Source organism: Schistocerca piceifrons, chromosome 6 (genome assembly GCF_021461385.2).
Source record: "Schistocerca piceifrons isolate TAMUIC-IGC-003096 chromosome 6, iqSchPice1.1, whole genome shotgun sequence".
Lineage (NCBI taxonomy): Eukaryota > Metazoa > Arthropoda > Insecta > Orthoptera > Acrididae > Schistocerca > Schistocerca piceifrons.
Window position 1 is genome coordinate 340,382,421 of NC_060143.1, and position 144,179 is coordinate 340,526,599.

The 144,179-nt window shown below is 39.2% G+C and overlaps 1 protein-coding gene, 1 non-coding gene and 1 pseudogene across 2 annotated transcripts; 2 read left to right on the plus strand and 1 right to left on the minus strand.

The window, feature by feature from the left end:
• Window positions 1-37,583: 37,583 nt before the first annotated feature.
• On the plus strand, window positions 37,584-102,638 carry LOC124802546 (equilibrative nucleoside transporter 3). The gene is made up of 12 exons (XM_047263409.1): window positions 37,584-37,908; window positions 38,180-38,362; window positions 39,419-39,500; window positions 43,651-43,817; window positions 45,561-45,655; window positions 71,897-71,947; window positions 72,153-72,385; window positions 74,186-74,311; window positions 79,858-79,972; window positions 83,374-83,459; window positions 83,852-84,054; window positions 98,067-102,638. Exons 2-12 carry the CDS (start codon window positions 38,199-38,201, stop codon window positions 98,176-98,178), a joined length of 1,434 nt encoding a protein of 477 aa, XP_047119365.1. The 5' UTR covers window positions 37,584-37,908; window positions 38,180-38,198; the 3' UTR covers window positions 98,179-102,638.
• On the minus strand, window positions 93,896-93,970 carry Trnat-ugu. The gene has a single exon. It is a non-coding gene; the product is annotated as a tRNA-Thr (tRNA).
• Window positions 102,639-107,082: 4,444 nt separating the features above from the next.
• LOC124803903 lies at window positions 107,083-107,200 on the plus strand (annotated as a pseudogene).
• The last annotated feature ends 36,979 nt before the right edge of the window (window positions 107,201-144,179 follow it).

The following is a 144,179-nucleotide window of genomic DNA, read 5'->3' on the forward strand; positions in this document are numbered from 1 at the left end:
TTAACTGGCATTGTGGCAAGGTACTCCAGATTTAGAATAATCCCTTGCTTCACGGCACATTATTTTTGAGCTCGTGGCTCTTATGTAGTCAGAGGCTTGAGGCCCACGATATTAGCGAGTTCGTACACTCCTGCTCTATCTATTCCTCCACCTTTCAGCTTTTCCTTCTTAACTTAATTACCGTTCACCATCTCAGCTCTTGATATTCATACAATTTTCTTGTAGGCGGGAACCATTTTTCTATTAATCATGCATGTTTCTAAAGGGTCCCCCCAAACAAATATTTGCTTAAATTACACTTAAAGGCTTTGCATAAAAATCAGGAAATGAAATGAACATGTCATACCTTGTCCATGGGAAAATAAAGGTGAATCACAAAAGGTCCTGGAAGCGACCGCCCTCGGCTTGCAAACACAGTTGAACACAATACTGCAGATTTTCGTGTGTTGCTGCCAGAACCACTGGTATCACAGCCTGGATTTCACGGATGATGTTCTCTCGTAAACTTTTCCAAGCTGTGAAGTTTTTTTTCCAGTAGACCTTGCCTTTTAGGCAGCCCTAGATGAAAAAGTCAGATGGTGTTAATAAGTCGACGTTGGGAAGCACAGTCAAAATATGGTTCAAATGGCTCTGAGCACTATGGTACATAACTTCTGAGGTCATCAGTCCCGTAGAACTTAGAACTACTTAAACCTAACTAACCTGAGGACATCACACACATCCATGCCCAAGACAGGATTCGAACCTGCGACCGTAGTGGTCGAAGCACAGTCCTTTCGAAATCACTCTGCCAGGGAAGAATGATTCGACCACAGCCATGGTCACTCGAGATTTGTGGCATGTTGGTACAATCCGAGGGTGAGTTCTTGATCGCACAACTGGTTCACAAACCCCCGAAACATTTTGATGTAAACTACACTTGTCACAGTAGACTCGAAAAAAATTGTTGTGATATTGCTCGGAACACGCCAGTCTTTTGTGGATACAGGAGTTGCTCGACCAGTGCATGTGGATTTTCATCACACCACAAACGTGTATTCCGAGAGCTTCAACAGCTAGGGAGGTGGGTCCACACCCCGTCACTGAACCATGTGTGCTATAGTATTCTTGGCGTCTGAGCAATAAATTGCTGAAACTAATGGGAAAATATAATGTGTTTGTCTTTTTCATTGACATTCAGTTACTGATCAGCTGTAAACCTCTGTGGATAGAAGCCAGCTTTCTTTGCAGCTCTGTGACATGTGCTCCATGAAATTCAACATTCCTGAGATGAATAGATTTTGCAGGAGAGGCAAACAATCGTTGTTTTAAACAGTCACTCTTTCTTCCTATAAAGGCCGTCCCCCGCCATGAGGATCCAACACCGTTCCGCTGCTCCCCAGCTTGTTCATTAACTTAAGTATGCAGCATTTAGACGGTGTATGCAGGTCACCAAACCGTTCGACAAATATTCACTGACATGTCTTAATGGAACCAATAATCCAATATTGTTTCACAAGAAACTCGAGATATATTGTAACTAAACACTGAACTTTGACCACTGGGCTCCAGCCACAGTGATGTGCGGAAAGACACTGTTGCGTCAGACGATGTTGCTTAGTGCAGTGTTGCCAAGTCAAAGGTCACAAATTACACGGTACTATTTCAGCGGAATTACTACACAAATGTGTGGAACCTCTTTAGAGTCGAATACCTATACAACTCTGCATTTGCCCTCTAGTCGTTCCTGCCTTATTTTCTGGTACTCTCGTTTATAGACTTTTGTATTCCCTTTTCCGTGCTTCATTTACAGCGTTTTTATACACTCCTGGAAATGGAAAAAAGAACACATTGACACCGGTGTGTCAGACCCACCATACTTGCTCCGGACACTGCGAGAGGGCTGTACAAGCAATGATCACACGCACGGCACAGCGGACACACCAGGAACCGCGGTGTTGGCCGGCGAATGGCGCTAGCTGCGCAGCATTTGTGCACCGCCGCCGTCAGTGTCAGCCAGTTTGCCGTGGCATACGGAGCTCCATCGCAGTCTTTAACACTGGTAGCATGCCGCGACAGCGTGGACGTGAACCGTATGTGCAGTTGACGGACTTTGAGCGAGGGCGTATAGTGGGCATGCGGGAGGCCGGGTGGACGTACCGCCGAATTGCTCAACACGTGGGGCGTGAGGTCTCCACAGTACATCGATGTTGTCGCCAGTGGTCGGCGGAAGGTGCACGTGCCCGTCGACCTGGGACCGGACCGCAGCGACGCACGGATGCACGCCAAGACCGTAGGATCCTACGCAGTGCCGTAGGGGACCGCACCGCCACTTCCCAGCAAATTAGGGACACTGTTGCTCCTGGGGTATCGGCGAGGACCATTCGCAACAGTCTCCATGAAACTGGTCTACGGTCCCGCACACCGTTAGGCCGTCTTCCGCTCACGCCCCAACATCGTGCAGCCCGCCTCCAGTGGTGTCGCGACAGGCGTGAATGGAGGGACGAATGGAGACGTGTCGTCTTCAGCGATGAGAGTCGCTTCTGCCTTGGTGCCAATGATGGTCGTATGCGTGTTTGGCGCCGTGCAGGTGAGCGCCACAATCAGGACTGCATACGACCGAGGCACACAGGGCCAACACCCGGCATCATGGTGTGGGGAGCGATCTCCTACACTGGCCGTACACCACTGGTGATCGTCGAGGGGACACTGAATAGTGCACGGTACATCCAAACCGTCATCGAACCCATCGTTCTACCATTCCTAGACCGGCAAGGGAACTTGCTGTTCCAACAGGACAATGCACGTCCGCATGTATCCTGTGCCACCCAACGTGCTCTAGAAGGTGTAAGTCAACTACCCTGGCCAGCAAGATCTCCGGATCTGTCCCCCATTGAGCATGTTTGGGACTGGATGATGCGTCGTCTCACGCGGTCTGCACGTCCAGCACGAACGCTGGTCCAACTGAGGCGCCAGGTGGAAATGGCATGGCAAGCCGTTCCACAGGACTACATCCAGCATCTCTACGATCGTCTCCATGGGAGTGTATTTTCTCCTTCCGTCAGTTATATTCAGTATCTCCTGTCTTATCCCAGGATTTCTACTGTCTTCTCCATTTCGTCCTTCTGTTGTACTCGTCTCCCTTGATACAGTTCAAGTTCCTAATGCTCCCTCTGGAGCTCTCAACAACCTCTAGGTCTTTCCATGTACCCATGTTATGCGCATGGTTCTAAGAGCACCAGGGTGAGTTCACTGAAGTCTCCTGGCCGCCAAACTCCCCGTATTTAATCCCAATCGAGAATCCGTGGAACCACCTCTTTCAGGATGTTCGCGCCACGGATCCTCAACCGAGAAACCTGGCGCAGCTGACCACGGCACTCGAGTCGTCATGGTCTGAAGCCTCATTGACTCTCTTCCTGCACATATTAGTAGTAGCAGTAGCTTTATTCATCCGTAGATCTCTTTCTACAAGGATATAGGACATGTCAAAGCATTTACAAATTTAGATCAATTTAAAATAAGCTAATTCGTATACACTTATATTTACAGACTTCTAGTTAGAGACAATCATTAGATTTACTCCTGGTATACAATACTTTTTTTTACAAATAACTTATTAAATAATGTAATGCCACATTGTTCACTCATATCTCACTATCAGTCACTGCACACACTATGCACACATTATTTCACACAGCTTCACTCACTACACACGCACATACACACACCCTACCAGTGCTCCGCACTGCAAAATGTGGTTTTGTTGCTCATGCTTTTGACTAGTAGTCACATTAATGTGACGAGACAGCGTACGTTCTTTCAAACTCTTCATCACCTGCAAAGCTAGTTCGCGTATAAACTTGTACTACTATGATGCGTACTGGCTTCGTGTCTGTCTTGGCTACGATAATGGGATCACTACGCTGTTCATAGTAGTATATCTGCATTCATGTTTTGTTATTCATTATTAGGCCTACTCCTGCCTTACCCCTATTTGATTTTGTGTTGATAACCCTGTTGGGACCCGTCCAGAAACATCATTCTTCATGCCGCGAACTTCATTTGTTTCCACTACATCAATTTACATAATAGCTTAAATGAATGCATGCTCTGTGGAAATGGTTCAAATGGCTCTGAGCACTATGGAACTTAACTTCTGAGGTCACCAGTCCCCTAGAACTTAGAACTACTTAAACCTAACTAACCTAAGAACATCACACACATCCATGCCTGATTCAGGATTCAAACCTGCGACTGTAGCGGTCGCGCTGTTCCTGACTGTAGCGCCTAGAACCGCTCGTCCACCCTGGCCGGCTGTTCTGTGGAGTCAGAACTGCATTTTAGGCACTTTTTTTCAGGTGAAATCAGCTTTGTCTTCCACAATTAAGCAAATACGCAAACAGCCAAAGGTATTTTGATAGCCGCGCAGGGTAGCCGTGCGGTCTAGGGCGCCTTGTCTCGGTTCGCGTGGCTTCCACCGTCGGAGGCTCCACTCCTCCCTCTGGCATAGGTGTGTGTTGTCCTTAGCGTAAGTTAATTTAAGTCAGATTAAGTAGCGTTTAAGCTTAGGGAACAATGACCTCAGAAATTTGGTCCCATAAGACCTTAACACAAATTTCCGAATATTTTGGTCGACCATCTAGAGAATAAATGTCTTATCCAATAACGATGTATAAGTACTGTATGCTCAAGCCACTGTTTAGAACGTATGTAACGGCATGTCGACAGGGACTACTAGATTTGACTTGGAACGTTCCGTACAACGATTTGCTAAAATATTTATCATTCGCGTTCAGAAAACCTGTATTCCTGACCGTAAAATTATCCAAAACACTAAAAGTAGGAAAATCGGCCTGCTTTTCTGTACATTTCGTTATTCCTGCATACGAACTGTACCTTTCTTTTCCCTCCTGCTTTTAAAGCGAATCTACTTCACAGGAAGAAACATGTGGGTGTCCGTACTGAACCGGTCGTTAGACGATGCGAGCTGCGTTCATATCCTTATCAGTCGAGGCAAGGTCTTTCGAGCAGCGCCACTCATTAAGATACTTTACAGGGACAGAGCCATGTGCGGTATTGAAACCGGAGCTAGCACTGCGTACTTTGAGAATTGTTACATACAAGAAGCAAACCATAGCGCAGTCCTCAGTGTCGTTATTACAAGGAATTCCCACTTTCTAACCAATTACCTTAGTTATGGTGCTGGAACACAGCGAGATTTTTTGATATCATCAGTGTTTTCACTTCTTTCTTTGGCAAACGCTTCAATTCTAGAGTATCTCTACAAAAGTATACAAACACCTAATTAGTGGAAATTTATTAATCTCCACACTCCATTAACGGAGTGTATTGACCCTTAAAAAATTCAGAACACCACCACAGAACACTGACGGACCATACAAAATAACCTATGCGCCTACATAGTTCCAGCCGCTGGAGAAGATGGCTGCATAACGTTGAAGATGGTGTCCTGTGTTCTGGATATTTTTCAGTATACAGTAAATGGAGTCGATAGTTACTTCCATTTTCCAGACAGTTAGAGAAGGTTATGTCTGTCTTTGCCCATGTTGAATGGTAGGCTTCCATTATGCTGATAAAATCAAGGATAAACTACGATGCAAAAGCATTTCATAAATATATCAAAACAAGAACTGATTCCATTAGAGCTACCGTATGCCCTGTACTTACTCAGAACAGTGAGTCCGGTTTATAGTAACAACATAAACAGATGTTTATTTATTTATTGCATTATGTAAGACATTCATAATAGCAAATGTGTTTCACAGTAGCAAAGTTGAGCAAGTGCGCCGCGCGGGATTAGCCGAGCGGTCTGGGGCGCTGCAGTCATGGACTGTGGCGGCGGAGGTTCGAGTCCTTCATCGGGCATGGGTGTGTATGTATGTGTTTGTCCTTAGGATAATTTAGGTTAAGTAGTGTGTAAACTTAGAGACTGATGACCTTAGCAGTTAAGTCCCATAAGATTTCACACACTTTTTTTTTGATAGCTCTTAAAGTACGATATACATTTTAAAGCCCATGTTACAGTACATTTTTGTCTTTTTTCGGTACATACTATCACCTCTCAGAATATGGAACGCTGTTTTTTAACACCTCATATACTTACTATTGTCCGCCTCTGTAGCTGAGGGGTCAGTGCAGCATGTGGAAGACCCGGGGTTCCATTCCCCGTACTGCTAAGGATTTTTTCTTGTTGGAAGGACTGGTAAATGGAGCAGTTAGCTTCGTGATGCCAAATGAGGAGCTACTTGCCTGAGCAGTAGCGGCTCCACAGTCTGGAAAGCCTGTAAAACTGCCAGGAGATCAGTGTGCTGACCTCCATATCACTTCTGCATATGCTGCAAGGCACAGCATAACACAGCGGCCAGTAGACATCCCTTGGACCTTCATGGCCTGGAAGAGGAGCTCGTTTTATATACCAGGTGTAGAAGTATGAAACCGGAGTTTCCCTTTGGATGGTGCTAGCCGTCAGTGTAGGACCCGTAAGACCGCGTCTGTAATGGCATCTGCTTCTTGTAGCGGCTGGTGACGAATGTCAACACACAGTAACCCGAGTTCAGTACATTAGTACCTGTTTCAAACCCGTAAACATGTCGAGTTTTTGTGCCTACGAACTGCGATTTGCTGACAGCATTGGTTTTCTGTTACCCTTTAAAGAAAACTGCTGCAGAATCGCATCGAATGCTTGTCGAAGCTTTCGGCGAACATGCTCCTGGGAAACACAGTGTTCCGAGTGGTTAAAAAAATTCAGATGTGGTGATTTTGACGTGAAAAACGACGAGTGCGGGAAACGACCAAAAAAGTTCGAAGACAACGAACTGCATGCTTTATAGGATGAATATGATCTGGAACTCAGCAGGAACTAGCGGAGCAATTGAATGTGACGCAGAAAGCCGTTTCTCATCGGTTGAAAACTATTGGATAGGTGCAGAAAGTGAGAAAATGGGTTCTGCTTGAACTGAATGAAAGATAACAAGCAAATCGAAAGACCACTTGTGAAATGCTGCTCGCCAGGTACAAAAGAAAGTCGTTTCTCCATCGAATAGTGACGGGTAATGAAAAACGGGTATATTTTGAGAACCCTAAGCGTTGTAAATCATGGATGAATTCAGACAAACCGTCGACATCCACTGCAAGATCGAATTGCTTTGGTAAGAAGACAATCTCTGTGCACGGTGCGATCAGAAGGGTGTCATCTACTATGAGCTTCTAAAACGTGGTGAAACCGCTAAAATTGATCGCTACCGACAGCAAATAATCGATTTAAATCGAGTGTTACGTGAAAACCGACCGGAATATGGAAAAAGGCAACACAAAGTCACACTGCTCCATGATAAACGTCCCATCACACACAGCAAAACGGGTCAGGGAAACGATCGAGGCGTTCAGCTGGGAAATAGTAGGGCTTGCGGCTTGTTCTCCAGACTTGGCTCCATCCGATTATCATCTATCTGCATCACTGGGACTCGCTGTCGCTGAACAACGCTTCAATTCGTATGAAAATGTACGAAAATGACTCGCTGACTGGTTCGCTTCAAAAGAAGAACAGTTTTTTTGGCGTCTCATTCACAGCCTGCCAGAGAGGTGCGAGAAATGTATAAATAACAATGTACATTATTTTGAATAACATATTGTTTATCAGTTTAAAACAACGGACGTGTTAGAATTGCTACTAAATTACGGTTTCATGCTTGTACACCTGGTGCTACTATCAGTCTGTAGCAATGTGATCACATTCAGTAAAGTTTTCGAATTTCTGTCACTGAAACGGAAACATGCTTCACTACCACGTTCCGTTTAACTCTCACACAGAACACACAACATCGTGAAAAATCTCATTAAAGAAAACTTCTCTGGACCAATAACTTAGGCAAGAAAGATCCAATAGTCGCAACAAATGTAACATACCAATTCTCGGGGAAGCAAATGAGTAAATATTTTTAAAAAGTGTAAAAAGTAATTAAATTATTTAAAGAATAAAGTTTTCTTCTGTTAATAACATCAGATGCTTCTAAGCTCTCCACATACTCTTTCCGAACTAAAAACTTGCCAACCAGACAGCACTACTAGAAGCCGCCTCCATGAAGTCTCGCACATCTGCGTTAAATAATAACATCGCATTCAGAAGTAGGAAACTGGTATTGAATCTGCGCGTCCATGCACCGGAACATAACTTAGAATTTTTGTAGTCTGATTGCACCTAAAACGTAACTTGTCTAATCCCCAAGGATACCAAAGGTGTTCTAAGAAACCCATATGCGCTAACAAAATGAATCACTGTGTCGTGCATCTCGCTTGACTTGTATGTATGTGTGTGTGTGTGTGTGTGTGAGTGTGTGTGTGTGTGTGTGAGTAAACATTTGTGTTCGTGTTTGTATGTGTATGAGAGGCAGACACAACTGGAAAGATGAGAGCGAAAGAGACAGAGAATGACTGAAAGAAAGAGAGAGAGAGAGAGAGAGATGGGAAGGAAGATTGGAGGGAGATAGCAAGAAGTAGAGAGGAGAGTGTAAGTGCAGATTAAAAAATAAGCTAATTAAACGCAGTAGAGAAGTACAGGGGCTGAACAAAAATATGGAGCCACTGTGAGAAAACCTAACCTAACCTAACCTAGCCCAATCTAAGCTAACCGCTTGAATATACGTGCAGGTGTTACCCAACTGCACGGGATGTGCTGTGGTATTTGACTACGATTGGCACCTGTGCAATGTCCTCAATACGTTGCAAGTGTTAGCCGTGTTCTGAACAGTGTTTTATGTAGTTGGAGTTAAGTGAAATCGAATGCGGGCAAATTGTTGGTGCTTCCGTGACCAAGGTAGCCAAAGTGTCTGGTGTTTCAGGATGCCACATACAGGGAAAGTGGAAGAACATCAGCCACTACATTACAATGTGGACGAAAGTGTGTCTTTAGCGTTCGTGAACAGCTCACGAAAAGCAAGGCGACAACAGCTTCCAAAGTCAGCGCATAACTGAATGTCTCACTCGTAAGACCTGTCAGCATCAAACAGACACAAATGGACCTCTCCATAAGCAGGGAACTATAGATTAAGCTGAAATTCCAAAACTACTCATCAGTGATGCAAATGCCCATAGTTGGAAAACAAGGTGCTGAAGACATAAAACCTGGACTGTGGAGCAATGGAAGAAAGTCATCTGGTCAGGTGAGTCTTGTTTTACATTGTTTCCAACTTCTGGCCCCGTTTCGTCCCAAGAGTGAACCATGGTGGGGACTCATTAATGATTTAGGCAGCCATACCACGGTATTCAAATGGCGCCCTTGGTTAGTCTTCATGATCACACTACTACCGAGGTTTATGTGACCATTTTGCATGATGATATTCATCCCATGCTACAATGTTTATTCCCCAATGGTAATACTGTGTTCTAAGATGAAAGCGCTCCTCTTCACACTGTTGCATCAATGTGGGCTGGTTTTGTGAGCATGAGAACGAACTATTGCATCTGACCACCACAGTCACCAAATCTCAATGGTATTGAGCCTTTGCGCTGTACTTTGAGAGAAGGCTGCATGATTGCTGTTCATCCCCATCACCATTATCTAAAGTAGCAATTATTTTGCAGGAAGAATGGTACAAGGTTTCCTTGATGAACAGCAGCTGTATTTATTCATTTCGAGATGAATGAATGCTGTTTTGAATGCCAATGATTTTCCTGTGCTTTATGAGGCATGATAATGTATCGCATTTTTGATATTTACTATTTTTATCCAACCCATGTATATCACAATTCCATGAAATAGGTAGAAATATTTATTCATCCAATAAGTAATACAAATTGTATGGATGCCATCAATTGTTGGAACAATGTTTCTTATTAAATAAACATACATGGATGCTTACAGTTCTTATAATTACTCTTATAATATTTATATTGTAATTATGCCATGGAGTGTTGCTTAATGTGTGGAATATCGATGAATATTAAGTGGTTATCTATAATTATTCTAAATATTCATTTACAGTGTAACTGCTTCTACTTAATAAATACGTTTTTGGCTTTTGGCTCAAGACATAAAGCTCATTTACACTTTTATGGAACCCTGTTGTACAGTTTTAGGCCATTATATAGCATAATGTTCAGTGTTTTTGACTTGTTTATCCTGTTTTGATATAACCAGTGTCTGGCCACAATTTCATGCTCATGTACTGAGCTGTTTCTGGTATACACATAAATATTTTTTTCTTATGTCTGTTATAGTCTCTGAAATGGATTAACATGGGACAGTCAGAATTTCTAACTTTCTGAATCGATCAGTACAACAGACCCTATTGCTACTATTTGTTATTATCTGTACAGCCCTTTTCTGTACCTTGAAGACAGTCTGAATGTTTCCAGCACTGGTTACCCAAAACATTCTGTAACTGAAAACTGAATATATGTACACACAACAAGTCACATGGAGGAATGAAATATTGTGAAGTGATGCAAGTATTTGCAAACTATAAAATCCTGTGGATAAACTCTTTGTCAAAGCTCCTATATGTTCTGTCCATTTCAACAAGAAATTCTAAATTCAAACTCAAGAATGTGGTATCTGTTACACATTCTAATATATTATCATTAATATTTAATCTAGCATCATTGTGTTTTTTATTCAACTGGAAGTGCCTACAATTATTTTTTTATGTTCAGATGTAATTCATTTTTCAGTTGTGACATCTGTGATGACCACATTAGAGTTTTCTGTCAACCATGTTGTAGTTTTTGCTCCAATCACTGTGTTGCGATTTTTTTCTTAAGATCTGACACTGTGTGAAATCGTCTATACAAATAAGGTAAAGGATTGGGCCTAATAAAATTCCCTGTGAGATATCTGTGTTAATATATTTTGGATCTCACAGATGTTTCACTAGAAATCCGTTTGAAGTATGTGAGGTCACAACTCGTTGCAGCTGATGTTCTACATATGATTTAAACTACTTCTTGTGGGGCGGCGGGTGATGTAATTGTTTGTTATAAATGTTTTGTATTTATAATGTTCCTCATATTTATTTAATGCTGTTGTTTGCCGTTCTCAACACTGGCTCTCTAACTACAATATTGGCGACCAGAAAGTGATTAGCAAAACGTGAAGCCTGTAATTAGAATTCCTAGTGCCCTCTTCATCTGAGAAATACATTTATAGCTACAGCTTATAGCTCTGAGGAATTAGGAGATTGTCTGGGATTCATAATCAAAAACCATTTTCTCTAAAATGTTCACTATATTCTGACAGTCACAGACCAAAAAGAATCCACACAATCCAACTACCAGAGCAGTTCAGAGTCTAATGCGCTGATGCAACTATAACTGTTCAAATTAAATGTTTAAGTGAATGCTCGCCATAATTTGATGATAATGTTCATCAAACGCCACGCTAAATAATGGTAGAATGTCTGTCCCGCAGCGGCACATGAAAATACGACATACGCAAACTAAAGATAGATCATTAAAGTCATCCCAGAATTAACACTTCACCCGAAAACGATTTCATGGTTACACGTATCCCGAGTAACTTATTACGGCATCCGAGGCTGTCTATAGCAATGATACCGACGCGACGCGACTCCCGGCACAGGTGGTGCGCTAATCAGCGTCTGGAGAGAACTGGGGCCTTCCTTCCTCGTGCAGTGTTCTTATATATAAAACCACGGTGTGAACGGCTAAGGGAACGCATGATCAAATCCGCTCTCCCAACTAGCCGCTGGGCTAGTAATGCACCACTTTAAGTTATTGAATAAATCATTGCTTCCTTTGCTGATGGCCGATGAAGCTCTCAATTTAAATGTGCAATCAGCACACAGGTAAGTAATCATAATAAAAGTCTGACGTGGCTAAGTCAAATATTTTGGGCGAGAGAATTAATTTACACTACACGCAGTAGACGAGCTCTGAACTTGCCCTTTGGAGATACGCTATCGCTATAGTTTTATAGTTATTCTGTTGAAACTTCTCACATCTTTATGATTATGGCGGATCTCCCTTCTACTTAAATTTAAACATCCTAGCCTTATTTATTCGCCTACTTAATCTATCTTGCTTCCTTAATTTCTAAGACAAAAACCAGAAAATCATGAGTTTCAACTAAAATTTTAATTTATGAGATCCAGAATACTGTTTCTACTAAATTATTATGCAAAAGGAATCTAAATATAAATTTTTTAGTTTCTAGCTCTTTTCTGTTGCGCCAATGATTTTTACAGAAAAACATCCAAATTCCGAAAATGGTTAAAGTTACTGAACTGGTATTCAACACATATTGATTTAGTATTACTCCTGACATGCTAAAAACGTTTCAGGTTATTTACTTGATTTTTAAAATATTGCGCAACATTTATGACGTCCGAGCTAGTTACAGCGGACTAGGCTGGCACACAATGGAAAGACTGATGTGAATTTTATAAGGTGTGAGTATGCTGCTTCCCTACATTCTTAACCACACTTATTATTCCTAGTAATTCTAATTTGTGTAATTCTGTGGTCAGTTGTGTCGAATGCCTTAGATAAGTCCAAAAAAATTCAATTCACGTAATCACCTTTGCCCAGTGCTCCAAAAATGACTTTTGTGAACTGTGCAATAGTATATTCTGTATTTCATTAATTTATTTTTCATAAGATTTCCAATAATTCTGGAAATGATAGACAGTAAAGAGATTGGTCTGTAGTTTTCTGCATTTTCCAGATCACCGTTTTTAAGTGTGGGTACTACTTTCGCTTGCTTTAGGTGGTCGGGAAAACTACCAGATTTGATTGATTCATTGATTATTCTTGTCAATGGAACTTTTATGGTATTAGCACACGCCTTAAGAACACAACCTGGGATTTCATTTAGACTGGTTGATTTTTATTTTTTTTATTGGCATATAACTTTCTCTCTGTTGCCAGATACAGCACCATTCAGTTTGATGGCTGGTACTGAATGGGTAAGACATAAGTGTCTATAAATTTCTACTGTAGTTCCTCAACAACGTTGTTGAAGTAAAGATTCACAAAGATTGCAATTTCTTTAATGTGGCTTATTTGACATTTTTGCTGTAAATTTGTGAATTCGAATATTTCTGCCCAATGCTTGCTGTCTCCTATTTGATAATATTCCAAGCTGCTTTGCTTTTATTTAGTGTCTGCAATAGTATTTGCTGGTTTGTACATTTTTAGCAGCTATTCTTACCTTTCTGTAGATTCTCCTGTAGTTTGTATAAAATTGCAAAAAGGTTGTGTCATTCTGTCCATTTTTGATGGATGGAAGATACCTGACAATTTCAGAGAATTTATTGATACCTCTGAACACTCATATATTTCTTTCTGTGGTATAGAATGCAACGTCCTGGGGAACAATCCTTCAAATGTTAGCTTAAAAATGGATATGAAATTATTAAACATTTTGTTTTCATTTGTTTCAGCATATATTTCCTCCCATCCTTAATATTGTAAGTCAATGGAAATTCATCCAGGTCTGACAGCGAGAAAACCCTTTGGTACACTTTGAATTTAGGCATCTTTCCTACATAAATATTAACTTTTAATGTGTGACACAGATGATCTGATAGCCCTAGATTTTGAACATGAATATAGCATTTTTCCCTGTTTGTGTCTGTTGCTACATAGTGTATCAATGTGGAAAACTGTTTGCTCACTCTACTGAGAGATTTTAAAAGTGAAAACACGCTATAACTGCACATAAGATTTAAGCAGGCATTGCTAACATCATCCTACTTCATTGTACCGATATTTAAATCCTCGTAGATTACTGTGTATGTTTTTCAGCAAGACATCTTAGCTAGTGTCTAATCTAGTTTTAAGGAAAACATGTCCTTATCACCACTGAGGGATTGGTACATGTAGAACACAATTAATTTTTTTGACATGTTCTCTTACTTCAACAACTGATAGTTCAAAATATTTTTCAACACTTAATGCAATAAGGTCATTTCTGACCTTAAATGAAATACCTCTTTTCACGTAAGTACATGAAACCCCACCTTTCGTGGAGAGTGTACTTTAGAAACAAGCAAGTTCATATGAGTTTAAAGCTAAATACAAAATTTCATTCTCTTTGCACCAGTGTTCAGTAAGACACAAAACTGAACCGTCTAGTGTTTGCAAATTTGCTTCTAGTTGCTGAATTTTGTTTTCCCTGGATCGTATATTTTGTAGGAAGACTGTTAAATATTTAGTTGTACTTACCAAGGTGGCCTCTCCCGCCTCATGCTTGAGGTTAAAATATCCTTCAGGCGCAATGGAGGCATTGTTTTTCACATGATTGCTACACTGCACATTTCACTTACTTTTTCTGGTGGTGTTGTTCCTGTTCCATCTGCTGTTGTTATTGGTGTCGATGTGTGTACTGTGAGCATCTTCTTTTCCTCTTCAGATATTTGTCCATGGTTTTTTTATTGCTGCTGCTTCAGGTATTGTAACAGTAACTTTTCTGTTGGGATTTACTTCTGTAGCTAATGTTTCTTCATGTACATCTTGTTCAATCTTGTCTGTAACCAGTCAGGCATCCAACAGTCATTCTGGAGTGCCATCTCCCAGCCAGTCAAATAAACATTCCTTACACATGAAATGCAGGCAGTAACAGAGTTGACTGGAATACTCTCTTTCAAATTCTGAAGGTGGCAGGGGTAAAATACAGGGAGTGAAAGGCTATTTACAACTTGTACAGAAACCAGATGGCAGTTATAAGAGTTGAGGGACATGAAAGGGAAGCAGTGGTTGGGAAGGGAGTAAGACAGGGTTGTAGCCTCTCCCCGATGTTATTCAATCTCTATATTGAGCAAGCAGTAAAGGAAACAAAAGAAAAATTTGGAGTAGGTATTAAAATCCATGGAGAAGAAATAAAAACTTTGAGGTTCGCCGATGACATTGTAATTCTGGCAGAGACAGCGAAGGACTTGGAAGAGCAGTTGAACGGAATGGATGGTGTCTTGAAGGGAGGATATAAGATGAACGTCAACAAAAGCAAAACGAGGATAATGGAATGTAGTCGAGTTAAGTCGGGTAATGCTGAGGGTATTAGATTAGGAAATGAGACACTTAAAGTAGTAAAGGAGTTTGCTATTTGGGGAGCAAAATAATTGATGATGGACGAAGTAGAGAGGATATAAAATGTAGACTGGCAACGGCAAGGAAAGCGTTTCTGAAGAAGAGAAATTTGTTAACATCGAGTATAGATTTAAGTGTCAGGAAGTTATTTCTGAAAGTATTTGTATGGAGTGTAGCCATGTATGGAAGTGAAACATGGACGGTAAATAGTTTGGACAAGAAGAGAATAGAAGCTTTCGAAATGTGGTGCTACAGAAGAATGCTGAAGATTAGATGGGTAGATCACATAACTAATGAGGAAGTATTGAATAGGATTGGGGAGAAGAGAAGTTTGTGGCACAACTTGACCAGAAGAAGGGATCGGTTGGTATGACATGTTCTGAGGCATCAAGGGATCACCAATTTAGTATTGGAGGGCAGTGTGGAGGGTAAAAATCATAGGGGGAGACCAAGAGATGAATACACTAAGCAGATTCAGAAGGATGTAGGTTGCAGTAGGTACTGGGAGATGAAGAAGCTTGCACAGGATAGAGTAGCGTGGAGAGCTGCATCAAACCAGTCTCAGGACTGAAGACCACAACAACAACAACAGAGTAAACGTTGTATCTCACATATCTTCAATCAATGACACGCTTCCTCTGTTTGACATTACAGCCTATACCGCTTTTTTGTTGCTACTGCCAAATGCTCCGAATTTTCACCGTTTTGTGCACAGTGGCCATTCTTTCTTTTTTGTGTGTTGTGAAGTATTCTCGGCAGGATCGTTAAAGATTATTGAGATAATATCTGTTTACCAACAATATCAGCGCACCTCTCAAGAAACAATAAACAAAATAGGCATCAATGCTAGAATAAACTCGATATTAATGGGAACATTTTTCGCTCGAAAACTGTTGTGTAAAAATTATATTACAGAAGTTTTGCCTTTACTAACAAATTTTTGTCCTCCATAAAGGATGTCAGTACGACAAACATTATGATACAGATACTTAATAATGACACAGGCATAGTAATAGGCAATGGAAAACAGAACATTTAAAAACCGATTTCTTGTTCAAATGTTCTTTTACAGAGTAAAACCAAGGAATATTACACCAAATCATTTTCATAGTGTTGGGAATATAATTGACATTGTAATTGGTATCAGAGATATCGAAAAACAGCTGAAGTTGCCAAAACTGAGAGAGACCCAATGGAGTTCTACTCAGATTCTATACTAATTTTTGAAGTGAATTAGCTACAGATCCTAGTTATTGGAATTTGTTACACACACCTAAAATTGTCAGCAGAACTGATTCACAGAACTCTACCCTACATCCACACCTCCATTTCCATAAAATATTCATCAGAAAAATGATATTTTCCCCAGCAATCAGCACAAATTACGAATTTGAGAAACTTAAGTGGCGCTCTTCACAACTAGTAATAATCTTGCAAAATCAAAATTACAGAAAAAACTGGTTTTCAGGATGGAATGTATTAACATTACTCATCTTCCTATTAACAGCTTGTACAGGAGCCATGAAGGTAAAACTAGACGGATAACAGCATCCACAGAACAACAGAGGTGCTCTTCCACTCTACATCTATAAATGGAAAAGCAATATACCCTGATAAAAGATACAAGAAATATTCTTTCACAGAGTATAGATGTAGATTTCCGTAGCTGTGGATGTATAGTTTTCTCTCACATACAATTTATTGCTAGTATCATAGTAACCCATACAAAATAGTGTGTTAACTTTAAATTAGCAGATACTCCTAGTTCTGAATTGGTTAAAGGCAGATGACTTCAGCTGATGGTCACTCGTTTTTGGTTTCAGCCAACACTAGCTAGCTGACAGCACTGCTGTGTTACTTCATTGTGCTTCACTGTATTCAGTGCTGTTTCCATTCCTTGAGATAACTGTAAGTAATCAGTACAGTTAGGATTATGTTAAACATTTAAATATGCACAATAGTTTCAGTTTCATTTACAAACAACATTTATGTGATTTTTTTTTTACTTTCTTGCATAACTGTTATGGTGCCAGAACCACATTACTAGGCATGATTTGTTCCCCTACACTGCTTCTCACCACATGACGGCTCTTTGTGGAGGCTGGGCTTGCTTCCTCTGCTCCCTGCAAAACCCTTTTGAAACCAGCCAACTTATAGTAAACTTACTGTGATTTTCTGTGGAATATTTTACTTGGAAGTCATTTATGTGCTTCATAATCGACAATGAAAAAAGCACAGTACACAAAAATCGACTTTCATGAAAAACATAAAGGACGAATCTCTTGTGACAGTGTGTGGAGCAGAAAACATAATTGATAGGAATCAGGCCTACAATATTGAATGTGACTTGGTAAAAATAGCATCTGCTCAAACCATTCAAAAGTTGCCCCAGCTCCTGCTTTCATGTGGTATGATTGGCCCCAATTGAACAGATCTGTCAAGAGGATCAATATGGAGCTAGCTCAGCTGTTTTGGGTGGCTATTTTATCAGGCACAATTTTTGTTTCTGTTCATGCTACTGGTAGGTGGGACACTTCACAAGGCATGACCTGCATCTCAATACGAAAGGGTTGGGTAAATTGGCTGGGATGATAGCAAAATCCTTAAGGGAGGAAGGGGCACTGAAACTCATTGTAGTACCTCTTTTTTAAGCTAAGATCAGTGTTCAATGGTTCAACATTGAATGAAATTAAGGTTAATGAGCAGCTCAGACAGGCTGATACTAGAGATGTTAAAATATCACAAGATTCTCATAAATGTACAGTGAAACATAATATAAAAATATTGCATCAGAATATCATGGGATTAAAAAACAAAGTAGATGAGGTTCTTGTTTGTTTAGAAGATTTAGAAGCTGAGGCTGGAATAGATGTACTACACCTATCTGAACATAATATAGTCACAGGTATGGAAAAGATAAATGTATGTGCTTTTAGCACATGTAAGTAGAGACACTATGGAGAGAGCCATATATGTTAAAATGTATCACAGCGTAAAAAAACTTAAAAACTAAAAAAATTGTGTACAGTAACATATAGAATCATGTGCATGTGCGTTTAAACTAAATAATGGTACTGTTATAATTGTAGCTGTATGTAGATCCCCATTGACAAATTTTCAATTATTTTTGAAAAACGGATTCTTTGTTGTGCTGTCTTTCAGAGTGAAGCAAATTATAGGTTGGGTGGGATTTTAATGAAGATTTTCTGAAAGAGTGTGATAGAAAGCGTGATCTTGAGGTATTACTTGGTTCTTTCAATTGGACATCAGTTACTGATTTTCTTACTCGGGTAGTACAGTTAGGTTTTATAAACCAAGATAAATTTAATCAGATAAACACTTTTCCTTTTCAGAATGGTCTGTCTGATCATGATGCACAGCTACTTACAGTATATGCTGTAGCTCGCTACAGTAATACAAAACAGTCCTGCAAAATAGTGCATTCATTAACAATTTAAGAATAACAAATTTTAGGGAAAGCTTGCAACACTTAGATTGGGATGAGGCATACAGGGAATCATGTTAATTCAAAATTTAACCTATTTCATTATACCTTTGTGAGAATATTTGAAAACAGTTTCCCTAAGAAAATAATAAAACATAATCGTAAGAGACTATCTAAAAGGTCATTACTATGAAGAGATAAAAATATCTTTTAAATAGGAAAGGGAAATGTATCTTATAATTACAAAGACCAATGATCGATAAACAGTCAAACATTATAAAAACTACTGCACTGTATTAAGAAAAATTATTACAAAGTCCAGAAGTATGTGCATTATGTCTGAGATTAGCACCTCTGATATTGAAACTAAAACTAACTGGAATATTGTTAAAAGAGAACAGGTCAATCGGGAGTTTGAGTAGTCTGTATTTCTATTAAGTTCAACGAAAAATTTGCTAACAAAAAGCCAGAAGTAGAAAATATTTGTAATAATCATTTTTAAATGTGCTAGAGAAAATGGGATCCAGTTATTCTTTAGAAAATGCAAGGATGTATATGGAGGAGCCAATACCTATACAGCTTGATAAAACTGAAATTCAGCCCACCTCTCCTATTTAAATTAGGAAAATAAAAAATTCACTCAAAAGCAAAAGATACCATGGAATTGATGACATTTCCAACAGAGTACTAAAAGCTTGTTCCCAACAGGTAAGTAGGGTTCTCAGCTACATATGCAGTGAAACTGAGCATTTTTCCAGGTAGATTGAACTATGTTATGGTTAAACAATTGCATAAAAAAGGAGTTAGGCCTGTGCTAACAACTACCACCCAGTCTCACTTCTGACAGCTTTATCCAATTTTTTTTTAAAGCACTGTATTCAAGAGTAGCTTCACATATTTGTAAAAATGAAGCACTAACAAAATGTCAGTTTGGTTTTCAGAAAGGCTTTTCAACAAAATATGCGCTGTATGCTTCCACTGATAAGATATTAAATTCTCTGAATAATCGGACATCATCCATTTAGATATTTTGTGATCTCTCAAAGACTTTTGTCTGTGTGAATCATGAAATTCTTCTAAATAAGCTTAAGTATTATGGAATGAATGCCACAGTTCACAATTGGTTTAATTCCTTTTTAACTGGAAGAATACAGAAGGTTGAAATTAACAGCAAAGATAGTCTGCAAAAATGAAGTGAGTCCTCTAACTGCAGAGGATCAAGAATGGTGTCCCACAGGGTTCAGTCTTGGGTTCCTTATTATTTTTAATGTATATTAATGACTTGTCACTCTATGTTCATCGAAGATTCAAAGCTAATTCTTTTTGCTAATGATATTAGTATAGTAATCACAAGCAACAAACAAGAATTAGCTGAGGAAATTGTAAATAATGTGTTTCACAAAATTATTAAGAACTCTCATTGAATTTTGAAAAAAACACAGCATATACAATTCTGTGTGCAAGTGACATAAAACCATTGATAAATATAGACTTTGAACAACAGTCTGTAGCTAAGGCAGAATATTCAATATTTATGGGTGTCTGCATTAATGAGAAATTGAATGGGAAGAAAACCATTGATGATCTGCTAAAACAGGTTCAGCTACTTATTCTATTGGTGTCTCAGCAAGTTTTGATGATAAACATATCAGTAAATTAGCTGACTATGCCTAGTTTCAATCACTGCTTTCCCATGGCATCATGTTTTAAGGTAATTCATCATTAAAAGAAAACGGATTCATTGCACAAAAGCATGTAATTGGAATAATAGCTGGGGCCCACCCAATATCCCCTTTCAGACATTTACTTAAGGAACCCAGGATATTCACAGTAACTTCATAAAACATATATTCACTTTTGAACTTTGTTATTAATAAACCATCCCAAATCAAAAATAATAGCAAATTGCATAGCTACAAAGCTACAACGCTAGAAGAAGGGAAGATCTACACTATTCTGGTTTAAATCTGGCTTTGGCATAAAAGGGGTAAATTATGCTGCCACAAAAATCTTTGGTCATTTGCCAAATAGCTCAAAGTCTGACACATAACTAACCAACATTTAAAAACAAATTAAAAGAATTTCTGAATGACAACTCCCTCTACTCAACTAATAAATTTTTAGATATGAAGTAGCAACTATAAAAAAATTATATTGTATAAAGAAAACTTATGTTAAACTTACACATTCAACATCATCACAAAATGCCATATTCATGATCTTTGGTACAAGTATTAATGTAATGTAATGCACGCAGTCCAGATCGTGGCTCACTGAGCGAAGTGGTGCAGTGGTTAGCACACTGGACTTGCATTCAGGAGGATGACAGTTCAAGCCCATCTCCAGCCATCCTGATTTAGGTTTTCGGTGATTTCCCTAAATCATTTCAGGCAAATGCCGTGATGGTTCCTTTGAAAGGGCAAGACCGATTTCCTTCCCAATCCTTCCCTAATCTGAGCTTGTCCTCCGTCTCTAATAACCTCGTTGTCAACGAGATGTTAAACACTAATCTCCTCCTTCTCCAGATCGTGGTTCTACCCATAAAATGTTATTTCTGCAGAGTTAAGGCATGAAACACAAACTAAATCATCAAATGGTCAAAATCGGTTGGAAAACTGTGGCAAGTGGAAGTATGATGACAGCCAACTGTAAAAATTGCGACGTCTTTCGTCTCGTTTTCGTTACGAAAAACGATGAAGTCGACGAACTTAAAAGGACTGTATACTTATTAGAGAAACAACTGGAAAATCTTGTTTGTACAAAACAATGACGTAAACAAAACAAGGAATACTGGCACAACAAGAACCCGTTCACAACTTCGAAATATCAAAGAAAGTGCATGAAATACATAACAGTAATGTCCAAAGTGATGCTGCAAGCAATGCCATTCTAAAACACCTGAGTCCTCAAAATAATTATAAACAGCAAAAGTTATGCACCATAAAATTTTAGAGTCTTTCACATATAATCAACTAAACATGGTCCTAAAATTTGTTGACCAACCTCAAGAGTGAAAAAAGAAAGAAAGGTTCTAATTTTTACCAATAGATTTAGATATCACACAAAAGAAAAGGAGACAGATGTACAAAAGAAAACCCTGGTTCAGTAGATTATGTAGTAATTTTTGCAGGTGCAAATGATGCTCCCTGAGACAAAAACTGGCAAACTCGTCACAGTTCTTCAAAGTGCACTACTGATACTAGGTAAAAGAAATGTAACGGCCCGCAATGAAATTTCATCGCTTTCTCTTACCTGACGGTGAAACCCACCCAGACACATGCCCATCTTAGCAGACCTAACAGAATGCACCTCTCTTCCTCTTGTTACGGCTCCCATCGTCATTACTCCATCACTCCATCGACATACAAAAGTTTCATTTGGAATGTCATAGCCCATTGTCCTCTCCAGTACCTCAGCCGGCTGGTGTGGCCGAGCGGTTCTAGGCGTTTCAGTCTGGAACCGCGCGACCGCTACGGTCGCAGGTCCGAATCCTGCTTCGGGCATGGATATGTTGGATGTCCTTAGGTTAGTTAGGTTTAAGTAGTTCTAAGTTCAAGGGGACTGATGACCTCATATGTTAAGTCCCATAGTGCTCAGAGGCATTTGAACCATTTTTTAATTCACAACACCTCAACCAAATACACACCACACAAAAACCCATCCTACACACCATGAAAAAACCTACAAATACCTTAGCACTTGTACCTATAGCAGTCTACATAAATTCATTATGTCATTCATCTACATCAATATTTTAAACAATCAGCAAATTAGCCTTTATCTCTTAACCAACAGCCTTATTTTGTTTTTGAAGACATTCATCTTTTGACATCTTGTAAAAATTGAAATACATTTTAAATTTTTAAAATCGTTTGGCTGAAGAGTGGTGAATTGTAATATCTGACAGCTCATCAGCCACATATGTGGAGCTTGGTAGATGAAATAATAATAATAATAAAATAGCCATCATAAATACCTCCTCAGTTATGTGTAAATACCTCCTCAGTTATGCGTAAATAACTTAATAGAAAGCGTGAATAAAGAGATAAATGAAGTTTAATATGTGAACTTAGTAGATTTTTTGCTGTTATTTAATCCTTTATTATAATATTTATAATTCCTTCATTAAAATGTAGCATCACATGTTTGAAAGTTAACTTAAAGGTTGATCCATAGAATTTGAATAAGTATGTACCATTCAACTCATGTGCTTACATCAGGTGTCTTACTTCAAAAATCAAAATTAGAGTGTGCCAAAATGTAACAATTAACTCAAATACCCCATTTATATGTATATGTATAGATTTGCATCATGAAGCTATTCACAACTGAAATGAATGGCGGATTTTGGATATGGGCACTTTGTGGTGTGAAAAATATAATAACTTAGTCAATGACTGTACGAGTAAACATCTATACATCCAGGTGTTTCACAGCATGTATAGAGCTATAGTTGACACTAAGTATTGTCATACAGCTGCAAGTCTTCTCGAATTACAAAAGTTGTAAACATCAGTTGTAAATTTGTGAACCATGTCTGATCTATTAATGTCATTTATTTGTTTCCTGAGAGTGTCCCTCTGCGTCTGTCATTAAATTACTGCAGTCGAGAAGCAGATGGCCAATAGTTTGGTCTCCTCCATTACATGTGACCTGGGCATCTTCAGCTATTTTGAAAAGTTTATAGTAGGCTTTCTATGACCTATTAGCAAGGCTGTAAAATTCGGTGATAGTGGAAGCTTAATAGTTAAACATTCACAGATTATCTTTGGCACTGAATCTCCAACTTATTTTGAGCTCTTCTCTTAGTTTTTTCTTTATTGCACCTGAAGGGAGTTTCCAGTAACCGACTGTTTCCCATGATTGGGCATGCTCTTTTAACTAGATTATCAGTTAGTTCATTTTTCTAAACCCTTATGAGAGTTTGAATCTATACGAAATCTACTGTGCTTCTGTCATCTTCTGATTTTGGGTCGCATTTCTTCAACTAAGAAGTTATGATTCTCTGGATTTCGTAACGAATCCAATGTTATCTTGCTGTCGGTTTTGATTACTGTAAACCTTTCAGTAGTCATTAGATTGGTTATCAACTGTAGCAAGCATATTTAGAATGGCAAGTAACTCTGCTTGATTGTGTGAGCACTCATTACCCAATTGGAGCTGTAATAGACGAGTAAGCTTCTGGCTGACGAATACTGCTACTCCTGAGTGCATTCCATCGTCTGATTTGTTTCGGTCCATTTATACATCAACAGAGTAGTACTTATTTCCCCTGTTCAGTGATTCTGGAAAATTCTGCTGGGTATGGTCAACTTCTTTACTGTAAGGTGATAGTCTGTCTGGGATCTTTACAGTTGACCATCTTATAACATTTGGCTCTTTCTCGAATCTTAATACTTGCAGTTGTCAGCCTGCTAAAAACGCACAGCAGTTCATTAGAAGTCTTTCTGTACGCCTTCACTATCTTTGAATTGATTAGTCATTGTGCTCTATTAATTTTCATGCAGTTTTATTGTTGTTCTGTCTTCTCTCCATACAGGTGAGGTATACGATAGTACAGCTAATATAACTCCTTCGTAAACAGTTCGTAGTGCCTCAGTGTGAGGACCCCATTTGAGTCTAGCTGATCTTGAGAGACCATTAATTCGATCCCATACATTTGTCTGTAGTGTGTTGAATATGTTTCTTGAATTGTTGAATATAAACTTACTGTTGGTGATGACATCCACGTATTTTAAATGACCCACCTGTTGAAGGGCTTTATTCTGAACGTAAAAGCTATTTTTTGATGGTGCACATCACCTATTCCTGGTGATGAACATAGCTTTTGATTTCTGTTCGCTGAATCGGAGTTTGTTGTTATTGGCCCAAGATGTGATTTGTTACATGTTTGTGTTGCAGATGTTTTCAGCTTTAAGAGTGCTTCTCCCTTTAATTAGTGGAATTAGATCATCAGCAAAACAATTATGAGAGATTTGCTTATAACTACTTGTATAATTAAGAACAAGTAATTATGAATTATATAATATATTTCGTAGATCTGGACCACAACAAGGCCCTTGGGGTCCTCTTTTGATTGCTGTTCTCTCTTTTCAAAGCATGTTGACAGTTAACAATGCGGTTCTGTGGCTACAGGAGCTGCAAGTCAAGTTGTGCATATTCCCAGTACATTTATATTTACACAAAGATTTTAAAATACAAGGTCCAGTCACATTCGTGTGACCACTAGCCATGTTTGACGTCAACATGCAATAACCATTCACAGGCAGCAGGTGAAGCCACTAGCAGCAGACGATACATAAAGCATATGTAAGGATGTAGAAAACTGTGCAGTCGTTGTCATACTGCGGAAATGGAGCGATTATTGGACTTCCAAAAGGGCATGATCATTGGTTTTCTGTCCAAAGGTGGAGCCAGTTCTGAAAGGGCTAAGTATGTAAACTATTCGGATGCTGCTGTGGTCAAAGTACGCTATACATGGCAAAATGGCACTCTCCAAAACTGGTACCAATAAAATTAGTGCACCATGGGTCATAGACGACATGGGTAAATGACAGGCTAAGAGAGTAATTGATGATTAATTGACCATTCAGATGAACCAAGGGGCTACCAAAAGTGTCTCCCCAATGTCAGTTCAGCGAATGTTTCTGCTTATGGCTATCTCTACATGCGCCTGGTTCATGCACCCATGCAAACTGCTACTCATTGGCGGCGAAGGCCGAAATTTGCGTACCAATAGCACAGCTGGACGTCCATTGTGATGAATCACGTTTCACACTCCATTGGATAAATGGGCCTTGGGGTCTATGGCTTGAAACGTCTGAAAGCAAACAAAGTGCAAGCAGGAGGAAGTGATATGTTTTGGGGATGTTTTTGTGGTATTCCCTGGTTGAACTCGTCATTCTGGAACACACAGTGGATCAACCTAAGTGTTCATCTGTCCTTGGGGACCATACCCACAGCTACATCCATTTTGTTTTTCTTTGGCAAGATATGATCTACCAGCAGGATAAGGCAACGTGTCACATAGCTTTCAGAGTATGTGCTTGATTTGAAGAGCACCAGGATGAGTGTATCATGCTTCCTGGCCAACAAACTTTCCAGATTTAAACCCAATCAAGAATCTGTGGGACCATGTAGATCATGTTGTTCACGCCATGGATCCTCAGCCAAGGAACGTAGCGCACCTGGCCACAGCACTGGAATTGCATTGCTTCCAGAACCTTAATGACTCTCTTCCAGAACATCTTGTGGTGCAAAAGGTGGTTATTCAGGATTCTTAGAGGTAGTTACATTAATGTGACTGGACAGTGTTTTAGGCCACCAAATGCTTCGAAGGCTCCTTGTACAGCAAGACTCACCGTGATCACTCAAATTTGGCTGTGAGACTATTAGCGCAATTTTTTTGACTTCCATTAATGCATCAGTTGTGTCCGTTTCTGGGGTGAAATGCATTATTCGATTCTTTATAGGTTTTTTCGAGGATCCTCTCTTCTATGTACTAAAGACTTATTGGGCAAAACTTGATGATTTCTACGTTGCATTCTTTCGCAGGGTTAACTTTCGGTATTATTTTAGTTCTTTTTCATTGTTTTGGAAAGTATTCGGCTTGAAAGCAACGACTGTGGGCTGTTGTAACAAACTGAGCAAATGTGTTTAATACTAGAAGTAGAATTGTACTATGTACGCAATCTTTTCCTGGCTCCTTTCTGTAATCCGTATGTTATGGTATTTCAAGAATTTTCTGTTCTGTTGCAGTAAACCACTTAACTTTGTTGTGGTATTCGTTATCTTCTTTTTCTTCCTTATCTACTGGTGTAAAGTAATGTAACATGTAGTTCAATGTACCCTCTGAGGTTAATGTCATCGTGCCATCTTGTTTTCATAGAGGTGTCATGAAGGAATCTTTTCCTAATGCTAAATGATACACTGTGTTCCATGGATTGTTGCCTGCTTTGAAACTACAACACTTCTTCATTGCTGCAGTTTTTCATTACGAATTGCCTCCGTATATTTTTTCTTCTGTTTAAGCTACACCTCTATGGTGAGTTTTCATTGTCTCATCATGTTTCGTTCTTTATCTTTTCTTTCTCTGTATTTTTAAATCAGCTGTCCACCATGGTACTAATCACCATTCAGACTCAAATCATAATAGTTCTCTCGCTATGAAGGCCTTCTTGCATGCTGCATCTATAATACTTTCGTAGTCTGTCGCTAAACTATCGACATCTGTTCCCCGTTCCTTTTTCCGCCAATCTACTCAGCCTATATGTCTTAAAGTCACTGTGGCAGTTGGGTTTAGCTACTTCTATTCCTTTAGATACTTCTATATTATGACGTGGTCCCTCTATTATTTACCAATCTTTTTACAAGACGGTGATTTTACATCTAGCATGTCGTGGAGCGCCAACATTTTTCTTAATTTATGGCCAATTTTGAGGCTGATGTGCTGCAATACATGTTAAGAACATAAACTCAATAACTTGAAAATGTCATAAAAGGCCAAAATCTGGTTCTTGATTAAATAAACAACAATGCAGTGAAATGGCGGTGTGTTCATTAAAAATTATTGTATGACTGTTGCTCAGCTGTGGGGTTGGGAGAGTAGCACTCCCTATGACATGATATTCAAAGACAACGATTTTAGAATCAAGTATGTATTCAAAACGACAGAGTAAAACTTTGCATGATCTTCACATATAACATTGGTCAGAACAATACTATGCTGGTCTTTCTCAGCTGAGAGCAAGTTAACTAGTTGACAATAATTGTTGCCCACCCTAAAATTTATAATATAAGACAGCTTTTACAAAACTTGGAATTCTAGAAACTCATTTAAATTATATATAGTATGGTTTATGAAGAATTGTTTCGGTTTCCACTTAAATACTTGAGGGCTGTTAATGTCCTTTCTTACATTCAGTGAGAGTTCAATCCAAATATTTATTCCAGTCTGTATGACGCCACTTCATACCTCATTGAAAGTTATTGACTCTTTGTGTAGGCTTCGCCTGTGGCTTCTATCACAACTGCGAATATCACAATTAGTTTAGAAAAGTTTTCTGTTGATGATTAAAAATATTATCAACAAGTAAATGTGCTGACTTGTGGGTCTCAATATCCCAAGTATTTTGAATTGGTGCCTGTTGAATGATCCAGTTGGTAACACCACAAATCAAACCCACAGCTCGTTTTTCCATTTTAAAAACTTTGTCCATTATTGCAGCATTTCCCCAGAATACTATACCATATGTGATCAGAGAGAGGAAATACACAGAAATACGACAACAGTATTATTTCCTTGTCAACACAGCGTGAAATAGCTCATAGGCAAAATATGCTGAGTATAGTTTCTTGAGCAGGTAATCATATGATAATTCCAGCTTAATTTATTTTCCATTCATGTTCCTAGAAATCTTATATGTCAGGTTTCATTTATTTTCTGACAATTGACATCTATATCAAGAGCTTATAGCTTCTTATTTGCTGTCTGAAAATGCATTATATCTAAGGTGATGCGCTAATGTCCTAAACACGAAGCTAGCGGCTTATGCACGCAGTGCGCATTTTTTTTCTTTTCCTTTTTTTTTAGCCCAAAACATTGTGAGTAGAATGTGTGTACTGTAGTATTATAGTACAAACGTAAATTTTTGTGAAAATGGTTATTCGTGTTACCAACAGATGCATAAAAGCAAGGGGGAAGTTTGAGATTACTTTCTACAGGTAAATACTTTAGCTAAAGTAATATTTGTATTTAAACACAGATTACTCGTTTTGATGTTTTCAGTCACTGACTTTTATGTTTATAGTATGTAGGTCCATGAGTGACAGTGCAAGAAAAAGCATGTGGATCAAAGCTTTGAGATGAAATCCAGCACACCACTCACACCACTATATGTTCAGAGGGTTTTGTCGAATCTCAGTTTGATGGAAGTTTAATGTCATGTGCTCACATGAGAGCTTCGCATTTTTTTCGTCGTTTGTCGTTTCTCTCATAATGATGTCAGACTTGTTTTCCTGTGCTGTTGGCAGCTGGTGCAACTGCAGCTGTCTATGCATTGTACATTTTACTTAGATGTTTGTGTCTGAGATTAACTGGCGAGTGCTGTGACTAGGCAACAAATAATTCTTTTAAAATTTTCAGCGCACAGATTGTTTTTCGTGGACACGTAATATAATTTTTCTGCTGTCTGCTAATTGTTATGTTGGAAGGGATTTTGTTTTGTTTTTTTTTTTTTTTTGTTTCAGAAACTGCTGCTCCAGGAAGTAATGATTTATGTGCATCAAAAACTTTGACATGTAATGCTAACTTCACATATCTATTAATTCTCCTCAATCTAAGTGAACCATCTCATAACACTGTTGTTCATATCAAGAGTAAATTGCACACTGTGTGTGAAGTAAATGTGCAGAACAGGAAGGAAATCAAGCTTCTTCAGCATGCAAACAGTGAAACAGTCTTTGAAAGGCCTCACAGAAGAAGAACTACATAGATGAAAAGAATTTTACTGCTTATTAGTGTATTCAGTGCAACTTAAACGAAGAGTTACCATGTCAGTTTACCAAGACAACACTACAAGAGTGAGTGGCAGCAACGTGGGGCTCCTGGTTTCACAAGTTATGCACTATGTGTGTCCACAGAATTCCGTTGATTTAATGCTTATTGAAGTTGTAAGTAACTGTTTAAACAGGACTCTATTTCTGAACTTGAGTGCTCACATGATATATCAGTAATCACTTGATAACGATTTGGTATTAGTATAGAGTAGCTCATGCAATGAGAATTCTGTTAAGTCTTTTTCTTACAGAAACAAAAATGAATGCTTTTACATTAATCCAATTATCTTTGAAGGGCAGTGAACTATATTCATGAAAAAGTCCACTGGTTAACAGGCTGCAAGTTTGTTTTGTTTGTAAAACTGAAATAAAGATTGGAGTAATGTCTTGCTGAGTATAAAATGATCATTTATGTGTGTGACCCACTTGTTATAGAAATTTCTTTTTACACATATCAAAACTAGACATACCTGCACTAATGATTGTAAAGGTCAATTAGAAGCATGACTGAAATAAATATTCCTGGTTGTGTGAAGTTGTCCAACGAAATTGATAGTGTGCAGAATGACCTGAACATGCTTAGAAGGGAGAAATGTGTAAGACAGATCAAGATAAGCTTTACCTGACATTAAGTGTAAGCTCCTGATTTTGGTAGTAGTTGCACATAAACTCAATCAATAATTTTCATACAATACTGCCGTTTTCCTCTAACTGAAAAGTGTTATTTCGGTGCTCACATTATGAAAATCGAACATTTCGGCAGTGAAGTAATCGAAAGGATGTAGTGTCGTTCGTACTGTTCACCTTTATAGCTAATAATTCAACTTAAAACAACTGGCATCAATAAATTAAGTTCTCAGCTGTATGATTACTTGCATGAATCCATGAAAGTATGTTGTATCTAAGTACATACAAAGGGAATTCCATAAGTTCACCGACTTTAAGTAGAGAGTGCAAGTTCCACATGCCATGTTTTAATGGAAAAACCCTTGTTTTGGTCTCAACAACATGGTGGATTCCCTCTCCCCCTGGCTTTGGTCAATGCCTTCTCTAGCAAAGGTAATGCCATCTCCCTCCTCGAGTTCTGGTTGTGCATGGAGTGGCACCTTCCATTGGCGCTTCAGTATAATAGAATGGTGACTTTAGTGCTGCCTTATAGCGAGCTGTTGAACTAGCTGAGGGTGGTCACTAACTTGTTTAAATGTTTACATTTCAAAATAGTCACTTTCATAATCGAGATTCGATTACCCTCTTTATGAATACTACCATGCGTTTACTAATAATAACTGAATCAGCGCACCCACACTCAGTAAAATAAACAAACTGGGTACAAACAGAAAATCACAACCGCATATTTGCAGAAAATGCACATGTCCTTTCAATTCCACAGCCACCATCAAAATGAACTCATTAGATGAAGGCACATTAGACAGGTCCACCCATATCAGGTACACCCTTCATTTAAATCACAGTGGTAAAAGGTTCTTGGCTAAAGAAATTTGTCTTTTAGTAAACTTGTGTTTCAGGAAGCACAGCATGAAAGCAGCTCAAAGTACGTTGGACAAGTGGGTCATTGAGACAGGTTCTTGCTCTTACAAAGAATGAACGATATTTTTTGGGGAAATAATCTGTACCACAATTAAATGCGCTGCAAAACTAAACAGTAAATGCACTCAAAAGACTGCACACCAAGGTTTACAATCTTATCGAAGCTGATAAAATAAATATAGTTCTTAGCAGTGAATGGAAGAATGTTTTAGGTTTATGTTTTTGTGAACATTTGTTAAAAAAGGAGTACTTTCAACACCTAAAAATATAAGATTATAATCTTGCAAACTGTTCTTGTGAGTAGAACCAACACATGGAGAAATTTGTATTTATGTAAAAGAAAATTAAAATTATAAATGTGTAGCTTCTGAATCCAAATCATTTTGTGAAAACCATTATGGAGTCTTAACTGTTGAATTAGTGGCCAACAAAGCTATTATTTTATTTGTGTACAGATCTCCTCATAACAATGTAAGTGTGTTTTCACAAAAAACTGTACCTTCCCATAGGCAAACTAAGCATTATTGGAAAAACTGTGGTACCTTGTGGACATTTTAACAATGATTGTCTGAGCCAAAGCCCTCACAGAGAAAACTCCTTAAGTACAATAAAAGCCATTGTCCGTGTGTGACAGCTAGTTCTAAAACACATATAACTGGGACTACTCTCCTTGATCAGATATGTGTATACATGGACGAATGTAGTTCAGAAAACTTTGATTATAGCCATAGTGACCACTTCTCACATATGATACCTCTATTACCAATGCAAAAATGGAAAATTTTGTGTATTTTCGTGCATTATATTTACATAGCTCTTCCAAAAAATGAAGTAATTTCCATAAGTTCTAAAAGGAATTGGGGACTTCGTTTGCTCTCAAAAACTAACAGTAGTCCAAAATTTCTAAGTTATTTAAAAGAACTAGCTTAGTTAGAAGATGTGTCAAGAAAGAGGCAAAAATAAAGGAAAATGACAAATATATTATGGAGTCATCCAATAAAATTAAACCCATGTTGAAACCTGCTTGGGGTCTCATGGACAAGACGACAACTCTCAAAAATATTGTATAATCACAGCATGGAAAAATGTAACTGATACTAATGCAGTTTCAAAAAATTTAACTTCTTGTTGTACAACTGTTGATCATGAGTTGCTGAAGGCAAAATCTGGAAAACCATTTGACACAACATTCAAACGGCTTTAATGTCTTGAAATGAGCAATCTATCTATTGTGTATGAAGCAGAACTATGGGCCTCATGGAAAAAGGATGACCCGGCTGAGTCACGCAATTTGACTCTTAGTCTGATCTCAAGATGTGGCATTAAATGCATGCATTGATCACGTAGGCTGACGTGAGGATGAATAAACTATACTTGATGGGATGTATCTGGAACATCTTAGGTGTTTAGAAAGTTAGTAGACAGGACTACAATTAAAATCTTAACTTTAATTCAGCATCAGCGGTGATTGTCGATCTTGACTTTGTAAAATAATATTTACAAGTGCAGTTATAGACTGAACTGCGAATACTTCTTTACAGTTTTAATTGCTTCATACATATGTCAATTGTCAATGCATAAACTCTATGGGGCGCCTGGCTATGTCGTAGCTACTGACTTAGCTGAAGGCTATGCTAACTAGTGTCTCTGCAAATGAGATCTCTGAAGCTATAACAAATTAACCATTCCTATTAAAGTTGGATGTAGAACTGGCCAGTGCCCTAGCTCGTCTCGTAAGACCAGCCAAGTGGCAGCACTCGGTCTGCTAGCTTCGACAGTGGTGACTCGCAGATCCAATATGTATTGACGGACCATGGCCAATTTGAAGCCTACAACCTAGCAAGTATAGTGCCTTGAGGTGACACCACACTATCCATGTTTCTCAGTCCAGTATGGTCAATTGAACTTCTAAATGGCATTAATTCGCTGAAGAGTAAACATTCATCTAGTAGTGATGATATACTGGATTATATTACAAAAAGATCAGCAATGCACATGCTTCCTATTGTGTTGTATATCTACAATTCATAGTTATTATCCTGCGTTTTCCTGAAGCAGCTAAAAAACAGCAAACATAGTACCCCAAATTAAAAAATATGATCAGCTGTACTTGAATAACCACAGGCCTGGGTCACTACTGTCTGTTTTCTCAAAAATTATTGAAAAAGTGTTCCTTCCTTAGCTGACTATATTCTTTGACAACATGGCTTAAGGTTGTAGCACTCAACTGGAACAAATACTTTCAGCCTGATAAACTGTGTCCTGAATGCAGGTGGCAATCACACAAAAATCTCAGTGTCATTCTTAGTCTTTATAAAACTATTCGATGTACCAAATCATTTTGTACTCCTCAGAAAGCTTGAATTTTGTGGTGTAAGAGGCCTGTCAAATGACTGGATAAATTATGTTCTCAATGTTGCTTACAAGTAACAGAAATATTAAGTATGTGGAATGATATGAACTCTAGGTTTGCCATTCAAAACCATGTGTTCCACACAGTTCAATTTCAGGTCCTTTTTCTTGTATACGCAACTGACTTCCTGTTACACTCAGTAATTCGGAACCAGTTCTGTTTTCAGATAACACCAGTCTATTGATCAAATGGAAAACGAAGAGGATCTTACTGAATCTGAAACAGGTATCAGAAAAGACGTGTCTGAGTAGTTCATCAGAAATAGACTAACAATAAATCCCTAGCAAGTAAAATCATTGATTTCATATAAATCCAAATAAAACTGTAGTACAAACCATAACATTTACGAATAGCCAAAACGTTAGTACTCTGATTGAAACTAAATTCCTTGGGATTCATATTCAATAACATCTTCATTTCTTAATTCTTACATCATACCCCTAAATTCAAAACTAGAAAAAATTAACTATGTTTTTAAAAATCCTGTACAATAACACTAGTGTGGAAACAGTTAAGGTCATATACTTTGCTCATGTCATTTCATTACTGAGGTACAGTATCATTTTCTGGGGAATTGTACATGAAACCAAAACAGTTTTCAGGAAACAAAGTGCAATTATAAGAATAATGAAACAAACAATTAGCAGAAAATCATGCAAACCACTTTTTTAATATCTGAAAGCCTTGCCCTTTCCCTGTGTTTATGGATTTGAAGTAGTTATGCATGTCAAAAAAAGTACAATGGGGAAAAAATACTTTTTTACTAAATACAAAACTGTCAGTGATTGCAGTGGAGGTCATTCCAGTACCACATTGAGCAAAACTTATAAACTTACTATCTGAACCACACATTATCAAAAAAATCTGTGACACTCAGCCTAATGCAAAATTGTTAATGTTCAGTATCTCTGTAGCTACACATGAAAATATGTAATTTATACTTTTAATTGTAACAATCCATTGAAGTTGTACAGTATTGACTCAAATTTATTATCTTTTCATTGTTACAGACATGTAATGATATCTATTTATAAGTTGTAAAACTAACAGGAAAAAAGATTTTCTATCCAAAACATATTGTGTGTGATATATATACTGAAAAAGAGGCTCATAGGGACAAATAAATAAATACCTAGAAGAAAATGCTTGTCGTTTCCATATTTTTCCCATGCTTATAAGCTGATAATGCATTACAATCTTTTATATGTATCAGATTAATCCATAATTGTTTCTCAGTTTTGTAGTTGATTTAACTATAATACACAATCATTCACTTAGTTTTAAATCCTCTAATTGTCTGGTACAGTATAATAAATTTGCTACTAAATTTATGTTTCTCTGTTTCCTTTTTTAAATTTGTTTCAGTTCTTCTAATCTGTCGTGATATTACCTGTCATACTAAAAGGGTTAATATTCAGAAGGTTTCTCACTGTAATCTTGCACCGCATTCAGGGGATGTCACATGTGTATCACAACCAGTGATGTGTTTATAACTTGACAAACTTTCTCAGTTTTCTTTTAGCTTATCTTTTTTGATCATAAATGTGGAAATATTTTTAATCCTAAACTGCTTGCTAAAAATCAGTAAATTGTTTATCATATTGTAAGCAGTTTTTGGATGTCTTAATTGTAGTTTTTTGACATATATTTCTCTAGAATAATGGGACATCAGGTCCACTTGATTTGCAACATACTTTTCTGTCATTTCAGAAACTTTCAGAGTTGTTCCATGCTATGTGTGTTTCCAAAATGAATATATTACCAAACAAGTTTAACATTTGTTCCTTACTCATGAGGAGGAATTTTTGTTCTGTTGTCTACCAGCCAGTTACTGAATGTGTCACTAACCGTTTCCTTTGAGCATTTTGTTGATGGAAAAAGCGTATCTACTGCCAGATGTTTGTCATCTCATAATGTATCATCCAGGAGACTAACTTTTACGTAAGTTGGTATACTATTCATTTCGTAGATCTGTATAGAGAAGGTCCTCAACGATGCACAAGTCATAATAATAAAAATAAATAATTTATATGTACAAGAGAAGAGTGGGGTAATGTTCCTTTTGGAGATTCTAAGTGATCACTTCTGAAGTATATGGATTTGTTAAAAATCTGACATGTTGTTGTATTAATGTTTTCACAGATGTGTAAATTCATATACACTGAAGTGCACACAATAACTCTTACATTATTGTGGTGATGCACTATCAAACAGAAATCAGGTTATGAGCCTTAATCACACAGATTGCATTACTATATATATGACTTGGTTCTACTAAGAAATTCATCCATGGAATAGAAGGAGTTGGCCACCTTTAAATCCTTCTGCGTATTCTTAAATTGTAGCCTAATTTATTAGTAGCTTAACATTTAATAGCTGTTGGTACATTACTGAAAATGTGTGTTTCTGAATAATGGACACCTTTCTGCAATAAGGAAAGTGGCTTCAAATATTCATGTAGACGGCTTTAATACTGATTCAGTGAACTGGGTTATTGGTTTTAATAAGATATGTACAATTTATGACAAATTTCAGGGAATAAATGTATTGGGAAGCAAAAGTTAATGACAAATTTTAAGACGTAAGTGTACTGTGAAGCTAAAGTTATTGTATCCAGTTCCTTGAATAGGCCTCTGACAGACATTGTTGAATTCACACAACAAATAATTTATATTACCCACTTTCAGAGTCCAAAAATTTTAGTTTGGTTTGGTGATTTACCCAAAAATATGATTGTGCCTGATATTACAGAATGAAAGTGAGCAATATACTCTAACTTTTTTGTTATTTTTTATCACTTATGTCTGACAACATTTGCACTACAAATAATATATAAGGAAGGTATCTTAAATATGACACCACTACAAAACACGTATCTAGAAGAGTTCTGGCAACTAGATTGCGTGCATTAATGTGTCATTAAGAAGCCAACTGACGAATATCAACCAAGAGAATTTCCTTGACATAGTTACTAGTCACTTTCAGATTATTAGGATCATATTCAAGCTATCTTGCTATTGTTTGGATTATGCCAGCTGTTAAAAAAACTGATATATTTTCTAAGGTAATATATGGCCACATACTAACAGTTTACATGAGTAGTTTGTACTAGTTTTATGTTGTACTAAGTGCAAGTTCCGTTTAATATTTTTACTTAGGGCCTATATGAAGTTGAAAATTATTGCTTATTGTCACGATTAACTTTGGTGGAGTTGTCAAATATACTTATGGCGCACAAAATACCTCTTGGGGTTCTAGAATAGGGTGAACTCATAGTTAGTGAAGACCATTCATATTCCTTGTGTTATAGCTACTTGCTTTCAAATGGCGAATGGTTAGTGATGACAAATATTTTGTATGTTCGTGCTTTAACTCATCATTTGCACAGCACTTTGCAGTTTACTCCATGTCTTTGCTGACAAATAAGTCAAGTTCTATCACACAGCAATTGATGATGGCTTTTCTACTTTTTTCTTTATACAAGCCATGAGTATTCTCCATGGAAATGTACCTGAAATATGATTTCAACTCCTTGATGGGACATTTGTTTTTCCTGCTTTTAAACTCTTGTGTTGTCTACGAATATTATATATAAAAATAATTCAGTTGGAAAATGTGAAATAATAACATAGAAGTGGGTGAAGAAAGGCTCAGTTCAGTGTCTTAGAAGTGGTGCCATATACAAAATAATACAATATTGTGTCCATACAATGTCGCTGTATCATCATCCAGTTTTTTTTAAAGTCGTATTGACAAATTAGGATCACGTTAACAACTTCAGTTCCTCTTCTTCCTTTGTTGTTGTTTCCTATTTTTCCAGTATTCCCTCTTTTTTTTCCCCATGAAGTATCTTCCTTCCTTCTGTCCATGTTGTTCCCGATTTTTTATTTCTTCTGCTTTGAAATCCTTCCAGATTTAGTATTTTATTTTTAATTAGCAAGTTTTTTATTTATTTTTACGTTACTTTAATTGGTTCACTAATATGTTTAAAAGTGAGACCGAAACATCAGAAAGGAATTTTTGTTTCATTTGAATGCTGTTCAAAGGGGGATCTGATTCACTGAATTATTTGTAATACTAATTGTATAAATCAGACTCAACATTAAGCACGTGGTTCTAAATAGGACTATTGACTTATTACACGTAACTGAGAATCTATTTTCAATGCCCCTGTATAATGGTATTGTTTTCTTTTATTATGTGCACCTTATTTAGCATCGTACTAGATACAACTATGTTTCTTTTTTTTTTAAATAAAGCCCACACAGAGTTTTAAATTACTCATGAGAACATAGATTTCTTACTGGTCCTCAGAGATAGATTAATAAATAAATTTAAAAAATTATTTGAACAGTACATTTAATCATCATGCACGTTAAATAACTCTAAATTATATCTACTTTATATGTGATTATCAATCCAGCTGTTATCTTTTGACTGGGAGCGCCAAACCACATTATCGATTCTTTTGTTGTGTATTTGCTGCGATCTCCCGATTGTATTCGGTACTAAACAATAGTTGTGTTAATGTCCTATCTTTGGCAGAGATATTGTAATGCTTGTGCTATTGACAGCGGCAAGTGTCAACTACGAGTACGGTGCGCTTGCTGACGCTCGTCGGTGACAATGGTATAGAGTGTGTTGTGAGTAACATTCGGATGATGTAGTGACTGGTGACTCATGGCAGAGTAACATGCTGCCCGTCTTTGTTATTTCATAAATGCAACATAGTGTGTTGAAGTGGAATTACGCGAAAGACTGGCCGTATTATTTTCGTACAGTCGCTAAGTGAAAACACGTCTCAGTCAACGCCAAGAAGACTAACAAATCTGCCTTGCGTTTTAAACCAGATACGTAAATTGCTGTGGCTTCAGAAAGAACGCGCTGACTTTTCAAAAAGGGTGTGAGTATATAAGTGTATCGTCCTTTTCTTCGGAGGGATTAGAATAGTGTTGTATTGTAATTAGGCAACAATTTTCCAGATGTACCAGCAGCTTGGTGTTATTGTTCCTCATCTGTTGCCAAATATTTCATGCTTGTGTTGTTTATCAGAATGAAGGAAGGACCAATAATAAATAGAAACAAGGAAAAGCGATGGAAGGGACTCCTCTGACTTTTATTTATTGGATGGGCTTTTGAATTTTTTCATCCACCTATGTCGCCCTATTCCACAGGTAATTCAAGTTTTGGAGTATGGAGTACTCAGTCAATACCAGGCCACTCCTTCAACAGAGTGAAAGTGAGAGTGATTTTGACGATGGAGCAGCAACGAAAAATCGTCCTGCCGAAGATGATGACCATGTTGTCGTCACAGATGATGTCAAACCTCTGTTTAAAGTCAGGGAACCGTGTGACAGGTAAAATAATTATGTGAAAGTTCTCATTCATGTTTCTCTGTTTTTTTTTTTAGTAGACGCCAAATATAATGTTATCCAGCATCGATTGATTTCATATTTGATACAAACCATAATACTAAAAGCTTTCCAAATATCAAACTCATTGGATACTTATTTCACCTCACAGAGGTAAATTTCAGTTATCGGCGGGGCGGGTGTGTGTGTGTGGGGTGGGGGGGGGGGGGAGCACAAGTGGGGAATCATAGCCATATACACCTGTTACTTGTATCTTAAATGGGATGCACAGATATGACAGTTCTGTTTCATAAATACCACTATAGGAAGATCACAGAGTAATGAATGAAAAGTTGGTTTTGTCATGTGGTAGGGCATCAGGTGTTTAAGAAAAGGGCTGAACTTGAAGCCAACCAAGTTTTCGGGACTAGTGCAGCAGGGGATACAACCCGTCGGCTTTGGACAATGACGTCACAAGCGGCCAATCGAGAAGCGATTCTTCTTAGTGTTGTAGCTCCCTTCAGTGGCTGATAAGTGTTTTTTGGCTTTTTTAAAAAAAAATCTCACGAGATAGAATAAACAGATCCACTTTATTAAGCAATCAGTAAAAAAACGAAACTGAAACATAACAGCAAAAGCGAAAATGGGAAACTGCTCTCTGGCGGCTTGTGACGTCCTTGTCCAAAGCCGACAGGTTGTATCCCCTGCTGCACTAGACCCAAGTTTTCCCAGTTACATATATGTCTGCCTATCCTCAGTTTTATCACTGCAGTGACAAGACTTTGCATGCAGTTTCAAAATTTTGAGTATTAAAGTTTAAATTCCTCTTAGGGTTGTAACTCTGTTTGTAGTATTTTACCTGCATGCCTTGTTTTCTAAACTATAACAAAGTTAATATTTGCCATATGAAATGCTGTGAATTGAAAAAGTAGAGCTATCAGTTTCGTGTGGTCCTTCAAAATTCTGCAATAGAACATATTTGATTTCTCACATACAGTATTTAGACTGAGTGAACTGCAGCACATTATGCAGAAGTATGATATTTGTTTTGTTTTCTTACAGGTTTAACCTAGCTTATGTTATATTTTACCTGTTGGGAATGACTACTTTGCTTCCGTGGTGTTTCTTCATTACAGCAGATGATGTGAGTCTGCAAATTTTCTTCTTTTTTCAATTATTAAAGATTAGAACTATTTCGAGATTTGCATTGATGATGATTGACAGCTGTTTGAAATTAGATTGAAATGAATTTACTAAAGGCAAAAATTTGGCTGCAGCTGTGTTAGGTACATTTGTTCTACCTGTTGGTGGCATATATTTGTGCTGGACCAGGACTCGAACACGGATTTCCCACTTATTATGAGTGGTCGCCTTACCATTAGGCTATCCATGTACGCCTCCAGGACCAACATAAACCTCTGTATATCACTCTGTCTATGTCCCTACAGTATATTTATGAAAGTAAGAGACTGTCGTATGGGGATGTATACAGTGTGACATGGAAGTTTGGATGGGCCCTGGCACGTGCACAAATAGCCGAATGCAAGGCAACTGCTCGCAATAAGTGGGAAACCTTTGAGTCCCGGTCCAGTGCGAATTTTCAGATCGCCAACAGATAAAATACCTGTGCTTAAATTCATCGTCTTCAGCAAATTCATCTATATCTATTTAAGACAGTGGAAAGCTATATATTGTGGTGGTAGTGTGAACAAAATACCATCTGAATGCCATATATTGTTTCTTTCACAAACACTTAATGTGCGGACAAATTTGAGTTTTAGAGTGGGGACAAACTAAATATAACAGTAGAAAATAAAGCACCATGATCCCAAAACACACAAAATGACAAAAAAAGACAAAATTACAGTATTCTGATACACCAACAAAATCTACAGGACACTTCCCATGACCTTTCAACTATGAAAACTGAAATAGTCATTTCCCTTGACCTATGTAGATCAACCACAACTATTGATACCAAAAAACCAACACCTACAACTACGAAAAATGTCAGAGACAGTGGAACTCTGGTCACCTCTTATTCTTGTGGCAAATACTACACTTCAGTGAACAGCCCAAAAACTAAAGGAATTAATAATGGAAATGCGTCCTCCCCCATCTCTGACCACAGCGTAACACTGTTATATTTCATCGTCATATCCATACCTAACAATAGAAGCCGCATAATAAATTAAACGTCTTACTGCATCACAAACAACACAATAGTTTTGCTCATAACATAGCTTGGCAATTACAATCAGTCGTGTAACAGTCTTCAGCCTCCTGAATAATGTCTGTAAGAAGTGTTTTACTTTTTATGCAGAACAATTAGTATCAATTTTATTTGTTTTCAGTAATCTTACAGTTCAATAGTGATACATGTGGAGCACTAAGCTTTTTAAAATACCATTGACACTGAGTCTCATGACTTTTTTTTTAATTATTTTTATAATTAGGTCATGGTGCATAGTGCGAACTGGCTCAACAATGAGGACTGAAAGGAGGTTGATGCAAGTGCCACCTAAAGCCTTTATTCAGTTCCATCTAGAGTATGGCTCTATTTTTTATGCATCAGCAAGGCCCAACTATCGGAAATTTGTAGATAGTCACATTGTCCACAAAGAGGGCAGAAGATTGGTAATTTGGGCTCCGAAATAAGTTCCACACCAGCATCAGTACAGGCAATAGTGGCTTCTCTTTCCCCACCAGATGTATATAGTCAGTGTCATCTTGAAAATGTCAGTCTGCTGCATTCAACTTTGTCATTAAGACAGCCCAATTACAATCTCATCAAAGAGATATCTCTTTGATCTGAGAATAATGATCTAGCAATATTTTTTCACCTAAAGTCTCTCTCTTACATTTTACAAAATATAAATATCTCAAGGAAAACCAATGCCCCCTCTGCTACTCTCTGCATCCCACTTTGAGGACAGCTGGCGTAAGGTAGGAGAATAGGAATTGGGAAAGTAAGTAATTTGAAAGATCTTGTACCCAAAGAAGCTCCATATTATATGCAAATACTTGGAAATGATTGTTGGTGTAATGCTCAGGAATTAAAATAATTATATTTCTCCAATGTAGAAAAAGACATATTTCTACTTACCGTAAGGAAGACATGTCGAGTTGCCAAGTTGCATACAGGCACAATTAAAACACACTTACACAAAGCTTCTGGCCATGACTTTCATCAGTAAATGAGAGACATACACCATTCACACACACAACCAAGCATACCTCCTGCACATATAATTGCCAACTCCAGCATCGTAGGCCAGAATGCAACTATCACGTGGGGTGCAAACAGCAGTCTGGAGGAGTAGGGTTAGTAGTGTATGGGTGGAGAGAGAGACAAATGCAGGCTGGCGGAGTGTCCAGGGACTAGACTGCCAACAGCAGCATCAGGAGGTTGTGGGGCAGAGAGGTGGGGAAAAAGGAGCAGGGAAAGACAGACATGCATTGGCAGAGGGCTGCAAATAAACATGGTGGGATATGAGAATGGGGAGGAGGTGATAGTACAGCAGGTCTGGAAACTTTTGGTGTAGGGTGTGGAGACAGTATGTTACCATAGGTTGAGGCCAGGAAAATTACAGGAGCAGAGAATGTGTTGTAAGGATTACTCCCGTCTTCACAGTTCAGAAAAACTGGTGGTGGAGAGCGGCATCCAGATGGCTCGGGTAGTGAAGCAGCCATTGAAATCAACTATGTTATATTCAGCTGTATCTTGTGCCACAGGGTGGTCTACTTTGCTCTTGGCCACAGTTTGGCAGTGACGTGTTTTCACTTAGCGACTGTACGAAAATAATACGGCCAGTCTTTCGCGTAATTCCACTTCAACACAATATGTTGCATTTATGAAATAACAAAGACGGGCAGCATGTTACTCTGCCATGAGTCACCAGTCACTACATCATTCGTAATGGTGGATAGCTAGTTGGTGGTCATAACAATATAAAAAGCTGTACAATGATTACAGCAGAGCTGCTAAATGACATGGCTGCTTTCACAGATACTTGGCCCTGATGGAGTTGGATAAACCTGTGAAAGGAGTGGAATAGGAAGTAATGGGTGGGCGAATCGGGCAGGTTTTGCACCTGGGTCTTCCGTAGGGATATAATCCTTGTGGCAAGGGGCTGGGATTGGGAATGGCAGTGGGATGGACTAGGATGTTGTGGAGGTTGGGTGGATGACAGAACACCACTTTAGGAGGGGTGGGAACTATCTTGGGTAGGATGTCCCTCGTTTCAGGCCATGATGATAGGTAATCAAAGCCCTGGCAGTTGTTTCTGTCCTGGTTGGTACTGGGTGATGAAGGGGACACTGCTTTGTAGATGGTGCTTGGGGATGATGGGAGGATTGGGGTGTGAGGGGAAATGGCACGGAAGATCTGTTTGCGGACTAGCTCTGGGGGATAGAGCCTGTCTTTGAAGGTCTTGATGAGACCCTCAGCATGCTTTGCAAGGGAGTTTTTGTCACTGCAGATATACCAGCCTCAGGTGTCCAGGCTGAATGGAATGGATTTTTTAGTGTGAAAGGGATGACAGCTGTCAAAATGCAGGTATTGTTGGTGGATTTCACGTGGACAGAGGTGCAGATAGAGCAATCAGAGAGGAGGAGGTCAACATCTGGGAAGGTGGCACACTCTGTTGAGGAGGACCATGTGAAGCGGATGGGAGAGAAAGTTTTGAGGTTGTGAAGGAACGAAGATAGTGTGTCTTAGTCCTGAGTCCAGATCATTAAGATATTATCAGTGAACTTGAACAGGACTTGGTGCTTGGTGTTTTGGAAGGCTATGAAGATCTCTTCCAGATTGCTGCTTGCGTCCCATGTGATTGTTGCATTCCGGCCCAAGATGCTGGAGTTGGCAGTCGTATGTGCGTGAGGTGTCCTGGTTGTGTGTGGGAATTGTTGTCTCTCACTCTCACTCACTCACTCTTTTACTGATGAAAGCTGTGGCCAAAAGTTTTATGTAAGTGACTTTTAATTGTTCCTGTCTGCAACTTGACGTTTCTTACTTACAGTAAGTAGCCATCTGTCTTTTTCTATATTTTTTGATATTTCTACCTGGAGTTTCCATAGCTTGATTTAATTACATTTCTGTATAGTTTAATACTTTTTTAAAATTTAAGCAAGTTAAATTATTATAAATGCAGCAAACATTTTGGTTATGTTTGCAAAAAGCCATACTAATTGGAATTATATTAACAAATATTCATGTAATTATATATTTTTCAGAGTTAGAATCAATTAATTGGTGGTCTGGAATTAATTCTACAATTTTATTCTTGTTGCAGTACTGGATGTATAAACTGAGGGATGTTAATCAGAGCTCTTTTGAGATATATGACCTCGATATTGATCAGAAATCAGATTTGCAAGCCAGTTTCACAGCTTACCTCAGTGTTGCATCAACAGTTCCCAATACACTCTTCCTTGTGTTGAACTCCTTACTTAGTCACAGGTATGTTTACTCAATTTTCAAGCAAATGCAGATTTTCCAGTGTATATGATATAGAAATATAAGAAATAATAAAACCACATTAGTAAACTAGAACAAATTGCTGGACTTATTGACAGTGAAACCTGCAATACAGGTAAATATCGAAACAGTGAAGTTTCGTTTCTACAGAATGGTGCAGGGTTTGAGCTAAGTGATTTGGCATAACAAGCAGTGTAAATCAACAACCAGTGTCGGGATGTTAAAAACTTAAACAAAGAGAGCAAATAAATCTTCAACATTATGAACTAAAGTAAATACCAAAGTTATTTACAAATGTTAGAAATCCAAAGCTTAGTACCTAATAAAATGAGTTAACATAGTACATCTGCAGTGGTGCTTGTTAGGAAATAAAGTTCGACAGACAAATTACTAGCTAACGGGAGTGTACTAGTTACAGTTACCAATGGATCTCGTTGGAATAGTCTTCAACTTACTGATGGTACTGTTTTGTTACATAAGCTGTAGAACAAATGTCACAAAGTAGGATAACACAATAGCTTAATTAGAAGAGAGTTATAAGACTTGACTTCACTATAGAACCAATAAATAAATAAATAGGAATAACAATGATATGAAAGGCAAATAAATGAAGAAGGGAGAAGACACAACTGAGATAGAGGTGACTTGCAAAACAGACATGGATATGATTACTGTATAACCATTTTTCAGGATTCTAACCAAATAGAAGAGTACTCATCTGAAAATAGGCCGGATAAACACCGCCACATATCATATAATGAATGCTTTCACAGTCAGATGTCTTAGTTGCTGGTGAGTCTTCTGGGTTGTAAGGCTGTGACCCAAGAAACTTTTCAGTTCCTGGTGTTTTGCCCAGAGAGTACATGGACAATGTTGGAGATGCTCTTAGACTTCAGACTCATCAGTCGAGAAGACTCAATAATGCCAGGAGCACCTCCAAAGATGTCCAGTACCATTATGGGTTAAACATGAAGTGAAAAATTTCTTCGACCACAGTTACATAGTCACAAATCATAATTTGTGAGGAAGCCTTGAAGATTTCATCCAGTAGTAAGCAGTAACTAATAATGTAATGTGAAACCACAGATTTCATTCCCATTTTGAGACACACATTGCTAGTAGACTGTAAACAGGATTACAGTTCTTCTACCAGTTACTATTATAACTTATAAGTAAGAACTACATTTTTCTATATATTTGCTATTGTCCATTATTATTTCTGCACCATGCTGTACTTATAGTTTGTTTGATGCTTTCTCTCCCTTGCTCTATTCAGTCAAGCTTATTAGTACCATATATGCCATAAAGTCTGCTCATTTCAGAGTCTTTTTTGTACCATCTACCTCTGACATATTTTTACTTCAGTCATTCCTGTTTCCACCATATTATGTCTTAAAGTATTGTGTTAGTCTTGTATTTTTCTTGTCTTTTGTTGTTATTATTTTTTTCTGTTTCCAAGTATATGAAATCCAGCTCCTCACCATTGCATAATGCCAAATATCTACAAATTCTGAAATAAAAGTTACACTTGCTTGGTACATAATTCATAGTTCTTTCTCTTTTTTTTTTTTCTTTTATCTGAAAGTCCCATTTCACAAGCATGCCAAATGAAAGAAGAAAAAGCAAGCTGCTGGACTAAGTGTTTATTGGTATTGTTAAGATTCAGAGATTTTGGCTGTTTTCCTTCATGTATTTATGTATTCAAACACAATTTGTACTTTGCAGGATATCATTAAAAATACGAATGGTGGGATCAGTTTCGATTGTTGTCTTACTATTCATTGAGACCACAGTCCTGGTAAAAATAGATACAGACAATTGTAAGTAACTAAATGTCATTGTAACTGCATGAAAATATTTATAACAATGTTAGGCAGAAAAGTTTTATTCACTTTTTATGGAATCAAACATTTTTTTAATATTTTTTGTAAACCTAGATTATTAGTAGTTTTTTGACGGTGAAGAAGCAGTGACAGGATGGCTCTGTATCTTGTAAAATATGAAAATCTTTACCAGTTTTTGTGAAAAAGCTCTAAATATTTGGGTAGCTAATACAATGTGAAGTCTGCAAAATAGTTAAGACAGAAGGTATTGCATTGACAAGTAAACATATCGAAGGGATACACTTTGATTTTGATAGGTGTTGAATATGTTATAGTACAGAATAAAATAAGACACATTTTTATGTGCCCATATGTCCACTAAGAGAGTAAAACAACCCCTTAAAAAAAAACTAAGTTTAACATTTCTGAATGATTTCCATTGAAATCTTGATAGATATATTTAAAAAAAAATAGAGCTCCTAATTTTTTCAATATACATTGCAACGGTGCACCCACATGTGTCAAAAAAGTCATTTTTCATTTTATTTTATTTTATTTTATTTTTTTCAAAATCCCCTCGCCCTCGCCTTTTTGTTTCTGACTTTGACATATGACTAACAGCATCGTTAATACCAAATTCATCATATACAATGAAGTGGTATTCCAAAGATGCATTTGTCAGAAATAAGCCAGAAATATCTCTGTACAGTTGCCCTGTGTGTCTGGTTCAGTGCTAGTTATCAAATTGGTTTGTTTAACAAGTGTAATTTTGTGAAATATAAAATATCTTGTGTTGCATTTATGTTTCCTTTTTACATTTGGTGCAATTTTTTGTTTTCAAGTTGTAACCTTTTCAGATTGAATTTATGTTCAATTCGAAATAGTTTGTATGTTATTGCAAATGTGTACAGTAATGAGGAAGCACAGAAATGTTCAGGTCACAAAAATGGAATGCCCTTTGATTTTGTGCAGTAGGTGCATCAGACAGTTGCAATTTCGTGACAGGAGCAGGAAAGAATAGATGACTCCCCCTCTTTTTCTCTTGGTTGATCAACCTCATCCAAGCACAAGGGCAGCAGTGGGGACAGCTGATGTGAGGGAAACGCTGAGTTAGAAGATTTGAGTAAACACATTATTGATAAATGACGCACTTATGGGAAGTCACATTACTCACATCTTTGAAGACGAAAATGCAATTTCATGTCCTATTCTAACTGAAGAAGGTCATGAAGAAATGGTAGATGGTGATAAAAAAGCAAAAGGTGACATAGACCTTGAGTATAAACAAACAGCCATTACATTTTATTGCTCTGGTAAAAACAAATTTGAAACTGTAAAAAATTGGAACGCGGGTAAGATACTATGAACAGCATAGTGAACCCATTATTGTAGCCAAGATAGACACGAAGCTTACGCCTACCACAGTAGTAAAAGTTTATATGCCAACTAGCTCCGCAGATGATATAGATATTGCAGAAATGTATGATGTGATTAAAAAAAAAAATCTTCAGATAGTTAAGGGAGAGAGAATTTTAATAGTCATGATGGACTGGAATTAGATAGTAGAAAAAGGAAGATAAAGAAAAGTAGTAGGAATGAATGACGAAACTGCCTGGTAGAATTTTGCACGGAACATAACATAATCATAGCTAACACTTGGTTTAAGAACCATGAAAGAAAGTTGGATATGTGGAAGAGGCCTGGGGACACTGGAAGGTTTAAGATTGATTATATAATGGTAAGAGAGAGATTTGGGAACCAGGTTTTAAATTGTAAGACATTTCCTGGGGCAGATGTGGACAATTTATTGGTTATGAACTGTAGACTAAAACTGAAGAAACTGCAAGAAGCAATAAGAGGCTGTAGAGTGTTTGAGGGAGTGTTAGCCCACATTTCACAAGACCAGGGGAAAGAGATACAATATAAGAAGAATGGGTAGCTTTGAGAGATGAAATAGTGAAAGCAGCAGAGGATCGAGTAGGTAAAAAGGTGAGGGCTAGTAGAAATCCATGGGTATTAGAACAGATATTGAATTTAATGGATGAAAGGAGGAAATATAAAAATACAGTAAATGAAGCAGGCAAAAAGGAATAAAAGTGTCTCAAAAATGAGAATGATAGGAAGTGCAAAATGGTTAGGCAGGGATGGCTAGAGGACAAATGTAAGAATGTAGGAGCATCTATCACTAGGCATTAGATATACTGGATACAGGAAATTAGAGATCTCTGGAGAAAAGAGAACAACCTGTATGAATATCAAAGCTCAGGTGGAGAACTGGTCCTAAGCAAAAAAAGGGAAAGCAGAAAAATGGAAGGAGCATATAGAGGATCTACACAAGGTCGGCGTACTTGAGGGCAGAAGTATGATAATGGAAGAGGACGTAGATGAAATAGGAGATGTAATACTGTGTGAAGAATTCAGCAGAGCACTGAAAGACCTACATCGAAACAAGGCGCCGGTAGTAGACAACATTCCAGACTACTGATAGCCTTGGGAGAGTCAACCATACCAAATCTATTCCATCTGGTGAGCAAGATGCAAAAGACAGACAAAATACCCTCAGACTTCATGAAGAATATAATAATTCCAATCCCAAAGAAAGGTTGCTGACACCAAACTATCAGTTTAATGTAACGGTTGCAAAATACTGGCAAGAATTCTTTACAGCCAAGTGGAAAAACTGGTAGTAGTCGACCTCAGATAAGATGAGTTTGGATTCTGTAGAAATGTTGGAACACGTGAGGCAATTCTGACCCTACGACTTATCTTAGAAGATAGTTTAAGTAAATGCAAACCTTCATTTCTAGCATTTGTAGACTTATAGCAAGCTTCTGACAGTGTTGACTGGAATACTCTCTTTCAAATTCTGAAGGTGGCAGGGGTACAATACAGGAAGCGAAAGCTATTTGCAATTTGTACAGAAACCAGATGGCAGTCGTGAGTCGAGGGGCACAAAAGGGAAGCAGTGGTTGAGAAGGGGGTGAGACAGAGTTGTAACCCATCTCTGATGTTATTCAATCTGTATATTGAGCAAGCAGTAATGGAAACAAAAGAAAAATTTGGAGTAGAAATTAAAATCCATGGAGAAGAAATAAAAGCTTGGAGGTATGTTGACAGCATTGTAGTTCTGTCAGAGACAGCAAAGGACTTGGAAGAGCAGTTGAACGGAATGGATAGTGACTTGAAAGGATATAAGATGAACATAAAAAAGAAAAACGAGGATAATGGAATGTAGTCGCAATAAATCAGGTGATGCTGAGTTAATTATATTCAGAAATGAGAAACTTAAAGTAATGAATGAGTTTTGTTATTTGGGGAGAAAAATAACTGGTGATGGTCGAAGTAGAGAGGATATAAAATGTAGACTGGCAATATCAAGGAAAGAGTTTCTGAAGAAGAGAGATGTGTTAACATTGGGTATAGGAAGTCTTTTCTGAAAGTATTTGTATGGAGTGTAGCCATGTATGGAAGTGAAACATGGATGATAAACAGTGTTGACAAAAAGAGAGTAAAAGCTTTAAAAATGTGGTGCTACAGAAGAATGCTGAAGATTAGATGGGTGGATCACATAACTAATGAGGAGGTACTGAACAGAATTGGGGAGAAGAGGAATTTGTGGCACAACCTGACTAGAAGAAGGAATCGGTTGGTAGGACACTTTGACACATCAAGGGATCACCAATTTAGTATTGGAGGCAGCGTGCAGGGTAAAAATCGTAGAGAGACCAAGAGATGTATATGCTAAGCAGTTTCAGAAAGTTGTAGTTTGCAGTAGTTACTTGGAGATGAAAAGTCTTGCACAGGAGGGGGTAGCATGGAGAGCTGCATCGAACCGGTTTCTGTACTGAATATCACAACAACAACAACAACAACAACAACAAAAGATGCATACAGAAAGGTTCAAAGAGTGAAGATTTGTATAAATGGAAAGCACAAATTGCAAACAGATGGGACAAGAAATTAAACATTATTAGATATTTTTAAGTATCTATTAGATAAATTTCAAATTGCCGTGGTCGAATTAGTACCTACGCATGATCTGGATATAAAGAGATGGGCATTACATGCCAGGTATGATGATAATTAACCATAACATTTGTTTAAGGTGTCTTCAAAATGAATTCTTAATTTTAAAGTAAGACACTACATTGTTTCAGGGAAAATCAATAAATTCATCACTCAGGTGCAAATTATGAATAAAGAAGAATTTAGGAGGAAAGCTTACGAACTTATGGAGGTTTTCAATCGAAGATTGTATTGATTGGAGAAACCAATGTGGATAATTCTGACCTGTCAGCTTTGTTTGGAAATGCATGCAGGAAAGACATTATCCTTCAGAGGAACATCAAAGGTGAAATTAAAGCAAAATTCATGAATGGCTTACCACATAGGTATCCAGTACAGCCCATTATATCTGGACCAGAAATTTAATGTCCCCTTTGCACATAGTTTTGAAAGAAAAATATGATAAGTTCAGACCAAAAGTTGGAAAAAGATTTACACAAAGTAGATAATATCCTTGTGTTCACATCTACATCTGATAAATTGAAATCAGGGCTCATTAGGTTTGTATACCTAAAAGGAATGAAAAATTTGTGTTATGTTTTGATTGATGACCAACCAAATGAAAAAAAAATTAATGCCATTGATTAACATGGAAAAAGAGGCAAATATTTCAACAGTTTCCTGCTGGAACAACTGGTATTATTCAGCCATTAGATGTATGTACATTTCGGCCAAGGAAAAATTTCATGAAACATTTTTCAGATGGTAATTATATAACTAAGATGTTAACTTGCATGTAAGAATTAATATTCTAAAACCTCAATTGCTCATTCAAAATCAGTTTTCTTCTCTCAGATTCATCGGTCTTTTTAAATATGTATGGTACAAGAGTAATTACATTGAACATAAATCATCTAAATGTGAGACACCTGTTCATTTTTGCTTTAAAGACTGTGTGATTCTGTTTGCGACTCCTGTCATGAAATTGCGAATTGCAGTTGCCCAGTGTACTTGGTGTGCAGAATCAAAGCACATTCGGCTTTTTTTTTTTTTTTTAATATGAATAATTCTGTGCTTCCTCATTGATGTACAGACTTACAATAATGTTACAACAATGATGTACAAACTATTTCAAATACAACATAATTAACTCTGAAAGAGAGACAACTTGAAAACAAAAAATAACACAATATAGTTTATATTTTATAAAATGGAAAGAAATACAAACGTACAGAATAATATATGTAGAATATACATTTAGAATATATTTATCAAACGATGGAAAATCGAGGAAGGAATGTAACAATATTATGAAAGGAAAGTTGCCACTCACCATATAGTGGAGATGCTGAGTCACAGATAGGCACAACAAAAAGACTGTCACAAATAAATAAAGGTTTCGGTCAGTAAGGCCTCAATCAAAAATAGCGCGCGCGCGCGCCCACACACACACACACACACACACACACACACACACACACACACACACACACGTACACACGTGTGCATGTGTGTGTCTGTGTCTGCTATTTTTGCTGAAGGCCTTACTGGCCGAAACCTTTATTTAATTGTGACAGTCTTTTTGTTGTGCATCTCTGCGGCCCAGTATCTCCACTATATGGTGAGTCGTAACTTTCCATTTCATAATATTGTTAGAATATATTCATCTGTGAAAGACTTATTAAACCAGCCAGCATGTCAGTTGGCATCGAAGTGGACACACATCAGGCACGCATACAGTGATACAGAGATATTTGTAGCTTACTTCTCGCAAATTTGTCTTTGGAATACCAGTCCATCATATATGATTGAATTTGGTGTTGACAATCTTATGCATTTTTCTATTAGTGAAATGTTGAAATGAAAAACAAAATATTGGAGGTGAGGGAGTTAAAAAAAGATTTAATTTTATACGCATTTCACAGCTTCAAATGTGACTGTATTCAATACACTGGAGGTATGAATTAAAAAATGTCTTCAGTCATGGCTTTTCATGTTTTATTAAGTACATTATGCATTTCAGACTCTGGGTCTAACAGCGGTCTTACTGCATGCTTCATTTTTTTCTTTTGCATGAGGTGAAATGCATATTCCTGTCACGAAAAAGTTTGCTGTTAGGTTATGAATTTCATAAGTCAAACATGGAAAATAGGTACAAAATGGTGGAAAAGATGAACAGTGTCAACTTGCTAAATAATCCAAGAAATGCATTTTTAACCTTTTAGCACCAGCATGCATTCTTTTCTCCATCATTTTCATACATATCACTTCATTCAAGAGGCACATTCACATACTTGTGCCTCTTGAGTAAAGCGATATGTATGAAAACGACAGAGAAAAGAATGTGTGCTGGCGCTAAAAGGTTAAAAACACTTTCCTTGGATTATTTGGTAAGTTTACACTGTTCATCTTTTCCACTATTTCACACATAGTTTCCATGTTTGACTTAAGAAATTCATAGCGTAACATCAAACTTTTTCGTGACAGGAATATGCATTTCATCTCATTCAAGAAAAAAAATAAAGCATGTGTTAAGGTGAATTACACCTGATGATGGACTCGCAAGTTCCACAATACATCGTGTACTTAATAAAACACGAAAAGTTGTGACCGAAGGCATTTTTTAATTCATATCAACAGAGTAAAAAAAAAGACTTTTCTGACAAATCTGGGTGCACCATTCTCATGTACATTAAAAACCATTGAAGTGTTATTTTAATTTTTTATTACATCTTACTGTTTGACTGTAATTCATTCAGAAATATTAAAATCAGATTTTTTCAAGGATGTTTTTCTTGCACCCTTAACGGTCATATGGGCAATTATAAAATAATGTGTGTCTCCTAATTTGCTATATATTACAACATATTGTAAGTGGAAGTTGTTTTATTGTTAAAATTGGTCAGGAAGAAAGAAAGAAAGAAAGCACAGAAAAGACAAGATGCTGTGGGAGCCATATATACTGGGCAGTGTTTCCTGCTATGCTTATCCTCTAGTAATTAAATGGACAACCAATCACTTACATTTGATTGTCTGATGCCACAAAATCACCGATAACAGCTGAGAGAATTAGACTTATTTTTGAATGAATGCCACCGCCTGGAATTTCTAACCTCCAGCTAGCTACTTTTTCTGTAAATTCTACTCCTCTTCTAGTGACTAAAACAATGGAGTATATAGGCTTTTGTGATCTTAAAGCCAATCCTGATATTATCAGTCTTCCAGCAGACAAAAACTACACCACTATGCCAATGAATCCCAGTGACCACGTGCTAAGAGTATCTGTCCACATTCTGAGACCTTCCATTAAATACCTTACCCATTATTAATCCATCCCAAAGATCCAACATGACCTTCAACAACTCCTAAAACACATTCATCTCACACTCTATCATTGGAATCCACTTCCCTCATAACACTGACAGTCCTCTATGTACTCATGTTTTATTTTCTTCTAGAGCTCTATAAACCTCATTCCACCACTCCTTCTGTAGATCTACCCGGCAGTTGTCCATCATGCAGTGGAAAGTCCAGGTTGGAATATCAACGATATTATGAAAAGAATAGATTGCTACTCACCATAAAGTTGACATGTTGAGTTGCAGATAGGTGCAATGAAAACCCTTACCTATTAGCATTCGGCCAAAGCCTTCTTCAGAAGAAAGAAACACACACCTCACTCACACACATGACCACTATCTCCGGCCACTCAGGCAAGACTGTAATAGATTGCATTGAATGGGAGCAATGATCTGGAGCAGGGAGGGGGAGGGATAGCAAGGTACAGGTGGGGGAAGAGGAATCTGTACTGTCTGGTGGAGCATGCAGGGGCTAGAGGTGGCAGGACAGGGCCGACAGGTGCAGTGTCAGGAGGCTGTGGGGGAAAGAAAGGAGGGGGGTGCCAGAGCATAAAAGAGAGGAACAGAGAAGAGGAAAAGGGGGAAACAACCAGTGGATGCACTGGCAGAGAGCAGTACACAATGAAGGTGAGGGAAGTGAATCATGAGGTGACAGGACAGAGGGCCGGAAACAATTGGCTGGAGGGTGTGGGGGCCACAAATTAGTTTAGGTCAAGGCCAGAATGATTTGTGGAGCAGAGAACATGTTGTAAGGATTACTCCCATCTGCATAGATGGGAAATGCTGGTGGCAGAGGAGAGGATGCTCTCGGCCACAGTTTGCTTGCGGCCATTCATCCTGGTGGACAGTTAGTAGGTTGTCACAGTAATATAGAAAGCTGTAAAGTGATTGCAGCAGAGCTGGTATATGACAAGTGGACAAGTGGCCTTGCCTCTGCTGGGGTAAGAAAGAGCATTACAGTAGTGTAATAGGAAGTGTTGGGTGGATGGATTGGGCAAGTCTACCACAGAGATAAGATCCCTGTGGCAAGGAGTTGGGATAGGAGCATCATAGGAATGGAGTAGGATGTTGTGAAGGGTGGATGGGTGATGGGACACCATTTTAGGAGTTTGAAAGATCTTGGGTAGAATGTCCCTAATTTCAGGGCATGACGGTAGATAATCAAAGCACTGACAGTGTGGTTCAGTTGCTCCAGTCAAGTGTTGTATTATGTGGTGAAGGGTCCAGACCCTGGTCCAGGAGACACTGTCCTCATTCCTTCACACACTCAACACTTTCTCCCTCATTCACTTCACTTGGTCCTCCCCAACCAAATGTGCCACCTTCCTGGGACCTCCTCCTCTCTCACAGCTCCATTTCACCTTTGTCCACATCAAACTTATCCCCCACCAACCACCAATAATACCTGCATTTCAACAGCTAACATTCCTTCCACACCAAAAAATCCTTTCCATGCAGCCTGGCCACCCAGGGGCAGTGTATCTGCAGTGATAGGAGCACAATTGCCCAGTAGGCTAAAGCTCTAACAAAAGCCTTCACACACACACACACACACACACACACACACACACACACACACACACTATTCCCCACACCTAGTCCACAAATAGATATCCCATGCCGTATCCCCATACACCACTGATCCTCCCACTTCTCCAGGAACTAGCTACAGCAGAGCATCCCATTCACCACCCAGTACCACCCCAGACTGGAAGAACTGCACCACATCCTTAAGCAGCACTTTGAGTGTCAATCATCTTGCCCTGAAGTTAGGGGTATCCTACCAGAGATACTTCCCACCCCTCCTAAAGTGGTGCTCTGTCACCCACCCAACCATGGCCTAGTCCATCGCTATATTACTCCCAATCCCAACCTCACGGACTGTATCCCTATGGAAGACCTAGGTGTTAGACATGCCCAATCCACAGCACTTGCTATGCACAGATGTGAGCAGATGTTGAGTAATCACATTGAAGAGCATGAAGATGACGAATACTCGTGTGAGATAGAATTATCAACACCTGAAGAGATTGAAGCGGGGTTTACTGTGGTCTGCATTTGGCCAGCTGGTCCAATTCTGCCTGTCCAGCTCTGGTGCATTTGGATCTGATGGTGGCTCAATGTCGGACTGTATGGGAACAAGAGGGCAGACTGCTTACTATACAAGTTCTGGTCGACCACATCTGACCATCACAAGAGAGGATTACCATCTTGTGCACCGAGCACATTGTCTACATCTGCCATCTGAGATCAAATAATAGATTCTCTGCAACATTCTGTGTCATCCTGCACCATTAGTTGGAGACTATCAGCAGGACTAGAGATTTACTGTCTCATGCATAGGCTACCATGAACACAACACAGATAAGTGCATTTGCAGAGGTTCTGTAACTAAGAAGCTTGGACTGCTGATAAATGGCAGCACATTGTGTTCAGTGAGGAATAACAGTTTTGCACTACCCCTGATGAATGTCACCAGTGAGTATGGTGGAGATCTGAGCAGAGTTCCCATTCTTCCAAGTCTTGGAGATGCACAGCAGTGCTGCTCCTGACATCATGTTGTGAGGAGCCACCAGGCTGGTAGCACTCCACGGAACTCTGATGGCACAATGATATGCCACAGAAAACAACTGTCCTCATGTGTTACCTCTCACATGCCAGTATTGTTGTGCCATTTTTCAACAGAACAGTGCTCGTCTGTAGTGATTGGACAACTAAATGCTTTTAACAACAAACTGGCATTCAATTTTTTCATTCGGTCAGTTTTTTGTGGTCGAATGACTCGACCAATTGGCACTAGCCTCTGCAGTCATGGCAGTTATATGAATGTTGTTCACAAACACTCCAGGGTTCAGTGGTTTCACTCAATGAGAGAAACCAACTGACAAACATCTCTGACACTTACATCAGTTCTATAAATATTTTCACTCTGTCTCTGGTTCTGGTAATTTCTCTTACATACTTTTTCATAGTTTTCTGTTATTCATGAACCGTGAATAAGATTGCCAATATTTTGAGAGAAAAATAACACGTCTTATTTCGAGGAGAGGTGAATAAAATGTATATTTTTAAAAGTGAAGTATTTTCAAAACTTGTGTATTTATTTACCTGAGTAATACTTTTTTTATACTTCTGGCATTAAATATGGATTTTTGCTAGGTAAATGCTGAGGTGATGTGAACAGAATGCATGTAAGATACATTTGTTAACTGTTAAGCAATTTAATCACTTGCTTTTTAAGCATATTCTGTCAATTGTCAGAAGTATTATTTTTCTTTTCTTTTTGTTCCAGTATAATACATCATTTGTTAATTTTCTTTGAACTTTTTTAATATAGTTTCAGAATATGAATAAGTTTTGCAGATATGGTTTATAGCATTGAATTTATCTTGATGATCACTTTTTATCCAGTAATATGATTTCTTCCATTTCTTTCTCGTGATTTTGATCCAGACGCAGAGTTCACTATTAAGTAAAAACTTATTCATAATCATGGATGAAAAACTGAACTAAAACTACTTGCTGGCCTAAATAAAAAGCAAATATTGGTACAAAATTAACAGTGATGATAGCTGATAAGAGTGCTGTCAACAATAATAATTAAACAGTGTCAAAATGATTGGATGTTTCCACTCAGAACCGAATTTTCTTATCTGGCAACACCAGTGTTCTCTCCCAGTGGTTGGGGGTGGGGGGGCATAGGGGCATAAAGATGGTTGGAAACTGTTTACGGTGATTACTAGAGGAAGGCTTATCTGTGAAATAATTGAAGTAGCAATGTGTGAATGTGGGTAAGACCTCATTCCTGTGAAATAGTTTACCTGCTACTTTTCAAAGGCTGTAAAATATAAAGAGGTTTCTTTGCACGAGTATGATATGTGGATATGTAGCCAGTAATGTAATTTTCTGCACAGTATATTCACCTTCCACAAAAATAAGTGGCTGAATAAGTGCTAGATTTGAATGATTTTCATTTAATGGAAATTATCAATCCTTCAAAAGTAAAATGAAATGCATTGAGTCCCTAAAATTTGGCAATGCTCCTATCTTCTTCACATACACTTAAGGGATCTTTAAGCTCAACTTTGTAAGCTACACAATACATCAGCTTAGTTGTGTGACCCACAGCAATATATTAATCAGTTTTAAATGATTAAAGGATTGGTGTCACTTTGAATGAAGAGGGTAGTTCATTCAATTAAAACACTAAAGAATGGTTTTGACAATCATACTATCTCTCTACCATTCCACTCCCGAACAGCGTGTGGGAAAAACGAACACCTAAACCTTTCTGTTCGAGCTCTGATTTCTCTTATTTTATTTTGATGATCATTCCTACCTTTGTTGGTTGAGCTCAACAAAATATTTTCGCATTCGGAAGTAAAGTTGGTCACTGAAATTTCGTAAATAGATCTCGCCGTGACGAAAAATGTCTTTGCTTTAATGATTTCCATCCCAACTCACGTATCATATCTGCCACACTCTCTCCCCTGTTACGTGATAATACAAAACGAGCTGCCCTTTTTTGCACCCTTTCGACGTCTTCCACCAATCCCACCTGGTAAGGATCCCATACCGTGCAGCAATATTCTAACAGAGGACGCACGAGTGTAGTGTAAGCTGTCTCTTTAGTGGACTTGTTGCATCTTCTAAGTGTCCTGCCAATGAAACGCAACCTTTGGCTCGCCTTCCCCACAATATTATCTATGTGGTCTTTCCAAATGAAGTTGTTTGTAATTTTAACACCCAGGTACTTAGTTGAATTGACAGCCTTGAGAATTGTACTGTTTATTGAGTAATCAAATTCCAACGGATTTCTTTTGGAACTCATGTGGATCACTTCACACTTTTCGTTATTTAGCGTCAACTGTCACCTGCCACTGCCACACAATACAGCAATCTTTTCTAAATTGCTTTGCAACTGATACTGGTCTTCGGATGACCTTACTAGATGGTAAATTACAACATCATCTACGAACAACCTAAGAGAACTGCTCAGATTGTCACCCAGGTCATTTATATAGATCAGTAACAGCAGAGGTCCCAGGACACTTCCCTGGGGAGCACCTGATATCACTTCAGTTTTACTCGATGATTTGCCGTCTATTACTACAAACTGCGACCTTCCTGACAGGAAATCACAAATCCAGTCGCACAACTGAGCCGATACCCCATAGGCCCACAGCTTGATTAGAAGTCGCTTGTGAGGAACGGTGTCAAAAGCTTTCCGGATATCTAGAAATACAGAATCAACTTGAGATCCCCTGTCGATAGCGGCCATTACTTCGTGCGAATAAAGAGCTAGCTGCGTTGCACAAGAACGATGTTTCCTGAAACCATGCTGTTAACGTATCAATAGATCATTCCCTTCGAGGTGATTCATAATGTTTGAATACAGTATATGCTCCAAAACCCTACTGCAAACGGACGTCAATGATATAGGTCTGTAGTTCGATGGATTACTTCTACTACCCTTCTTAAACACTGGTGCGACCTGCGCAATTTTCCAATCTGCAGGTACAGATCTATTGGTGAGCGAGCGGTTGTATATGATTGCTAAGTAGGGAGCTATTGTATCAGTGTAATCTGAAAGGAACCTAATTGGTACACAATCTGGACCTGAAGACTTGCCCGTATCAAGCAATTTGAGTTGCTTCGCAACCCCTAAGGTATCTACTTCTAAGAAACTCCTGCTTGCAGCTGTTCGTGTTTCAAATTCTGGAATTTTCCATTCGTCTTCCCTGGTGAAGGAATTTCAGAAAACTGCGTTCAATAACTCCGCTTTAGCGGCACAGTCGTCGGTAACAGTACCATCGGCACTGCGCAGTGAAGGTATTGACTGCGTCTCGCCGCTTGTGTAATTTACATACGACCAGAATTTCTTCGGATTTTCTACCAAATTTCGAGACAGTGTTTCGTTGTGGAACCTATTAAAGGCATCTCGCATTGAAGTCCGTGCCAAATTTCGCGTGTCTGTAAATTTTAGCCAATCTTCAGGATTTCGCGTTCTGAACTTTGCATGCTTTTTCCGTTGCCTCTGCAACAGCGTTTGGACCTGTTTTGTGTACCATGGGGGATCAGTTCCATCTGTTACCAATTTATGAGGTATGAATCTCTCAATTGCTGTTGCTACTATATCTTTGAATTTGAACCACATCTCATCTACATTTGCATAGTCAGTTCGGAAGGAATGGAGATTCTCTTAGGAAGGCTTCTAGTGACACTTTATCCGCTTTTTTAAATAAAATTATTTTGCATTTGTTTCTGGTGGATTTGGAAGAAACGGTAATGAGCCTAGCTACAATGACCTTGTGATCACTAATCGCTGTATCAGTCATGATGCTCTCTATTAGCTCTGGATTGTTAGATGCCTTGCAGAATCTGCATCTACATCTGCGTACAGTGTAAGCCACCATATGGTGCATGACAGAGGGTATCCTGTACCACTGTTAGTGGTTTTTTTCCCTGCTTCAGTTGCTAATAAAGCAAGGGAAAAATAACTGTCTATAATCCTCTGTGTGAAGCCAAATTTCTCTTAACTTACCTTTGTGGTCCTTACGTGAAATGTATGTTGGTAGCAGTAGAATCACTCTCCAGTTGGTCTAAAATGCCATTTCTCTAAATTTCCTCAGTACTGCCTCACAAACAGAACATCATCTTTCCTCAGTGGGTTTCCATTTGAGTTCAGAAAGCATGTCAATAATACTTGGGTGCTGATTGAATCTACCAGTAACAAATCTAGCAGCACGCCTCTACATTGTTTTGATGTCTTCCTTTAATCTAACCTGGTGGGGATAACAAACACTTGAGCAGTATTAAAGAATGGGCCACACTAGTGTTATATGTGGTGTCTCCTGTGTAGATGAGCTACACTTTCCCAAAATTCTCCCAATACAGGGAATCAACGACTAACCTTCCCTACCATCAGCCTCACGTGCTCATTCCATATCATATTGCTTTGGAACATTACACATAATTATTTAATTGTTGTTGTTGTTGTTGTGTCAAGCAGGAGATTGTTTTTCCTGCTCAATGACACTAAATTCCATTTTTCTGCATTTAGAGGAAGGTGCTATTCATCACACCAAATGGAAATTCTGCCTGTCATCCTGGATCCTCTTACATTCAGTCAACAGTGACATGTTGCCATACACCACAGAGTCATCAGCAAACAGCCATAAATTGCTTGCTCACCCTGTCTGTCAGAGTGTTATATAAGGTGTCTTTCGTAACAGCTGTCAGGTGCATTTTCTTTGGTGTTTCAACAGATATTTGCAATTTAATTTTTGCAACATGTAGCTCGAGTCAGCCCGAATAAATACTCCTGATCTTGTCTCTCATGTGCTGCCAAGCATCGGTGGAAAGTGTCTTGTTTTTTTTTGTTATAAACAAAATTATTTGTAAAGTGTTATTTTACAAGGCCGCTGAACAGAATGGTCCAAAATTAGTCTAGTGTCTTATTCATTTTATCGATATGTTTTAACAGGAATACTAAAGCGTGAAGAATAATCAGCACTCCAGCTGTGACTGAGCAGTATTTCTGCATGACTGTACCAGTCAGTATGTGTCAGGGTAGTGGTTTGGCTGCTGGAGTACTAGCCATTCTCTGTGTCTTGCTGTTCCGATTAATACATATTGACAAAACCAAGAATGCTGTAGACCAATTTGTGACTGCTGTGTCAAGTAGGCAAGTAAAATTAGAATTTAAAAATCATTTTGTTTGTAATGGAGAAACAAACCAATGCTTCCCTTTGGCTCTGGGCATTGAATGACAGATGTGATGAGCAATATTTGTTTGGACTGACTTCAGCTACATGTTGCAAAAACTAATTTTCAAATATTTGCTGCAACACAAGAGAAAATGTGCCTAATGTCCCATAGGAGAGGCACCCGGTGTGTGTGTGTGTGTGTGTGTGTGTGTGTGTGTGTGTGTGTGTGTGTGTGTGTGCGCGCGTGTGTGCGTGTGTGTGTGTGTGTGTGAGAGAGGGAGAGAGAGGGAGAGAGAGGGAGAGAGAGAGAGAGAGAGAGAGAGAGAGAGAGAGAGAGAGAGAGAGAGAGAATACAAACAGTTGTATCACACTTCCCTGTGGCATTCCTGGCAATACCTTTGTCTCTGATTAACACTCGCCATTGAGGACATACAGGGCTCTACTGTTTAAGGTATCCTTGAGCCACTCACATATCTGTGGACCTAATCCATATGCTTGGACCTTCAATAGCCTGCAGTGGGGCACTGTGTCAAATATTTTCTGGAAATCTAGGAATATGGAATCTGCCTGTTGCCCTTCATCCCTGGTTCACAGCATTTTGTGTGAGTAAAGGGCAAGCTGAGTTTTGCACGATCTATGCTTCCTAAACCCATGGTGATTTGTGGAAAGCTTTTCTGTCTCAAGGAAATTTTTTTACACTAACACTCAGAATGTGTTAAAGAATCCTGCAGCAAACTGATTTTAGGAATATTGGTCTGTAATTATGTGGATCCGTTTTATTTTACCTTTCGTATATTCAGGAATCACCTACTTTTTTTTTCACTTGCTTGTGACTGATATGATAAGACCATGCAGTCTTGGTGTTGCTGATGGCTCAGATGATGGTCTTTCTTTCCAGATAATGAAGTTACATTAGACAAACAAGAAGTTAAATTACCTGATTGCTACCATCTCCATATGTTAATAGAATGACAGGGAGAGAAAACAGGAGAAAACCTTATCAATAACATGATTCTCATAGTACAGTGTAATATGAATATATTCAAAACAAGCAGGACAACTGAATCATGGAATACAGAGAAGACTGTGAAGTCTTCTAGAAATGCATTGTCAATTTTAAATTTTCTGTTCCTCTTTTTCAAAGGGGCTGCACCATCTGCAGAATGAGTCAACTGTTTTTGAACAACCGAGCGAATCAATTGTTTTCATTTGGTTCCCAATACTACTCTTCCACACATGAACATATGAGGAGAAAAGAAAAATCACCTCTGAAAATAGGTCTTCAGCAAGATAGGCTGATGCTGCATGGCCAACTGGCTGTGTTTTAATACTAAAGCAGTATCCAGCAATGAGGTGGATTACATTGTCAACCGCTATCGCATCAAGGTTTACAATGAAAATTATTGTTTGGGATTGCATCAGATAAGATTTCTGGGCCTTGTGGGAGATATCCTGTAATGTCTGTAATAAAAATGGGCATCTTTAGGCCAGATCAGGAAGTATTGTCCAGAAAATAGTAGATGATGTTGCTGCCACTAGCCAGAATCCATATATTTCTAATACAGAAGTATCTCTGGAGGAGTAATTGAAACATGAGCTCAACCATTGACATAGAAATGCCTCTTCACCATGTGGGGGAAACACTGAGTATAACCTGTGGCATGTGAAGCAATGGAATATAGTATTTATTACCTCTTCTTACAGCATCTTGCATGGAACTAATTTATGGAAAGAATCTGATCTAGTTCTAAGGTTCCAGGCAGCTTCTTAATTACCTTCAGTATGGATTCAAGAGATAATAGTTCACAGATAACCTGATTTTGCTTGCAACATTTTCATCTAAGCATACACCATCCAATTGATGTCTGAGTGTTCAGAAAGTCTGTGGTACTGTATGGATGTGTAATAAGTTTCATTGAGTCTTCCAGTGACATATCTCTATGTTTATTTGAGCTTTACTTTTCCAGTACCATTTTAAATACCTACACATTAATATCCTATCAGATCAGGTTTGTGTGTGGGGTCATTTTTGTCATTGCAGTTAACAGTGTATCGTCAACACAGAGTCAGGATGACAATTTTTTTTTTTTTTTTTTTTTGATCGTTTTTCATTAATGGTCCACATATGATAGTTACATGAAATAATGGGAAGTCTGGGTTGGAATATCAACAGTAATATGAGAGGACAGATGGTTTCTAACCATAAAGATGATGCGTTGAGTTGCAGACAGATACAATGAAAAGGCGATTACATATAAGCTTTCAGCCAAAGCCTTGTTCAAAAACCACAAACACATTCACACAAGCAAGCACATCTCAAACACACATGGCCACTCCAGATAGAATGCAGCTGAAATGCATCAAACGGAGCAACAGTTCAGAGTGGGGTGGGGGAGGGGGAGTGATACCAGGGTATGGGTGGAGGAAGAGGAATGAGTGTTGCCTGATAGTGTCCGCAGGAACTAGAGGTGGCAGGCCAAAGTTTCCAGGCCCAATGTCAGGAGGCTGTGGGATATAAATTCCCTTGCACATTTTTTCCTCCTTGCATTTGTGCCTTGAGAATGGCAGGGTGTGCTGTCGAAATATCGGCAGTGGTTGATGACGTCACCCGGCAGCAAACCCGTAAGGTATTTGAACATGCGTAATGTATGTTGGCGGAAGTAGAATTGTACGACAGTTAGCAGTTCTCTAAATTTTCTCAATAGTGTTTGTCGAAAAGAACATCGCCTTCCCTCCAGGGATTCCTATTTGTGTGTCTGAAGCATCTCTGTAACATTTACATGTTGTTCCAACCTGTTGGTAACAAATCTAGCAGCTCTCCTCTGAATTGCTTCAATGTCTTCCTTCAATCCGACCTGGTACAGATCACAAACCTCAAGCAGTACTAACGAATAGGTTGCACCAGCATCCTGTATGTGGTCTCCTTTACAGGTGAACAAATTTTTCCTAAAGTCCTCCCAGTAAACCAAAGTCAATCATTTGCCTTTCCTACCACAGTTCTCATATGCTTGTTCCATCTTCTATCGCTTTGCAACGTTATGCCCAGATATTTAAATGATTTGACTGTGTCAAGCAGGACACTAGTAATACTGTATCTGAACATTACAGGTTTGATCTTTCTACTCATCTGCATTATCTTAAATTTTTTCACCTTTAGGGCTAGCTGCCATTCATCACACCACTTGGAAATTTTGTCTAAGTTGCCTTGTATCTTCCTACAGTCACTCAACTTCAAGACCTTACCATACACCACGGCATCATCAGCAAACAACTGCAGATTGCTGCCTACTCTGTCAGTAATGAAATTAAGCATGTTATATTTAGCTGCATGAGGGGGGAGGTTCCCGCACAACCACCTAAATGCCTTCTTTTGCCTTTTTCCTATGTCATTTTCGACTTCCCCATGCCATTCCTGCCACACTGAACCCCTGCTCCATCTTTCTGCACCAATTCAGAAACGTTTCCCCTTCCCTGGCTAAAATCCAGTCCCACATCCTATTCTTAAATGTTGCCTAAACTGTGGAATCCCCAAATGGCCTAATTATACCAATTTCTTTTCTCGATACGATACCTTGTTTCACAATGACACTCATCGTTTGATTCCACCAGCACCTGTCTCTAACAAACCTTGTACTGCAGAAACACATCTCCAGAACCACCTCTGCTCCCTCCGCAGGATATGCTACTGTGCAGTCCCTACTGCATACATCACATCTCTCAAACGAATCCCTTGCTGGAGCACCTCGACATTACCTTCATAAGTTTGCCAATCTACTGACACCCTACTGCCACCTTTGGGCACCACTATCCAACCCCTATCCTACCCACAGTGTTCCTCCTCACCAACACCTCATATCACCCATATCCTACCTAGCTGAACTTTTCAGAACAACTCCAGAACACTTAACCTTTCCACTAAGATCCTCAGCCCCACAGTACGTTCAGTCCTATCTAAAGGCCTCACCTTCAGCCCTACACCCAAACTGAAGTATGCTCAACTCATCAATGATCTACTCTCCTCCTCCTGATCCCTGCAATGGGAACACCTCTTTGACACCAATCTCTCAAACCATAGTCAACCTAATCACAACATTGAACCCTGCCTCTCCTAGTTCATACCTTCTCCCTTCCACCTAAACACCCACTGGTGACCTTCCAGGAATTCCTTACTTCCAACTTGGCCTCACCACCCTTCCTCAGGTCCCTTCCCAAGATCACCAACGTTTCAGCAGAAGAAATGACAGTCATACACAGCCTCAAAACAAATACGGACTAATCATCCTACTTGCAGAAGTACAACATAACCTCCAATCCATGCTTAATGCCTTAGGCCCTTCCCTGAACCTACCCCTTCAATCCATTTCCCTCCTCACCCCTACAACACATCACACACTCACCTTCTCATGCTCCCCAAATCCACAAAACCAACAACTCTGGACACCCCGTTGTAGGTGGTCATTGTGCTCCCACTGAAAGAATCTCAGCTCTCACTGGCCAACACTTCCACCTATTGCCTGGGATGTAACTTCCCATATTGAAGATATAAACCATTTCCTTCACCAACTCAACCATCTTCACCCCTTTGCCCCCTAGATCCCTACCCATCATTGTTGACATCATTTGCCTACACACCAACATCCCTCATTTCCGTAGTCTTGCCACTATTTAACACTATCTCTCCCAACATCTTTCAGACTCCAAAATAACTTCCTCATTCACCTTACTAATTTTATCCTAACACACAACTATTTCTCTTGTGAAAGGAAAGTATATGAATAAATCTGTGGCACAGCTAAGGGCACTCACACAGCACGCTCTTGTTCTAACCTGTGTGTGGACTGCCTGGAGAAAACCTTCCTAGACTCCTAAACACCTGGTCTGGTTCAGGTTCATTGATACCTTCATTATCTGGACTCAAGGACACAACAATTCTCACTCCTCCACAAACTCAACACCTTCTCTCCCATTCACTTCACTTGGTCATCTTCAACCCAACGTGCCACTTTCCTGGCCATTGACTGCCTCCTCGATGATGGCTCCATTCCCAACTTCTGACCACATCAAACACATCAACTACCAACAGTAACTACATTTTGACTGCTACCATCCCTTCCACACCACAAAATCCCTCCCCCAGAGCCTGGCCATCCAGGGATGGTTTATCTGCATTGAGAGAAGCAACCTTGCCCAGCATGCTGAAGGTCTCAAAGAGCTTCACAGACAGGCACTTTCCCCCCAGACCTGGGATGCAGATGGATTTAATGTGTCATATCCCCCCCTCCCCCTCCCCCAATCCTCCCACCACCCCCAAGAACCAGCTATAAAGGAGTGCCCCCTGTCACATAATAACACCCCAGACTGCAACAAATGAATCACATCCTTCGCCAGGGCTTCGGTTAGCTATCATCATGCCTTGAAATGAGGGACATCCTACCCCAGATCCTTACCACCCCTCCTAAAGTGATGATCTGTTGCCCACCCAACCTCCAGAACAACCTGGTCCATCCCTGTGCCACTCCCAATCCCAATCCCTTGCCACAGTGATTATATCCCTGTGGAATAAACGAGGTGCAAGAGACCTGCCCAGACCACCTACCTAGCACTTCCTATTCCAGTCCTGTCACAGGCTTGTCCTACCTCATCAGACACCAGACCACCTGTGAAAGCAGCTGTGTCTTATACCAGCTCTGCTGCAATCATTGCTCAGCTTTTATATTGGTGTGACTACCAACCACCTATCCACCAGGATTGAATGGTCACTGCCCAACTGTGGCCAAGAGCAAAGTAGACCACCCTGTGGCACAACACGCAGCTGAACATAATATGCTCTATTTTAATGGCTGGGAAGGCTTGGGAAGTGTAATAATGGATGATATGTATTGCTCAACAGAAATTAGGAAAAGAATTGCAATGGCAAAAGAAGGATTCAAGAGGAAACAGAATATACTTTGTGGACCACTAAACAAAAATCTGAGGAAAAGACTTGCCAAATGTTACATTTGGAGCATTGGGTGCGGGGACATGGACATTGAGGAAGGACAATGAAAGAAGATTGGAGGCACTAGAGATGTGGATATGGAGAAGAATGGAAAAAGTGAAATGGGAAGACCGACTAAGGAATGAAGAAGAATTGGAGAAGAAAGAAGCATGCTGAAAGTCATCAGAAAGAGAAAACTGAACTGGATTGGACATTGTTTGAGGAAGGACTGTTTATTGAAGGAAGGAATGGTGGAGGGGAAACAAGGGAAGAGGAAAAAGAAGATATCAGATGCTGGACAATATCAAAGGACGCAAATATTCAGAAATGAAAAGACTGGCTATGGACAGACAAAAGTGGAAGAGGCTTAGCCCATGACAAGATCTGCCGTAAAGCAGAATACCATAGTACTACTACTACTACTACTACAACAACAACAACACATCCTGGGCCATCTGGATCCTCCCCTCCAGCACCAGATTTTCTGAACCGCACAGATAGGAGTTTTCCATATGACACATTCTTTGTTCCTGAAATCATCCTATGGTAACCTATTATCCTCACACTCTCCACCCAACAGTTTCTGCACCAGCCCCCTATCTTATCACCTCCTCCCAACTAATGTCCCCTCTCCTCATTGTGCACTACTTTCTGTCTACACAACCACTCATCTTTTCCCCTTCTCTACTAAGAGTGTTGAGAGAGAGACTAATAACCTCCTGAAGAAAAGTTCTTTGTCACAGGAGACTATCAAGAGTCTTAATTCCTACTGTGCTGTACCACCTAGATTATGTGGCCTCCCTAACGTCCTTAAAGAGGTTGTCCCGTTGAGGCATATTGTTTCTAATATTGGTGCTCTGACATATTGTGTAGTGAAACATCTTGCTAGTTTGTTGAGCCCACTAGTAGGTAGGTGTGAACACATTAAGAACTCCGCAGATTTCTTACGTCGATTGCAGGGATTGCGTTTGAATGACTCTGACATTTTTGTCAGTTTTGATGTGGTTTCTCTTTTCACTCACATTCCTCTCTCTGATTCGTTGCAGCTAATTGAGGTTAAGTTTGGTGTCGAGTTAACAAATTTGTTTCGACATGTGCTGACTTCCACTTACTTTTTATTCAATGGTCAGTACTTCGAACAGACTGATGGAGTTGCAATGGGAAACCCATTGTCACCTATTGTGGCCAATTTGTTTATGGAGGACTTTGAGGAACGTGCATTGGAGTCAGCAACCTTGAAACCTGTGTGTTTTTTCAGATATGTAGATGATACTTTTGTTGTTTGGCCTCATGGTAGTGAGAATTTAAACCGGTTTTTGGAACACCTGAATGCAATCCACCCAAGTATTCAGTTCGCTATGGAGGTGGAAAAGAATGGATTCCTTCCCTTCCTTGATGTGTTGGTCAGAAGGAAGACCGATGGTACATTGGGGCATTCTGTTTATAGGAAGCCTACTCACACTGACTTGTATCTGAAAACTGATAGTTGTCACCATCCAGCTCAGTGTGAAGGAGTACTTCGTACCTTGGTTCACAGGGGCCACTTTATCTCAGAACCTGAAAGTTTGGCAGCTGAGCTATCACATCTCGGTCACCTTTCGTCAGAATGGTTATAGTGACAGGCAGATCAAACGTGCATTACGCTATCAGCTCTCTGTGCAACAAGTGAGTGACGATAGCAACGAAGTGGCACCTAAGTCCTCGGCCTTTTTGCCTTACGCATGAAACATTTCCAACAGGATTGGCCATATTTTGCAGAAATATGACGTGAAATGTGTTTTTCGACCACCTTCTAAGATTAAGGCCCTGTTGGTGTCCATAAAAGATGATCTTGGTTTGCGTAAGGCTGGTGTCTATTGTATTCCTTGCAGTTGTGGCATGTCATATATTAGTCAGACAATCAGGACTGTGGAAGACCGGTGTATTGAACATAAGCATCACACACGCTTACAACAACCAAGCAAATCCGCTATTGCTGAAAATTGCCTTGACACCGGTCATCCTATGGAATACAACAACACGGAGATTCTGGCTTGCATGTCCAGCTATTGGGATAGTCTTATTAAGGAAGCTGTTGAAATCAAACTATCAAGCAACCTTATAAACAGAGATGGTGGATTTTGTTTAAATGCTGCTTGGAATCTGGCTCTGTCTCTCATCAAAAAACAGAGGGACAGAATTAGTGCTACCTCACCTGTTGATTAATAGTCACTATCGATATTTCTGATGTTCGTTATCTTTGTTTGTGTTGACACTTGTTCTGTGTGTGGTATCTTCCTTGTTTCTCCTCTGTGAACCGAGGTATTAAATTCCCTTGCACATTTCTTCCTCCTTGCATTTATGCCTTGAGAATGGGAGGGTGTGCTCCTGTCGAAATATTGGCTGTGGTCGATGACGTCACCCGGCAGAAAACCCGTAAGTTGTTTGAACATTCAATTCACTGGAAAAATTTAAGGTCTTACATTACACATAATTATCACGAAGATAAGAAATTAGGGCTCACACAGAGGCATGCAGACAGTCGTTTTTCCCTCACTCTATTTGTGAGGGGCACAGGAAAGGAAATGACAAGTAGTGTTACGGGGTACCCTCCGCCACGCACTACATGGTTGTTTTTGGAGTAGCTATGTAGATGTAGACTGGCTGCTTCACAACCCAGGTTATTTGGATCCTCCCCTCACCCAACAGCTTTTGGACTACACACATGGGAGTTAACCATACAACACATTCTCCGCTCCTGGAATCATCCCAGCTACAATTGATGGTAATGTATTGTCCCCACACTCTCCATCCAACAGTTTCCACCCCCTCTGTATTATCAACTCCTCCCAACTTGTGTCCCACCACCCTCACTGTGCACCTCTCTGTACCTGTGTACCCACTGGTCTTTTCCACTTCTCTGCCACTCTCCCCTCTACTCCCCATTCCTCCCTCCCCTTTCCTCCCAACACTGCGTCTGGCATCCTTGGCCTGCCAGCTCTAGTCTCCGCACACTCTGCCATCCAGCACTCCTTCCTCTTTCTCCATCCATACCCTGCTATCCCTCCCCCTCCCCCTTCCCCTCCCCACTCCAGAGTGGCCAGAGGTGGAGGTCATGCTTGTATGATGTGCTTGCTTGTTGTGTGAATATGGCACAGAATCAGTACATTAGTGTACATGATTACGTCCATTGGCTGTTGGATCCATTAACGTACATAATTGTGTACATTATTGTGCTGTTTTTGTACCACATACACACAGAAATATCTTGTATACCTGTCAACATGTAACAACAATGTATTAAAATGTGTAATGTGGTCTGAACCTTAAAATATGTCCTTGAAATGGTCCGTGGTTGAAATTGGCCAGTTTCACAAGTAATGAACAGATTACAACCTACTTGGACCATGCTTTCATTCTCAAAACATCTTGATATTGTGGACCCTCACAAAATAAAATTTTTAAAAAAAATTAGGTATGGATCAGGGTAAGTGGATTAGGCTGAATGTTTGGAAACAGCACTATTCCAAGCTCCTGCTCTGAAGTTGATTAGTCGACTCTTTACATCAGACAGGAATGCATTACAACATGATTAAACTGCTCATGACATAATAACTCCATTACTCCTATTTTAAAAAGTAGGGGAAGAAATTGACATTTTTTGGGTACCTGCTAGCGTCAGAATTCAGGAGTGTGTGCTACATGATGCAACAGCCAAGGACAACTGCAGGGGTTACAACAACTGCAGGGGTTACAGAATTAAGCTTTGTGTGCTTCTCTATTGGTTATAACATTCTTATTCTCTGAAGGTTATGTGACAATGACACAATATGATTTGAGGTTACAGACAGTGAGTTAGTCAGTAAGGCAAATATCCAACTAGGAATTCCTTTTTCTCATTGATGAGATAAAGTGCCTTTGACTCGTCTGTATAGTTGTTTGATACATGGCTTAATAACCTTGTGCAAATATCTTCTGTTTATGTAGCTAGTATGTTTTTCCTGTATACCACATTTTTACCACAGTAAATGATTTTACATTCCAATTAGAGACTATTTATTTGTCACGAATGCATCCTTTGTTATAACTGATGGGAAGGCAAGTGTGTAAAAAATCTGGAATTTTATTTTGTGGTCTGGACCAGCACAGTTTGAGTGAAGAGTTTAGTATGTTGCCATTTAATTAATTTCTAATTTAATAATCAATCAGCCTGCAATGTGCATCTGCTGTAGAGCTTTCTTTTGTATCTCCATGTTAGTATTCAGCATTATGGAAACTAAATGTTTTCATTACTAATGTTTATATATGTCGTATGTATGATGTGTAACGAAAAATGACATTAGCCTGGTGAATGTTAGCCTAATTCTTCAGCAACACATGCTTTATTAAGCACAGATTATTTACAAATAATTCACAGAAAGTATTGGTCCTGACTCTTCTGAAAATATATGAAAAAGTCTTCTGGAGCTGGCTACCTCTTGGCAAATACAGAACTGTGGAAGTTTGTTAAATGACTCACTTTTTAGTGGAGAAGGACTCTGTAGTTTTGACAGGGAAACACTTATATAAATCACGGTCTCAGTGGGCCCATATGCTGTTGGTTCATTCACTGGAAAGACAACTGTTGATTGAATGATGAACAAAGACAGCACCGGATTAGTCGGAAAGGCAAGTCTATGTACTAGTAAAACATTATGCTACATAGCAGCAAAGTCTGAATCACAGTCCAGGAGAAAACCCTGTAACAGTCAGTTGCCATTAATAGATATTCTGGAGAGCTGACTGTAAACATTGCCTGATTTTGAAAAATGAGGCCATGACAGTCCACAGAGCTCTTAAATCTTCCCTGGGTGTTTTGTCACATGAACTGGTGCTGGCAGATGTAATCTTTCTCACTACACCTAGCAACCTTACCAGACATATGCATAATTACAGTAAATGGGCCATTGAAGTGTCCAGCAGAATAACAAGAAATAAACTGTGAATTAGTTTAATTACCCAAGTTTTCATGTGGTTAATACATTGGTACACTGGACAGCTGATTCATATGCCTTTATTTGTGGCTTAAAAAACTTTGAAATTTCTTGGGGAGAATTATGGTTGAAAATATTTTGTTCATTTCATGCAAGGAAGCAATATCCAGTAGATTTATTTTGAAAAATAACAAGTGTTGTTTTTTTTTCTTCAAGTTTTTGTTTCTCTGTTTCAGGGCAGGAGATCTTTTTTATAGTCACGCTGGCAACAGTTGTGGTTCTTAATAGTGAGTAATGTTCTATTGAATGTTTTGTACTATGGGTTAGCTGTTTGATTAATCATGTATAAAATAACAGTAATTAACCATTATTTATTGCTTTTCTTTATCTGCCTGAGTATTCAGTGTGTGAAAAGGAAGTGCAGTAAAACTGTGGTATCCACTCTGAGAGCTCCATTTGTCTCAGACTCACCTCAATCTTTCTGTTCTCTAGTTGCATCTGCTGTACTCCAAGGTGGCCTCTTCGGTATAGTCGCAAAGTTTCCATCTCGGTATATCACTGCTGTTGTCAGTGGTCAAGCTCTTGGAGGAATATTTGCTGCCCTTGCAGAAATTGTGTCCCTATGCATTGGAGCCACACCAGTCAACAGTGCATTTGTTTACTTTATGATTGCTGATGGAACACTGATTCTATCATTGATCGCATATCTGGTGCTTTCACGTTCGGTATGTCAATATAGGAATTAGTAACATTTGTGTAGCATTTCTATAGATGTGTTTTGTTAAATTTTCTTTTTAACCCCAACTGTATTATTCAACTTCCAGTTTATTCTCTTTCCAAGGATTTCCATTAAAATATGTAATTAGACAATTTTTTAAGACTTTTATTGACTTTCAGTTAAAAACACAATGACAAACAGTAATTCAAGAACTTCAGTCACATTGTAACTCTTCCAACTGTCTCATCTGAAAGCATCATAAGATGACATATAAATTTTGATACCCTGAAATGGGCTAAAGTGCACTTACAGCCTCAGCAGCGCTTGTATTGTGTGCTGATGTTGACAGTTTGTGATGGTAGTGATGATACAGAGTAGCCAGCGAGGTTCACTGAATCTAATGATTCCTTTCAATATAAGATATGAACTGATTACATTTGTTTCTGGTGTTGAGAGTGCCAGAACAAATGGTTATTATGAATTTTAAGATTGCCTGCCAATTTTTGTATTCCTTTGGTGACTAGAAGGGATCAAATGTGCTGACATGATGACCTGTTGTGAAGCCTGAGGCCTATGGTATGATGGAATGTGGTAATTTGCTTGTGAGTTGGCAAAGCCAACAAATTGCAATGCGAAAATACAATTACTGTAATTGGTAGACTGATGTGTAGCTTACCCCTAGATATACATTAACCACTGCAATAACTTACTTGTATGTCTTATTTTTGATTTTTGCTGAAAATTTTAAAATGTGATTAAATTCTAACTTAATAGAATAAAATATCAGCTAACCTTATTTATGAATCATTGGAAATTATGAATGAGAATCTCATTTGGCTCCTTTATGTGACTCATGATTCACTATGGTGACTTTCCATGTCTCGTCACAGAAACTATTTCCAGCAGTAGCATGCAACGGAAAATCTGCCAATGCGCTAAGTGCACTTACATCTTCTATATGTAACTTTCTTTAAGGAGTATCTTAAAAGATATGAAAGGCAAGATTATAGTGGCACTATTGAAATGTTTATTCCAGAAACTGATTGTTATAACTACTGACAAGATAATGTTTGGTGTTATTTAAGTTACATTTTCTTCTTCTTCTTCTTCTTCTTCTTCTTCTTCTTCTTGTTATTCTTCCTCTTCTGCCTGTGCTGCAAAGTTTTGGTACATCGATGCTACTATATAGAAATGATAATGACAATGTTGGTAACAAACAAATAAGGCAGACAAATAAGGCCTTAGCACAGTTTCAGTGTCAGTGACCAAATGCCATGGGAGTGAAAAAAGTGTGTGCCTGAAGCTGTCAATATTTGTCACAGTGCATCACTGTACACATAATGATTCTGTGAGTATAGAGAATAACAAACATTTGTGCATGCAAACACGCACGTGTGCGCGCACACACACACCAAATGAGAGAAATCTTAAAAATTATGATAGCAAGAGCCTTTGGTATAATTTCTAAAAACTTGTTAAAAAAATCTGCTGAGAAAGATATAGGAATCTACATTCATGACATCAATTGGTGAAAGTGCCTCAAACATGGATATTTCTTCTTTCCTTCATTGAAAGTAAAGAATACAATGAGGTCTTGGTGACTTTCGTAATCAATTCTTACTTCTTGTCATTTGGGGCACACAGAAATACAATAATGCTAGTTTCTATGACTGTTTACTCCTACCTCTCTTGTGCCATTTGATACATATAAAATTTTATAGACAAACATTTTGCCATGTCCAGTATTTCTCAATATTGATAGTGAATTTCAAATTCCCAATATGATGTGCCTGATTGTTCTTTACAGGTATTCTTCCAGTATTTTACAAAAGAAAAAGAAGCAGTGAGTACACTACAATATGAACCTGCTACAATTGAAGCAATTGACAGGCAGCCTGTAAGAGAAATTTCTTATAAAACAATTCTCAGTAAGGTATGTACATAGTAGTTACACAAATGTCATTCTCAAACGTAGTTTGTTTAGCCTCCTAATATAGTGTAGCAAAATGAATGGTCCCTTTAAAAGGATAAAATACCTCACACAAACAACTGAGTCTGTATCATGTCTGTCAGAAGTGTCTGTCCTAATTATCTCATGTTGTCTCACGTTGCTCTTATAAACTGGAAAAAAGATTTTCCCCCCAATAGTTCATGATTCATTCATCATAATCCATAAGTCCCGTCAAAGAGTAGAAACTACATACACTCCTGGAAATTGAAATAAGAACACCGTGAATTCATTGTCCCAGGAAGGGGAAACTTTATTGACACATTCCTGGGGTCAGATACATCACATGATCACACTGACAGAACCACAGGCACATAGACACAGGCAACAGAGCATGCACAATGTCGGCACTAGTACAGTGTATATCCACCTTTCGCAGCAATGCAGGCTGCTATTCTCCCATGGAGACGATCGTAGAGATGCTGGATGTAGTCCTGTGGAATGGCTTGCCATGCCATTTCCACCTGGTGCCTCAGTTGGACCAGCGTTCGTGCTGGACGTGCAGACCGCGTGAGACGACGCTTCATCCAGTCCCAAACATGCTCAATGGGGACAGATCCGGAGATCTTGCTGGCCAGGGTAGTTGACTTACACCTTCTAGAGCATGTTGGGTGGCACGGGATACATGCGGACGTGCATTGTCCTGTTGGAACAGCAAGTTCCCTTGCCGGTCTAGGAATGGTAGAACGATGGGTTCGATGACGGTTTGGATGTACCGTGCACTATTCAGTGTCCCCTCGACGATCACCAGTGGTGTACGGCCAGTGTAGGAGATCGCTCCCCACACCATGATGCCGGGTGTTGGCCCTGTGTGCCTCGGTCGTATGCAGTCCTGATTGTGGCGCTCACCTGCACGGCGCCAAACACGCATACGACCATCATTGGCACCAAGGCAGAAGCGACTCTCATCGCTGAAGACGACACGTCTCCATTCGTCCCTCCATTCACGCCTGTCGCGACACCACTGGAGGCGGGCTGCACGATGTTGGGGCGTGAGCGGAAGACGGCCTAACGGTGTGCGGGACCGTAGCCCAGCTTCATGGAGACGGTTGCGAATGGTCCTCGCCGATACCCCAGGAGCAACAGCGTCCCTAATTTGCTGGGAAGTGGCGGTGCGGTCCCCTACGGCACTGCGTAGGATCCTACGGTCTTGGCGTGCATCCGTGCGTCGCTGCGGTCCGGTCCCAGGTCGACGGGCACGTGCACCTTCCGCCGACCACTGGCGACAACATCGATGTACTGTGGAGACCTCACGCCCCACGTGTTGAGCAATTCGGCGGTACGTCCACTCGGCCTCCCGCATGCCCACTATACGCCCTCGCTCAAAGTCCGTCAACTGCACATACAGTTCACGTCCACGCTGTCGCGGCATGCTACCAGTGTTAAAGACTGTGATGGAGCTCCGTATGCCACGGCAAACTGGCTGACACTGGCGGCGGCGGTGCACAAATGCTGCGCAGCTAGCGCCATTAGACGGCCAACACCGCGGTTCCTGGTGTGTCCGCTGTGCCGTGCGTGTGATCATTGCTTGTACAGCCCTCTCGCAGTGTCCGGAGCAAGTATGGTGGGTCTGACACACCGGTGTCAGTGTGTTCTTTTTTCCATTTCCAGGAGTGTATATGTTAAACAAGTCAATGTATAAATTAACAGATGAGAAAGGAACCATTTAAAAAAAATTGTAAATACATATGAATTGATTGGAGCTGAAAGGCATTTGTCAATTTGCACAAACTTTCCGGAGAAGGATAAAACTGTAGAGATGCAACAAAACCATAATGTTCTCATAAAATTCCTTAGCATCATGAGGAACATACTTTACTATCTTTTCAATGTCCTGTCACTTTTCAAAGTTTATGGGAACTTTGTTCTTTTATATGTTTTTGGGTGGCATGGTAAGATTTTGCAGTGACCTTGGCCTTCCAAGAAAAAATATGCAATACACAGGCGAGTTGATGTAATTAGACACTTCAACCTCTCCAATCTTGTTCTTGCAGTACTTAAAGTTTAAGGGGGAAAATATATATTTCTTATCTTTTTGGAGTCCTTAACAATCCCTGGGCTATAAACTGTCAACATTTTTATTATCTTTTTGAATACCCCAAAACTTTTATCACATGGTAGGAATGAATGACCACTTTCAAGAAACATTTGGGTAATTGACTCAAATTAAAAAGCTACAGTCAGTCCCAGACCATTCTCACCAGTGTGATTTTGGTTTCATCCAGTACATTCATGTGGAACAAGCTGATGGTATCTGGAATGTAGCTTTTAATATAGTGGTATAGAAAAGTGCACACCTCACTCGAACATTTTCTTTCATCACCCTCATTGTAAGCATATATCATGATGCTATCATCTTTTAAATTACGAATATTGAACACATTAATCATAGTTGCCACATATAAAATACTTTTTGCACAGGTATTTCTGGTAAGAGCAAATTCTGCATATAGTCAAAGGCAACAGCATCCATTTCTTCATTTTGAAGACAGTGAACTCGACTTCCTTCAGGGACTCACAAAACTTTAGACTCACTCGAAGATGAAACTCCAAATCTGTCTTGGCTGCAAGTTTGGAGCTTCACAGAGATGACAACTTTTTAATTTCATTTTAAGCTCCTCATAAAGAGAACAAACAACCGTTTGTGGTCTGTTGAATGTATAACCATATTTTTTCCCACAATACTGCCTTTAGAAATCGTGTTTTCCCAGAATACTGCCTGTAGAAATTGTATTTCACAGCAGCATATGGATAAGCATTACAGTGTGTTTTATACATAGTTTTCACACACAGCTGAGAATCAAAGTACTTAATTTCCTTTCCAGGATACCATGGACTTCAGAAGAAAAGATTGTACATGTTCATGTATTGTTTTCAGGACGAGATCAGCAATTTTATTTCTTTTTATATTCTTCTTGCATTTATCTTGGAATAGTTCCCATTTATTAACATATGCAGTATAGTAAACACCCACTTCATTCCAGTGGAGTGGAAACTGCAATATTATTTTTGACAAACCTGCCCTCTATGGATCCACACGTTACAAAATAACAAAAAGTGGAACAATGCGTATTTAGTTGTCACCATCTAATTTGCAAGGTCTGTGTCTCTTGACATCACGCACTTGAATAAGGCCCATTAGGTACAGTTCTTGAGCATGTTTGTTTGGAAGGCACTGAAATTTTGCGAGGACATAAATGTTGACCATGTCATTGATTCTCTAAAAACAGCCTTTCCGGCATTGGCAATCAAAATGATTGTTTAAAACTTGGGCATATTTAATCATGTGATCTGTTATAGACATTGGAAAAGAATACAGGACTCATTAGCATATATAACCCGGCATCAGAAAATGATATAGTGAAAATAAAGCTTATTATTGTCAGTATTGTCATAGTAAAAGTTTGTACTGACCTATTTTTGTTATTGTGGATGTGTTTTGCACTTTAGATAATGTATTGTACTCCATTAGTAATGGTTTGCTTTATTAAATTTTTCATATGAGCAGAATTATTTCTGTTTCTTTTGAATGAAATAGTGAAATACTGACTTCCGCACAACTAACAAGCAACAACTGAATGAATATGAAACCACACGGAAAGAATTGTGCGGGAATCAACACCTACCAGTGTTGGCAGTATACACAATGACACAAAGCTGAAAGATAAAAAGTCCATAGTTTAATGCTTTTCTGATTCGCACACATTAGGTGCAACATCAGTTCAACATACAAGTGGAAGGGTGACTTAATGATTTTCAGTGCCATTTGATGCGGGTTGTCTAAATAGTTCATGATCTTGAAGAAGAAGGAAAAAAAAAAGAGAAATGTTGCACATTTGAACTTAATGCCTCTCAGCTCTGATTAATTCATATACACAGTTTCTAACTGTAATTACTTGACTAATTCCGTTAAACCTTTAATGTTATACCTCGTAACAAGTAGATTATGACAACATTTTAAATTTTGAAATTTAGTCCATAATAAACGAAGTACTGAAAATCAAATCCCCCCCTCCCAGAAGCCATTATATAGGAGATCTGCAACTGGTACTAGATGACCATTTAGTCATTTAGTAATGTATGTGGTTGCTGTAGATCTTCTTTTGGTAATTTAATATGTACTTCATTAAATTAAATAGTTACCTACATCTGTAACAATGCCAGCTGAGTTGAAAGAAGCTAGTGTAAGTGATGGATTATCTATGAGATGGCAGCAGCAGTTGACAACTTTCTGAAAACCATGATCTCTGGTATTGAAGTTTCTATAATCCCCCCCCCCCCCAAAAAAAAAAAAAAAAACATAATATCTCCGAAGGAAATAAATTAAACACAAAATACCTGGAGATTTGGCATAATTAAGTTTATGTGGATATCCTCCTCCACATTTTTTATCAGAAAGAAACCTCCAGAAATGTTAGAAGTATATGCCGCTATTAGTTTGGGTCATTATTGTTTGATTTTAGGTACTACACTGGTACTTGAAAGTCTGTCCCACTCATTCAACTGTCCATCTGCCAAATTCTGCTTGTTACCCTGAATTAAATTAAAAAAAAAGAAAAAACCAGTTCATATAAAAGGATATGATGTAATACATAATTCAACAGTTCATTCATAACTTTATGATGTTAGTACTAGTATGTGCATAATGATGCATCTTTTTCATTAATTTTAGCAGTTGGTTAGTAGATATAAACTAATTTTTTTTACATTGTGAACTGTGTGTGTGTGTGTGTGTGTGTGTGTGTGTGTGTGTGTGTGTGTGTGTGTGTGTGTGTGTGCATTTAACAGGATAATGTTTCATATGTAATCTTTCCTAACAGCATTAATAGCTGTGTGCTGTGAGTATGACACAAGGTTGATTGGTAAGTACCACCAGCATTTCAGGAGACCACAGCATGAAAACTGTAAAACATACAAAAAAACTTGACACACATTAGTAGGTAGAGCATCTATTCATGTTTTTAACTCGTATTACCAATATGGGCGCCGTTTGTGACATGCTAAATGCCAGTACATGTGTGCAGTTCATTGAAGCTGGTGACAGAAATTGCCTCGGAAGGTGCGACAACAGTCGACTTTGGAAATCTGTTCTTTGTGTTTCTGTCTGCAGACACAAGCTAGTTAGATACAACAATACAGAGTGCATGATTTACCTAAAAATTATCATACAACTGCTGTGTAGTGCAAAATACTCCACTGCACACTGCATTCATCATGATTGAAACTTAGAGAGATGCTCTAGCTACTGATGTGTGTCATTTTTTTGTATGTCTTGTGGTTTCCATACAGTATACCTTGGAGGTATTCATGAATATCTGTGTCTTGTATTAACTGAGATTTCTAAAAAACGAGGGACATGAGTACCTTATCTTTGTCAGACAATAGTTTACTGTATTAATGTGCATGTCATTGTAGCTCAGTTATATGTGCTGTAATAACCAAATGCTAACTTTTGTGTACCCTTTCTGTAGATGTGGGTGTACGGATTCTCAGTGTGGATGACTTTTTTCGTGACCCTTTCTTTATACCCTTCTGTGACTGTCCTTATAAATTCAACAAAGAAAGGGAATGGTTCTGCTTGGAATGGTAAGTGCTGCAAATTTGCTTTTGCTGCATACTTGATTAACAGGAAAAACGTCTTTTGGTCTGAAAAACACTAAACAAATTCTTTATTTAATTGTATATCTAAACACAAAGACGATGTGACTTACCAAACGAAAGCGCTGGCACGTCAATAGACACACAAACATACACACATATTTTGTGTGTATGTTTGTGTTTGTTTGTGTGTCTATTGATGTGCCAGCGCTTTCGTTTGGTAAGTCACATCATCTTTGTTTTTAGATATATTTTTCCCATGTGGAATGTTTCCCTCTATTAATTCTTTATTTAATTGGATAGATAAAAAATCTACTCACCATTGGCGGCAAACACACACATAAAAGATTGTTGTAATTGGCAAGCTTTCGGAGCCAGTGGCTCCTCCTTCAGGCAGAAGGGATGGCAAAAGGTCTGGTGAGGTCTAGGAAAACAGGTAGATTTGGGGTGTCGGGGGAGACCTACTATACAGAATGAGAAGGAAAAACCTGTGAGCTTAAAGGTGGAAGACAGGGTAATATGCAGACAGAGATTACTGCTTAGACATCATGCATGAATTAAACAGAGTGAAAAGCTAAGTGCATTGTACATAACAGAGGTGGGAAGGTGGTGGTGAAAAATAGATGGGAAAGACAATGAAAGATGTAGAAAACTAAAATGGAGTGAAGCAAAGAGTAGTTACAGAGAAGAAAAGCTGAGACAGAAGAAATTAATGCAAATTAAGGCCAGGTGGGTGGTGAGAACCAAGGACATGTTGTAGGGCTAGTTCCCGCCTGTGGAGTTCTAAGACACTGGAGTCTGGAGGTAGAACCTAGATGGCGTGTGTGGTGAAACAGGTGCCAAGGTCATGTATGTCATGTTGTGGAGCGTGCTGTACAACAAGATATTGTGAGTTGCCAGTATACAACCTCTGCCTATGCCCATTCACCCAAATTAATAATTTGGTGGTAGTCATGCCCATATAGAAGGCCGAACAGTGTTTACACAAGCGCTGGTGTATGACGTGCTGTTTCTTAGGTGGCTCTCTCTTTGATAATATATGTTTTGCCAGTTACAAGGCTTTTACATGTGTTGGTAGGAGTGTGCATAGGGCAAGTCTTGCAGCGGGGACAGTCACGCCCAATGATAAATCTTTCCTTCTCATCCCATACGGTAAGTCTCGCCTGATCCGTGGTTCTGGGTGACTTTCCTGAAATCTACCCCGTATCTAGACGTCTCCAGTCCTTTTTCCTTCACCCTTCTTTCTTCCCCATCAACCCTTGTGCTTGAAGGAGGAGTCACTGGCTCCAAAAGCTTGCCAATTACAACCGTCCTTTATGTGTGTGTTCTTCCACCGCTTGGTGAGTATATATTTTTATCTATCCAATTAAATAATTTTGTCAATAATAAATTGTTTTTGTTGTTAAAAAGAAATTCTTTGTACCTCATAAAGTTGGAACTAACTTTGTGTTCCCATGTTTGTATGTAAAAATGTACAATCTGGTAATCATGTTGTATGTGTTGGGTAACAGTGAAAAGTTTTCCATAGAAGCATATTGAGTTAATATTTAGAATTTTTTTAACTGGTGCTGGTATATTAAGTATTGTAACTGCCAGTCATAAAAAAATTTTTATTTAGATACCTCAGTTAGCTCTAGTACTTCACATATCAGCACAGATAACAAATGTCCTTTCAACAATCACCATTTTTAATTATTGTGTATACAAATTTTGGCAACTTTGCCTATCACCTAATGACTACCATTCTTATTTTTCCTATTAATAGATTGTCTCTGAGGTCAGGGATTGGTCTTCTGTCTGAAGACTGACTTAATGCAGATAATAAAAAACTACTATTTCCCCACCCGATCTACCCACCAAATCTCCAGCATTCTTCTGTAGCACCACATTTCAAAAGTTTCTATTCTGTTCATGTCTGAACTTTATTGTACACATTTCAGTTTCATGCAAAGTAGGCAAACACCTTCAGAAAAGACTTCATAACATACACACTGTCAGTCACATTGTGACCACATGTCAAAAGGCTGAAAGTGGACCACTAAAAGACTTGCAGCAAGTGTGTCCGTGAGGTTCCAATAGATACCAGCAGGGGTGTGGAACGATGCCCACTCTAGTGTCATCATAAACTGTGCTAGGTTTCTCTGTTGAGGATTGGTGCTAACAGCCCGATTGACGAGGTCCCATAGATTCTCGATTGGGTATAAGTCCAGGGAGTTTGGAGGTCAGGAAGCACGTTAAATTCATCCTGATGCTCTTCGAACCATGCACATACGCTGCAAGCTGTGTGGCAAATTGTGTTGTGCTGCTGGTAGATGCCATCATGCTGAGGTACAGTCATGTACATGGACCCCAAGGATAGCTGTATACTTCAATTGATCCATTGTGCCTTTTAGAATGATGAGATAACGGAAAGAATGCCAAGAAAACAATCCTCCTTCCTGTACCCTTCCAACAATTCTTGCAGGGTGTGTGCTTTGGTATTTCACATCAATGTATATAACATGATTCGTCTGAAAAGGCCACCTGTTGCCACTCAGTGAACAGCAAGTTGCTGTGTTGGTATGCAAATTCCAATCTTCGTCACCGATGAACAGCAGTCAGCTTGGATGCAGGAGCCAGATGCCTGCTGCGGAGGCACTTATGCTGCAACATTTGCTGAACAGTCACTGAGGAGACACTGTTGTTAGCCCCTTGATTCATCTGGGTGGTCAGTTGCTCAACAGGCGCACGTCTATTAGCCCATATGCACCTCCACATCCATCATTCACCCTAGTCATCTATGGCATATGGTGGATCACAGTTGCCTCAATGCTGGTTTTTGATAGCACCATTTTGCCATGCCATGTATACTTTAACCATGGTGGGATGCAAACAGTTTACAAACTTAGACATTCTGGAAACACTCCCTCTCTTGACCAGAAAGCCAGTGATCATGCCCATTTGGATATCAGATAGAGCTCTCCATTTCCATATTAAGATGACGACTGCACTGTTTTCCACATCCCCTGACATGCTTTATATACCATCCAGTGCTAGTGCTGCCACATGCTATCTGAGTGGTTACTGCATGATGAAGTCGAACTTAGGTGGTGATCACATTAATGTGACTTGAACATGTGTATTTGCATTAAATGTAAGAGGTTTTTCTTTTCCAGAAGCACTGCTAGACTCTATTTTATATTGGCTATCATCAGTTATTTTGCACTCAAACAACAAAACTCCTCTACTACTTTTAGTGCCTCATTTCCTAATTTAATTTCCTCAGCATTGCCCAATTTATTTCGATCAACATTCTGTCACCATTGTTTCCATCTTATATATATTTCAGTAAATTCTAATAGTTTACTGGATGGAACAAAATTACTAAAATTTAATTTGCTTTTTTGCAGATATCTACTTTGTTCCTGTGGTTGCTTACTTGATCTTCAGTTTGTGTGATTACATTGGTCGAATCACTGCTGGAATTTTGAAATGGGTGTGTGAAATTACTGTTAATGTTTGGTTGCATGTATATTATTAATGCTAAGGAAAGTTAGTTACTTTTCGTAGTATTTTCTGCATAAAAACCATAATTTTTATTGCAAATGTAGTGAAAAGAATTTAGTAATTTGGTTTTGTCAAGACACTTCCATTTCTTGTTAAGTTAAATGTATTATTATACTACTATCCACTTAAACATGTCTTTGTAGGAGCTAGTGTCCAAACTGATGACATACCGTCAGTAGTTGTAAAGTAGTTCAGTGTTTATAACTGAAGACATGGATTTCATGATAGAACACCTCTCAGATATAAAAAAAAAAGTTCAAATTATATCGCCACTACAGTAAGTAGTTCATCATGTTTTTGAAAATGTGTATTTTGTTGCAGCCCCGTGGCAGTGCGTGGCTGATAGGGCTTATCAGCATCTTAAGAGTTGTATTCATTCCACTATTTCTGATGTGCAATGCCCATCCGAGACACCATGGCATGCCTTTGCTTATAAATTCAGATGTGTATTACATCATACTCATGGTGATTTTTGGCCTTTCAAATGGATATTTGGCAAATATCACCTTGATATGTGTTCCAAGGTACAGTATGTATTGATTTCCTTTTCTCTGTTCACCCTGTACAAATAGAAAAAGTCCTTTATAATAGTAAGTACATACAGAGCATCTTCAGTAAACTTTAACTTCTTCATTAAAAATCTGGAAGCTCTGTTGTCCCATCTCACAGCAAAAAAAAAAAAAAAAAAAAAAAAAGAGTGGTGGTTGGTGATTTTTAATTTGGATTTACTGAAAAGCTCTGTCAGTGAACAATTGTTGCCATCAGTAACACTGTCATTAAATTTAATTCCTACTATGAACTTTGCAACTAGGGTATGTAAATGTTCTGATACTGCTGTTGATCATATCTTTGTAGACAAATCTAGAGGAAAGAAGTCATATCACAAAACCAATAGTAAATGGGCTCTCTGATCATGACTTGCAGCATCTTATGTTAGATGTTAAAACTTGTCAAGATATAAACTCTATTATACCTGAGTACAAGAGGTTAAAAAATCAGTCAAAAATTGGGAATTTTAGGAGATTGCTCAAAGACATGAACTGGACAAATGTTTACAGTACTTCTTACTCAAATGGAAAATACAAATTATTCATTAATAAAGTTACTTCCTCATTTGAAAATTGTTTTCCTCTCAAGGTAACTCAGTTCAAACAGAGGTCACCGTCGATTACACAAGGAATAAAGGTATAATGTGGAACAAAAAGGAAACTCTATCTACTATGTAGGAACAGCTCTTATATTAGCATTGTAATGCATTACAAAGAATACTGCAAAATACTGAAGTAGTAATCCAGAAATCTAAGTAGCTTTATCAAGAGAAAAAAATAATTACATCAGGCAACAAATTAAAAACTATATGGGGGTATAGTGAAGACAGAGAAACGTGAGGCCAGAAAGGAAGACTAAAAGATAGCTGTAAAAATAAATGGAGATATCGGTAACTAGTGCATGTTGTGTTGCAAACTCTTCAACAAGTATTTTGTTTCTCTTACTGACAGCTTGAGGATGTCAAGTTCAGTAAATCATACAATGGAGTATCTGAGACCAGTCTCTACAAATAACTTCAGTAAAGTGGATGTGACACTCACTTCTCCCAAAGAAGTAGCATCAATCATAAAATCCTTAAAATCAAAGTACTTTAGTGGTTATGGTAACATATCAGTGAAGTTAATCGAAGAGAGTTCATGTGAGTTGGGTTCTGTCTTGGAAGTTATTTGTGTAATCAATATCTTATCAGCACAACATTTCCAGACTGTCTAAAATATGTTGAAGTTACATCTCTTTACAAGAAGGGGGATAATGAGATACTGTCAAACTATCTACCAATTTCACTTTTTCTGACTTCTTCAAAAGTATTTGAAAAGGTTGTGTTCAAGCATCTTCTTAAGCATCCGACTGCAAATAATATATTGTCACAGTCACATTTGGGTTCCAGAAGGCTTCAAGTATAGAGAGGGCTATTTACACGCACAGTGAGAATGTACTTAGTTCATTAGATAACAAATTAAAGGCTACTGGCATTTTCTGTGACCTGTCAAAAGCCTTTGTTTGTGTGAGTCATAGCATTCTACTAAGTAAGCTAGAATATTATGGTGTCATTGGCAGTGCTGTAAAATCATTGGACTCTTGCCTAACTAACAGGAAAAGAAAAGGTGTCATTGGGAAATACGTGTGGCGTAAGCAGTCGTCTTCATCTGATGGCAAATTAATTACCTTTGCTGTTCCACAAGGTTCTGTCTTGGGTCCACAGATTTTTCTGGTATAGATTAATGACACCTCGTCTGTTACATTGCCAGATGCTGAGTGTGTTTTGTTTGCAGATGACACAAACATTGAAATAAATAGCAAGTCAAGTACAGATTTTGAAATGGCTACTAATCAGATTTACACTGGCACTACTAACTGGTTTAAAGCTAATTCACTATGATCAAACTTTGAAAAGACCCACTATATGAAGTTCAGAACCTGTAAGAGACTGCCTTCCAGCATGTGTATAATATATGAAGACATGAGGATAAAAGAGGTCGACAGTGTTAAATTTCAGGGATTACGACTCGATAATAAATTCAGTTGGGAAGGGCATACCACAGAATTGCTGAAGCATCTAAACAAGTCTGTGTTCACAATGCGAATGGTGTCAGATGTAGGAGCTAGAAGCTCAATGTTTAAACAGTCTTTTTGTTATGCCTATCTGCCTCAACAAGTCATCTTTACGAAGAGTAGCAATCTGTGTTTTATAACTGTGTAAGTTTTCACCTGTGGATTATTTACAATTCTGTGCAGGGTGCCCCAAATATTTCAAGTAAAAATTATGCATATAGCAGAGAAGGCTATGTAATACTGGAGCTAATTCTCATAAATGAATATTTAAGTTTTTATGGACATTAACAACTTACACCTTACAGTAACAGCTTCATACTAAGTATCCAGTGTGACAACTGCCAGTCTTATTGCATACATTACAACAAAATCCATTGACAAAATGGAATTCTAAACAAAAAATAATTTTTGAACCCACTGTTTGCATGTGCTGTTTATTATATGGATGTAATTCCTGTTCCTCCAATTCTGTCGTGACTGTATTGTTCAAAATATTCTCCCACATGACCTAGTACCATCACCCAAAATTTCTGTCAAGAAACTTGACTAACTCTCCAGGGCTTGAACAATCCTATATCTCATAAAGTTCTGTCCATGATGATAAATTTCTGTGGGGGAACCTTTCTCTATACATCTCTGTGCAAATATGGAATATTACTCTTTACATAATAACGTTGTGCATTTGTTACAGTGACACTGGCCTCAAATGGTTCTGTTTATGCCAATTTTAGGTTTTCAGTGGTTTTCCTAAGCGGTGTTCATATAAATTTGTCCTCTCCTCATTAAACAAGTTTGTATATGTTGATAAGGCTTTGTATATTGCTTATATTTTTCCTTGCAAAAAGCTGGCAAGCCCTATATAGTTGTAAAATTATCTATGGATGAACAATTTCCAGCACTATATTGCAACTTGCAGAAATGCTTTGAAAATTTGGAGCAGCAGGATGTAATACCTGAAAAGCCAGTCATGACCATAATTAGTGGAAAAACTCCTCTATGGACAAATGGGAGATAATTTTACCTTGTTCTTTTGTTCTTCAAGGTAGTGCCATCAGCTGTTGTTCGTCATGAAACTTGTTCAGTTTACACACACACACACACACACACACACACACACACGCGCGCGCGCGTAGCTGCAGTGTCTGGCTGCTAAGGCCACATTGCGAGCAGCAGCATGTGATGGGAGACGCAACTGGGTGATGGGGGTAAGGAGCACGCAGGGGTGGGGAGGGGGAGGGATAGCAGTGTACGGGTGGGTGATGGTAAAGTGCTGCTTGTGGGAGCATACAGGGATGAGGTGGAGAGGGGGCAGGGTAGCTAGGTGCAGTCAGGAGGTTAGACAGAGGGCGGGAAACATTTAGTGGAAAAGGAGACAGATGAAAAAAAACTATGGGTCTGGTGATGGAATAGATGACTGTGTATTGCTGGAATGGGAACAGGGAAAGGGCTAGAGGATAAGGACAAATAATAATGAAGGTTGAGACTGGGAGGGTTACAGGAACATAGGATATATTGCAGGGAGAGTTCCCACCTGTGCTATTCAGAAAATTTGGTGTTGGTGGTAGTGATGGGGAGCTCGTGAATGAGTCGTTCAAATGAACGCTTCACTCCTGTGAAGTGTGAACTAACCACTCAATTTCAATGAACTGGTACTTCAAACTCTTCACAGATAGCACACTCCACACTTTTTTCTAGGTCACTCACTCGGTTCCGCTCTCCCTCTCCCACTACATTGTCGCTATGTCACTCATTCTCCCTTCACTTCAGTTCTCCCTCTACTGCCGGTCGATGAATCGTGTGGTGTTTGTGGGGAACGTTAGGTTTAGGAGGAGTTGGGGAGGTGAGGGGCAAGGGGAAGGCAGTGTCAGCTGCTTCAGCTGCTTCTTGCAGTGCTGACATCATTACCCGGGGACTATTTGTGCAGTTATACTTCGTGTCTACGGTTAGTCTACCGTTGGCAGTGCTTGCAGACAAATGAATATTGAAGATACAAATGAAGAGGCTGGCTGTGTGAGCACGCACAGCAAACATGAAAATAAAATGTTTACCTTGTGAATCTGGAACTGAAGCATGCGTGGAATCCACGCTTGAAAGATAATCATTCATGTAGGAACGTTTATCTCGTACACATTATTGAAATAATTACACTAAACGTCAATTTGAGGATTGTCCTAATTAAATTTTAAAAAAAATTCATATGTATTTATAAATAAACATAAACAGATTTGGCGAATGTACAGAGATATCTGTTTAAAAACATGATTTGTTCCACTTTTTTTCCTGTCAGGTGATTTCTTCTGTCAGTTATAAGGTGTCCTGCTGCCTTCGAGAACACACTTTCACATGGCGTGGAGGTTGCAACAATACACAGTCATATTTTTGCAAGTTCAAAGAGTGAGGGGTATACTGACAGCCGTTCAAACCACCACTGAAGTGGATTGCCTTGTCTCTGTAGGAGGGGCTCTTATAAATATTTGTCCACTTCCACTACTGCAGCAGCTCTCGGGTGTGGATTACTCTGCAGCCTGGAAAATTTGAGCCAGAGACTAGAAGTAGGTTCAGTGGTTGGAACTGAGATTGTAGCAGTAGCAGTGGATGTGTTGGACACAAATTTCTCACAGTGCTTGACTAGGTTTAATTTCACCTTCTCAGCAGAATTTTTATCAGAAAAACCATGTAATTTGAACCGGGGATCCAATGAAGTTGCTTCTGTGAAAATGGAATTTTCCTCTATATTTCAAAATCATTGTTTTAGGTCATCAGCTAACTTTTTGGCCATCTGTTGCACGTCTGCATGAATTTCAGTTTTACTAACAAACCTGCAACACCATTTTTTCAATGAGCGACTAAGGAGTATAACTTTAGAAGCAGTGACAACATTTTCACTTGACATTTCCTCGGTGCAGCCTTTGAAAACTATCAACAGGTCACAGGCTTGTGTTACACTTGTAATGTCCTCTGCAGTCAGACTTGGAAGATCCGGATAATTCAGAGTGATAACTGTCATTAGGGAATTCTTAACCTCGATTATTCTTCACAGCATATTACATGTTGAATTCCATGTTGTGACAGTGTCTTGTTTTAGTGTCAGAACTGGCTCTTTTAACTGTTCCTGCATCTTTTTCAGTTTTGTGCACGCCTGTGTACTTCTTTTAAAAAATTCAACCTTTTTTTTCCAGAATGTGTTGAATGTGCGGAAGCCCATTCTGAGCAATTACTGTGTGTGCCAAGCAGGGGATGTGTTTCCAGGCTGAGTGTCTTATAGCTGCCACAATATTAGCAGCATTGTTGCTAACAACACACACGACTTTTTCTTGAATGCCCCATTCTCTTGTGACACGTCGCAGTTCTTCGGAGAGTTTTTCTGACGTGTGCCCTTCATCATATTTAAAGCACTCTAGGAGGGAAGATGCCAGCTCCAGGTTTTTAACGTAATGTACTGTCACCGACAAATAACTCTCATTTGTCGTTGAGTTCCACCCATCCATTGTCAGTACAACTGCTTCCTCAGAATTAATTTTGACTCTCACAGTTTCTTTCATCATGGCGTACTGTTGTTGTAGTAGTGTATTGGGAATGGTCTTCCAAGCTGGCATTCTGTAAGCACCATTCAATTCGCCTGCAAAACTTTGAAAATGTTTGCTTTCCACTATGTTGAAGGACAAATAATCCTTTACAGCAGTCTCCAGAAGTGCGAAATATATCTCCTGATTTCTTTTGTTCGAAAGAGGTTCCGGAAAATACATAGGTAATGTTCCATGATATTGATGTCTGCTGTCTGATAATGAAGTGATACTGTTATTTTCTGGCACCGACTGCTATTCGTTTCTGGCAATTGCTGATGTTGGTTCCGGATTGTCTGAGTTATTTGTCCAAGAAATATCTGAAGATGACTGACTGACATTGACACTGTTTGATGCAGCACTCGAACATGACGTGCTAGGTTAAATGTGTTTCCTCCTTTATATGAAGTAAACTTGCACTTTGCTTTCCCATCACCTAAATCAGCGAAGAAACCCCAAATTCACTACTTTTACGTGATCGCGAGTTGCTAACCATTGTATAAGAGTGAACAGACACAAAAACTGCTTTCCAAATAAAATAGAGGGATTTTACCTGAAATTGTACCAATGATCACAGGTGACAGTTTACGTTTTGAAATTGGAGGGTTATTATTCTCAACAAAAATAAAATCTACAGGAAAACTTCTGAATAATTACTTAATGTAGGTATATAGACTTTGTGACAGTGGGAAACATACTCATTCTATTTTGGATTAAATTTTAAAAAGAACATAAAATTGGACTGCATTTTGTTGGTAGCCCTAGTTTTCAGTCCATGAATACAACAAATAAGGCTTCACTTGTCAGATAGACTTTTTTGGGCGCTTCATGAGAAAATGTCGAGCAAGTTGATATGTAATACCTTCTTTATGTGTGACAGGCTTCTCTGTTTATCTTTCCTTTGTCCCCTTCGACCATCCTCTATTTAAGTTAACTCAGACACTGTAAGAGAGTAAAACATTGCATGCACATTACTGCATAGTTCGGCCATTTGTTGGTAAAATTATGAAGTATTACGAAGCTTTATTGTATGAACGAGGTGAAGCGAGCGTAGCTGTGGCTGAACGGCAAACTGGGCAACTTCGCCAGGCATCCATACTTCATCAATGAACTACTTCATTTGAATGCTTCACGGCAAAGAGTGAAGTGAATGAAGTAGTTCATGGGAATGAACGAGTTCGACCCATCTCTAGTTGGGGGGAAGGATCCAGATGGCACAGGCTGTGAAGCAATCATTGAAATGAAGAAACATTGTGTTGGGTGGCATGGCCAGAAATGGGGTGGTCCAACTGTTTCTCGACAACAGTTTACCAGTGGCCATTCATGTGGACAGACAGCTTGTCAGTTGTCATGCCTATGTACAATGCAACACAGTGATAGCAGCTTAGCTTGTAGATCACATGATTGTTTTCACAGGTAGCCCTGCCTATGATTGGATAGATGATGCTTATGACTGGACTGGAGTAAGTGGTGGTGAGAGTATGGGACAGGTCTTGGATCTAGGTCTATTACAGGGATATGACCCATGTGGCAAGTGGTTGGGAATGGGAGTTGTGTTGGGATGGAGGAGGATATCGTGTGCATTCGGTTGGCAGCAGATTACCACAATGGGAGGGCTGGGAAGGATAATGGGTACAACATTCCTCATGTCTGGGCACAACGGGAGGTAGTCAAAAAGTTGGCGGAGAGTGTGATTCAGTTGCTTGCAGTCCTGAGTGGTACTGAGTCATGAGGGGAGTGCTTCTCTGTGGCTGGACAGTGGGATTTTGTGAGGTGATGGGCGACTGGAGGGATAAGGCACGGAAGATCTGCTTTCGTGCAAGGTTGGGTGGGTAATTACAATTTGTGAAGGTTTCGGTGAGACCCTCGCTGTATTACGAGTGGTACCACCCACTCATCACCACAGTTGTGACAGCCACCGATGGTTAGCCTGTATGGAAGGGACTTCTTGGTATGGAATGGGTGGCAACTGTCGAAGTGGAGGTATTGCTGATGGTTGATAGGTCTGATATGGGCGGAGGTGCTGGTGTAACCATCTTTGAGGTGGAGGTCAAAACATCGGGAAACACATGGGGGAAAAGGTGTTAAAGTTCTGGAGGAATTTGGGAAGTTTGTCCTCACCCTCGATCCAGATAATGAAGATGTCATCAGTGAATCTGAACCAGATGAGGGAGTTTGAGATTCTGGGTGTTAAGAAGGATTCCTCTAGATGGCCCATGAATAGATTGGCATAGGATGGTGCCCATACAAGTGTCCATAGTCATACCCCGGATCCGTTTGTAGGTAATGCTTTTGAAGGAGAAATAATTGTGGGAGAGGATATAGTTGATCATGGTAATTATGAAGGAGGTTGTATTTTTGGAATCCGTTGGACATTGGGAAAGGTAGTATTCAATACAGGTAGGCCCATGGGCATTAGGGATGTTAGTGTAAAGAGAGGTGGCATCAGTAGTGTAGAGCAGGGCACGATGTGGTAAAGGAACAGGAATTGTAGTGTGTCGGTGGAGGAAATGGTTGGTATCTTATGTGTAGGAGGGTAGGTTGTGGGTAACAGGCTGAAGGTGTTGGTCTAAGAGAGCAGAGGTTCTCTCAGTGGGGGAGACAATGGGGAATCCTGGTGTGGTTGGGTTTATGAACTTCAGGAAGCATGTAGAAGGTAGGAGTGTGGGGAGTGGTAGGTATGAAGAGAAAGGCAGACTGAGGAGAGAAGTTCTGGGATGGGCCTGGGCATTTGAGGAGAGACTGGAATGGGGTCAATGTGGCGGGGCTTGTCGGTGGATGAATCTGACAGCTGGCAGAGTCCTACCGCCAGATAGTCCTTGGGTTCAAAACTACATTGCTGGAGCCTTTGTCAGGATTATAAGATGGGGATCAGTTTTTATGTGGTGGATGTGGTACTTTCTGTGGATATAAGGTTAGTTTACATGTTGAGGGATTTGGGGAATGATGCTGAAGGTAAGTTTCAAGGTTAAGAAATTCTGGAATGTTAGCAGGGCGTGACTTGGGGACAGTGGGATTGGGTCATGGTTGGATGGAGGAGTGAACTAAGTCAAGCAGGGTTCAGCATTGGTCTTTGGTTGTGTCTGATTAGTAGGGTTGGTGGCGAAAAAGTGTTTCCACTGTAGGGACCAGGAGAAGGAGAGAAGGTCCTGCATGACTGAATTTGGGAGTGAAGCAAAAGGTGAGGTCTTTGGAAAGGACTGATTCTTCTGTGGAGCTAAGGCTCTTGAAGGAAAGGTTCATGACTGGGTTTCCAGTCTGTTTAGGTTCTGTATGGTGGTGGGTGGGAGTTCTTGAGGGTAAGGTAAATGTAGTAGGTCTGCGAGGTGGGGTTTGTCAGCTATGAGGGGATGTGGGAGAGGTTTGGAAGTTGTTGTAGAGGCAGTGCATAGTGGTAGTCAGACCAACACAGTGTTCTTCATTTCAATGACTGCTTCACAGCCTGTGCCATCTGGATCCTTCTCACCGACACCAGCTTTTCTGAATTGCGCAGGTGGGAACTCTCCCTGCAATATTCCTATGTTCCTGTAACCCTCCTGGTCTCAACCTTTGTTAGTCTTTGTCGTTACCCTCTAGCCCTTTCCCTGTTCCCATTCCAGCACTACACAGTCATCTATTCCATCACCACACCCACTGTCTTTTTATCTGTCTCCGTTTCCACTAACCTTTTCCTGCCCTCCATCTAACCTCCCAACTGCACCTAGCTGCCCTGCCCCCTCTCCACCTCGTCCCTGTATGCTCCCGCAAGCAGCACTTTACCATCACCCACCGCTACACTGTGATCCCTCCCCCTCCCCAACCCAGCCTGCTATTTACCCCCGTCGTCCAGTTGTCTCTCCCATCATGCGCTGCTGCTTGCAGTGGCCTCAGCAGGTCATGTGTATGTGAGTTGTGTTTGCATGAGTATGTGTGTGCATGTTCTATCTCCAATGAAGGCCTTATGGCCAAAAGCTCATCTTCTGACAGTCTTTTTGTTGTGCCTATCTGCAACTCAGCATCTCTGCTATATGGCAAGTATCTCCGCTGTATGGTGAGTAGCAACTATCCTTTTTTAACTATATATGACGTTAGTATCTGTTTCCGAAAGAACAGTTACCGTTGATGACCATGCAACTTTGCTAGAAATGAAATGATAATTAAATGGACACCCTAGCTGCAAACAGGTGTTGATGTACTTCATTGGGGACATGTTGAAAATGTGTGCCCCGACCGGGAATCGAACCCAGGATCTCCTGCTTACATGGCAGACACTCTATCCATCTGAGCCACCGAGGGCACAGAGGATAGTGCGCCTGCAGGAACTTCTCCCTTGCACGCTCCCCGTGAGACCCACATTCCCAACATGTCCACACCACTACATTCGTAGTGTGCCTAATAGAAGTTTGCCCATCATACTCATTACTCGTGGCAGATTAATCTGCCAAGTCCTGTAAGAGTTCGGGCATACCGTGTGTGTTCGCATACAAGGTCAATGGCTGGGAAGCCATGCACACTGTATGCCCAAACTCGTACAGGACTTGGTAGATTAATCTGCCACGAGTAATGAGTATGATGGGTAAACATCTATTACGTGCACTACGAATGTAGTGGTGTAGACATGTTGGAAATGTGGGTCACATGGGGAGCATGCAAGGGATGAGTCCCTGCAGGCACACTATCCTATGTGCCCTCGGTGGCTCAGATGGATAGAGCGTCTGCCGTGTAAGCAGGAGATCCCGGGTTCGAGTCCCGTCGGGGAATGCTAGGTATGTAAATCTGAAGAAAACGACAATGGACCAGTCAAGAGAAATGTATTGATAAACCAGGAAAATCCAAGAGAAAAGTTGAGTCACAACTGTGATAGCTTTCTACATAGAAATGCTGAATGTTTCTAATAATTTTACCTAGTCTTGTTGCTAAAACTGACAGCAGATTAAATGTCCTTGTTAAATTTTGCTAAGTATTTCATTCATGATGTGATTTACAGAACACAATAAATAAATGCCCCATTTTTATGAAAGACAAGCTTTTTATTTGAAAAGCATAGAAATTCATTGTTTGTAGCTTTGAAAACTTCCCAGTATTGATTCTTAGTGAAAGTGGACATGGAATAATAGATGCGTAGCATTTTAGAACTACAGTGTTAAAATTATGTGGTGTAAATGGATAATACTAGACTACCATCAGTTGCGTGAACAAAATTTCAGTTTAATCTGATGGCAGGAGGTGGAACAAATACTGATTGAAAATTTAGGACCACAGAGATTTCCTTGCAACAAACATGGGAAGATAGGGGGGTGGGGGGAGGGACATTGGCTTTGACATATTGAAAAGGATTGGGTCCAAAAAGTTTGTTCAGCTAACCTGTGACACCAGAAGTACTGCGAAAGCAAAGAGAGCTTCACTGCAAGTTTAAACGCAGCCAAAACCTCTCAGACAAACAGAAGCTAAACGATGTCAAAGTTAGCGTAAGGAGGGCTATGAGTGAAGCGTTCAGTGAATTTGAAAGTAAAATTCTATGTACCGACTTGACAGAAAATCTTAGGAAGTTCTGGTCTTACGTTAAATCAGTACGTGGCTCAAAACAGCATATCCAGGCACTTCGGGATGATGATGGCATTGAAACAGAGCATGACATGCGTAAAGCTGAAATACTAAACACCTTTTTCCAAAGCTGTTTCACAGAGGAAGACCGCACTGCAGTTCCTTCTCTAAATCCTCGCACAAACGAAAATATGGCTGGCATCAAAATAAGTGTCCAAGGAATAGAAAAGCAACTGGAATCACTCAACAGAGGACACTCCACTGGACCTGACGGGATACCAACTCGATTCTACACAGAATACGCGAAAGAACTTGGCCCCCTTTTAACAGCCGTGTACCGCAAGTCTCTAGAGGAACGGAAGGTTCCAAATGATTGCAAAAGAGCACAGGTAGCCCTAGTCTTCAAGAAGGGTCGTCGAGCAGATGCGCAAAACTATAGACCTATATCTCTGACATCGATCTGTTGTAGAATTTTAGAATATGTTTTTTGCTCGCGTATCATGTAATTTCTGGAAACCCAGAATCTACTCTGTAGGAATGAACATGGATTCCAGAAACAGCGATCATGTGAGACCCAACTCACTTTATTTGTTCGTGAGACCCAGAAAATATTAGATACAGCCTCCTAGGTAGATGCCATTTTCCTTGACTTCCGGAAGGTGTTCGATACAGTTCGGCACTGTTGCCTGATAAACAAACTAAGACCGCACAGAATATCAGACCAGCTGTGTGGCTGGATTGAAGAGTTTTTAGCAAACAGAACACAGCATGTTGTTCTCAATGGAGAGACGTCTACAGACATTAAAGTAACCTCTGGCGTGCCACAGGGAAGTGTTAAGGGACCATTGCTTTTCACAATGTATATAAATGACCTAGTAGATAGTGTCGGAAGTTCCGTGCAGCTTTTTTCGGATGATGCAGTAGTATACAGAGAAGTTGCAGCATTAGAAAATTGCAGCGAAAGGCAGGAAGATCTGCAGTGGATAGGCACTTGGTGCAGGGAGTGGCAACTGACCCTTCACATAGACAAATGTAATGTATTGCGAATACATAGAAAGAAGGATCCTTTATTGTATGATTATATGACAGCTGAACAAACACTGGTAGCAGTTACTTCTGTAAAATATCTGGGAGTATGCGTGCGGAACGATTTGAAGTGGAATGATCATATAAAATTAATTGTTTGTAAGGCAGGTGCCAGGTTGAGGTTCATTGGGAGAGTCCTTAGAAAATGTAGTCCATCAACAAAGGAGGTGGCTTACAAAACACTCGTTCGGTCTATACTTTAGTATTGTTCATCAGTGTGGGATCCGTACCAGTTCGGGTTGACAGAGGAGATAGAGAAGATCCAAAGAAGAGTGGCGCGTTTCGTCACAGGGTTATTTGGTAAGCGTGATAGCATTGGGAGAAGTTTAGCAAACTCAAGTGGCAGACTCTGCAAGAGAGGCGCTCTGCATAGCGGTTTAGCTTGCTGTCCAGGTTTTGAGAGGGTGCGTTTGTGGATGAAGTATCAGATATATTGCTTCCCCCTACTTTTACCTCCCAAGGAGCTCACGAATGTTAAATTAGAGAGATTCGAGCACACACGGAGGCTTTCCGGCAGTCGTTCTTCCCACGAACCATACGCGACTGCAACAGGAAAGGGAGGTAATGACAGTGGCACGTTAAGTGCCCTCCACCACACACTGTTAGGTGGCTTGTGGAGTATAAATGTAGATGTAGATGAACAGGGTTCAAAATATACACTGCATAAGAAGAAATTTAAAAAGGAACATGATGAGGTCTAACTACTTAGAATATTTTGTCTTCCGATAATCAGTAGTTAAATGAATAACATTTAGATCAGTAGAATTTCAGTAAATAAATTACAAGAATATGTACTGATGAAGCACCTCTGAGAAATAAATTTAAAAACCAAGAGAACACAGAGGCCTATGTAGGACAGGAAAGTGACAGATAACATAAGAAGTATGTTACAGAAAAAGGTTAAGGATGAGGTGCTTCTCTAACATCTTATTCTGCTGAAATTAGTATGCACTGTCCTTGCATTTTATTGTAAGCGGGTTGGAATAGAAAATCAAAGAATTACATTTGCTGCATAGGGATACTTCCAAGCTACAAATTGTAAGTGAATAACAATTTTGAGTTTGGGAGCAGTATGATTTTATCCATAAAGTCTTGTGTAAAGAAAAAATATTAAGTTAATAGTAATTTTCAAGCATAATCATTCCACAGATAAATGATTGATTGAGATGACACTGTGGTCACCACACTGGGCCCACTTTTGGATTGAGCGTGGTACAACTCCGTGTCCATCCATTACGAAATAAATTAATTAATTTAAATACTGATGTCGTTCCTTTGAAAAAAGATGCAGGTTTTGTCTAATGATCTTCTTGCCAATGAGACTTTACCCCTCCCCCTCCCCAAAAAAATGATATTTCATGTTTCTCAATTCACACACACACACACACACACACAGAGAGAGAGAGAGAGAGAGAGAGAGAGAGAGAGAGAGAGAGAGAGAGAGAGAGAGGGGGGGGGGGGGGGAGGGAGTTAGTAGGAGAATGGTATTACTGCAGTCCACAGCTATGTGGTAAAGTTACCTTCATATGCTTCTTTCAGCAAATAATGTAGTGTTCATGCAATTAAAATTAATTATATGAGAGAACAAAATTCTATTGAAGTACTTTTATATGTTTATGAAGCTATTAAATGTTTCAGTTGCAAAGCAATTAATTGGATATATTCTGAACAATATGTGAATTTAGAAAAAGAGGGTTTATCATTTGTGTCAATAATGTATGTGCTTTTTCTTGTGTTAAATCTTCTTTTTTCTCCTTCAACAGAGTTGTGGATGCTGCTGAACAGGAGACTGCATCATCTATGATGGCTGCATTCCTCGGACTAGGGCTGGCATGTGGTTCAGCTCTTAGCTTGTTGTTGATTAAAGTGTTGTGAATTTTTAGCCCAAATTTGTTTTAATTTTTTATGTCAGCATTTTTTGTGCTGTTTCTTTTACATTGGTTCAGTACTTGTTCACATTAACTGCCATGCATTTTGTAACTCGTTACTTAAGTGCCATTTTTGTTTTAAAAATGGATGTTATACTTCCTTGTAGATTTCTCTGCAATGTGAGAAATTAATTAAGCTTTGTAAAAGCTGTATTATGTAAAACTTGTGGTCCGTGTTGTAATGACTGCTTAAGTGGAACAGTTGTATTGTATGTCCTAATTCTGACCTGAAAAATCGTTTTGGACTGTGTGCCAAACCTGACGTACTTGTTGTATAACAGACCTTCAACCCCTTACGCTTCCAGATAATACTGACAATTACTAATCAGAATTTCTACTGGATTTGCAATTTTAAGTGGTCCTTGTTTCCATATTGCTAGAACATCAGCAAATAAAATGATGTTTGAAATAGCAAGTGTTTGAAATGTTAGGTAGACCTGTATTAACACAAAAATGGGAATGTAGATGTGAACACAAATACATTAATGTTAACTCAGCTAGTGCTTTGATACGTTCTTCGTCTACATGATTACTCTGCAATTCAGACTGAAATGTTTGGTAGAAGGTTCGTGGAACAACTTTCAGAATAACTAAGATAAATTTCTCAATGCAGCCTCTGGTTGAGGAGTGCTTCAGAGCTATAACAGAAAACCTAATCCTACACATCAAGTGTTTCATTTATTCTTGACTTTGTTCGCCCCTCTCTTCAGCTTATAGAAACCTCAAAGATTGTAGTCTCCAGTACACTTATAATGCATTCCTCCTTTAAAGGTCGCACTGTGAGATAGAGCTGAGGCCCACTAAATGGTCCTGCTTCATAAATGATACATGTGTTAATTCATGTACAGCCAATGTTTCCATGGATTTGAAATAACCTTTTGTGCTGTCCACAGTTTTTTTAGGTTTTCTCCCAGTGGTCTACATATAAGGAAATAGATGTATCCCATTTGACATTTGGTCTTAGTCAACTGCTCACTCCTTTCCCAATCTTTTGATCCTTCCCCAACTAAACCTTAATCTCTGAATAAGGAACATATATGGGAGTAGTTATAAAAGTTTTAAAAATCACCTCAAAAATAGATGGAGATGAGAGAAAACATTTTTGAAAAATGGAGTTTGTTCTAGTCAGTCTTACGTGAAATTGTTAACTAATTCTGCCTTCAAATTCAAGGCCAAGTTCAATATTATACCAGGGAAAGCCTTCAGTTAATCCAATGGAACATTTCTCCATGAATGCCACACAGTGTTTTCAAACAATGGAAACTCTTAAGTTGGAATATCAACATTATAAGGAAAAGGATGGATTACTGTTCACTGTAGAGATGACACCATGACTGCTGTCTCCAGCAGCTTGGACTGGGATGCAGTCTTCTCATTCTACCTGTCTGCAACTTAGTGTGCCATCTTTATGGTAGGTATCAATCTATACTTTTCCTTATCTTGTTGACATTGAGTGTTTTGTAGGCAGAGTGACTTTCTTTATCTTTCCTTTAGTGTACATATTTGTAGTATTCACAATGTCACTAATAAGATTGTCAGTAAAGAAGAATTGGAAATGTTCTAGTCTGCATTTTGGTCAAACACCATGAGGAATGGTGAAACTTTGATGTGTGACAGGAAAAGCAAACTTCATGAAATCACCCTTGCCATCGTGATATCTTACACGTACTTGATACAGGCTGTGTATCTTCATCACTTTCACTCCATCAGTAGAGTCTGGTTCGCTAGAACTTATATCACTGACCACAGTGCAAAATTTCTTCCGATCACTTAATTCTCCTTCATGCTTAGTGTCTTCGAGGGGCCTTTCTGGCAATATCATCATCACATGTTTTCTACCAGCTATTATCTACCACAAATGTTAGAATGCAACACACTTGGAGTTACACATCTTTATTCCAAGTGCTGCTGTTCACCTAGCACATTCCAACAATGGAGTGGATGGAAAACACAGTAATGGAAATCTGTTATACATCATCCGACATCCGAGCCGTTGTGGAAAATCATAATGATAGACGTAGTGTGATGGTAGATCTGAAAGGGTTAGAGCATTTAACAAAGTACGTTAGTCTGGTTCTCTTTGATGTTCTTCATATTTGTAAGATTTGAAACTGAAGGATCAGATATCAGTTCCCTAAAGCAGTATGATTCAATTCCAAAAAATCAGTTTGAAGGTTAGATTTCCAACTGCTGTTAAGTCTAAAACAGTTCAAGTGCACTAACAATGCGATCAGTAACTGTGAATGTAGAGTAATGTCTAATAATACTAAAGCAGCAACTTTATATCATTTATTTTATAATTTGGTATAAAACATCAAACAGAAAAGTAAATAATTTCTACCTAGAGTGCTCAGTATTATAAGTGTGCGTATCTCCTTTATTAAAGAATTATGATTCAGCATTTTTTAATATCTCCATTCATTTTTAAATGTGAAATTTAAATAAAAGCCAAAAAGCTGCTTTAGGTGAGATTCCTACCAGTGACTTTATTGTTTGTACTTAGCAGTGCTCGAAAATCTTAATGTTCAGGTTGAGCTTCTTGTTTAAAAAAAAAAAAAAAAATGCATCTTACTGCTCTGAGAAACTAAAGTCTTTGCACTGACATTCAAACCCTGAAAGTATGGAGAAAATTGGAGGAGGCCTTTCCGTATGGTCTCCTTGTAAGTTGGAGATGTTGCTGTAAAAGAAGAGGAAAATTTTCTATTCAGTAATGTTTTAATCAAGTAGTTTAATGTCGATGATATGCTTCCTTCCCACACCCACCCATCCCAGTCTGATAGTTCATTTTTGCCGGTTTCTTAAGTCCTGTAGAGATTAAATATATCCAAAACCCTTCAGTTGTTTGTCTTACACTTCCTTGTCTTCTATTTTATCTAGGGAATCTTACTATGTCTTCATTCAGTACCAAACAAACCAACCCTGAATTTACATGAAAAGCCCTTGGGTTTCAATTGGCTTAAAATGTTGAAATGCCATGCCATTGTGATGAGTGTTGGAAGATGATAGATGAGACACTCAAAATTTTAAAAGGCTTAAACACTTCAACCTGGCAGGAAATTAGCTTTTTATCCAGCAGTTTACACTGGGAAAATCTACATTTAACATTAACTCTGGCAGCTTACTTTGGGTGGTGTTTTCAGTTGACAGTGTATAGATTTCCTGTCCTATATCACCATGTGTTATTCTTTGTTTATAATTTTTATTTTGTGAAATAAAATTTTCATAATTGTATGGTCCAGCTCAACATCATTACTGTTTGTAGTAGTTTTTGAATGTATTTTATTTTTATTGCAAAGAAAGTGTAATGTCAAAAATTATTTTAGTCTTGTCAGAAGTCTATTATTTAGTTTCTTCTTTTAAAATAATAATTTTCATGTTCATTTAGTCAGTGATTTGAAATTGAGATGTATCTAAATATAGTTTCAATACCACGTCTTGCATTTTCTCAATTTAATACTGAGCTTAAATGATTTAGTCCCAGGTAGTTCTTATCATAGTACAATTCTAACTTTATTTTTATATTATAAATGTAATTTTATTTTAAATTTTTATTACATATGTCTAAATAATTTCTCTCATGTAAAACTGCTGGGCAGTGGGAGCAGTTTTAGAATTTCCTCTGTTTTACTCAAATATTTTGTTCGTATTTTAAATGCTACAGCACTGAAAACAGTCAGTATTCAATAATTTTCTTCGGATATGGGTCCACAGATGCTTAAACTTGTATGAAATAGCTCCATAATCATCTGCATTTGTGAACTTCCCGATAACTGTTTCAGGTGGTTGTGAAGCCATTAAAAAGATAGTATTAAACCTCTGGTTGTGTGATATCAATATATTGTTGCCATACAGATATGTTAAATGTGTAACTGCATTTCTGCACTGAAAATGCTGAAACTGCATTTGGCTCCTGAGGAAGGCATGATACTCTGTTTTTTACTGTTTGTTTTCACTCTTATCACAGATGTCAATTAAGTTAAACTTTTGGGGAAATACTAACACATGAATTTATATGTGACAGTTTATTGGGTAATTAAAAATGTGAAACTAGACAGAATACAGATTGGAAAGAAATATTGTATAGTAAATAGCACACCCAAAATATGACCTGAGTGGATATAATACATGTAGTTACACTTAGGTAGGACCTAATTATGGCCCCGTTTTACAGTTATCACTTCCGATGCAGAAACAATAATTGTAATTAATTAATTAATTGGTTCTGTGCCAGGCACATGAATATATATATAAATTGTCTTCACATTTGTGTCAGTTTTCAACATAACTCTATTCTGTCTTCCATTTATGCTGTATCATAATGTAGCATACTGTCTGTAATATGTTGCTATAAGCCACTGCAGTGTCATTAAAGTACCTGAAGAATAAAAGTGAATGTTAATGCATCAAGATGCACATTTCTTTTATGTCATACATCCAAAATTACCAAATGCGCCAGGGAGCCTGACTGGACATCCTCATCATCTTATACTATGTACCGATGTTCTGAAATGGTCTATGGAATTTTCTATGTGGAAATGCCCCATATTATCTCAAAAAATAAATAAATAAATAAATAAAAGAATGGGCCTCGATTAGCTACAATATTTTCTGGATCTGAACACATGAGACTCCTTTTTGTGGGTCTATTTTAAAGACAAGGTGTGCAGCAATAACCCCAAAACCATTGCTGAGCTGAAAACACCCATCAGGAGGTCACTGACAGCATCGATATTTCGACACTTCAGTAGGTCATGCAGAATTTCGCTATTTGTCTATGCCACATCATCACCAATGATGGCAGGCAGGCATATCAAACCTGTTGTAACCTAAATCCAAATATCTGTAGCGACATTTACGTGTTGAATAAAGTGTGTGCATACTGTAGTTTCTAATTAATTTACTTTTTTTTCGTATAGCTCAATAACTGTCGCCCTGCAGTTAAAGCTAAGCAGCTGGCAAAAAGAGGATATCCAGAAGACACATGGGCACCACTGTCAGTAAATAGTTTCAGATATCTCAGATTTATGTTTCCTTGTAAGATTACATTATGTTAAGTTACGTTTGGTTGACATAGAAAGACCAAATGCTACCGGTGTTCGGTAACCTGAAGTCTTTTATGTACCAGACAGATAGGTCAAGTGTTCAGAGCTAAAACAATGATGTAACAAATTACCAGGATATTAACTGGCCAGATTTTTTTGCATGTGTATACTGATAGATCTCAAACAAATGAGGGAGTTGGTTGTACATACTATTGCCCTGAGTTTCAGATAGCTAAAAAGTTTTTACAACCACCATAATGTAGTAGTTACACTGCAGAAGGAATAGCAGGTAAAGAAGCAGATCAGGTTATACTTATGAAGTGGCACAACTAACAATGAAATCCAGCAAAGAAAATAAATCTGTACATCTAATGTGGGTAAAGGGACATTGAGTTATTCGGCATAATGAAGTAGTAGATGGTTTTTCTGAAGAAAGTATGAAATAACAGTACCCGCTATTTACACAGCTTTCATATTACTACTTTTTCCACACACACACACACACACACACACACACACACACACACACACACAAAGACGTACTACGAATGGGAAACTCGGTGGCAAATACTGCAGCAGAGAAAGGACTGTTTCTTCACTTCAATTCAGCATACTGTACCAATAAAACTGTGTATACAGCCATAAAAATCTCCCAAGTAAATATTGATCAATAATTATTAGAATAAGATTTGGGCACACGTCTTTCCCTACACATCCCTGGACTGGAGCGACAGACTCACCCACATGTAGCAAATATCCAGATGATGATGGGGATCTTGATCATATCATATTTGGGACGCTCCTGATGTATACCACATCAAAATAAACTGCAGGAAAACCTCGTAAAAATTATTTCCATGACAACAAATATTAAAATGTTAATGAGTGAGAACAACCTCAAAATTAGCTTTTTAATAATTTGTTACAAAAAGCCGATATAAAACTGTGACATGTCAGAGATGAAATTTGTTATTTTATATATGTACAAAATAGCTGTTGTCATGTCCAGTAAGCGGTCTAGACATAGGAATCTGAGGATGGTCCATCCATTCAGCAACATGGAGAATGCTAACTGAATATTTGGAGTTACGGAACTCAGTCGGGAAATATATGAACAAATAGGCAAGACTTGACTAACTACAAAATCTTTAATGCTTGTCTGATTAAAACTGAATAAGCAACCTGAATAAAAGTACACTTTTCCTAATTGTCCAAAAATCTCCTGGCAAGAGGTACATGGCGAAGTGTGAATGCAGGCAGAGCCAGAGTGAATACTAAAAGTCCAGGCCCAGGCCTGACCCACACATATGTCCCTCCTAGACATCTGTGTGAACTGAACTCTTACGTCCACCTTTATATTGTGTAGTAGTCCACGCACCCCCTTCCACATTAGTGCTTTTGGCTTCTGCCCTGGGGGATCTCATGTGTGACCAGATATGGTAACCGTCAACACACTGTTACACCGCTTGGCTGTCCATGTCAGCTCACATGATACCTAGTGAGTATACGGAACATTTCAGAAAACTTATTCATTCTGGCTGCTATTCTATTGCCTTTCAGGCACTGTATTTTTGAACATACAACACTGTATGTTAAAAATATCTGGCTATTTGTTTACTGCAAGAAGTCAATAAATTTAATTCAAAAAACTTGTTTCTGGATTTTGTTTGGGTAAATAACTGCTGTGCTGCAGCTTCTCCTGACTGAAGTGTTGAGCGTGCAGATGGGTTTTTTAGTACCATGACAGGTCGGAGTCAGGAATGCATGAGCAGTTTATCCTTCATTTATAGACCAGTGCCCTCCATGCAGCAATACAGCAGTAGCTGTCATGGTCCAGCTTGTCTCACAAACAGTGTATGATGTCCTCGCAGTGGAATGCTGGTCTGGTGCCAGCAATGCAGCCGCTGCTAAAGACCCTTACACACTAGCTTTTAGTCACAGCCTTCATCAGAAGAGGAGAGAGAAACACACACCATTCGTTCACCCAAGCAAGTGCGCACCTCATGCATACTTGACTGCAAACTCTGGCAGCTCAGACCAGAATGCATTTTATTAACAGGTAAAACTAAACTAAACATTGTCCGAACAGGCCTTGGAAGGCCCAATGGTACCGACCGGCTGCTGTGTCATCCTCAGTTCACAGGCATCACTGGATGCAGATACAGAGGGGCATGCGGTCAGCACGCCGCTCTCCCGGCTGTATGTAAGTATACAAGACCGGAGCCACTACTTCTCAATCAGGTAGCTCCTCAGTTTGCCTCACGAGGCCTGAGTGCACCTCACTTGCCAAGAGAGACCGGCAGACCGGATGGTCATCCATCCAAGTACTAGCCCAGCCCGACAGCACTTAACTTCAGTGATCTGATGGGAACCAGTGTTACCACTACAGCAAGTACGTTGGCTTTCATAACAAATAGGTAACTACAAATTCTAATTTACAATGAAAACTTGATTTGATAGTACCAAGAAATATGAAGACAAGCATTTTCCATAAAATTACAATTATATATGTGTTAATTAGCATATATTGGATAAATTTTATACTTAAATGATGTAGGTATTCAAACTGAAAAAAAAAAAAAATGAACAAAACAAGACTCAAACCAGCGATTACTATTCTCAGGTGCTTTGTGAATTACATTTCATAGCAGTCTTGTAGAACATGTACCTTTGTTTGAAAATTTGCATCGGCTGAGAACTGAGCTCAGCCCGCACGCCCCACATGTGCCAGGAGAGCATTCTACCACAGTACCACCCACACTGCCCGTCAAAACACTGACCTTAATCTGAGGTATTAACGATACTCAGAAAATTTCAAAGTCGATTTTCTCAAGAATTTTTAGGAGCTGCATTGAACTGCTTTGGGAAATAGACATTTGTGTTCTGAATTTCACATACTATAAATATAAGAAATTACAAAAATCCAATTGCCACGTGCTCTCCTTATGAGTTACCATGCGTCAGTGGGCTCTATTTGAAGTGTGGAACCATCACGGTTAGCCGTTGACTTGCAGATCATTGCTCAGTGAGAGCCATTGTGGTCTAACAATACATTAGACTGATGACTGGCCAGGTAGGTGTGGGCTGTACGTACCTCCAGGATTTCAAAAGATGGCTGTACAGAAATAAAAGACAGACATGAAACATACACACCTCAGTGGATAGAGCATCTTTCCAAGTTTTTGATTCACATTACAGGTGCTCAGTATGGGCATTATTTCTCACATAGGAAACATCAATATGTGCATGCAGTTCATGGAGAAGAATTGTCCGGAAGGCATCACAGCCCACTTAGAAATTTGTTAACTGGGTAGCCTATCTGCAGATGCAAACTAATTCAGTGCAGCAGTATGGAGTAGAGGTATAACAGTGAAACTTGAAGACAGCACAGCCGACAGGTGCAATCTGTAATTATAAGAATTCTGTAAAACATTAGCATCCCTCTCTTTACAACTGACACACTGATACATAGCAATAACATGCAGCAAATTCCCACTCATTCTCTGAAATCTATCATGAGACACGTATGTCCCACTAGTAGGGAAATAAATGTTCTGTGCTAGTGTGCCCATATCCCTCTTTTGTTCAGCGACTCCCATGCCCTACCAATACATAATCATGAACCTAGTTTAACACTTCATTTTGAAACATAGCTGGTACCACAATATGAGCTCAGGGCTTTGATTGTTTACATACAGGGTGACAATTATTGAACTATATGAAATAAGATGGTTTATGTTAGGATGTTCAAACTGCCTCGTTGGCCGCGAGGCATGATGGGAATTAGTATGCACTGTATGGTTTGGTTTGGCAACGGCCTTGCCGCAGTGGATACACCGGTTCCCGTGAGATCACCGAAGTTAAGCGCTGTCGGGCATGGTCGGTGCTTGGATGGTTGACCATCCAGGCCACCATGCACTGTTGCCATTTTTTCGGGGTGCACTCAGCCTTGTGATGCTAATTGAGGAGCTACTCGACCGATTAGTAGTGGCTTCAGTCAAGAATACCATCATAATGACCGGGAGAGCGGTGTGTGGACCCCACGCCCCTCCTATCCGCATCCTCCACTGAGGATGACACGGCAGTCGGATGGTCCCGGTAGGCCACTCGTGGCCTGAAGACGGAGTGTATGGTTTGGTTTAGTGACAAAGCCCACTTTCATTTGGGTGGGTTCATCAATAAGCAAAATTGGCACATTTGGGGGACTGAGAATCTGCATTTCATGATTGAGAAGTCTCTTCACTCTCAGCAGGTGACTGTGTGGTGTGCAATGTTCAGTCATGGAATAATCAGTGCGATATTCCTTGATGGCACTGTGACTAACGAACAGTACTAGAAAGGTTTTGGAAGACGATTTCATCCCCATTATACAAAGTCACCCTGATTTTGACTAGATGTGGTTCATGCAAGATGGAGCTCAACCCCATTGAAGCAGGAGAGTGTTCGATGTCCTGGAGGAGCAATTTGAAGACCACATTCTTGGCATGGGCCTCAATTGGCTGCCATACTGTGCACACTATAGTTTGCAACGAATTTATGTTTTTTAATATAGTTCAATAATTGTCATCATGTAACAACCAGTCATAAATTATGAAGAATGGTTGTGTTGCAAATAGTTGGCAACTTGCATCAACAGCTTGCAACTGTACCGATTCTTATGCATTGTAATGCATGTATTTTTGTACTTAGTCTGAAATGTACTATCGTCACTAACGCTCCACAAGCTCACACCATGTAATAAAAAACTTTGCCAATAACATGACTCTGGGGCTGCGATCCACTCTAAATACTACAAGGTAAACATCGTTGCACCACTGATAATAATCCAAAAGCTAGAGCCCCAGATGAGAAAGTACCACCAGCAAAAAGTATTGCACCACAGGCGATTATCCATAAGTGTACCACATTCGAAAACCACCAACGAGTACACATCTCTCCACTGGCAATAACACTAAGCAAGAAAAAAACCATACTCAATCGTAAACATGCCTTTGGCATGGACAGCCCATGTCCATTTCGCAAGATACCCCCATCAGTGTCTGTGGCATGATAAAAATCATACCAAGCTCCACTATCTTATCACAAATTGACTTCAGTAGCATCACTACTATTGCCTCCTCACTCCGAATGGTGGAGCAGACCATACTTACACCCCACTGGCTGTGCACGCAATATCAACTGAAGAAACCAAACCATTACTACATTCCAAGACAAATTCTGATAAGAATTATGTCTCCAAGACTTCTGCAGTTATTTCTGAGCCAAAAATGCCATTTTCATTCTGTTCTAACACATAACTTAGCTGTGGCGTGACAAGCTACTAATACAGCAATGCTCAAGTATTAAACCGACCAGTTTTACTATAAACACAAGAGGTATCTGCGAAGAAATTAGCACATTCCTATCCACAAGGTAATTTTCTATGTGTAAAACATAAGGGGATACCAGTATGTCTCAAATTTGCAGTAAATTATCAAAGTGTAAATACTGTACAGAAAACTACAACTGCCAGGCTCACTAATCAGATGTCATAGGAGAAGATCTTATCCTCTGATTATAATAATTAATCATCCAAAAACTGTAAGTGCAAACAAATAAAGAACAATACATTAACTGATTACATAAACGAAATGGAAAGAAATGATTCTTGACTCTAGCTTAATGCTACAACGGTACAAGTCTTTCAATGTTTCAAGTTCAAGTGTGTTTGCGTGACCTATCCTACGAACTCAAACAGGTCTGAAATAGATTAGGCAAAATTTGTGGCACAGATGCTTTTGCTTATTCACTAGTTGAAAGCTATTGATGAAGACTTTTTGTCCATCCAAAACTCTCATTTCCAAGCTTTCTTGTCCCATGCATCCTCTCTCTCCGCACTTGCTACCCACAAAGTCTGAGAGCCAGTTCTACAATATTTCTATGTTATTTCTGGGCTCGCGGAGGAAAGTCAGCTACTTTGAATCAGATCTTTGGGCTTCCTGTATTTCAGCATGGCCACTGGCATTATTCTTGTGACTCTATGTGGCAGCTCATTCATTACATCTGGGAAATCATGTAAGAAGGTATCCCAGGCGTGGTGATTTTTTGGGCAGTAGATGCGGCAAAGATTCCTGAGGCTTTTCATTATTCTCTCTGCTGGAGATGACTGGGGAAGCCTTATAGATGCATAGATTGGCCTTATCCTGTGCTGCCTCAACATAGCCTTCCATTTGTTTGAGCTAAACTGGGGTCCACTGTTGGAGATGATTTTACCTACATGTCTTACTTGTGACAGGAAATCTTTGCAAAAGTCTTTGCTCACTGTTTGTGCGGTAGCCTTCTTTAGTGGCATCAGAGGGGCATATTTAGATTTTAGCTCCGCAACAAGTAGTACTCGTGTGTGCGAGAGGTTCCATGTAATCTGTGGCGGCCATATGCTTTAATTTCGTCAAGATGACAGGGCATTGTGGGACCTGCATCGCGACTGTTGTGTGTTTCAATTTCTAACGTGCCTGAAGCCGCGCACACACTGCCACTGGAAACATGTTTCTGTTGGAAACATTGTTTTCTGCGATGTTTCCGACTTTGTTTCTGGTGTCTGTTTCCGTCCACACTGGCGGCAAACATTTCTCACGTGTTCACGCCGTCTGCAGTGCCTCTTGTGTTATTGTGATCGTATCATCTGCTGCTGCATTATGTCTGGTGTCGAAGAAACAATAATGATATGTGGAGCTGCATTATTAATACTAGAAGGTTTACTCAAACAAAATGAAAAGCGTCCTCGTCGTTGGTGGAGAAAAACATTCTATAGAAGAACTGGCGGAAATAACCTGCTACGTGAGCTGAGTATGGAAGACGGCTCTGGTTTCCGCAACTTCACTCTGATCTCACCTACCGATTTTGAATATCTGGCAAATATGATATCACCATTTGTTTAAAAAAAAGACACGAATTTCAGGAAAGCTATTTCAGTCAACCAAAGGCTTGCAGTTATTCTTCCTGGCAACAGGAGATTCATTTCAGAGCCTTGCGTATTTATTTCGCATTTCGAAACAAGCAATATCTAAAATAGTACCTGAAGTATGTGGAGCTCTGGTGGAAGTACTGAAGGATTATGTAAAGGTAAGTAAATGAAAAACATCGTTAAATAAGCACATTTTCGAAGTGTTATTATTTCTCAATTACATTACATAATTCATCAAACACAACTTCTTCAACTGCGTTGTCACTGTAGCTTGTAAATGTAACAGGGGAATTGTTACTTGATTATGATGATGATGATGATGATGATGATGATGATGATGATGGCCCTGCCACATTCATACCCGTTTTTGACTGCTCACTTTCCAAATACGCTACATGTTGCTGCATTAATACATCATTAAGCAAAGCCATTGTTTTTGCTCGTTCTAACTCGGTCAATTTCCGTAAAACTGATGCCAAATACTGCCCATACGCACTGCATTCATCGTTCTTGTCCTCTTCTTGTTTTTGCAGCACTTTATTTAACAATTGAGACGCAATCTTGTAGGGTTGCTGCATGTCTTTTTTCGCGCCCATCCTTATAATTTTTGGTGGTGGAGGACTGGAAGGTCCAGCTACAACCTCTTCATCCTCATTTGTGCCCTCTGGCGAATGTACGAAAACCTGAAATCAAATTTCTTTCTTTCAGATACCTGCGTCTGAAAACGCCTGCAGTGAAACAGCATGTTTATTCTCACAGATTCTTCAGTTCCCCCATTGTGTCGTAGCAATTGACGGGAAACGTCTCGTGCTACAGTGCCCTGTTGGTAGTGGAAGTGAATATTATAATTATAAAGGTTCATTCAGCATTGTGCTGCTCGCTGTCGTCGATGCCAGCTACAACTTTTTGTACGCTGATATCGGCTGCCAAGGCAGAATATCAGATGGTGGTGTGTTCAAAAATGCGAGCATAAATGAGTTAATTAACAAAAAGAAACTTAACTTGCCACAAGCTGAATGCTTACCAGGTGGCACCAAGGCCCTACGATATGTTTTTCTAGCAGACGATGCCTTTCCCTTACAGGAAAACTTGGTAAAGGTTCAAAAGAGAGAGTTTTTAATTGCAGACTTTCAAGGGCCAGATTGGTTGTTGAGAACACTTTCGGCATTATGGCTTCAGTTTTTCGTGTGTTTAGAAAACCTATGTTGCTACAACCGGAAAAGGCAGAAACTGTCACACTTACAGCTGTATGTCTCCACAATTTTTGAAGGCGAAATTCTGCGGCAAGGAACCAGTACACCCCACATGGAAGCTTCGATTTCTACGATTTACAAACAGGTGAGATGATTCCAGGCACATGGAGATGAGATGACACTGCATCAGTTTTCATTTCAGCACAGTATATACCAAGGAAAGCTGCTTCCACAAATAAACAAATTCGAGACGAATTTGCTAATTATTTTTTAAGCCCACAAGGAAGTGTACCGTGGCAAAATAATTGTCTCCTTCGGCTCACGTACATCATCCAAGAACTGCAGCAACCGATAGCCGAACCAGTTCGAGTCATATGCAGTGTTTGCACCACTACCAGATGGTCGGCTGGAAATAATTTTTCTTTTCTCGCGCCTGTACGCAATCACAAGCGATCGTATCTTTTTCTCAACACTTCCCTTGTCCGTGCCAAAAGCTGCTGCAATTTTCGCAAGTGCATCGTATTTTTTAACGGTGTTTTTGTATTCCTTGCTCCGGACGCTCCATAAGCAATCCTCCCCCTGGTACATTGCAATTAAATCAACAATTTGTTGCCTTGATCACTCCATTATTTTACAAAAATAAAGCGAAAACTTAAACGACAGTAAACAGAAAACCACTCAACAGTTGACGACACACACACACGCTAGCGCCGTGCAGCGGTGACAAGTGGTAGCTAGCCTGAAACATTGTTTCCTTTGATCTGTACCGACACTGCTACGGATAGATGTTTCTGTGTTTCCAAACATGTTTCCAAATGGTGTCCACATCAAGCTACCGGAAACATGTTTTGAAAACGTGTCAGTCTCAATGTGTACGCGGCTTGACACACTGCCAGTACTCTCATTATCCTGATTTCCATATTTTTAAAATAGCACTGTGTGTGTAGTTGGAAATAACACTTTATGGCACAAAAGTGTGCATAACTCAAGTGTGTGTGTGTGTGTGTGTGTGTGTGTGTGTGTGTGTGTGTGTGTGTGTGTGTGCCATATAACCTTCTTTATGCGTTCAACAGGGATGCAGTCATGCCACAATGCATCTTCCCCCTCGCCACGCTAGAAAAGCACCCCTTTACATAACAAACAGAAGTGCCTAACCTTTGTTTCTGCATGGTCCTTGAGTCTCTCCATCAGGAACGACAGAGAGGGATCTCTCTCCTGTTGTCTGCCAATGTCTTTCAAGCTCATGGCTACATAATTTTCAAGTTCTACCTTTTTTATATAGTACAGACAAGTCTTTCTCTTGCAATGGGTTCACACTGTATTTCTCCAATCCTTTAGGTGATTATGACAGTGCATCATCAATGATATTCTGATCCCCAAGTATGTAAGTGATTGTAAAATCAAATTCTTGTAATGAGGGAACCCATCTTGCCAGTCTTTTATTGCAGAATTTTGCTGTGAGAAATAACTCTAACTGCTTGTGGTTGGTGTATACTCTGGTTTTTCGTCCACACTAGAAGAGTCTGAATTTCTCGAAGCCCCAGATGACCACCAGTGCTTCCAACTCGGCGACTGAATAATTTTTTTCACATTTACTCAGAACACGGCTTATGAAATCTATGGTTTTGTGTACCATATTACCACCTTATTGGTGCTTCTGGAAGATCATAACTCCCAGCTACAATAGGAGGTGTCTGTGGCCATACAAAATTCCTTTGCTACTCTGGGGTGAGACAAGTTTGGCACATTAATGAGAGCATTTTTGAGTGTTTGAAATTCATCCTCAGCCATGTTGTCCCATACCCATGTAGACTTCTTTCCAGTGAGTTGGCAAAGCCATGGTGTTGCCACTTGTTTTATGTGTATAAACCTCTTGTGGAAATTGACAATACCAAGAAACCCAAGCAGTTGCTTTTTTTGTTGTTGGGATAGGAAATTTCACTATTGCTTCTATTTTCTCTGGATCTGGCAAGATTCCTTCTGCTGTAATGACATGGCCCAGGAATTTCACTTTGGATGTCCCAATATATGATTTGCTAATATCTGCTGTTACACCACACTCTCTGAAGGTACAGAGGATTTCCTATAATGTCATACTGTGTTGCCTCCACATCGGCTCTGCAATCAGTACATCATCCAAAAAGCTGGTGATCCTTTGTTTGATTGAGTCACTAAGGATTCTGTCTAGTAATCTCATGAAAGCAGCCAAAGGGATGTTCAAACCAAATGGTAACCAATTGAATTGACAACATTAACGGAATCCTAGAATTGCTGTGTATTTCTGGCAGTCAGGTGGGTGGTTCATTTGGCAGAAGCTTGACTTTAAATCAATCATGGAGAAAACTGTGACTCCATTGAAATTTTGTAGCACCTCTTCTAGCTTTTCTGGTCGATGCATTTTCAGTTCAGTTACATGCTGGTACATGCGAATCTAGCACCAAGCAAATTGAGCCAACTTGTTTCTCAACCACAGTGATTGGATTATTGTATGTGGAGGTCACTGGTTCGGTAGTATCACTGTCCAGGATTTTCTTAACCTCCATGTACACTCTCTACCAGTATGCCAGTGGCATTGTGTAGGAAGGCACAAAAAATTTGTTGTAGTCACATATTAGAAATTTCTAATTGCATCTGTCTCTGGCAAGAATACATCTTAACAGACTCTCCAAATCACCTTGTTGTACATTGGGATATTGGCTGGTTTGCTCGACATGCAGTCTATTACATTGTGCACTTCTTGTTGAATTTGTGTCACCTCTTGCGCTGTCGATCTACATCCACAACGACATGGTGGCCCTAAAGCTCCTTCCCCATTGGTAGTGTAGCCCAGGTTTAAACACTCTACCGGGATCTGTGTTCGTACTATGTTGTGTGTAAGTAAGAATCTGACCACTCCCTCTTTTTGCAGGATACGATCACCTCGCCCTACATTCAGAACAGCCTGCTGTCGATTTAAGAAGTCTATTACAAACACTATCTCAACAGACAGAGTGGGGACGACCAGGAAGTTTTTTTCTAGCATGTGCCTTTGGCAGTTAACCACCAGTCAAGTTTGAAACTGCATTTCAGTGTGCTTCCTCCATAAGTCACCTTTTATTCTTGTTTTATTGATTTTGAATGCAGGATATGGGTGCTTTTCAATGTATATATTGTATGCACACCCTGATATGGCCGTAATGTGGTTGCCATGTCACCTGCAGTTACATGAGTGATGGGATGTAAATTCTGTCTGCTAATCACCTCTTTTTCCTCACGCAAAAATTCTCCTATGACCTCATACTCTGACCCTGAGATCCAGACCAGCTTGAAGAACTGGTTAGAATTTTGCGTTTCCCTCTTGTTTTTTCCATTTTCTTGAAAATTACCACCATAGCTCCCCTGTCTGCTTCTATCGCTCCGATGAGGCTCATTGTTAACTCTTTGCCTTGGTAGGAGTTTCTTGTCACTCTGTTTCTATTTGTGTTTTGCCCATCATTATTTCCACCTGACGCACCTTGCGAATTTTGTTCATTATCTCTCATTCAGTCCCTTGCATTTTATGCTTCTTTGACAAAATCTAACTTTCATAGAGTGCTTTTGAAAAACTCTATCGTGTCATTACATTTGCCAATTAGTCCAGGTAAAGTAGGAAAAACGAGGGAAAACACTCTTAGGGGATGTAGAAGTAAAAAACAGAAAAGTTCCCTCCGCTGTTGGGAGAGCTTCCCCTCCCCAACCCCTTATTGTAATTCATTTTCCTTTTTTCAAACTTGACAAAAAACGGTTCTTTTAACAAAGTAGAACTAATCAACAATTAATTTTTTTGTAATATATTTACAATCATATTCAGGGTGAAAAATATTTAAACCGACAAACTCTGGGAGGTTGTAGGGGACATCAAAACAAATATTTTTCCCTAATGTCATTTTTTCCTATGAGGAATATTTAAACCAGTAGAGGAAGATTTCTCTGGTGGCAAATCAATTAAACCAACAAACACTTTTCCATTTTTTTATGACCAAGAGACAACAGATTAACACAACCCAGTTTCAATTACAGTAGATTTTCAAAAATGCCTCCATTGACACATAAACAGAGGTTACACCACCGGATCATGTTCTGTCTGACATGGGCAAAAACCCCAGGAGTATCCTGAATTGTTCCTGTTGCTGCTACTATCCAGGCAACCAGATCCTCTTCTGATGCAACAGGTGTTGCAGAAACAAGGTTGCACGTCTCTCCCCACACAAAAAATTCCAGAGGGGACATATCTGGGGATCGAGCAGGCCATGGTACAGGACCACCTCTGCCAGTCCACGTTTCTGGGAACTGTCGGTCCAGGAATGGACGCACCGACAGCTGAAATGTGCTGGCGCCCCGTCAAGTTGGAACAACATGCGTTGTCTTGTAGGGATCGGGACGTCTTCCAGAAATTCTGGCAATGCTCTGACGAGAAGATTGTAATAGTGCCTGCCATTTAATGGCCTAGGTAGCAGATGTGGCCCAATTAAACAGTCCCCAGAAACACTGACCCACACATTAACGAAGAACCGCACTTGATGAGCGCTAGTAACTGTGGCATGTAGGTTATCCGCACTCCAAACATGCGAACTGTGAATGTTGAAGACTCCATCACGCCTGAACGTTGCTTCATCGGTAAACAACACATAGGATGGAAATGTAGGATGAATTTCACACTGTTCCAGGTACCACTATGAAAACTGTGCTCTGGGTGGATAATCAACTGGTTCCAGGTTGTGGGCACACTGTAAGTGAAATGGACGTAACAATTGCTGTCGAAGGACTGTTCTTACATTCGTCTGATTCATCCCCATGTTACGTGCAATTTTACGAATGCTGATTGAAGGCTCCCACTCTTCATGTTGCAAGGCAGCTTCCTCAAATTTCAGCGTTCTGACAGTGCGATGGCGTCACTGTCCAGGTAATCTACTAAATGACCCGGTCTCACGCAGACGTTGGTACACAGCAGCAAAGGTCGTATGATGCGGGATACGGCGATTAGGATATTGTTGTTGATAAACCCACTGTGCAGCTCATCTGCTGTGGTGCTCTACATAGTACGCACCAACCATATCAGTGTACTCACTCCAGGTGTATTGCTCCATTAGTAAACAGAGACAATGCACTACTACATTGGTGGACAGCAGTTGCCTATAACTGATGAGCGTAATATGCCCTCTAACAACTGAAGATCGTAATACAACCTCTAACAACTGAAGAGCGTAATACGGCCTCCACCGGTTTAAATACTCCTCATAGGAAAAGATGACATTAGGGAAAAATATTTGTTTTGATGTCCCCTACAACCTCCCAGAGTTTGTCGGTTTAAATACTTTTCACCCTGTATACAGCATGTAGACAATGAAAATACCACAGTATCTATCAAACAAATAAATTCTTCTAAATATTTTTTTTTTACATAAAACCATCATCCAAATCGTCTGTCAAATCACTGTGAGGCACATTAGTGCAGCTTTGTCCATGACAGTTTTTGCCCATTGTTGTGCAAAGTAGGTTAGCCTTCACATATCCGGATTTTCTTCCGCAGCCTTGAGTGCAGGCGCATGAAATCAGTAGCAGTATTTTCTCTCGAGTAGGTGGTCATTTCATGTAAATTGGGGAGAGGGATTCCCTCCAGCCCCAGTTTCTGGGATCCAAGTTGTTCCCCAACCAAAGCTGTGCTTGTAGGTAAACTTGGTAAGAGTGGGGGTGTCCTGCCTCAGTATTGGGTGGGAAATGAGCTGGTGTGACAGCAATGTTCGCCTGACCCACAAGTACATTAAAACATTTAAATTGAATGACATTTACGTTGCTATCATCAGAACTCTCTACTGTTTTTGTGAAGAGAGAGAGAGAGCATAAATTTCTCTCTTGCTTTTGCAATGGTACCAAGAGAGGAAGCAGGATCATTGAATATCTGTGGAGTATTATGAAGTTCAGGATACTGGTTGGATAGTTGGAAAGCTTGCAGCTTTCCTTTTCCAAACAAGGCTGAAGTGCTGTCACAACCACTTACTGCATGAAGAAATGGTATTGAATTATTGCATTCATGAATGAGTGAGAAGTTAAGTATATCTTTAGAACTGTAACACCTTGTTCTGATGCTACCTTTACCTTCCTTCATCAGGATTATGTCTGTGTCGTCTGGAATGAGAGTGATAAGTAGCACAAGAAGACCCAATACAATCACTTGGTGGTAAAATTTTGGGGTGTTTATTGCTTTTGGAACAATTTCAACATCTGCATCATCAATTGCAATCCTGGTTTACATACCAAAACTCTCTAGTTTTTGCACAAACTGTGTGATAAACATTTCCTTATTGCTGAGCTTACTGAGAAAGGCGGACTGTGATTCAACACACAATCTCTCGTATTTCAGAAAATTTCTTGTGAGGTCCACTTTATTGTTTGCCTTTGGCATTCAATAGTTTTTATGTTCAGAGAACTTGCTGAAAATCTGTCAAATACAACAGCAACATCATCTTTATAATGTCTCTGAATATAGGCTATTAAGGTTTTATAAATGTCCCAAAAGTTCCATTCTCAGGCCATGCGACATGGTGGATAAGAACTTCAGTTCATTATTGTCAATATTCGATTCAGGTACTTGACTGAACAGTTTATACAGCAATGACTTTCTTGTTTTCCGCATTAATCCACTGCTGTCAAACAGAGACATTGGTACACTCAATAATTTGTACGTGGAGTAATCCTTTAAATCATCAGGTGAATGAAACATGCACAGTATTCTCTGAAGTAACTGCATTTTACCTACTTCAGTTATTTTTTTTCAATCCTAGCAGTTGACATACACATTTTTCTGACCATTCTGGATCACTTAATCTTCAGAGAACCAAATTTTGGTGAGACAGTGACTATTGTGTGAAGAACTTCTTCACCAACAGACATTGCTTTGTACAGTTTACTTCCTGAGAAGCTACTATTCCAGATCCTAATGAATACAACTACTCTTCACAAACAAATGGACTGTGTTGTTGCAACCAAAGCTGAAATGTCCTGTGAATTTTCTCGTCAATTTCTGTCTTATCACTCCTCAGTTCAACATGTTGATCACTCGAAATGAAATGTAAATTGCAGAACTGTTCCATAGCTTCACAGATGTGATTGGTATACTGCAAATCCGTCAGTTCAACACACTGTGAAACCTCTTCTGTGTGAAACATCTCCAACACTCCTCAGGTTCTTCATAAGCATTTGTTCTATCATCATGTCAGTACATACTCCACACCAATACTTATCAGCACGTCGAACAGTGAAGAAGCTGTCCTTGGTGAATTTAACAACTCCATGGGTCTCATGGATTCTTTCAGTTTTTCCATGTCCTGAGGTACAAATGACATGCCTTAGCATGAGAAAAGTGTCCAGTTGCATGGAATATTGGGAGCATAGCTCTCACACATTCTATATGGAGCTCCCAATTTCCCATACACTGTATCTGAATGAAGTGCAATGCCAAGATGACAAGCTGAATGTACTGTATCCATAATTGGGAAGTTTCCCCTCTTTGGTTAGTATCACCCAATGTATTAACAAATTTATTTTTCAGCTTTTACCTCTTTGGTTAGTATCACCCATTGTATTAACAAATTTATTTTTCAGCTTTTCAATCACTTGATCTTTTGCCAAATCACCGAAAGATGCACCGTTTCCACTCAAATCAGAAATACAGTCTCTAATATGTTGCTTTTCGTCCTCAATGACTGCCATTTTCTCCAGTATTATGATGGAAAGAGCACACATGACTGCAGGGTGAGCCTGAATTGTCCTTGTGTATGCACAACCAGAAAGTATATGGGAACAGAACCTGTAGCATATACAGTCTCCAAAAATTGAGAGAGTCCACTGTCTCTCATTAAGAATCCTATTGCTCTTAAAAAAGATATTATCAAGTGAAAGCGTCCTAATCAAATAACTACATTAGTGAATAGCTCATGCCCTCCATTAGCTTCCACTGCAACTATATCTTTAGCTTTCATGTAGAGTGTTTGATCATGATACATATTTGCTGTGTGGTCTTCTTACTCTCCCTGATGGCATAAGTTAAAGCAGTTAAAATATTATTATAATCTGTGGGTGATTTGTTGATGAATGGAAGCGCTGATACATTTGATTGTGTATAAAGCTCTTCAGTTGCGAACTTCTCCATAAGACCTTGCCATGCAGGAACAGAAAGCTGTAAAAATTTTCCCATCATCCAGGTAAAATCGTGACTGCTAGGCACTGTTGCTTTAGTGAATGATTGTTCTAAGTAGACATTCTGAGGAAGAATTTCTTCAATTCAAACTCTGATCTGCCTTCTGAATGTTGGCAGACAAATTTTTTGGGCAGTTGCTGTTTCAGTAGAGCTCAGTCTGACAGAAAATTTTGTTACTTTCTGACGTTCTGTTGCTCTCCCTGGAGTCACACACCTGATTCCACCCATAGCGTGTAATCTACCTTTGCCCATCATTGTTGCAATATTGAAGTCAGCATTATCAAAAACAAACTGTGAGAATGAATCATTTGAAATATTTCATTTCCAGAGTTGAATGGCAGAAGCCTCAAATAAAGACACAGTGCTTTATGAAGCGCACAAATCCATATTTGAGACAATTTCAACAATGTTTTTTGATCCCACGTTATGAAACAAGTACACTGCAAGTTGCAGATAAATGAACAGGGCCTGGTAGCTGACACAATTTCATAGGATATTGCTGTACATTCTTTTTAAGGGGACTGTTCTCTACCTTTACTTTTTGACAAACCACATCCTTCAAAAATTCTTGTAGTGTCAGGAACCATAACTTCAGCATTCTCTGTCAAGTCGTTGGTATCTGGATAATCGGTAATACTGTAAGGAGTCATTCTTATATCTTCATGGATGATAGCTGCTGCTGCTTCTGCTATTCTCTTTCTCTCATTTTTTTCATTAACAGCTTGTTCATGGTACCACTGGGTCACAAGTTTGTGGCTACTGCCACGAAAACATTTAATTGGGGGATGTTTTGGCATTGTAGCAAACAAGACCCCATCACCGAAGTGTTCAGTCAGTTTGTTTTTCGGAGTTTTTATAGCCATTGTCTCTCCTTCTGGGGGGCATTTATTAACTTTCTGCAACAAATCGAGCAATGAAAATAGACATTGCTCTGAATTATCTATAAATATGCATAATTCTTGAAAAGTGGCATCAAAATTGGTATCTTGAGGGCGGCCACTTTTTCGAACAGAGGAGGGGTTAGCATAGCAATCTTGAAGATAATGGGCTTCTGCAGCTACTAAACACAAAACACTGTTGATGCATTCGGCAACCTTTCTACAGAAATCAACATCGCGTTCCTCTGCTTTCTGAAGCACCGTATGTTTCACTGTTAAAGAGCGAGCTTCAAACACTCCACGGCGTTTGTGGAGCGGTTTTTTTTTTTTTTTTTTTTGTTTCCGCCTCTATTTCACACGTTCCAGCACATATGAAACATCTTTTCTGAAACTGAATGGATAAGAGGAAGAGGATCTCAAACTTCTATCAACTGCTTGTGCAGCATTATGATTAATTAGTTTCCTTATATTTCGTTCCTTAATATATTCACGTCGACATACCTTATCCACTTCAATTAGTCCAGCGTTCTGTAGGAGATTATGAGCTACATCCTTCTGTTCCTTGCATTATTGTTTTCTCAGTCCAGACCAAAGAAATTAGACTAAGAAGAAGCACTTCGCATCATCACAAACTGGTAAATATTGTCACAAAAACAGAACTCTCTGGCACTTCTTTGACAGTTCACAACAATCTCTCAACATAACTGGACACTGGGCAGGAAGACACGGCAGCGACTATAGTGGTACGGCAGCGCAGAGTGAATGCGAAGGGAACTTGATGTTTTCATTGTTGGCACGTACTCCTGATTTCAACAATACTGATCGCAAAAGAAATATCATCAAGTCGAATATATATGCTACGAAATATTTCCATACACTTAATTACGCTCCTCATTAAGTACTTTGCTAAGTAACAAAAGCTGCAAACTATTATGTTAACGGAATTCTATTTCAATTCTTGTACCTCAAATACCGTTCGTATAAATGAAAAGATTCACAAGATCTTTTTCGTGTACAATTTTGCGAGGAATACAGTTACTAATAAGAGCTCTGTTCGAAAAATGAGCGTTTTGCGTATAAATTTAAAATATGGTACTAATTTACTTTTGGAGTGGATAAAAGGGGGAATCCCCCCCCCCCCTTATGAAGGGGAACTTTTCTATTTCTTATTACTACACCCCATATGAGTATTTTGCCAAAGTTTCAAAACTTTATACATTTTTCCCCCATCTGCTGGTTTTCTTACTAATTTACCTGGGGTAAATTAGCATTTCCAGGTACCTCAATGGCAGTTTCATGTATCAGTGTCGCATTATCTCCTTATCGCTATACGGTTGGTCCAGGTAACGGTTCTTCTTGACAAGCGTCTCAAAGAACTGTACTAGACTGCAGCACCTCGATGCTTCGTAATCCTTCCCTAACATAATTCCCTGTTTAAAATCATTTCTTGGGTGTCTTGTGATCAGTAGGTATTTAGGAAAGACTCTGAATTCGCCCCAGCTGCGGTAGTTTGCTGCAAAGTTAGGCTTGTGCTCCGCTATTGAACATTCCAGGTATGCACGGACAATTTCCATGTGGCCATGACTCGGGTAATATTCTGTCATACCGAGCAATTAGGATGTGATGAATTGTAAACCTGAAAATTTTGAATCGAGAGAAAAAGTTTTAAGGCAAAATATTCATAATCTTGCGCCCTTGGACTTTCTCCAAATTCTGAAGCGCGTGCGCCCAAGATTCCATGGCCGACCGATCCCTGAATCCTGTTGTTCCCTCGTCTTGTGTCATCAGAGTCATGTAGTGATGCTCCCGTACGTCTGAATCGCGAGCAATTGTGATCCGGCTTGTGCACTACGCGCCACAAACTACACACGCTCACCCGAGCCCCGTACCCTGTTACGTGGGCACTCCTGCCGTTTGTCAGCTTGTGCCGCGGTTGTGGCTCCAGGTTGGGTTGTAAAATTTTGTCGTTCACATTCCTAGAGATCAACAACTCACGGTGATGTTCTGCTTCTGGCGACCCATTCGCACATTTGTCTTATCTCATCCGCCAGCTCATTCTGCTGGCTAATGAGACGTGTTGGCTCGTCTTTCTATCATTTCTTCCTGTGTCTCTTCAGCTCCTCTCTGTCCTCGTTTTTTGAGAGTAGAAATAGCCTTCTTAGTTGCGCCCACTTCGACCTTTGGCAGCGCTGCCTGATTTCGCACAATTTCGGCATTATTATTTTTTGCTCATCTCGTTCTACTGATCTGGTTGTCCTAGCCTCACGTTTGGACTCTACTGCTACTTCTCCCGTCTCATCTGATGCGTTCCTAATGTCTTCAACCTCTGCCTTTACACTCTTAACTTCATTTCTGACCTGATTTACGTTTTCGACAAACCAATCAGCCCTCTTTTGAATATCCTTAATTTCTTTCCCGACTTCGTTCTGTGTCTTATCCTCCTTGTCTTGCCGCTTCTGAATTTCCCTAATTTCATTAATGAGAATCTCCTGTCTTTGGTCTTCTTCCTGCCGTCTGTTTTTTTCCCTTTCCTGTCGTCTCTTTCCTGTCCTTGCGTAAGTTGAATGATCGATTCTAGTTGCGCATTTCCAGTAATGTACCCAGGACTAGACGCACGCGCTTCAACTGCTCTATGACGCCTTGTCCGCGAAATCGAACTGTTACTTTCTCTTTCTGTAGCACATTCCTTATTTACAGAACCTACATGATATGCTGCCTTGGTCTCGTTTTCACTTTCATTTCCTGAGTGAACTGAACACTCATCATAAAGAATTATGCATTTGACACTTGCACCCTGTTTGCAGACTGATTTAAATCAACGTCCTCCGCCGTTCTGTATCGTTCTGCATCAATGGCTGGCTTGTCTTCCATTTTGAACGACATTAGTGTGCAGGATTTCTCACTGTAGAAACTAGCTTTGCTCCTCGTAAGCACTCAAATCGACTGCTACCTCCGCAAGTTTCCGATTCTAAAGCATCACGCGCCACAACACATTTACGTCTAAGCCCATGAAAAAAAAACCTACTCTGAAATGCCGTACACATTCCTATAAACTAATTTGTTCCACTAAAGCTTCCACAACGCTGTTAGCAAAGACGAAACATCAAACAAGAAGTGATGCAGAAGCGACAGACAACACACATTGACAAACAAACAAAAAAATCAGTGACACAAACAATACATCAACTGAAACAACATGACTGCATTGTACAACTTGCTGAGCGCCAAACACGAGTCTAAATGTTCTCAGTTCACCGCAGTCTCACTTTGAAAAAGGAAACAGAAAGAAAAGGAAGACAAGCACCTATTCCGTAAGCTAATGCACCGACTACCTAAAAAAGTGCCATGATTCTAGATCCTGCCCAAAGGACGCCATTGCTTGCTTTTATCATAAATGTAAGTCTGAGTGATGCTAAATGTAATTATTTTTACACAAAGGAAAATGTAATCTTCTCAATAACCTTCAAATCCTGAGCTGCACCCTTAACTTTTAGGCCTAGACAAAAGTTAGTGAATTTACTCATGGCACTTTTGTTGCCTACACCTGTGGTCACTTTCAGAACTCTAATAAATTTATTTAATAACACTGAACCTTAAACGGCTGGTGCATCCATTACTACCACAATAAAATAATAGTTAAGGGAGTGTGAATGAGAACAGTGGCGTATTTATGTTTACAAAATAATGACAAGTTTCATTAAGCCTTTTGTAACTACAACTAGATGATAAATCTTATACAAAAATGAAGAAAACAAATCAGAAAAAGAATGAAGTGTGATTGGAAAAGTATACATTTCGGTGGAATCTGTACAAATTTTCCCCTGAATTATTCCCTTTTACAACACAATCTGACTTTGTTTTCAAGAACCCATGTGGTGTCCCTTTTGCAATATTCACCAATATCGAGGTGAAACATAAATAAAAATGACTGTATGTGACTCAAAATGAATTGCAAACATCGATTTATCTGCGATAGGTAATAACACTAACTGTGAAAATGTACAATATGGGTCGATAGATGCAGAAAAGACATTATTTTTATTGTATGAGATTATAATGTGTAAGTAATTAAAAGAAGTATTATCATCTTTGTAAGAGTATAAAACACAATGCAATGTTCATTCTTCTGTCTAGTCTGTTTTGTTCTGTTCGTTCTGGTGTTAGCTGGAATAAGGTATGCAAGCTATTGTGCTGCGCCAGCATTTGTTTCTGTCGTAACGTAATTGCAAATATTTAATGGTGTAAACTGTGTCCTAGTAAGAATGTATTAGTATAAAGTGATCTCCGTGTGTTATTTCAAGAACCTACGCCACATTTATCTTATGAAAAGAATATTTAATGAAAATTATTTAGCATGTTTCCAGCTGCTTCGGAGCGAATAACAGTGATCTCTGACTCTTAACAATTAGCCGCCACTACGCGGTACATTTAAAAATATTTTTTCACAGCACAATGTCTGATAGCCGGAGCGGAAGAAATTAGTGTAAAATATTCAGTGAGATTAATTGAAGGAATCCAGTGAAATAATTTTATTAAAACGTGTCTATTTTCTGTGATGGTAATAATTTCAAAGCTGAGTAATACTATGCTATTGCATTTACAGTAATTTGTAGGGAGCCTGGCGCTCGGTAAAACCAGATACAATACGTAATTGGCAACCTACGAAATTCATTATTTTGCTTATTATATCTCTTTTGTATTTTTTTTTTTTTTGAAAGCTAAACGTAAAAACTAGCTGCACTAAAAATCAGTAACATATCACGATAAATCAAAGGACAAACAAATTTTCTAGGAGAGAGTTTCCTCTAAATAAATAGTTACATTATTTTATTTAAGAGATATAATAAATAGCGCCCTGTTACGTGGGGCCCGAAGAGATAATAATTTTCTAATGTCTATCAAATTCCATTTCATGTATAAACTTGAACAAGGAAAGCGGAGAAGAACTGTAGAGACCCTGAGAGGACGAGATAACAAAAAGAAAAGAAAAGAAAAAAGAAATTAAGGTAGGGACCACTATGCATAAATGCTTGCTACATAGGCCCGTATCATCAAAGTATAGTATCGTAGATTGTACATGATGTACAGTGGTGTAGATATTAATATTTTGTGATTTTGGAAACAATAAGCAGTTTGACTTGTGAACTTGGTCCACATTTATAGTTTGGAACAATTTTTGTAGTTAGCCCAGTGAAAGTTATCATCATTATGGGCTAAGTTGGGTGTGTGTTAGATTTTCAACCAGATAATGTGTCTAATGTTACAAATAATGTGCAATTATTGAGCGATATGGATAGTGACACTGACTTACTAAATATTAATAGTGATCGGGGAGGGGGGGGGGGGGGGGGGGAGAAAATGTAAACAATGTAGTTTCCGGTGATATGCCAGGAAGTAGCCAGCAGACGAAAACAGTAAAACCGATAGGTGCTACTAGTAGGGCTAGTGATACTTTTCCAATGATTAGAACAACTACCACACCGGTATGCTCACCAATACCGGATCCATTTGCTGAATTTTTACGGAAATTAGAGAAAAAGAACGAACAGCTAGTCAATCAGATAAGGGAACAAAACGAAGGAAGAGAGAGATTGAGGGAAGAGAGGAATCAACAGCTAGTCAATCAGATAAGGGAACAAAACGAAGAAAGAGAAAAGGTCTTAATAGAAAGTATAGGTACAATGTTCGAAAAGATACAATCAGAAATGACAGAAATAAAGAAAGCCCATGCCGAACATTGTAAGCAACATAGCACAAGATGTGCAAACGCTTCAGACGGCACACACAGTCATCCGGACGAAGTAGAACAGCTTGCGAACCGAATGGACAATTTAGAAATGGCACAAAAAGAAACCATAGAAAAGCATTTAAATGATCAAGCCCAGAAAGTAGAAAAAGAGTTCCATGACTGGCTCACTGAAAAAGAAAGCCAGATCACAGAACGTGTAGAAAGCAAAATACAGTTTGCTCTGCAAAAAGTAACTAACGGAGCAGCTGTATGTAAACAACCCACAGTAGACACGCTACCACCCGCAGGTGAAAAAAGCGAAGCGGGATACAAACAGTGTTGCCAATTTAGCGACTTTGTCGCTAGAAATGGCGACTTTTGCCTTTGTCTTACCAACAAAAAAAAAAAACTTTTTAGCGACAAAAATTATTTAGCGACTTATCTGGTGACTTTTTGAGTACTGACGACTTTTGAAGTACAAATCAAAACTATTTTGGGCCAGTATTTTCATTAACAAAACTAAGATTTTTAACTATAGAATGGGTACTACACTGACTTTGTTCTAGATTTACTAAGTTAAATTAAGTTCTTAGCAGATCATGTAGCATTGTTCAGTATTTAGTAAACCTGAATGTGGGAATTGCCTACAGAGTAAGAAAACCTCGACTATAGAACAACTCATTATTCATTACCCACTAGCCTGTTATCGTCGATAGCGTATCGATCTATAATTCTTCAACTTTTGAACGCCCTTTATTTTTCGAATTGACAAAAAACATACGTAATATTAAGTATAATGAAGTGCATTTCTGTCCAGCAACCTCTAATTTTTCGAAATGTTAGCTCACAGTCAAATTATTGCCACATGCACAGTGGTAGCGCAAGAACAATTCGGTGGGGGTATCTCAGACATTATCACGTTTTAAACAATGAACAATAGGACTGATATCGAGTTACCGAGTGCGTAGATTGTTCCATGACCTCTAGTTCGCCTGAGTTTTAATGTATTTTCAGTGATTATAAATTGGTGAAACTTATGTTGTGGTGGCTTACATAATGGATTTACCGCAGAAGAAGAAGCAGTACACTCAAAAATACCGGGATGCGTGGGAAGCAGAACCTGAATTCAATGGGTGGCTGAAACCAGTCGTTGGAGACTTATCCAAGGCAAGATGTCAAGTATGTGCAACAGAGTTTTATGCTAAATTGTGTGATATTAGAAAGCATTCGAAAACTATTAAGCATAAACAAAAAATTGATTTTAAAAAACACAAACCACCTTACCTGTGAAAATTGTTCTGAAAACTACAGTTTTAAGCAGAGCTGACGACGCCCTTCCTTTATTTATTGCTGAACATTGTTCTATTTTAGCTGTAGATCATTTAGGAATACTGTGCAAGAAGGTGTTTTCCGGTGATGAAGGCGCTAAAAACATGCAATTACATCGTACAAAGTGCACTAACATTATAACTGAAGTTTTGGCTCCATATTCTACACAATCATTGGTTGAAGATATAGGTAACCAAAAATACAGTATACTAATAGATGAGTCCACAGATGTATCAATATCTAAAATGCTAGGTATCGTTATACGGTACTATAGTGTAAATAACCAAACCATTAGATCAGCATTTCTCAAACTCGCTGTAGTAGAAACTGCAGATGCAAGAAATCTAGCTGCTGTTCTTGTGAATTCTTTGAAAGATCTCAAACTTCCAGTCGCTAATATGGTAGGAATTGGCACAGATAATGCTTCTGCAATGGTTGGAATTAACAATGGGCTTTTCAAACAACTCAAGAGAGAATATGGTTTGAAGCATTTGGTATTGATCCGTTGCATTTGTCACCCTCTTCAGCTTGTAGTTTCGCACACCTCAGTGAATACCATACCTAGAAACATAGAGTTTCTTGTATGGGAAACCTACAACTGGTTCTCCATTTCACCCAAAAGACAAGAGGAATATAAAAAGGTTTATGAGACAATAAATTGTGGAAAACAGCCACTAAAAATTCTGAAGGTATGTGCAACACGTTGGCTTTCAATTGAACCAGCAATACGAAGAATTCTGGAGCAGTGGGAAGAACTAAAGCAACATTTTTCATTTGCCATGGTTCAAGACAATTGTTATACTACTGATCTTTTGTACAAGATGTATTGTGACGACTCAAATCATCTTTACATGTTTTACCTTAAACATGCTTTAAAAGACGTACAAATAGCAATAAAAGCTTTTGAAGGAGAAGACAATGACCCCCACAAAATTACTAGATACACTTGTATTTCACATGCAGTCACTCGGACAAAACATAGTTTTTCCAACTGTTGATTTGTTGACAACACCATTTCCAAGCGAATCTATGTACGCAAATCGGAACCTTGGCTTTATGTTTGAACAGAAATTGTCTGACAAGGGGAGGCTGCCAATTGTGAAATTCAGATTCGATTCATACTGCGAATAATAAAAGCTCATGGCCAGAGGTGTAATGTGGCAAAGCACCAAGATGGACTTCTCAGCCATTGTTGTGGCAGGTATGAAATATAAACTCCGTTACTCGCTCGTTACACTTGATGGACAGATGTTGAATGGGCCGAAACGAGCCGCCGCATAACAGCGTGGTTGCCTGCTAACTTCGAAAGAAGGTAGATGCGGTCCCTTGCGCAACTTATAACATCGTCGAAAATCAGTGCGGACGTGAGAGTTTTGGTACACCCTGTTAAACAAACGGAAAAATGGAGGCGGTACAATTGGAGAACGATCCGCCTTCACCAACATGCATAAGCAATTCATTAATAGTTTATATATATATATATATATATATATATATATTTGAATTACAAAAAACTAAAAGTGAAAAAAGTTGCATGGCGCGTGATTCAACCCGGCGACCTTCGGATTACAAACCCGAGCGCTTACCGCTGCGCCATGACGCTGTAGAAAATTATTAATCGTCGAGAGTATTTCACCGCAACGGTTTCTTTTAAGTGTCGGTTTTCTCGACAACGGCTGAGAAGTGCATCTTGGTGCTTTGCCACATTACAACTCTGGCTATGAGCTTTTATTATGCGCAGTATGACTCGAATCTGAATTTCACAATTGGTGGCCTCCCCTTGTGAGTCTAGTTTGTGTGAAGAAAATAAAGTTTATTTGAAAAGAGATGCATTCAGTTTAGTCTGAAACTCATAAAAGAAATTCAACAAAGACTGCCAAGTAACGTTACGATCCCGATAAAAATGTCAATGCTGCATGTTGACGAAACAGTAAAATTGAATAAAAATTATGCTGTAGCGGATGTAGCCAAAGAATTGGGTTTTAGTGTCGATTTCATAGATGGTATGCTGCAAGAATGGCATAATATCAACTTCATTAGGTGGAATAACACTACTAACACTGTTCGATTTTGGAGTGAGGTTTTGCAGTATAAAAATGCCGCAGGGGAGAATCCTTTTTCTTTTATTTCACAGCTAGAAATGACTGTTCTATGCCTACCGCATTCAAATGCAGAAGTGGAAAGAATATTCAGTTCTATGAACATTATAAAAACTAAACAACGTAACAGATTATCATTAAAAAATGCTTTGATCATATTGAGAGACCAGCTGAAGAAACAAAATAAAGATTGTGCATCTTTTGACATACCGTCAGACGTATTGGAGCTTATCGGAACGAGCAAAAGTTACTCTTTTGCGACAAAACCAGTCGAACTGCAACATCATCTTTTGAGCAACGTTCAACCCTCTACATCAACTGCAGTTGTGTCAGAGCATGAAACAGAAGAGTTATTCGATCTTCTGAGTGATGATGATGAATAGCTCACGTACCTGTATGTATATATTTTGTAACCTAATTTGAGTTCTTGCTTTCTTATGTTACAATTATAGTTGTATATTTCAAGTATATTTGACTACTGTGATTGAAACAATTTATGTGTTGCATCAATTATGATAACATGTTTAATTAAACGTTAGCGTATTTTATATGTATGTTGTTGCAAGCGATGCATCATTTAATTAAGACAATCTAGCAATTGCGTATGAGACAGTTTTTATTAATATTTTATAACCCCCCCCCTTCCACTGGCTTATTGCACCATTCACAGCACGGACTTTTCAGTACACCCCTAGTAAAATCAGTTTTAGCGACTTTCTAGCGACTTTTCATATTGAATCTAGCGACTCGGGTTTTTTAGAGTTGGCAACACTGGATACAAATTTCCAGTACCGCTGTGGCAGCAAGAAATGACACACAGAATTGCTGAACTCGAGAGTGCACATTTGCAAATGCTTAACAACAACTGTGGCACGCCTGTTAGGATCGTGTACGGTAATGAGAACATTACGTACAGTTCATATCAACAAAAAAGCGATTCGGAAAGAGAAAACATACAATTTACAGGAAGCATTCCTATTCATAACCCCGTGGGGGCAGCTTCTACTTCCACAAGCAATAACATTGATGAAAGCTTAATAAAACACAGACAATACCAAGTATTTAACGTGGAAAAGAAGACAGTGCATCCGGTAATCTTCATAAAAGGATTCCGAAATGTATTACCGAATGCCTGGAATGAACGCCAAAAAATTCAGTTCATAATCGCACAATTTGAAAAATCTTTTCTAGACAGATATTGGTCTAACGCTATTCAAGAACGCCTGAGGACTGAAGTATACAGCCCGCAAATGTAAAATCACAAACAGGGTACACTCTGTAAATATTTTGAAAAATATATCAACAGAACTAGACATTGGCATGATCCTATATCAGCCCGTGATGTGATCAGAATCTTCAAATTACGATTGCCCCGTTATATACAAGACAAATTAATAAATGTACCCGAAAATGACCTGGAACGGTACTTGTCTGTGCTGGACGAAATCGATCTCTCCCAGGAAGAAAATAGGATAAATAAAGACCGGGAGACCAGTAATGGTTCACCACGCAAGTTTAAAAATGGCAACAACAATTACAATTTTGGAAGCCACGGAAATGGAAAGGAAGATCAATCTGCAGAACAAAACAGGAAGAACGGAAACCGTCAACCATCTTACAATCAAAAACGTTGGTGGGAAGATAGAGGACATCCCGGCTACAGTAACAGTAATAATAATTACAATAACAAACGTCGAAATGAAGGTCAATGGTCGCAACAAAGCAGTAGTGCCAACAACCACACTTACCCGGTGCAGTGGATGCAAACTTCTATGCGACCACCACCATCTCCTAACGGCAACCAATACCAGTGTGACAATAGGAATTCTATGCAGAATACTAATGCAATACCACAAACATGGACAGACTCGAATAGCAGCGTAAGGATAGTAGAAATGCCCACTGACGGAAACGACCATAGTGTGAGACCCTCAAACGAACAACGGCCACAATAAGCTCCCAATTGATGGTCGGCGAAAAAACAGGGGGCACACCTATAAACAATACACAAGGTAATATATTATTACCGAGGTACCAAGATGGGAACAGTACACAACATGATTTACTTATGGCATCAAAACAAGGTAACAAAAAAGAAATAACTGAAGTACAAACCATCATAAAAGATAGAATTAATGAATTGCCAGTAGAAATATACATAGATACAGGTGCCACTACTAATGTTATAAGCTATGAACTATTCAAAACCTTGAGCCAAAACCGCAACTTACCGACATTTCCGGTAAAAAACTGCTGTGTCATTGGAGCCGTGGGAGCACAAGCACAAAACGTTCAGCATCAGGTGCTGGTAGATTTATGCCTAGAGGAGAATAACGTAAAATGTATATTTCTCGTAGTCAAAGGATTGAGAGTAACCCGCATCCTGGGGGGAGGTTTCCTGAACGAGAAGAAAGCAAAAATTGATTTCTCCAGCGGGAAGATCTCCCTACTGAATGAAAATAAGCACATTGTACTGGATTTAACACGAACAGTAAGTACACCCGGTAAAGATTACCCGAGCGTACGAGTAAAAAGCGAAGAGATGCTCATATTTCAATTAAGCAGCAATTTAAGGGGCCAGGGAGAATATTATTCGGACGTAGCTCACAACGAAACGCTTCGCTGGACCGTAACCCTCAACAACAAAGCACAAGAATCATGTTATCTAACTGAATCCCAACGAAAGCAGCTCGCACAGTTATTGAATAACTACAGTGATGTTTTCTCTGAAAAACCTGGAATCATCAAAGGGTATATGTATAATAGAGATGTGTTTCCCCATGCGATATTCTGCCAAGCATCATATTCAGTACCGTGGACGAAAAGGGAGACAGTTAACAAAGAAATACAAAAAATGCTGCAGTGGGGTATAATAGTACCATCCCTTTCGCCGTACAGCAGTCCGCTGGTAGTTGTAGCCAAGCCAGATGGAAAAATCAGACTTCTCCTAGACGCCAGGAACATTAATAAAATTATAGTACCCATTAGGACGAGACTGGTGAATTTAGAAGAGCAAATACAGAAATTCTATGGAGTCAAATATCTCACCTCGATAGATATGCGAAGTAGTTACTGGCAAATCCCGCTAACCGAGGAATCTAGAAAATTCACAGCCTTCATTTTCAGTGGAAGGAGTTATCAATTCAAAGTGTTACCTTTTGGACTCAACGTAAGCGCAGACGTATTCATTACGGCACTGGACCAAGCGCTTGGTGCAGACTTGCTAGAAAAAGTTACTCTTTACGTGGATGACCTTCCAGTGGGCACAAGCACTTGGGAAGAACATATAGAAATCCTGGAAAGAGTGTTAAAAAAGCTCGCAGAAGCAGGAATAACTGCAAATCTTGAAAAATCAAAATTTGGTAGGGATCAGTTTAAACTCCTTGGACACATCATATCACCTTCCGGAATAATGCCTGATACCAAGAAGATACAAGCGATCAAAGAATTCCCACAGCCCACAAACAAAAAACAGTTAAAATCATTTATCGGACTAGTCTCCTTTTTCCGACGTTTAGTGCCGAATCAGCTGCTAAACAGTGAAGCCTTGCTCACCTTATTGCGAGAAAATGTCACATGGAACTGGTCCGCAGAGTGTCAGCAAGCTTAAAGGAGCCTTAGTGAATGCACAAATGCTCTATCATCCGGTTATGACCCGGGATTTTTGTATAGCCACCGACTCTTCATCCTATGGTTTAGGAGCATGTCTGTTTCAAGTAGAAGAAACCAATGGGAACAGGGAAATAAGAATTATAGCTTTTGCCAGCCGAGTGCTTACTCAATGTGAAAGAGCATATTCGGTGACCGAAATGGAAGCACTCAGTGTTGTATGGGCTCTGCAAAAATTTCATTATTATGTTTATGGCAAGTCAATTAAATTGTTCTGTGATTACCAAGCCTTAAGCTTCCTATTAACCTGGAAACTATTACATGCCAGACTAGCCCATTGGGCATTAGTACTACAGGAATACAATTTAAAAATTATGTACATAAAAGGGAAAGATAATGTCATTGCGGACGCTTTATCACGTCTACCAGTAGGCATGATGAAATGATCGAGCGAGCGTCAGAATATAAAGTTTTATTAACGACGTTGCAACTACACCGTCGCGAATATTTGCACCTGTGCAAGAATGTAGGACACCTGCAAGACGAAGATCATACCTGGACGAAAATGAAACGATCACTAATATTAGAGCAAGCTAACAGCGAAAATTCGTGGTACAAAGTGGAGAACAACATATTGTACCACTGAAATGACACTGCCTCAGAAAACTAGTGCGTGTGTATCCCATACAAATACATACAAAATTTTATCTGGTACACGCATTACGCATGGGGACATGTAGGAATACAGAAGTGTGTAGCAATAATACAAAGGTATTGTTACATCCCGAATAGTAAACGTGTGGTCCAAAAGATATTACGAATGTGTGACGTTTGTCAGAAAGTTAAAGCCAACAATAGAAGCAACAAAACAGAACTGCATCCAATTATTCCGATACAGCCACTTCAAATTGTGTCAATGGACATCGCAGGACCGTTACCTACGGCTCACGGTGGAATGAAATATATATTAGCTGTTTACGATACCTTTACTAAGTATGTGAAATTGTTTCCAATGAAAACCACTACTGCCAAACAGATGATACAACGCATATCAAAAGAATTCATACCGAAAACAGGAAAACCACTAAACGTTCTAAAAGACAATGCTAGATATTTCACTGGTCAACTGTGGAAGGAGTTTCTACATGACCGAAAGGTAAAGCATATATTAGTTGCACATTTCCACCCGGAAGCAAGTCCTGTAGAGAGAATTTTTTGGGAACTCAACACATTTATCCGAACATATACTCATCAGCAACATACAAAGTGGCCAGAATTGTTACCCTTCTTTGAAAATATACACAACAATCTACCTCATCCAGCTACCGTATACACGCCCAATGAGTTATTATTTAGTACTGCAGAACTAAATGAATGGATCACACGGCTACCAAAATTGCCGCGCACAGATAAAAGGTAAGAGGATAAAATAAAGGACGCCATCAGCAACATGAAGAGCTGCGCTAGTCAACGAAAGAGTCGATATAACAAGTCAATAAAACGGACAGTCCCATATCAGATAAACAGCTTAGTTTTGATAAGAAACCATCCTAAGTTCGTCACTCACAACAAAGAAGAACAAGAAATGGCAAATGCTGTATAATGGACCTTTTAAAATTATACAAATACCGCACAGTTGTAGCTACCCTATAGCTAATGTGATGAGCGGGAAGATTAAAGGATTGTATCCCTATAAGGACTTAAAGAAATTTGTGGTACCTGACAATAGGACATGAATGGTTTACTGTATCTTTGTGTAATATGTAGGTTTTGCACAGACTTCAATATATATTTTTGTGTAGTTGTAAGAATTTGATGTTATGTTTGTGCTTGATATGTAAGATGTTTTGTCTTTATGTCAAGTAATGATTTACACATCGGCCTTAAAAAATGAGTAAAAAGAAGCTAAAGGACCATCAGTCCAATGCTAGAATTTGTTTAGAAACATAATCAGTAAGTGTAAGATGTTTTTCAGTGGTTATTAGAGTTAGTAAATATAAATTTTATTATGCTGTGTGATAAATGTTTATTTAAAGAATGCACTAAAGATTCTAATCCGTCACATGAAAAATGAATAGAAATGGTGTATGTAAAAGATTGTGCACATACCATGTGACATCTGTGATGCTGTGCTTTGACCATAAAAGAGAAAGTATAAGCATCTAGCCACAATATTTGAGATTAAATGAGAGCTCCACTTTAGAGCCTGTTTTTGACAGTTGCAAACCTTTTATAGGATACGCGATTACGCTAACAGCTTATGGAGCAAGCACATGCGCAGCGGTCCTAATCCCCAAATGAATATACCCTATGACAAATTTATTAATGCTCAAATATAAAAGTATTGCAAGTCAGGCCAGAATCCGTTGCATGTATGATGTAACACTTAATTGTATGCAATAACAGAACAGAAGTGCTTGTGATCTGTGAAATTTCATTGTAACATATTGTGTAAACGAACAGACATCTGTCACTATGTGATATAAAAAAAACCAGTAATCATGTAATACAATTGTATCAAAGTCATGCTGTAAGCAATACTAACAGGAACTGTAACAGTGTGTTGGTATTCCCAGAGGAAATGTAAACTTTGAGAACTGTATTAGTGATCAACTTGGACAGTGAACACCTACGTGCTGTACAACTGAAAAAACGCGAGGTACAAACATTAACAAAACATATCTGTGTGCAGTGACCGAAAACACAAAACTGTGATCAGTGTGTGTTTGAAACTGTACAGACAACATTTGTAGTTTGGACGCTACCTCCTGTGCGCCAACAATTAATATAACGTCACGGACCACGTAGTAGGACGTTACTGCAATGGCAACTACGGTGGAACGCTGTCAAACAAAAACTGTGAAACATAAATATTCCATACGAAGTGATGACCACAGGGATGTGCAGTGCTTACTTCAGCATCATATCTCCTGCATCATTCAGCACCAGTACATGCGAACAAACACGAAAATACCAAGTAACTGAGCCTGTGCCTCGATGATGCAATAATGTTCATTAATCAATTCTTACCCACAGCCATAACATCTTACAATATCCGTTCTATAACATATGTGCATTTGTTTCATGATTTGCACGAGTTAACATCCTCTCCCGTGCTGAAAACTTTAACGAGCGGTACGCAACAATGCAGACGCACCAAGCAGACAAAATAATGTCTATCCATACTCCACATCCTGACCGCCGGCTACGGACAAGAAAGAAGACAACAGTTTCCAGCCGACGCTCCATGGCAACGGGCATGAGGCATCGCGGTAGCGACATACAGCGTCATCCACACCACACGACGAGAAATGCGCCAACAAAAATAAAAAAAACTCATAATATTACCAACACAATATAAAAAATTTGATTAACACTTTCATATAAAAAGTGTATGTTTGTTTCTTTTTCAGAAAATTTTATATTTGATGTAAATACTTGTAATACCAAAACATGTAGAACCAACTTATGTAAGTAACACAAAGGGTTAAATATATCAGCTCTGTCCCCAGCCATGTTATGTAAAAAGACTCAAAATGAATGTGTACCCATGACCAAATACATGGTAAAGTGAACTGAAAGTGACAACGAACGAAAGAAAAGTGACACTCGTGGTCTACAAGGACCAAACATTAAGTAGTGTGTTCCTTGTAGCCCAGGGGGCCGCGTAGTGTCCCTTTTGCAATATTCACCATTATCGAGGTGAAACATAAATAAAAATGACTGTATGTGACTCAAAATGAATTGCAAACATCGATTTATCTGCACAAGGTAATAAAACTAACTGTAAAAATATACAATATAGGTCGATAGATGCAGAAAAGACATTATTTTTATTGTATGAGATTATAATGTGTAAGTAATTAAAAGAAGTATTATCGTCTTTGTGAGAGTATAAAACACAATGCAATGTTCATTCTTCTGTCTAGTCTGTTTTGTTCTGTTCGTTCTGGTGTTAGCTGGAATAAAATACGCAAGCTATTGTGCTGCGCCAGCATTTGTTTCTGTCGTAACGTAATTGCAAATAATTAATGGTGTAAACTGTGTCCTAGTAAGAATATATTAGTATAAAGTGATCTTCGTGTGTTATTTCAAGAACCTACGCCACATTTATCTTATGAAAAGAATATTTAATGAAAATTATTTAGCATGTTTCCAGCTGCTGCGGAGCGAGCAACAGTGATCTCTGACTCTTAACAATTAGCCGCCATTACGCGGTACATTTAAAAATAATTTTTCACAGCAAAATGTCTGATAGCTGGAGGGGAAGAAATTATGTTAAAATATTCAGTGAGATTAATTGAAGGAATCCAGTGAAACAATTTTATTAAAACTTGTCTATTTTCTGTGATGGTAATAATTTCAAAGCTGAGCAATATTATGCTATTGCATTTACAGTAATTTGTAGGGAGCCTGGCGCTCGGTAAAACTAGATACAATACGTAATTGGCAACCTACGAAATTCATTATTTTGCTTATTATATCTCTTTTGTATTTTTTTATTTTTTTGAAAGCTAAACGTAAAAACTAACTTCACCAAAAATCAGTAACAGATCACGGTAAATCAAAGGACAAACAAATTTACTGGGAGAGTGTTTCCTCTACATAAATAGCTACATTATTTTTTAAGAGATATAATACCGACTGTGAGGTCCAACTGTATTCAAATGGAATCAGCTTCGACCGAAGGTACCACAAACTATTGTTCACCTGAGAACAGAGAACTGTGAGTATCATCTAATAGACCTTCGCCGGTGCAGCAATATTTTACCTTTCACCTTGACTCAGGCAGCAGCAGAAAATAGCGTGCAGTGGGAGAGTAGTGGTGCACTGCGGCAGCCGTAATGTTCTGACGTGTCCAAGAAAATTTGCAAAGTAAGTGGTCTTCTGTTCTGATTATCAAAATTTGGGAAACTTCCCTATCAGAGACCTGAAATCCTGGCAGTTTTCAGTGTGAAGTGCACCCGTTTGTTGTCTGGCGAGACCAGTTTGGCTCATAGGCATGATGGTGTGTGCTGGAACTGTCAAACATCAGACAGCCGATTCAGGACGAATAAGTTCACCGTCGTGACACATGATATGTCCGAGACGACATGCAGTTCCACTGTCGGTACAGCTGGAAACTGCCACTAGCTTTTAGTCCACCACAACGTGCAGATCAATAAGGAAAGACCTGAAGTTCTCCACTGGGGGAGGACCAGAAGATGAAGGAAAAAAGAACCACAACCACTTTCCATCAAGCCTCGGCAAGGGAGCCAAATTAGCAAGAAGGAAATTGTCCACACACTGCACAAACCAATCAACTTACCCTCTACTCATTGAATCTCCCCTCGTGACTGTTCCGTTGGCCTGGTAACAAATCCAGACACAGCACCAGGGTTCCCACACTGGGGGAAGCAAGCCTCCATTTGCATATCGGGAGAGGAGCCAATCCGTCACTGAAATCTCTCTTGGTTGAAAAAAGAAGATTTTAGACTAGGGAGGTGTCGTACTCGTGATAAGCATAGCCATATTTTGGCAAGAAACGTCTTCCTAGACGGAACCAGCGGAGAGATATATTCTTTCCAGTCGACCATTTCCCATTTCTGAAAGAAGGCTGTTAAGCTTTCGAGACATTCGTGCCCATAAAATATATGTTTCTGCTACTTGGTAAAAGAATCTGGCGACTTCTTGTCATCAGGAGGGTTATGGTCTTGCCTCCACAAAACACGTGCACCAGCTCCTCTGTCTGTAACATGAGAATGCACAGAGTTTTATGCCCTTCTCACCATTTGCACAAAGGCTCAGTTTACATATGTCTCTCTTAACTGGCTTCCACCTACCACTTTCCACCAACTGGCCACCTTTGCGATGGGCTGCCACTGGCCCAGGTAAAATGTTTTGTGAACTGGTGCCCTTCTGGTCGACCCTAAGAGGAATGAGGAGAGGGCTGCAGCCAGAAGTCCCCCTGCAGCTACAATCCACTGAGTGCTGCTTCCCATAATCACTCACACAGCTCGGTTACTGCACTCAGCATTTATGGCCCCCCAATGCATCCCTCTAACCCATTCTCTGTCACCTTCACTATGGCGCCTCAGGTACAAGTTCTTTACAGGTTACACATGCAGTCATAAGAACATGTTACCCACAATTTACTTATTTAAAAGAGTCATAAATCACACATACTAAATGTAGTATTGCGGTACGCCGAGATCATGACCTGAAATAGAAATGTTAATGTGACTGACAATGTTATTAAAGTGAGAGAGTGGTGTGCCATCTCTGAAGCATTCTGGTTGCCCTTTTGTTTTGGTCGAAGCAGTTACAAAAGTGGAGAAATAAATGCTTAAAGATGGGTGTGTGTCGATTTCCAAGCAGTGCAAATGGATCCTTGAAGTCAGTAAGAATATGACTGACAAGAGTTTGGCCGAACATTTCTATTATCACAAGGTGTGTGCTAGGTGGATTTCCAAAACGTTCAGCGACATCCATAAACAGCAACGTACTGAAATGACCTGGAGTGCTTTGCAGAGCAGGGTGAGGAATTCTTGGATTCATCTGTTACTGGCGATGAAACGATGGTACATTACACGTCACCTGAATCTAAGGAAAAGTCTCGTCAGTTCCAGCATTCGAATTCCCTGAAGCCATGAAAGTTCTATCAAACATTGTATGCCAGCAAAGCGATGGGCAGTGTGTTCTGAGACAGAAGAGATATATTGTGAGTTTATGCCTACTGTCAGAACAATAAATGCTACTCGCTACAGTGAGACTTTAAACCAATTGCATTGTGCCACTCAAAATCGAAGGAGGGGAATGCTGATGACAGCCCCAGATCTACGATATTTCCGAATCGGCGCAAAAACTTGAGAGTGGCGCCCCCCCCCCCCCTCCCCCACCCCCCACTCCTTTGAGCGTTTGAGATACGACGTAAAAAATTAAGAAAAAACAGTTTTTCCAAAAATGTTCATTTTCTAATGCACATGTTTGTGAAGAGCTTCATATATGAAACATATATGTTCGACGAAATATGACATGTTATGTGGTCTTAAGTGTGCCAAAGTGCAGTGCCACACATCTTCACACAGCATTCTTCTGTCGCACATCATTGTGTTTTGCTCTGTTGAATTCAAACGTATATATTGTGTAATGGAAGTCATCAAACCTATATTTAGGACATTGGAAATTAAAATATCCTGTGGTGTCTCTCCTGCTCCCAGTCGGACGGTTTTACTTCCTACCTGCCCCCCTTACAAGAACCTCACAATTAATAGTGGCTGGGAGAATAAGAACTCTTCAGAAAATTTCAACTCTTTATTGCCTGTTAGCTTATAACTTTCTCTTTTATGTGAAATAAAATTAAATATAGGAAAAACAAAAACTAGTAAAGACAAGACACAAACAAGACAGTGCACATTTCCTCAATCGTTAGGTCCCAGCAATTTTTTCTCTCTAATCTTTCTACAGCTTTGCATGATGTACTTTCCTTTCTGCAAAAGAATCTATTACATCAAAGTTCATCAAACATTTCGCTACATGAAAAATCAAAATGCAGTTGTTTAATACCGAAAAAGCTGTTAATATGAATAGTATCACTGAGTGGCGTGGTTTCCCGATTTGGCTACATCTATTTTCTCACTGTCTACTAGATAAAACGAAAGAGGACTTCCTAATATTGCAACAATTTTAACACACGCCAAATAAGCGAGGCTGTTTTGGCACAAATCGTCATTTTTTATCTACCTCATTAACATAAATCACACGACAGAATATAATTCACGAAGTATCCACATCAAATTCCTATTAGGCCTACAGTTTTATGTTAGGAAATAGTTTCACATTTCATTCATATATTCCAGTTTCTCAAGCATGAAACCGAAAGGTGGCAGTACGAAATTTTTATAAAATTTGGAATCTTCATATTCTTCCACATAATTTGTGTGAGGTCCCCGTTTCTTGTCCTTCCTCATTCTAAAAAACAATCTTGTTGCGCCATAAAGTCAAGCGTCGGCACGCCAGTCGAGAACGAGAGAGGAGAGAGCGGAGAGGGCTGTGAAGAAGACATCAGCCAGCTGCATGCTGAGCGACCCCTCTCTAGGACCACAACGCAATGGCAGTGGCCTCTATGCGAAGAGAACATGTGACACGCCTGACTGGCAGTGGCCCAGTTCTACGAGAAGCTTCAAGACCAGCGACCTGAATAGAATGTCTAAGCTCACTGCTTTCCTCGCACATTCTATGTAGCTCAATCTTGTAATGGTTATACTGAAGAACATTGATTATTTTGCATGTCGCCCTTTGCTTGCAACACATCTGTGTATTTCTCAAAGTTAAGTATTGTCATATATCTTACTGCAATAAAAACTAATTAATACGCTTTGTTTGAATGTTACAAGAAAGAAGGTTTCCTAGACTCCTCATAGCTGAGAACAAGGCAGTATTCAACAAATTTTGTCATCACTAATTCTATAACTGTTCAAACCACTGTCAAAATTATTCTCCAGCTAAGGTGGCAGTAAGCAAAATTCGTCAAAAGTGATCAAAAAATTTTTCCGCCAGATAGTTCCGTAGCATGTTAGAAATAGTGTTTCCAATTTTCATAGATTAATTCGAACTACAAATGATAAAAAAGCTGTCTTGTTTCAATCGCTGCGCAATGTCACGCCCACATTTGTAGACGACACGCTTCTTCTTTGCAATGTTTTATTACTTCCTTCTGTCATAAAAGCATCGGAAGAGTATAGAACGCTGTGGACCCATTTACGTCGTGTTAACTTTGCCTTCTGCTAGCTATCTTTGGCACCTGTTATTGTCTGTGGTGCAGAAATATAAACATTTCACTTCTGCTATTAGTGTGAGAATTACGACTGTGTTCGAGTTTTCTTTGTAATATTCACAGTTTAAAATGCCAATATACAGTGGTAAAGTATTTAAGAAAGTGGGTAAAGTGTTTAAGAAAGTGGCTAAAGCTCATCATTTACTTGTGAATAAATAGTTTCTACAAGATAGTCAACATAATTCAGCAGAAGATAATTGTGAAACTAAGACGACGAGCAGTTCACAGAAGAAACTTGGAACTGGTTAGACTTTCCGTCCTCTAAAGACGATGTGAGTAGTGGTTTTAGGATAATTGATTCAGAAATTATATGTTGTATTATTAGAAATTCATGTGCATGTGGTAACTGTGGCAATAAATCTTTAAGATTATATGACAGCAATGACAGAGACGGTATTGTGTGTGATTTGCACTTGCTTTGTGACAGCTGTCAAACTGACATTTAATTCAAAACATCAACTGCTAAGGATTGAGTGAATGAACCCAACATAAGATTCTGCTATGGGATGAGATGTGTTGGTGTTGGAAAGGATGCCATATCTATCTGCCATATCTATCTGCCTCGTACTCAACACTAAACTATTATCTTCTGAACGCCTTGGAAACAGAATCCAACAGCAGTTTGTCAGCACCAGTGAAAGAGAGAGTTTTATTTAACAGAGACAATCAGACAGGAGTAAATGACCTTTTGCTTTCTACAGATCTATGTCTTTCATGTGATAGCACATGGATGAAAGAGGGCCACACCTCCCTATATGGTGTTTCATCAGTTAAAAATGTTGACACATGAAAAGTTTTGGATTTGCAGGTGATGTCCAGATATTGCCCTATTTGTGCACAGAGGAAGACTTTAGATAACAAGGAAGAAGAGAGACAATGGAAAATAAAACACAAAATAATTTGCAGCAGGAATTATGTTGGTTCCAGTGAAGGCATGGAGCCAGCAGGAATGAAATTAATATTTCATTGCAGCAAAATGAGGCATGGAGTTAGATATGTGAAATATCTTGGTGATGGAGATTCTAGTGCTTTCAAATCTGTTGCAGAAAGCAAGCCACATGGAAATGGATGCGACACTGAAAAGCTAGACTGTGTGGGGCGCATTCAGAAGAGGATGGGTGGGAGACTTCTGAAACTGAAATGAGAACAAAAAGGTGTAAAACGCAAAGATGGAAAGCCACTGGGTGGGCCACAACGCCTGACTGACAAAGAGATCCACAATTTGCAAATATATTTTGGCAAAGCAATAAGCCAAAACACTGGAGATTTTAAGGCAATACAGAAAGCAGCGTGGGCAATACTTTTCCATAAGTTGCCAACAGATGAGAAGCCAGTAGATGAATTGTGAGATATATTCTGGTGCAAATATAAGCAGGCAAAAGCAGAAAACAAACCCATTTATGTAAACACAGTCCTTCTGAAGCAGCCTTAAACACCATAAAGCCAACAATCCAGTTTCTAGCTCATCCAGATTTGTTACAGAAATGTACCCATGGTGGAACACAAAACCCAAATGAAAGCTTCAACAGTCTCATTTGGAAGAGATGCCCCAAACCAACATTTAGATCATCTACTGTTGTTAAAATTCCTACATATGATGCATTTCTGGTGTTTAATGATGGTAACATTGGAAGAAAAAGGACCCTTACTGGACTAGGATTTGTTGCAGGCTGCTTCACCAAGAAGGTATTGAAGAAGATAGATACTGCACATATTGCACATTCTTAACTGTCTGTGAAGGATATAGCGAAAAGGGCATGTCAGAAACATCAGATAAAAAGCAAACAGGTACATGAAGGGCAAGAAGACCACATGTATTAACGTTAAGGTAGTAGTTTATGGTGTAAATTCTTATAAAATCTTTTATGTGCAGTTCCTGGAACTTTCATTTTTCAGTGTATAAGGAACACTTTCCGCTGAACCATTGGAGATATAAAAGTGAAATTTTCTGCAGACTTTGTTCATAGTATAACGCAACTTCCTGTGGTACCAATTTTTTCTAAGTGTATTTCTGTCACAATTATTAACTGATATTAAAAACTGTTCCACACGTTTGATTATCTGATTACTAAGAATTACCTACCACTATATGAAAGT

Excerpts from the sequence above, each read along its gene's own strand:
- LOC124802546 (XM_047263409.1), top strand. The coding sequence starts at position 38,199 with ATGGAGTACTCAGTCAATACCAGGCCACTCCTTCAACAGAGTGAAAGT. Across the intron at positions 43,818-45,560 it reads AACTCCTTACTTAGTCACAG|GATATCATTAAAAATACGAA; the intron begins GTATGTTTACTC and ends TGTACTTTGCAG. Across the intron at positions 71,948-72,152 it reads AACAGTTGTGGTTCTTAATA|TTGCATCTGCTGTACTCCAA; the intron begins GTGAGTAATGTT and ends TCTGTTCTCTAG.